The sequence below is a fragment of the Dipodomys spectabilis genome, unplaced genomic scaffold, assembly GCF_019054845.1.
Source record: "Dipodomys spectabilis isolate Male_0828 unplaced genomic scaffold, ASM1905484v1 ptg000140l, whole genome shotgun sequence".
NCBI lineage: Eukaryota > Metazoa > Chordata > Mammalia > Rodentia > Heteromyidae > Dipodomys > Dipodomys spectabilis.
The window spans coordinates 7,612,080-7,753,351 of NW_024870817.1; the positions used below are offsets into that span (position 1 = coordinate 7,612,080).

Consider the following 141,272-nt stretch of genomic DNA (forward strand, 5'->3'; position numbering starts at 1 on the left):
TTGAGACTCCTGGCAACAGATTTGGATAGGGATTGATGCCAAATGTTAGACATCAATTGAAAACAAAGGGCTTTTATATTATCTCTCCTTATATCAGTATTGAATTTTGTGGTAACCATTAGAAAAGCACAATTGCTACCCCTGTTGTCACTGTATTTGATTCCAGTGTTCTGTATCTTGTATATACATTTTTCTAATTTGGGGAAGGGAAGGGAAATAACAAAATGCTGAAATAAGAATACAGGATGGAGCTGGGAAGGTGGCTCAGTGGTAGAGCCCTTGCCTTGCATGCCAGAGGCCCTGGGTTCAATTCCTCAGCACCACATAAGCAAAACAAAAAAAGCCGGAAGTGGCGCTGTGGCTCAAATGGTAGAACGCTAGCCTTGAGCCGAAGAGCTGAGGGACAGTGCCCAGGCCCAGAGTTCAGGCTCCACAACCGGACCCCCCCCCCAAAAAAAAAAAAAGAATACAGGATGACCTGTTGTAATGATGAGATGTACAAGACACTATGTTGAAAACAAACTTTACAACTTTGAGGGGAGAGGGAGTGGGAGGAGTTGGGGAGATGGGGAAGAAAGGGATGGTAGGGGAAAAATAAAGGAGGGGGTAACAGTGATCGATAGGGAATGGACTCATTACCTTGCTCATGTAACTGTAAACCCTCTACAGTATTTTTATAATAATATATATTATTTTTGCAAATTCTTTATTGTGATTAAGTGATTACATAATTTCACAAAGTTCACAGTATTGTGGGATAGTGATGCTTATTAAAGTCACAAACACATTCTAACTTTCATGGGGCAAATTGTTTTAAAAAAAGAAAAGCACAACTGCAGGTTTGCTTTAATCATAGTTGACCATTAAATATTATTTGAAATGTGAGCTATAGTACATTTTGATAGTTTCATTGGAAAAGCTGAATGACAGTCATAATGACTACCATTTTACTGAGCTAGTGTGCTAGGCTAAGATATACAGCCAGCTCTATTCTCCATCTGCAGGTTTCACATCTGCACATTCAACTAACTCAGATTTTTTTAAGTATGACAAAAATAAATCATTGTGCCTATACTGAACACATGCATTTTTCTTTGTCTTTGCCCCTTGAACAAGACAGTATAAGAAGTATTGCTAACTTTGGATATTATAAAGATAGTTCAAAAGATTTGCTAACCTGTAGTTAACAAGTGAGTGTGTTGCATTACTTTTAAAATACTTAAGACGGCTATGAATTTTGTGACAGGTAAAATTGAACCTTTTCTTCCTAGTTCCTGTCCATCTGAAAACATACTGGCCCTGACTCTCATCATGCCTCACACTTGACTACAAAAGAAGCTGTACTTTGGGGCTGGGAATGTCCCTTAGTAGTAGAATGCTTGTCTAGCATGCATGAAGTCCTGGGTTCAATTCCTCAGTACCACAAAAACAGAAACACTGGAAGTGGTGCAGAGGTTCAAGTGGTAGAGTGCTAGACTTGAGCAAAAAAAGTTCAGGAACAGTGCCCAAGCCCCGAGTTCAAGCCCCAGGACTGGCCCCCCCCAAAAAATGTATACCATAAAGACATTAAATGTAACTTCTTTTCTGCCAAATCCTCTTCTTAGTAATACTTTGGGCAGGATCTCATAAGGTTTACTTTCTTGGTTCTGGTTGCAGTCTACATTGTAGCAATTTTATTGTTTTCATAAACAGTTTTTCTGACTCAATTTACACCACTACCACTGAAGTCAATTCAAGTGCCTGACTTTTTATATTTCACTTTTACTTCCATTGTTAGTTCACACATTCTACCAGTAAATGTGCTATAGTGCAGTAGGTACCATCTTGATTTCTTTAGTGTTTGTTGTGAGACAGAACATCCCAGGATAAGAATGTGTGGCAGAAAAGGCTGTAAACCACATGCAGGAAACAGTGGGAGTAGAGAGAAGATTGCAGTAGCAGGCTTTCTCCTTTTTCTGGTTTTGATCCATCCAGGTACTTAGACAAGTGGATGTTGCTGCCTACCTTCAGGGCAGGTATTTCCTTCTCGTTTGCTATATCACATACCAATCATCTCTGGAAATAATCTTAGAGATCACACAGCTTTAAAATTTTCCTAGATGTCTCTCAGCCCAATCAAGTTGACAATTAAGATTAACCATCACCCCATGCAAAGCCAGGTGCTTCCCTAACACAAAGTAGTTTTTTCTTAATGCAAATGTCTTCTATTCCAAATATTCCAAATTCCTAATGATTATTGTTTTTAATCAACCAGTCTATTCCTTGCTGTTCCTACAGCAACCTATTCTTGGATGGAACATATTAGAATATGCTGAGCTATATATCTCCCTGAAATTCAGACCTTAGTGCTCAGAGTGTAGCCATATAAGCAGATGAAATATCTTTAAAGAGTGTTGAAAGTACAGTATCTGCAATAGATGAACACTAACCAATATGACTGGTGTCCTTATAAAAACAAAATCCCCATGTAGAAGGGAGGAGGAGGAGGAGGAGGAGGAGGAGGAAGAGGAGGAGGAGGAGGAGGAGGAGGAGGAGGAGGAGGAGGAGGAGGAGGAGGAGGAGGAGGAGGAGGAGGAGGAGGAGGAGGAGGAGGAGGAGGAGGAGGAGGAGGAGGAGGAGGAAGAAGAAGAAGAAGAAGAAGAAGAAGAAGAAGAAGAAGAAGAAGAAGAAGAAGAAGAAGAAGAAGAAGAAGAAGAGAAAGAGGAAGAGGAAGAGGAAGAGGAAGAGGAAGAGGAAGAGGAAGAAGAAGAAGAAGAAGAAGAAGAAGAAGAAGAAGAAGAAGAAGAAGAAGAAGAAGAAGAAGAAGAAGAAGAAGAAGAAGAAGAAGAACAGGAAGAAGAGGAAGAAGAAGAAGAGAGAAGAAGAGAGAAGAAGAGGAGGAGGAACACTTCAAAACTAAATAAATAAACCTTGGAGATTCCTTGATCTTAATTCTAGTCTCTAAAACTAGAATGAAATGATTTTTTGTTGCTTTAGCAGAATTAGCTCATTATTACAGCATTAGTATCATTATTTGATCTATAACTTAGTCAATGAGCCCTTATCTTCTGACCACAGTGAAACATCTGTTTTCTTCTCTTGGTTTGGGGGTTTTTAGCAATTATACAGTTGTCCTTATCTGAAAGGCACACATCAGATGCCATTTCTCCTGATCTTCACATGTCCTTCCCATGTCTTCAGTCACACCTACTACCAGAGGGGACATTTGTACATGCTCTCCTTCAGTCATACCATTCAATTCATATTAGATCCCATCTTGTAGTTAAAGCTTCCTCTATACTTATTTGCAATTAAAAATGTATTTGGCTCTTCTTTTTCCTACATCACACCTCTTTAGTAAATACTGGACCTTCTTCTTTAGAAACAACTAAACTTCATTTTAAACTCTGTGGTCTTTCCTAAAGAAATTTCGTGTTGAAGGGCTTGCTGCTGCTCCCAGGCCCCTCAGGTGGCTACCCCAGTGAGCATATGATCAGGCTCATTTTCTACATTCCCTGCCTCTGACCTTCATTCCTAAATGCCAAGATCTTGGAAGCTTCAAAGCTCAGTAAAGAAGGGAAAATTGTTAAGAAGGGAAAACTGTTAAGAACAGTCTATAAAGAACTGTTAAGGAAATTAAAGTTGGTGGCCTAGTGGTTCGGATTCCATCAATATCCTTTGAATTTGCTAGTAGCCAGGGGTAAATGTAGATCTCCAAACCCTATGGCACTTGCAGAGCCATCTTGTGCACCAACTTAAAATGGGTGAGAGAAACTACAGGCATTGGATCTATACACACCAATATGTCACAGAATCTTCCACAAAACCAAAGGTATACCTTGAGGTCAGGATGAACTACATTCCTAATCAGAGCTCCATCTAAAATAAATTACTGCAGCAGGGTGGACATAAACAGCAAATCAGAGAGGGTGCTGGCAAATGGTGAATATGGGAAAAAGAAGATACCATACATTTAGTGGGAAGTGAATGAGCCTGGGGGATTAAGAAGATAAAACATAATATATGCATACATATGAATATATATATATATATAAACCCTACCAAATATTGTTTTTTACATATGGGAAGAAGTAGAGGGTTAAGGAAATATAATAGAGTCAATTACACAAAAGGCACACTGTGTGCATCCATAGAATTTTCACATGAATTCTACATGTAAATTTCACATGAATTGGGGTGTTAATGAATAATCAATCAATAAATAAGCAATAAGAAAAATAGTTTGAAAATTTTTAAGATCATTTTTTCACCCCCAAATTATTTTTAAGTGTTTATAGAAATGGAAGTATGTTTTTCTATACAGTATATTCAACTCAACTCTAATCTGCTAAAATACTATCATTTAAGACATCCTTTAAGAGACTTAACCCAAGTGGCAGAAGCTGAAGACCATAAAGCATAGTAAAACTAAATGCTTATATGTAAAAGAGAAGTCCTTAAAGCTAATAAAATAAGATAGTATAATAAGATTTAAAATGAAGCTTTTAATAAATGTCCCTAAAACACATGTATTTCAAAACTATTTGAATTATTAGAAAAGCTTTGTTTAATGGCTCACTTCATTTAATGAGTTCTGACTGACAACAGAAATGTGTTTAAGTTTTTATACAAGATAATTATTAGTCATTGTTTCTTGTACACAACTAACTCTAATGTGTTTCTGTCAGAAGAATTCTAGACAATTACAATTTATGAGAATGGCATGGTGTGGATTTTCACTACCTTGAAACAAAACCTTTAAATGAAAGCATCCCATCCCATCCTATTGGTAGAATTTCTGGAAAAATATTTAAACTAGACCAATAACAAGTTGATATTATTCAAATGTAAGCATTCATATGAAAGCTATAATACCTATTTTTCTGTACCATTTAATCATATTAAAAGAACAATATGGGGGCTGGGAATGTGGCTTAGTGGTTGAGTGCTTGCCTAGCATGCATAAGAACAATAGGTATAAACTTATTATATTTTGACAATTTCTTCTCTAAACCTATAAGACTAGGCAAAATGAAAAGAAATAAATTCAAATAATGAGAATCTACTAATCTGGAAGATATTGTGTTATTGAAAGATGAAGAAAGGTATAACGAAAGTCAAGTAGTCAATAACTAATCTATCACATCGGGTTTTCACCAATTGAAAGTAAAAAGAAAGTATAAGCAATGTGTTTAAAGAAAGGCAAAAATTCTTTGCCACCACAAATTATCAGAGGATACATTTATATTCACACACAGCTTACTCCAGAAGTGAAAGGGAACTAGAACCCTTTTCCTATATTTGCTTCCTATGTGTTGAATTCTGGGGTACAGAGACTTCTGAAAAACTCTAGGTTCTCCTTTGAGTCTTCTACAAGTCTCAATATTCATATGACTATTATCAGAGGAGCAAGTGGGTATGTACGTCAATATTTACACCAAAAGTCATCTTGAGGGTTAATCAGAATACTTGAACTTTACTCATATGATAGTGGAGTTTCAGCTCCAGAAGTTGGCATGAGATCAACCCAATAGGAAATACAGTCATGAAAGGAAGTATGATCATTGGGCAGCGAAATGCCACTTACTCCATGGTTCCTGTCTCAGATACTTGCTTCATGTCCCCCTTCCATTTTAGGGCCTGAAACAGAGAGTCTCTCTTGAATGGACTCTTCTTCCAATACCAATGTATCAGGCTTCTGTCTCTGTGTAAACACAGATTTAAAGAGATTTTATAACAAAGTCAGCCCTACACCCCCCCCCAAAAAAAAGCTCCCCTACTTTAAGGTTAACTATTTAGGACTTTAATTCATCTATAAATTGCCTACATAGAATTAGTTGATTAATCCTGATCAATTAAGCTCAGGATGAACTTTAAAGCCAGGCCCGGCAGGAAAGTCCGTGAAACTCTTGTCTCAAATTAACCTCCAGAAAGCTGGAAGTGGTGCTGTGGCTCAAATGGTAGAGAGCTAGCCTTAGCTGAAGATTGAGGGACGGTGCCCAGGCCCAGAGTTCAAGCTCCACGACCGACCAAAAAGAAAAAAAAAAGAGTATAAAAGATAGGGTTGAATTTATGTATGTATGACAGGGGCCAGAAATCTTGAGAACTATCTTACAATTTTGCCAGGCACATTAGTGTATTTGGTTTTGCTTTTAAGAATGATGTGAGATTGGGCTGCAGGGGGTGAGCTGAAAGCTACTGTTCCCTTAACAAATCCGTTTGTTTTGCGGACAGCAAAAGAAGATGAGGAATGTGACAGAAGAAAAATTGTCTAAAGTCTATAATTGTATCAAAATAAGTAGAAAAACTAAAACCAAAATTAACAATTTGAGGTTTTCTTGATTCTTATTTGTGTTGGCCTTTGGAGTTTTTGCTTTGTTTTATCTTTTATCGTCAATTAAGAAATCTGAAACCTTAAATCAAAATGAAGCGTATGTGCGTGCACGCAAGTCAATGGATTGAATTTGGGACCTGGATACTATCACTTAGTGCTTTTGTATATCACCTCTACAATAACAGCAAGAGCGAGAGAGAGAGAGACGGACAGAGAGACAGACAGAGAGACATAGAGAGAAAGAGACAGAGACAGAGAGAGAGAAAGAGAGGGAGACAGAGAGAGAGAGAGAGAGACAGAGAGAGAGAGAGAGAGAGAGAGAGAACCCTTTCATAATATGACAGGAAAAAAAAAAACTGAATTGCCTCTGCATATCCAAAGGATGTCAGTGCTTTCTCGATATAGGCTTATCAGACTTGTTATGACTGTCTGGAATGAACTAGAATATCGTTTATGTTTTGCAAATATAAAAAGAAAAGAGGAGGGGGGGAAGCATTAAAAAAGTAGCCTGCCCTAGTCTTCTCTCTGGGATAGAGATAAGAAAGTGAAGCACTGCCCTCTAGAGGAACAAGAGCTCTCTGGTGCAAGTGGCTACTTTATTTTAATTTGATACTGCTACACACACAATGTCCTGTATTTCCAGTAGATGATGGTCATCCTTTGGACACTGAAAAGGCATTTTTTAAAATAGTGTAATTTTTAATATATTTAGGATTTTTCAAAAGCTGGATGAACTCTGTAATTTAGGGGAACATGAATTTATAAGCTTTCAAATGATGTATCAATCCTTCACCTGTGCTTAATATAAGCCTTACAGGAAGTGAAGTTTTTTAAGCCATTCTAAAACTATGTATATTTAAGTGTATTTGTTTACCAGTTATCACACAAATAAAGGTATGTACTATATATATTATCTTGGAATAAATTATAAAAAGTAATGCTAACAAAATCAACATGTAAGTTTGGTACCATATTCAAGCAATATTTAAAGTGATTTTTTTTTCCTCTGCCTAGGATTTTGTTAGACTTTTCCCCCAATATACCTGTTTTAGAAAATTGAGACAAAAAGGCACCGAATCACATTAAGTAAACAGATAATCTAATAACTTCTATGGAGCATTGTTTGCAGAGTGGCAGTAGCACTCAACCAAAGTAAATGAAGGACTCTCAGTAGGAACTGTACAAAGAGATTGGGAAGATATAGATGTAGCCAAAATACAGACCTTTCCCTCAACTCTAATGTCAAAGCCAGAGCCCAGAAGCCTGATGCAAAAGCACTGTTGCTTTCAGTTGGGACTAAGAACTTGAAAATCTAATGGAAACAATTTAAATGGGTGACATTTTTTTTAAAAAGTAAGAAAAAAAGAAAAGCATTTTAAGCCTCAATGATTAGATTTAGTAATTTATGTCAGATATTCTCCCATTTCTGAACTATTCATTACGTTCATATTGTCCCAACAGCCATAATCAAACACTGAACTAAGTCCTTTGATGTCTGGGTTTCTGACTTTAATACAATTAATTCGATATTTTAAAAAGTAGTTTCCTCAGAACCATAACCAAGAGTTCCAGGCCCTGTCTTGTATATGCATTACCAGAATGCCCTTCATTATGTCCTCCTATGTATGTTCCATAGAGATCTTCCACAAAAGAAATGGTTATAGACCTTTAAAAATTAGGAAAGGAGAGGAGAAAGGGAGGAGTGAAGGAAGAAATAAATGGAGGAAGGAAGAAGATAGGGAAGAGAGGGAGTAAGACAAGGGGAAAGAAGGAAAGAAAGAGAAAGGAGAAGGGAGGGTGGGAGAAAAGAAGGGTGAAGAGAAGAAAGCAAAAGAAGGAACAAGGAAAGTGGACAGAAAAGTTTGAAAGATGCTTTAAGTTCACATTTTATATTGCATAACTTTATTTCCTCATGTGTCATTTTTTCTCTCTCTCCTGGGTGGCAATACCAGTCTGACTGCCTGCAGCCAGTTCCTTGATTATGATAAATCACACCAAGTACAGACTATAAAGCTGAGGCAAAGAGACAAAATCATGTTTTTCCCTCTTAATATGATAAAAAAAATCACTTCAAGCCCCATGACCAACAAAAAATAAGTAAAATATTATCAAATCCTTTCTGCTGTATGAGATTGCATTAGCAACTATGTCCCAAAGAGATTTCACCCAAAGCTTTCAGAACTTAGGAGACTATGGTCTAAAGGTTTATGCCCCACCCCATAATTCCATAATTCATGTTAAAACCTAATCTTCAGTGTGATATTAAGAGGTAGGGCCTTTGAAATAATTGTGGGCCGTAGGATTAATGCCTTATAAAAGAGTTATGAGGGACTGATTTTTGCCCTTCTACCATGTGAGGACACAGTATAAAGGCACCATCTATGAGACAGAGACTGAGCCTTTACTAGATCAAATATGTCAGATCTTTGATTTCTCCAGAACCATAAACAATAAAAACTCTGTTCTTTATAGATCATCCAGTATAGTCTTTAGTTGTAATAGACTACAACAGAGACTGAATTCATCACCTCTTGAGAACCAAAGATTCCCAAGTTACATCTATCATCATCATAATAACTCACATCTGCTGTTTATTTACCATATGCTTGCAAAGGTTTGAATGTGTGCTCTAAAATTCATGTGAGAGAGAGAGAAGGAAAGAAAGAAAGAGAGAGAAAGAAAGAAAAAGGAAGGAAGGAAAGAGGAAGGAAGGAAGGAAGGAAGGAAGGAAGGAAGGAAGGAAGGAAGGAAGGAAGGAAGGAAGGAAGGAAGGAAGGAAGGAAGGAAGGCTGAGTTACATAGCTAAGGAGTAGAATGCTTGCCTAAAGGAAGGAGCTACTGGGTTCGTTTCCCAGAACCACAATTTTTTTTGAAAAAGGAAGATAGAGGAGAAGAAAAGAAAGAAAGGGGAGCAAGAGGAGAGAATATAAGGGGAGAGAAGGGAGCAGAAGGGAAAGGTGGAGAAGGCAGAGGAGCAGAGCACAGTGACTCATGTCTGTAATCTCAACTACTCAGGATGCAGAGTTCAGGAAGTTCAAGATTTATGGCTAATTGGAGCACCAAGTGAGCCAGACTCCATTCTCAACTAACAAGCTAAGAAGAGTGACTTGAGCCTGTGATTCCAGCTGGCCTTGGCAGAGATAGGAGGATCAGGGTCTGAGATCAGTATAGACAAAAATTCAAGACCTATTTGAAGCTAGCAGGCATAATATTCTGAATTGAAAAGGAAAGAAGGAAAAAAAGGAAAGAATGGAAGAAAGAAAAAGAAAGAAAGAAAGAAGGGAGGGAGGGAGGGAGGGAGAGAGGGAGGAAGGGAGGGAAGGAGGGAGAAAGAGAGAGGGAGAGGGGGGAAGGAAGGAAGGAAGGAAGGAAGGAAGGAAGGAAGGAAGGAAGGAAGGAAGGAAGGAAGGAAGGAAGGAAGGAAGGAAGGAAGAAAGGAAAAAAGAGGGAGAGAGGGAAGGAGGGAGGAAGGGAGAGAGAGATTAAAAAGGAAGGAAGGAAAGACGGAAGGAATTAACAATGGCCTAAGAGTATTATATGCTAAAAGAAACAGTTGATTACATATTAACTCATTCTAAGAATATGATTTTTATTGGAATTCCACAGTGAAGAAGAAAAGCACAGTCAGGTTAAATGAGCTGCCTAAACTAAATAATTAATGAGTGACCTAGATGGATCAAAGCCCAAGCAATCTGTTTCAGGCCCCAACTATGAATAACAATATTGAAAGGCATCCAGATGAAGAGATGCTGTGTGCTTAGCCCCGAAATGATGCTGCAGAGATTACCCTGTAGTGTCTTAAGAACTGTATAGAATCAAGTTAGTTTTCCTTTGAATAAAAATAAACATTTTGTTTAAAGAAGTGAGAAGCATATGTAAAGTTCTATACTTAGAAAGAATATTTGAAAGTCTGTGAAAGATAACATAAATTTCAAAACTGAGAATGAATTCTTATATTTTGCAGATTAATAGAAAATAAATATTTCATTAAAATATAACAAAACTTCAGAGAGCTACTTGATGACTTTGGCATTAATTTGATGCTCCATTCAACTCTCCCTTTTCAAGCAAATTAAAAAGTTGCATCCAGTTTTTAAGTTTTTCACTTCTACTTCCATTGAATAGAAACATTAGAGCAGCTAGTATATTCTGGTCATCTACTGCATAATAGAGCACATTTTCTAACTTCTATTCTGATGGAAAAGCAAAGTTTCTTTAACCTAATGTCCTGAAAAGACTATTGATATTTTAACAAAAGCCTACTAAATCAAAGCTCTTTACAACTACTTCATAAAAGTTACATGCAATAATTTGTTTTATCTTCCAGTAATGGATATCAGCAAAACTAGATAAGAAAATGTGTCTAATTGTATTTCCTCTAAATATCAAGGTGTTAACAGGCCTTTTAACTTCATAAAAAGCCAATAGGAAAGTCCATCTTTAGGGATGGATGGATTTCTACTGTATTATACACAAATTTGTTTAGATGTTGCAATCCTCAAGATAATTTTACCTTCATATTATTTAGATTTCTATTCTTTAATTTTATATCATCTATTTTATTTGCATTCTGTAAATATAACTGGCAATCTTCTCTCCAAGTAACTCATTTTTAATTTTATGTGGAAAAATACACAAGTCTATTAAATGTAGAAAATATGAAACTTAACAATCATTGAACAGATCATCTAAAATTCAAATTTCTTAAGATTTAATAGTTTACAAAAAATATCTAGTCCCAGGTATTTTCAAAGGAATATCTCTCAATTCTTCTAATCTATTTCCACTAAAAAGACATAAAAATTGCCAAGAAGTAAAAAAAAAAAACTCCTAAGTAAATTTGAATTGCTCAGATTATACATTTTTATAATTGTTAAAATTGAGCTTTAGCTATTTACTTTTAAATTTATATTAATACCTAAAATAAATTGTGAAAGAAAAAGCTGATAAAATAAGGTGTGAAGTAAAAACAAGTAATATTTTAATTTATTTTATCAATAATAAAAATTAACACAATTACTTTGTCTCAGAAATTTAAACCACATGCTGGTGGCTCACACATGTAATCCTAGCCACTCAGGAGCGCAGCTGAGATCTGAGGATCGAGGTTCAAAGCCAGCCCAACAGAAAAGTCGCTATGAGTCTCTTATCTCCAATTAATCACTCAAAAACCTGAAGTGGCACTATGGCTCAAAAGGCCCTGAGTTCAAAGCCCCATGACCTGGAAAAAAAAAAAGACAAGCAAATACTTAAAGGACTATATTAATAAATAGCTTAAGGAAATGAAAGAAATTAACATTTGAAACCCAACCATTTTATATGATTAGATAAAGAATCAAATTAGAATTTAGCCAAATTTCAATAAAAATGTAATGAATGTAATGATAAGATGTAAGAATACTGAAGGCTTGTGTGATATTTCAGTAACATTCCTTATAAATCTTTCATATCTACATATTTATTGAACACTGAATACTTAACTTTTTAGTTATCCCAAGCAAAGTAAATGACTGGTATTCATTTATTTACTGTGTGGTTAACGCAATGAATGAAAAGTGCTCCAAGTGCACAAAAACCAGATTCAAACATTTCATCAGCTCTTGCCAAGAGTATCAGAATTTATTTTTCTCAAAAATCACATGTTGGATAGATTGTTTTCTTAAAATGGAAATTTTGTGTTCATTTGTTTTGATTACTAATGGAATTTTAAATTACAAGGCCCTAAGCATCTGGTGTCTAGAGCCAAGGTTCACAAGTCATATTTATCAGTGCATAAATATTGATGTATGAGTTTATCTCATTTGACTTGTGAAATTCTATTTCTGCTTTCTGAGTTACCATGATAGGCCTATAAAAAGGAACTTTTCTGACACTTTTCTTCTTATCATGTAAAATATCAAATGAAAGTTACATTTTGCTGACAGATAAATGGATAGTTTACGTTTTTTTATAAATATTATGAATATTTTCCCAGAAAAGTCCTAAATATAAAATAAACCATTTCTATCACCCACCCATAACAATGTTTACCTTTTTATTTGCTATAAATGTGCATACACAAAGCTGCTCTATGAATACAATCGCAATGTTGCTTCCTAGGCCAAATAAATACTCATAAAATTCTATGATCCTGCAGATCTCTAGCTTAGTAGTTCTCAATTTTTGGTAACATGAATGTACACTTTTACAGAGTATTTATTTGCATCTTTGCAAAGCACTAGAATGAATTTAGCTTTAGAAAGTATATGTTGTACAATAGACAATTAGCATAATATTCTCTATTATAAAATATAGCCCAAGGGCAAAACATTTGCCAAGAAAGTACTCTTAGCACTTCTTTCTCACTGTTTCTCGTTTCTCCCCCAGGATAGCCACACAGAAACAACAGATATTTCTACACAACTACTGGATTTTCACTAACTCTCAACAGCATATGCAATATGGTGATTATCATCCTATCATGTCAGTGGCTGATATAAACATTCTGAAGAATGTGGTCAAGCCCTCAAATTCATTTCACATTAAAATCTCTAGCCAGAAAAGTTCCTCCATCACTATTGTTTCCTCAAGTACACTATCATATAACAATGGTCATAATAGTAATTGAATAATACTTTTACGGAAGAATGGTTGTAAATTTTAAATTGATATCAGCTTAGAACTTAATAAGTTTCAGTGATGAATGATGATATTTAATACTTAAAGTATCGTGACTATGTCTGAAACTTGTTTTATTTTTGTTTATCATTTGCTCTGCATGTTGAACATATAAGATGGAAGGTTAAAACTTACAATTGTTTGCAAATAAGGAGATTAAGGATCAGAAAATTTAGACAACTTGCTTGAGTCACATGACTAGTCATGTGGTTAGTGATGACTGTTGGTGCTTTCAGGACTATTTTTACCATTGATGACCCATTTGCTTTAATTCCACAAGTTATTTATTAACAAACAAACATTTAAATAAAGTGTCTATTATATGACTACAATGTGATCAAGATCATGCTCAAATCTTACTTTTCTTTATTAAAGGAGGAGGCTACAATGCTTGATAAGAAATATACTCATTATCTTGCCCATGTAATTGTAACCCCTCTGTACAGTATTTTCACAATTTAAAAAAAAAGAGAAAAAAAATAAAAGAATCAACTTATGTTAGCAAGTAGCGAGTGCTTGCTTAGCATTCATGGTCCCCTTGATTTGATGCCTAGTACCACAAAAAGGAAAAGAGGAGGAGGGGAAGGGAGGGAATGGAAGGGAACAGGAGGGGAATCATTACCTGATGATTTATTTGAATTTTTGGGAAATTTCAATTATATGTTTCTTCATATAAATATATATATATATATATATATACATACATACGTTGTTTTGTCTTCTTAAGTTGTAAAAAGCTATAAAGAAATATTCTGCATTCTGATCATTTTTTGGCTATTACTCATCCCTTATTTTACTACTCCCAATGAAGTTTATTGCTACAATGAGGTTCTAACCAAATAGTGTGCTACATAGATAGTAAATTAGGTTATTTTCTACCTAAACTAAGAAACACTTAGAAAATTAGTAACAATGAGAAATTTACTTAACACTACCCTGTGTCGTTTGAAATATTAAATATGATAATAATTATTCAACCACAAAAGATACAGTCAATTTAGCTGGTTGTCATGGAACACACTTATAATCTAATTACTAGGGAGGCTGAGGCATGAGGACTATAAGTTTAAGGCCAGCCTGATTATACAGCAAAACCTGATTACACAGCAAAATCCTGTGTAAATAAATAAATAACATAACCGGGGCTGGGAAGGTGGCTCAGTGGTAGAGCACTTGCCTTGCATGCTCGAGGCCCTGGGTTCGATTCCTCAGCACCACATAAGCAAAAAGAAAAAAAAAAGCCGGAAGTGGCGCTGTGGCTCCAGTGGTAGAGCGCTAGCCTTGAGCTGAAGAGCTGAGGGACAGTGCCCAGGCCCAGAGTTCAGGCCCCACAACCGGACCCAAATAAATAAATAAATAAATAGCATAACCAATGTAAAAATGTTAGTTCAGCAACCCCTGAAAGTAAAGGTATTCTATTTCATCCTCTTGATGAGGATCTGGAGTGAATATGTATGCATGCATGTACTTGAAAATGTCTATCAGCATAGACACATATTTCCTACAAAAGTATATTGCATCATAAAGTTGTTAGTGTATTTATTTTTCTAATGGAGGAAAGAATACAGAAGACGAGAAGAAAAAGGGTTAATTCTCATGGGGATACAACATAATACAAAATCCTTGCCTCAAAATATCCATGTCTAGCAAAGAAAGTTATTAATTCATAATTTACCCATTAAGATGGTGAATTGTGAAGGCAAGTATTGATTAGATATTCATGTAAGCACTAAGCAGAGAGCCAACCACTTGAAGACTGGAAAGCATGCCACAGAGAAAGACCAAGAAGAATGTTTACCTTATGGTAGAGTATACAACCTCATGCCCATAGATCAAATACAAGAAAAAAAGATAATGTATGATGCACAATGACAAAGTATAATTTACACTTTATGTGGGTGTTCAGGAAAGAATGATTGGGACTATGGAAAACTGGAGTGTGGGCCGAGGCACCACCCTTCAACTCAGCTAATCGTTGCTTGGTAAAAAAGCAAGTTCTCTATGGCCAGATAGCCCAATTTTCCACAAGTTAAAAGCTCAATTTTACTGTAAAACTCTCCACTCTTAAATACTTGCCATTAATTCACACTTTTCAAAAACACTATGCATGCCAAACAAAATATATCCAGAGGCCAGATTCAGCACACAAACTAGCTGTTTAAAATTTCCACTCTATAGTTCTCTCTGACCCCTGTAGAAATTTAGGGATTCAGTTTCCAAATACTTAGATTAATATAATGTCTCAAACCACTGATATGTTTGATGATTGTATTACTTTTTAAGCCTTACCCTTCATAAATTGAAAAGTCTAGATACATGTGCAAAAAGCCCCTTCAATTTGATTTCCTGATATTATCTTGTAATTCTAAGAAACATTCAGTCATAAGTTCCTGAAACTTTTTAAAATTTATTTTTATTTATTGTTATTGTAGAGTTGCTATACAGAGGGGTTATGGTTATATAAATCAGGTAATGAGTAATGAGTACAATTCTTTTTTGACTATGTCTCCCCTTCCCTCACTCTCTCCCAATTTTTCCCTCCCATCCTTACCCACAAGATGTATACTTCATTTTCCACATAATGTCTAGTAAATACTACTATTGTATTTGGTTACCTTTGTTCTACCTTTTCTGTGCCCCCCTTACCCTCCCAAATACAAATTAACAAATAAGACAAAAGGAAAAGAAAACAAAAACAGCAACAAAAGTAACTCTTGATTCTTTTTCTTGGAGTTCATTTCATAAAATATTATTTTATATGGTCATATATGCACATAGCTATTGAGCCTTTATCAACCACTCCTATGCATATCCTTCCTTGGCCTCAGTGTGTGAATATCTATAGCTTCCTGTATAATTTATCATGTCCCAGTGTGTGTGTGTGTGTGTGTGTGTGTGTGTGTATTAATTATTCAATGTGTTTACTTGTAGCTTTATAGGCACACTCCAGTTATTACAAATAAGGAAAACCATGCAACCTATGTTTCTTTGGCTCTGGCTTACTTCACTTAATATAATTTTTTTCCAAGTCTTTCTGCTTCCTTATGAATGGGACAATATCATCCTTTCTGATGAAAATATAGAATTCTGTTGTGTATATATACCACATTTTCTTGATCCATTCATCTACTGAGTGACATCTGGGTTGATTCCATATCTGGGCTATGGTAAGCAATGCTGCAATGAGCAATCTTAAACTACAATTTAAAATCATAGATGTATTCTATTAGAAACAGCCCATCAGAATTATGCACTTGGATGATGTCAAAGCCCAAATACTCAAAATATCTGTTGTAAAATCTATACCTTATTACCATGGTGAACATATATCATGAATTTGCTTTTCTACAAAGCTGAGTTGAAGGGTGGTACTTTTGGACTGTACTTTTGGATGGTACCCCACTTTTCCATAGTTCCAACCACTCCTTCTTGTACCAACATATGTGTATATTATAATTTATCATTGTGCCAGGCACTATTGTTACCTTATTATTGAAACAGTATGTTAAAGTCCTCTAAAAAACCATAATATCCTAAATAGATTGTAGGGTAGAGTGAGTTCTCATGCTCACAAGACTGGATAAATTATCACCACAGCATGTTATTGTCAAGAAAATATTTCTTACAGCATTTGTTTCCCCTTGCACCCATACTCCTCTTTCACACATCCATTTCTCTTTTCCATTCTCCATACTCCATTCTCTGCTGTTCAGCATGAGGCCCCTTGACAGAATCCAAGCAAATGTTCCCATTATGATCTTGATCTCAAGCCTGTTGGCTAAATTCGTATCTTTCCTTCAGTAATAACCCCGTCTTGGGTATTTTGTAACAGCAAAATAAAATGGACTAAGAGAACTACCACAATCAATAAAAATGGTGAGAGAACATCTAGAAAATACAGGTGAGGAGGGGGGACCAAGATGGCGACGGGGCAGTAGGGAAACGCCACAGCTCTCTCCAACCAAAAAGAGAGTTCGAGTTCCAACCTTTAATCTCCCCAAGAGACCGACAACAACAAAAAGACGAACACTCAGAGAAAAACCAGAGGTGGAAAATAACAAAAAAAAGAAAGAGAGGAAAAGAAGAATTTCAGAACAGAGAAGAGCGAAGACCCCTCCCCCAACCTTTACTGGCCGCGCGGCAGTGCGCCAAGCCGCCGGCCAGCCGGCCCGGCGGGGGCTGCCGGAGCCCCAGAGACACAGGGGGCTGCTTGCAGATCACCAGGTACCGGATTGCAGAACAGCGGATCGCCAGGAACAGAGAAACCTACCAGCCGGGAGTCTCCAGGAGGATCCCACCCCACCCATCACTCTCCACCGGAGCGGAGAGGCTCCATCCCGCCAAAGCCGCCCGGCACCAGCAGCGCCACAAAGGGACCTGTCCGCAGAACACCCGCCCAATCGCGATCGCAACGACCCGGCGGGGGGCCGCCCAACCCAGCCCGCAACCACCCCAACTGAACTCGGACTGCAACAACAACTGACGGACTGCAACAACAACTGACGACCTACAGGGTGAGTACCCATCAGGGGACAGGGAATCCATCAAGGGAGACCAGAGCTGGAGGGAATCCCCAGACCCTGACCTAGACTCCCTACCCCAACACCCGGACCACAGGACCCACTAAAACTGGGAACTGTTCGAGAGCTCCACCAGCCGGTGGAGCACACTCTGCTGGCCAGGCCAGAGCAAGAGCGCCCATGGAAGGGAGCTTAAATGCTCAAGCCAGGAACAGTGCCCCTGGGTCAAGACTACCAACAGTAGAAGAAATTTGAACTGTGTCCTCCAGGCTGCATAACCAAGGTGGTATACACATTAGCACAGGCCTAACGAGCGCGCTCCAGGCTGGGGCCGGAACCAGGCCAGGGGACCGGCGCCTGAACAAAGCAAAAAGGGTCAGAAGTGGGGCTGTGGCTCAAATGGTAGGGTGCCAGCCCTGAGCTGAAGAGCTGAGGGACAGCACCCAAACCTAGAGTTCAAGCCCACAACCAGCCCAAAACAAACAAACAAAAACACATCAGGAGCCCATAGCAGACTCCAGTATTTGGGAGAGTGCATCCAGAGCATCTGATCTTCCCAAGAGCACCCGCAGGAGCAAACACAAGCAGTCCAGGCTGCTCAACCCTTCCAAAGGCGGGAATTGCTACAGCAGAGAGCTGAGAATCCTAAGTGAATAGCAGCTGGAAATAGGCTCCCAACAGAATCCAGATCAGGCACAGACTCTCTCTACCAATACAGAATCAGCAACCAAGCAAAGACAGACACACCAAAACAAGATTGAAGAGCAGTCTCCTGAACCCCCATGCGAAAATCACAGAGAAAAATCACAAGGTTTACCACTACCCAGGACAGCAAGCTCACCTCAAAAGCCAGCAGCCACGCAGGGGAGAGCCCCAGTGGGAGCAAAGCAGGAATGGAAGACAAAAACTACATCCAAGGGTTGCTGGAGGCAATGACTCAAGAAATAAAGCGAGAAATGGATCAGAAATTGAAAGAGCACAAGGATGAACTATCAAAAGATATACAGGATATCAAACAAAAATTGGATGCAAAAATAGAAGCTGCAGAAACCTCAGTAAGAAGTGAGATAAACGCCAAATTAGAGGTAATGCATACTGATCTCACCTCATTGAGAGGTGAGATCAGTACTCTGAGAACCAACATTGAATCCATAAAGGGATCCATTTCCACCATGCAAACCACAATAGAAGCCACAGTCAACAGAGTGAATGAAATGGAAGGTAGAGTGTCAGATACAGAAGACAGAATACACCAACTGGACCAAAAAGTGACAGATATGGAAAAATCACTCAAATTAAACCAAAGGGAAATTCAAGAGCAAGCAGATAATGCTAAAAAATTTAACCTTCGCATAATCGGAGTGGACGAAGGTGAGGAATTCCAGAGCAAGGGAATGCAACACCTATTTAACAAGATAGTCAATGAAAATTTTCCCCACCTCAAAAACGACCATCTTAACTACATCACAAAAGCTTATCGAACACCCAACAAGCAAGATCCCAGGAGAAACACTTCTAGGCACATAATAGTAACAATGATGGATCTGAATAATAAGGAAACAATCCTGCATGCAGCAAAAATGAAGAAGGAGCTATACTACAACGGGAAAAAAATTAGAATCACTGCAGATCTCTCCACACAAACAATGAATGCAAGAAAAGCCTGGGAAAGCACCATACGAGCCCTGAGAGCCAATAACTGCCAACCCAGACTGATATACCCGGCAAAGCTAGCATTCACATTCGATGGAGAACTGAAAACTTTTAATAGCAAAGAAAAACTAAATGAATACATAAACATTAAGCCAGCATTACAAAGAATTCTAAGAGGGGGGACACAACCTGAAGAAAGCAACCAGGAACTGGGACCTGCCCCAAACAGGCATTACTCAAAGTCTAACTGAGCAAGCACAGGAGGAAAGGAAAGAAGAAAAACTTAGGAAAACGGAATGGCAGGGACAACAATGCATCTCTCTATACTTTCTCTTAATATAAATGGGCTGAATTCGCCAATTAAAAGAAAACGAACTGAGGACTGGATCAGAAAACAAGACCCATCCATCTGTTGCCTTCAGGAGACCCACCTCTCAGCCAAACATACAAACAAACTCAGAGTGAAGGGGTGGAAAAGGATCTACCAATCAAATTCCCCCAATAAGAAAGCAGGTGTAGCTATCCTGATATCTGACAAAATAAACTTTTCATTAAAATCAGTACAGAAAGACAAGGACGGACACTACATATTAATAAAGGGAACAATCCAAGAGGAGGATATAACCATCATCAACTTATATGCCCCAAATATTGGTGCACCCAGATATGTTAAACAAATGCTCTCAAACTTACAGAATAAAATAGATCCCAATACGATAATACTAGGAGACTTTAACACGCCACTCTCACCAAAGGACAGGTCTACCAGCCAGAGGATTGGTAAAGAAGCTACCGAATTAAGTGAGGCCATACTTCAAGCGGAATTAACTGACATCTACCGAGTATTTCACCCTAAAACAACACAGTACACATTCTTCTCAGCAGCTCATGGAACTTTCTCCAAAATAGACCATATCATAGTTCATTCAAGGAACTTAAGCAAATACAAAGGGATCGACATAATCCCCTGTATCCTATCTGACCACAGTGGAATCAAGCTAGCTCTCAATAACAAAGCATACCGCAGAAATTTCTCTAATACATGGAAATTGAACAGCACACTCCTTAACAAGGCCTGGGTAACAGAAGAGATCAGAGAAGAAATAAAGCATTTCCTAGAACTCAATGAAAATGAAAACACCTCACAAAGAAACTTGTGGGACACAGCAAAAGCAGTCCTGAGGGGCAAATTTATTGCCCTCAGTGCCCACATCAAGAGAATGGAGACAGACCAAGTAAATAATCTCATGTTGCAACTAAAACAGCTAGAAAAACAAGAAAAAATGGGACCTAAAGCTACTAGACGAAGCCAGATAACCAAATTGAGAGCAGAGATTAACCAATTAGAAAATCAGAAAACCATAACCAAAATAAACCAAACAAAAAGCTGGTTCTTTGAAAAAATAAACAAAATTGATGGCCCGTTGGCAAGATTAATTAAAAAAAGAAGAGAGGAAACCCATATTAATAGGATTAGGGATGCCACGGGAAACATCACAACACGCACCCAAGATATCCAAACAATTCTAACAGACTACTTTCAAAAGCTATACTCTCTAAAGGAAGAAAATCTGGCGGAAATGGATGCATTTTTAGAGAAATACAAGTTACCCAAACTGAGCAAAGAAGAAGTTAACCAATTAAATAAGCCAATATCCTATAATGAGATACAGGAAGCTATCAAAAGTCTTCCAACAAAAAAAAGCCCAGGACCAGATGGATTCACAGCAGAATTCTATAAGACCTTTAAAGAAGAACTAATACCCATACTCCTCAAGCTCTTCAGAGAAACAGAGAAGGAGGGAGCTATCCCAAACTCATTCTACGAAGCCAATATCACACTCATCCCCAAACCAGGCAAAGACCCAACCAAAAAGGAGAATTACAGGCCAATCTCCTTGATGAACACAGATGCAAAGATCCTTAACAAGATTCTAGCTAACAGAATCCAGAAACACATAAAAAAAATAATACACTATGATCAGGTAGGCTTCATCCCAGAGACACAGGGATGGTTTAACATACGTAAGTCAATAAATGTAATCCAGCATATCAACAGAGCCAAGGTCAAGAATCACATGATTATCGCCACAGATGCAGAAAAGGCCTTTGATAAAATTCAACATTCATTCATGCTAAAAGCTCTGGAGAAAATAGGAATAGAAGGAACATTTCTAAAAACAATAAAAGCCATTTATGACAGACCAATAGCCAATATTATACTTAATGGGGAAAAGCTACAACCAATCCTCCTAAAAACAGGAACAAGGCAAGGATGTCCACTGTCTCCACTCCTCTTCAACATAGTCCTAGAACCCTTAGCCAGGGCAATAAGGCAAGAAAAAGACATTAAAGGGATCCGCATAGGGAAAGAAGAAGTGAAACTATCCCTTTTTGCAGACGACATGATACTATACCTCCACGATCCCAAAAACTCCATCCCCAAACTTTTAGAAATCATAAGTCACTTCGGCAAAATAGCAGGATACAAAATAAACCCACAAAAATCAGTTGCCTTCCTATACACTGATAACGCACAGGAAGAGAGGGAAATAAAGGGAGCAACCCCATTCACAATAACCTCCCAAAAAATAAAATATTTAGGAATTAACCTAACCAAAGATGTAAAAGAACTATTTAATGAGAACTATAAAAAGTTAAAGAAAGAAATTGCAGAAGACACTAGGAAATGGAAAGACCTCCCATGCTCCTGGATAGGCCGACTTAATATAGTAAAGATGGTGATACTTCCAAAACTAATATACAAATTCAATGCAATTCCTATTAAAATCCCAATGACGTACATCACTGAAATACAGAAAACAGTCCAAAAATTTATATGGAACAACAAAAGACCTAGAATAGCCAAAACAATTCTAGGGGATAAAGACAATATGGGAGGGCTATCCATGCCGAACTTCAAACTCTACTACAGAGCTATAATCACAAAGACAGCATGGTACTGGCACAAAAACAGACCCGAAGACCAATGGAACAGAATAGAAGATCCAGATATAAATCCACAGGCCTACAGCCAGCTGATATTCGACAAAGGAGCCAAAGACATACAATGGAAGAAACACAGCCTCTTCAACCGCTGGTGCTGGGAAAACTGGGCAGCCACATGCAGAAAACTAAAAGTGGACCCCAGCCTATCACCATGCACCAACATCAACTCAAAATGGATTAAAGACCTTAACATTAAACCTGAATCTCTGAAACTACTGCAGGACAGAGTAGGAGAGACACTTGAACTAATAGGCACAGGAAGGAACTTCCTGAACAGAGTCCCAGGGTCACAACAAGTTGGAGAGAGACTCGACAAATGGGACTACCTTAAAATAAAAAGCTTCTGCACAGCTAAATCTATCGCAACTAAGCTAGAAAGACAACCAACTAATTGGGAAAAAATATTTACCAGCAATATATCAGACAAGGGGTTAACATCCTGTATATACAGGGAACTCAAGAAACTAATCCCTCCCAAACCTAACAAACCAATTACTAAATGGGCAAGGGAACTAAAGAGGGACTTCTCAAATGAAGAAATAAAAATGGCAAAGAAACACATGAGGAAATGTTCATCATCCCTGGTGGTGAAGGAAATGCAAATAAAGACAACCCTGAGATACCACCTTACCCCAGTCAGAATGTCCCACATCCACAAATCAGCCAACGACAAATGCTGGAGGGGATGTGGAGAAAGAGGAACCCTATTACACTGCTGGTGGGAATGTACACTTATACAACCACTTTGGAAAGCAGTCTGGAGGGTCCTTAGAAAGCTAAAGATTGACCTCCCTTACGACCCAGTCATACCACTTCTAGGCATCTACCCTGAACAACAGGAACCAATATACAAGGACACGTGCACCTCCATGTTTATTGCAGCACTGTTCGCAATAGCTAGGATATGGAAACAACCTAGGTGCCCCACCACAGATGAATGGATCCAAAAATTGTGGTATCTATACACAATGGAATATTATGCAGCCACTAGAAATGACAAAATAATGGCATTTGCAGGGAAATGGATGGAGCTAGAAGGAATCATGTTGAGCGAGGTAAGCCAAGAACGAAGAGACAAACGGTACATGGTCTCCCTCATAAGTGGATGCTAAATCCAAAAGGTTAGGTGATACGACAAAACTAACAGGACTTAAGAAACAAAGAACTCCCGCTCATCTGGTTGAACCACTACTAAATATCCTCATGCTGCTGATCACAAATATGGTATATAACATGTGAACACTGTTATATATTACAGACTGTGGTAGACAATTTGCTCCAGAGAAGTTAGAATGAACTTGTGACTTTGAAATTATGTAATCATTTAATCACAATCAAAAAAACCTCGGGGAAGGGAGGGAGGGAAGGGATGGTAGGGGGAAAACAATGGAGGGGGTAACAATGTTCAAGAGGAAGTGTACTCATAACCTCACTCATGTAACTGTAACCCTCTGTATAGTAGCTTTACAATAAAAAAAAAAAAAAAAAAAAAAAAAAAAAAAAAAAGAAAATACAGGTGAGGCATATAACACAGCACATGGTCAAAAGCAGTTTATATTTTGAATGAATATTAAATCTTAAAAACTCATATTAGGAGTTTTGTTTTTCTGGGTTTTTTCTCATGGTTATATTTTTAAAGCAATTGCATAACCAATATTTTTCATTAATAAATTAATCTCTATTCAAACTAATTGGTTCTCCTTTTTAATCACATCATTTTTTCTTTCTCTTGCTTATTTAAAAAAATTTCAGTAAACTATATAACTTGGGGGAGAGGGGTCAGGAGAGGAAAAACTGGAAGAAAAATGAGGGAGGGGGGTCACTGTTCAAAAAGAAATGTACTCATTGGGCTGGGAAGGTGGCTCAGTGGTAGAGTGCTTGCCTTGCATGCATGAGGCCCTGGGTTCGATTCCTCAGCACCACATAAGCAAAAAGAACAAAGCCGGAAGTGGCGCTGTGGCTCAAGTGGTAGAGCACTAGACTTGAGCTGAAGAGCTAAGGGACAGTGCCCAGGCCCAGAGTTCAGCCCCCCCCCCAAAAAAAAAGGAAAAAAGGAAAGGAAAGAAATGTACTCATTCAGATACTTGGTGAGAAATAATGATCAAAAATAAAGATAAAGAAGCTGTGTGTTGATAAAATGCACTTATAGTTGTACCTGAGTGCCCTAACCAAGAAGTTCAAGAACAATCAAGGCAACAGTGTGAAACTCATCTTTAATTTTAAAAAAATTTCAAAGCCACCCTAATTTAATGGGCACTCAAATATTGTTCTTAATAAATACATTTTTGTGAACCAAATCAAATTAACATGTTTGAATTTCAGAGACCACCATTCACCAATTTAAATGTTTTTCTTAAAATTTAACAATGTTGTTTCCTAAAATCACTTAAAAATGTGACCATTATTTTTAGTATAACATACATATATGACAATCATTCTAAGTAGTCCAGTATACTTATAGCTCTATACATGTTTCTATAGAAAAGCATAATTTAAAAAGCTGACAAAATTATTGCGGATTACAAGGATTTTTCAATACTTATCTGTGTGTGTTCCAAAAAGAAGAATTATACAACCAGAGTAACTAAATAATAAAAAATTTCAAGAAAAATAGAGTAACAGGAAAAATCATAAAAGATTAGAAATGTCCAACAAAGAATATGAATTATATCATAAAGCAATGAACTCTCTACCAGTTCTGAAAAATGTTAAAGTTGATTGTAAAATAAACATTCAAATATATATTTTAATATCCTCCCTAGCACATTTCAGTATTTTCCTGAACCAATTTTATGTGCATATAATTTATGTTTCTATGTCAAACACCTGCATGTTATAAATATATTAGCACAAAAACCTATTTTGAGGATTTTATTAAATCAGAGGTATGTACTGGTGCACTTCTATTCAGTTAAAGAAGTTAATACAAGAGTTGTTGGCTAGTTATGGTACAAAACTGAGCCAGGAAAAACATTCATTTATTTATATACTGCAGCACCTGAAAATGTCCCATTTACACTGTGCCCAGAACCACAAAATTTATCAAATAAATGTCCAGATGCTTCCATCTAAGTAAAAGCTATATTCCCAAAGACGCTGCAAAATTTAGATTAACTTAAAAAAAATGTAGCACTAATTGTATCTAAAACCAAAAAAGAAGACATCATATTCTGTGAATTATAAAAGAACAAAGAATAGAATGTTTTATAAAATAAAGTATCTTATTAAGAAATTGAAAGAATAATCATCTAAGAATATTTTATGTAAGAAAGGAAAACTAAGACTGCATATGGCAAAACTGAAAGTGGAACTTAAAATTTCCCAGGCTTAACTTTTTTTTTAATAATATGGTCATCTTTTTATGCTAACTCAAAAATCTATGGCATCTAAGTGCTTATACTTTCATCCTTATACTTAAGTGATAGGTTGACTTTGCCCTCTTCCCCAAGGAGTATTTGCAAATATACGGATTCACTGCTGTTTATTACATATGAGGTGGGATGGTGAGTTATGTCAGTGCTACTGGCATCCTGTGGGTAGAAGTTAGTAATACTATTATGCTCAGCACCTGCTCAGGACAACCCTCCAAAATGTCAACAACACAAAGAATTATTCAGCACAAAATGGCAATGGCAATGATGTTTAGACACTGGCTTATGTAGATCAATGTCTTCGTTTAAATCCCTCTACCTGGAAAAATCAGCTACACAGGAAATGATAAATTGGAACAGAGGAGGGTTCTCCATATAAAAGCTCTCAGAAGACAATGTATTAGAAAACATAATTGACCTATGTAATATGACAAGAAAATACAGAGCACCATTTTCACCTGTCAGGTAGTTGATTTCATCATCTCCATTCTAAATCTCCAGGACTATTACTGAGTGAAAGTTAATATACATCAATATATTAACTTTATGGGTTTTTTTAACTTTTTTGTGGGAATCTTCATATATACACAAAATAAAATAATATATTACAGTCACCATCCAGTTTTAGCAAATATCAATATTATGTTATTTTTTCTTCTATACTTCTGTTGCTTTTTTGTTTTGATATCAGAAGAAAACCTACTATTTCATCGTTATTTCAGTTTTGGTTTATATATTGACCCCTGAAGGAAAAATGGTCAGGATTAGTTGGATATTTTGAATCTGGGAAATAGGTAACAATAGAAAGAGATTGATAGATGAAATGCAAAGAACGTGGAAGGGAACAGAATAGTCATCTCAGATCCAGACAGGAAAGTAGGGCAAGAATGCCATGGCTATTAGATGTGAGTCATGACCCAAATATAAGAAGATAGTAAAAGCAAAAGCATTTAGGGTACCTTCAGTCAGATGCAGTGCCCATAATTAAGATCAATTTGGACAGTAAGGCAAAATGAGATGTATAGTCAAAGTACTTCATCTACATACATAAAAATAGAACAACAAAATCTATTGAAATTGTTTTAATAAGGGGTAAAAAGAGTTGAGGAGAAAGATAAAGGAGAGTGATAGGGTGAATTTTTGTTGTTGGTAGTGGTTGTCATGGAGTTTGAACTCAGGGCTTGGGCACTTTGCCTGAACTGTTTTTCTCAAGGTTAGAACTCCATTACTTTAAGCCACAATGTCTCTTCCAGTTTTCTGGTGGTTAATTGGAGATAAGAGTCGCATAGACTTCCTGCCTGGTCTGACTTTGAACCTCGATCCTCAGATCTCAGCCTCCTGAGTTGCTAGGATTACAGGCATAAGCCACCAGTGCCTGTCTTGGTAGGTGAATTTGAATATGGTATGCAGATATGTAAATTATATGCAGATATGTAAATATCCCAATAAAACCTCTTTGTATAATTAATATATGCTAACTAAAATGTATATTTCTATTGACTATTAAAAACTTTTCATATGAAATACCATGTTATAAGTATACATTTAAAAATGAAAGTGGCCTTCACAAAACTAGCTTTAAAAAATAATTTAAATGTGTATAATTATGACAACACTTAAGAAACTAATGTTGAGATCATTAATACTTCAAAATACAGATAGTGAAACAATTAAAGTAGATATGTAAGTGAGCTACAATCCTCAATCATGACAAATTTTAATAATTTAAATTTTAATAAACCTTTTGTTCAAGCCAAAACAAAAGTAAAAATAATAAATATAATAATAAATGATGATAATAAATTGTAAATATAGTGTGACTATCAATTCATGACTTTCTTTTATCTACCTACCTTAAGTTACACAGGTAGAAAAATGTCCACCTCAGGGCCAGTGAGGGAAATAAATAAAACATTTCAATTATTCATAAACCAGATTATCAATTGATCCAGTAACTATAAAGAAGCCATATAGTAGTAATCACCAGAATATAACATGACTAATATTTTAGAAATTGGAAAAGCTCAAAAATTGACCAGCCAAGAGATTATTTTTGGCTAGACTACACTTCATGAGCTTTATTCTATTCAAGCTTAACGTGTTAGATAGGTTTCAAAAAATGAACTAATATTTGTGTGACAACCACAAATTATTACAAACCTCTGATTTCCTTGACAAGAACTTCCTAGATTAATAAATGAATTTGGAGTATTGGGCTAATAGTTGAAATATGGATACTAGGTTTAACTGGCACCATGTTGGCATCTTGGTGGAAGGTGAAACCCCACCCCACCCCATCCCCAGGTGACAGGCATGCTTGAATTTCCAAAGGCAGGAGCAGGGACTTGAACAATAGGTTACTGGACCTGCCAGACCTGTACCATGAACTCTAGAGACTCTTTGAACTCTTTGGCTCCTTGTGACTTTGGCCCCTGACCATGACCCTATTTAGCCCCCCCACCACCACTTCTTGCCTCCTCACCACCTCTGCCACCACTTTTGCAATATGCCTCCTGTCTCTTGACTCTCCTCAGATCACCATGGTGGCCCTCTTCAACTCTCCACTTGAGTTGATCCACTTGGTTGAGATTGTTTTTCTGCTCTTCTTTACTACCCTCGTGGCTCCCTTTCCTAACAGTATTAAGTATAGTCAAGGCTTCAAGTATTTTAGGGACATGTGTCCACTCACAGCTGTAGGCTTTCTTTTTTTCTTTTTTTGGGGTGAGGGTCCGGTCATGGAGCCTGAACTCTGGGCTTGGGCTCTGTCCCTCAGCTTTTCAGCTCAAGGCTAGCGCTCTACCATTTGAGCCACAGCACCACTTCCGGCTTTTTTTATGCTTACATGGTGCTGAGGAATCAAACTCAGGGCTTCATGCATGCAAGGCAAGCACTCTACCACTGAGCCACCTTCCCAGCCCAGTTGTGGGCTTTCTAATAAAGACTCCCAATTTGACCTCTCAAAATGTGGCTTCTCTGTATCTCATGATCAAAATCCTGTGTAACAGTGACCATGATAACCCCAGTCACTGTTTTAAAATCTAATTTCAACATTTCTTGATGTGCTCTGACTACAGATAGCAGCTTGAGAAACTTCAGAATTTGAAGAGAATGAACAGTCCTATCCTTGGGAGATTTGCCTGAAAAAGGATGCCTGTATTAAAAAAGAAGAGCCATTTGAAGCTAGCTTAAGAATAGAGGTTTCTCAAAACATATAAAGAACTTTATAAACTTCCCAGTATATGGTGGGCTTCTATTAAGCATTTCGAGGTAATTGCAAGTTTACTCAAAGAATTTGCAGTATTTGAGACCCGGCATGCTGACTGCCATTCATTATACTTAACTAGAACCCATTTTCATAATTTGGAGTTTAAAGAGAGTATATTTTTGAACCATCACATGCATTTATATACAAAATGAAAGCTTTTTCACAGATTAATTTTATAAGAAAATTTCAACTGATGAACACAAATGACTTAATGACTACCTTCTCACGTTGTTAGTCTTAATGTCAAAAATAGTCTTCAGCAAATTAAATCACTATTTCACTTTTTTGGACACCTCATTTTAATGTCATTTGACCATTGCCTATTGAAAGCTTAATACTGTATTTTATACAAAGAAAGCTTTCATGAAAATTCCTTGTGAGAAAGTAATGTTTTCATGCTAAAGAGTAACATACTGAGCCATGAAAATGAGATATACTAAGAAAGATTAAGGGAGTATGGGAGTCAAACAGTAGTTTAAACTACAAAAGAGCCATTCTAGTAGTCAGCAGTTAAAACCCCACAGTGTGAAGAATAGTATTCAAGCCAAGATTCGCTATCAAAAAAAAGTCATGAAAGAATGTGAAATGTTATGTTTATAGTGCTTAAAATTTAAAACTTGAAAAAGGAACTTGTTGCACTATGTTGAATATTTCAATTTATAACCACAACTGTAACCACAACAATTATATACACTATTTTGGGAAACTCAAAAGCTCTGTTTAATTAAAAATGTCTAACAATAATGAGATTACTTTTCATTCTTAAAAGCAACAACAACCCAACAAGCACAGGATGAAAACAGGTAAGTCAATTAATTCAAGCAAGTACATAAAGCAGAAGAAAAATGTCTTTGGATAGTTATTTATGGTTTAAATCACAGTATATGAAATGAAAATATTTCCCCAAAAAGTAAGTCATTCAGCTACTTATTTGATTATTACTCACTGCAAGACTTGAAGGCAGATAAACAGAATCTTACATTTGAAAAGTTCCCTTGAGCTTTCTTGCATGAATCATGGAGTTCTTGTCTCTTAGTTTTACACTCAGACTTCTACATTCCACTTTCTGATACTAGGACCAGGACCCTACAAATTCCATTTCTGCTTTATCAGTTAGGGAAGTATTGATGTGGTCCTTTCCTTTGCTTACTGTTTTCTTTCTCTGACTAGTGTGTGTGACTTTGTGTGTATTTGCCAACAACATTCTTTATCTTAGAAACAGCAGTGTCTTTCCACAGCATCATCTGAATCTAGCTTTCAATTTTTCCAAATCACCAAAGAAAGCCTTGTCATTTCCTCTCTCCCCAGTGATAGAACCAACAAGGAAGAGTTGCCTCCTCAATGGTTTGGGTCTTGGGCCTGGGTTAGAATCTCTTCTTAGTATCTAAGTTCTAATACTTCCAACCACTTACTTTATTCTTCTAGCTATAGGCATATCTTTTCTTCTTTTAAGTTATCTAGTCAATTGTAGTGCCTAGCTCAAAATTATTGGTATTAAATCACTTGTTCACATAACTAATAGGGTTTCCCTTGATGGAGCCATGACTGATCACCTACCCAATACTTCTTAAGTGAGTGATTCTAACAAAATCACCAATTGCCTGAAAAGTATAGTTTAAAAATGAAAATTTAGGAGTTGGTGGTATACCTCAGTTGCAGTATTTGTCTAACATGCACAAAGCCTTGGTTTCAATCACCAGCAGTACAAAATAATCAATATTTAATATAACAATTTTATATTTCAAAAGTAAAAATATTTTCAGAAAACAAATCTTAACCATCCTATCCAATAATAATGCTGCTATTTAGTTGAGAAAACATAATCATATGCATTTATAGGATATAATGCAATCTATTCAGATATTTAAATAATATATAATTTAAAATAAAATTAAGCTAGTTAACCTCTCCATCATTTCATTTATATATTGTTATATGTAAGATTTAGTTATTTTGAGACATACAACAATAATCGACTATAATCACCCTGCTTTGCAACATAAACTTCAACCTAGTTCCTCCAACATATCTGAATCTCTAAACCCTTTAATCAAAAACTCTCCATTTCCTTCCTCTACCCTGCCTCAGCCTCTATTAACCATCATTCTATTTTTAGGAGCACGGGTTTTTTTTTAATTATATATATATATATATGTGTGTGTGTGTGTATATATAAGTAAGATAATGTAATATATGTTATTCTGGGCCTGACTTATTCAATTAGTAAAATGCCATCCAACTTTATCCACATTGTCACAGATGTTAAGATTTCCTTCTTTTTAAAGGAAAATAGCATTTCATAGAGTAAGGTATGTTTTGAGTAAGTCCTCAAAATGTTCATGGGTTGAAAGTTTAGTCCTCAGTGTGTCGGTTCTGAGGTGGTAGTGTCATTAAAGTTAGAACTCATCAAAGTAATTAGGCAGTGGATATACTGCCTAATTAATGTAGTTCTTGTGGAGTACCAGTCCCATAAGAATGAATTGCTAAAGAAGATTGAGTCTGACCACTGAATGTCTCTGGCTTTTTATGTCATCATGTGATCTCTTCTACCCATGAGTGAGCCACTGTGATGGCAAGGATCATAAGGCTCTTGCAGAACAGAAGTTGATGCTATGCTCTTGAACCTCCAGCACTGAAACCAAATAAACCTCTTCATAAAGCATTTAGTCTTGATTATTCTATTACAGCAATGAGAAATGGTCTAAGACAGGATGTGCATACAATACTTCTTAATCCAATCATCCATCAATGGAAATATAGTTTAATTCTTAATCTTGACAATCATGAATAGTGTTGTAAGCATTAGAGTGCAGTTATTCCTTGAACATACTTCTTTCCATTGGATAGCCTATTTATCCAGAAATGAGACTTCTTGATCATATGATAGTTATATTTGATTCTTGAGAAAAGCTTCTACTACTTTATTTTCATTGACATGGATAGGCAAAGTTCCATTTTCTGTGGATTCTTTCACTTGTTAGTTTTCATCTATTTTGTGAAAGCCTTCCAATAGGCATGAGGTGATAACTTGCTACTAATTTACATTTCCTTAATGATTAGTGATACCATGAACTTTCCCATCCTTGTTTTGGCCATTCATATATCTTCTTTTGAGAGATATCATTATGTGTTCACATTTAATCAGGTTATTTGCTTCCTTATTATTGGTTCTTTGTAGAAGAATAGATATCACTCTCATCACATGTATGGCTTCAAAATATTCCCCTTTGTTCTGGGGTTGTCTCTTCACTTTGCAAATAATTTATTTTGTGGTAAAGAAACTTTTTGATTTGGTGAAATCCTACTGTCTACTTTTAGTAGACTATACCACATAGCATAAGTAGGCCACAGGCTACACCATCTAGATTTAAATACATTTACTGTGTTCCACAATAAGGAAATAGCCTAATGATGCAGCTTTCAAAATATATTCCCATCAGGAAGTAACACATGACTGTGTTTAAGAAATCTTTTGTTTTGTCTTGGTTGTTTTGTTTTTAGATGGGTCTTTTGCAGACACATAAAACACCCAGAGCAGGGCACGGATACGACAGTCTTATTATACTCATAGAACTATAAAGAAGGAGGCACAGCACCACATAAACCAGCCTCAGAGAAGGGGTGCAAAAGGAAAGGGTTCCAAGAGGCAGGAGGGGAGCTGAAAGAGAAAGTAAGAAGCCATGATCAAATGCCTTTTTAATGGGAAGGTGAAATACACAGATCTCAATGTTATATTTAAACACCACTGGGTCAGCATGAGGGGAGACTATGAAGGGAAACTTGTGGCAGAGACCAGCCTTTCACATGTTGGTGCTGAGTGGTATGGCATGTGATAGAGCAGGTATCCTATGACCATGTGCATTCTCCTATTCTTAAAAAGTGAGGTCTCATGTTTTTGAAGAAAAGACTCTATAGGCCTTACTGAGATAAACTAAGGGCTTGCAGGAAGGAAAAACTAAACCCATTGCACTCACCCACATGTGTGTGTGTGTGCGCACACACACACACACACACACACACACTTCTTAATATGAATCTCTGGCTCTGGCCCTTCTATTTGAAAGGGGTTGGATATAGTTGGTTTGACACAAAGTGACTGGTTAGTCTTAAGAGACAGAATGATTCCGAGAACAAAACATTGGTGACTGATAGCCAGGAACAGCACTAGTTGCAGTAACCTCTGTAAATTGGAACCTGTCATGATTTGAATATGAAATGTTTCCTGCTGACTGCTGTCCTGTGCTGGACATTTTATCTCCAGCTGGTGGGACAATCTGAGAAGATGGTAGAATCTTAGGAAAAGGGTCATTCACTGTGTACAAGCCTTTACAAGTTATACCTGGTCTCCAGCTCCTTCCTCCCTCTCTTGTCATAAGTGAACAGTTCTTTTCCATTACATGCTTCCACTTGATGTTCTACCAAAGTGCATGGAGATAAGAGATCATGGACAGGACCCTCTGAAACAGTGAGGCAAAAATAAATCTTTCCTCCTTTAAGAAGTTGTGTCAGGTATGTTTTCACAAGGATACAACAGTGACCAACACACCAAACACATGTTGCTCCCCCATAAACTCCACATATCCATATATGTTGTACTGCGTTTTCCTGCATGTAGTACCCCTAATATACAAACGGCACAAAAGTCCATCTGAACTAAAGAAAGCTACATTTTTTCTAAGGATACACCAGTATATTATTTTAGTACTTTTTACTCAGCTTCTTGAATCAAACTTTTACAGAGAGAATCTAATTTAGGGACACTATAAGAGTTTTAAAATCGCCAAAATAATTAAAAGTAATGAACTATAGAAGATTAGATGGGGATGTTATACCCCTTTGCGGTTGTGGTTCTTAAATGCCACAGAGAGTTGTAAATAAAATATGTATTCTCTAAGTTACAGGCAGAGGGAGACATACATACTACTGCAGTGGAGAAAATAATGTGACCCTGACACTTTAGACAGTAGCACTGCGCACAGGCCAAAGAAATGGGCTTTGTATGTCCCTCCCCCACGGTATAACCCATGCTTTCACTGTATTTGATGTTGGTATAATTTGTGGAGGGGAAGGAATAAAACAAATCGTTTAACTAGGGATACAGGGGGACCCATTGCAACAATGAGATGTACAAGTCATTATGTGGAAAAACGAACTTTACAACTTTGGTGGGGGGAGGGGGAAGGACCTGGTGGGGGGAGGGGGGGAGTATGGGAAGGGATGGGAAGGGGAAACAAAGGAGAAGGCAACAATGCTTGATAAGGAATGTACTTGTTATCTTGCCCATGTAATTGTAACTCCTCTGTACGGTATTCTCACAATAAAAAGAAGAAGAAGAAATGATGATAGTCACTAAATACTGGCAAAAGTTGAAAGATGCAGGGATAGCAACTAAATTCTCCCTTACCAATTTTGGCAGGAACAGGGCTCTGCCAACTTTTGGTTTGACTCAGTAAAAATGATCTTATATTTCTGGCCTCCAATACTATAACCTCCTGTCAATCAGTGCTAAGGTAATTTGCTACAGTAGCCCTAGTAAACAAATAGAAGTAAAACAAATGTTTTATGAGGTACATAGTGCTAGAAGAATCATAAATAGAACTTATTGTAACTGAAGATAAGAAAAGGCATCACATGCAAAGAGAAAGGAGAGAGAAAATCTGAAGTAATGGAGTATGTTAAAGATCTTGAAGGTCAGACTGAAAACTCTGAACCATAATATATGTATGATCCATAATATGTGTAATATCAAGGTCCTCTACACTCCGTGAGGACAAGGTCTCTTTCTTTCTCCTCTGTGTGTGTGTGTGTGTGTGTGTGTGTGTGTGTGTGTGTGCATGTGTGAATGCAGTGAGAAATAATTACTTTATACGCCCTTGGGACTTCTGTCACATTCTAATTTTTTAAATCATTTCCTTCTACCACAAAGTTTAAGAGTTAAAACTGAGTTCTCCTAGGACCTAACAACAAATCTGGCATAAATGGTTGAGAAATGTTGGAGAATACTGTGTATTTTTAGTATACACTACACATAGGATGACAGTGGATGGCAGTGGAAAAGAATACCAAACTGAATTTCAATCACTTAACATTTATTTCTAAATAGGCCTACTAAATAATTTCTTCTAATTTTTTTGTGTGTATTGATACTAGAATTCGAACTCAGAGGCTCCCTTGCTTTCTAGGTTAGCACTCTACTACTTGAGTCATGCCTCCAGTTCTGACTTTTTGCTGGTTAATTAGCACTGAAAGTCTTTTTTTTCTGCTTGCGTTTGTTTCAAACTTCTATCTTCACATCTCAGCCTCCTAAGTAGGATTATTAGCCTTAGCCAACAGTGGCTGGCTGTTTTGCATTTTCTTGGAGGTTCTAGAATTTGAATTCAATGCTTCATGCTTGCTAGGCAAGGGGGTCTATAACTTGAGACATGCCCTAGCCATTATACTTTATGTTTTAGTTGTTCAAGTTTTTACCCTAGACCAGCTTCTAACTGGATCATTCTGCCCAAGGATTACTATCTAGCTGGGATTAAAGATATGAACCACCACACCCAGCTTGTTTGTTGAGATTGGGGAGGGTTGCACTAACTTCTAGCTGAGACCTGCCTTGAATTTCATTCTTCCTGATATCCATGTCCTGAGTAGCCGGAGGATTTAAATAGATTTTTAATAATAATAATAATAATATAATAATTATTATTATATAATTAAAGGAGAGGAGAATTGACCGAACGTGAGATTCCAGAACTTGGATAGCAATTCTAGTCTAACCACTCAGTAGTCGCTGTCTAAAGTACTATTGAGAAATAACATAATGATTGTGCCAATATAGGTGAACAGTAATCATTAAAGTATTATATTAGAAGTAAACATCGAAAGTTATTTGCCTTTTCATCCCACTTCTTGGATAGGGCAAGTTCGTTATTTGGTATTTCTTAAACTTTTCGCCTTATGTCTGTGTGAAGTAAAGGAAAATTACATGTAAAGAAAGATTTCCCTTAGATGAGAGTGGATCATCAAAGAAAGCTGCATTCAAGGAAAGGATGCCAAAGATTGGAGTCTAGAGGGGGAAGCGCATGATTCTCCTTCTTCCATCCACCATTTCTGTATTTTAACTATCCTAGCTGGAAAGACATTCCTGCCTTCAAAATCCACGGCCTGTTTGAATCGAACAATAGGTTCAGCTTCGGTCTTGAAGGAAACGCAGAACTCTGGTGCATGGAAATCTAGAGAGCAGAGTGGAAGCCAATAAATAACTGAATTTCAACTCAACTTTCCAACTCCAAGTCTTCAGACTGGACCCAGGAGAGCGGTTCAACAGCAGTTGCTGGGAGTGAGGTCAATCCTACAGTATACAGCAAACTTGGGATCCCAAGGCTTATTCTGAGAGGGAACCAAAATACTTGCTGCTTAATTTAGGTTTAAAACCTAGCTCGTGAAATCAGACCGACGTGCAGCCAGTGCCGCCTAGGTTTTGCTGTCCTGTTACTGCCGGTGGTTCAGGAAAAGGTAAAGCCTACAAGGCTGCCCGGGGAACCCAGGGAACCTGCGCATGCGTGATTCTCTCCGAGCGGCCTTCCCGCAGGCGCGGCTCCAGGGCGTTAAGTACCGGGCCTACAGTATTAAAGGTTTTGGCTATTCAGTTTCCTCTACCAGTCCGGATGGAAGTCACTGTCAAAAGCTAGAAGTTGTTGTTTCAGCTCAAGTTTGGCCGCCCCTACAATTTCATTTTGCGCCTCCCTAAGGCGGGACCACTAGTTTCATAGGCAAGTCCTGGCAGATATGAAAAAGTAAAACGGCACTTTGTGCAGAATATTTGCAATCTGACCATTTGTCCACATGCAAAAAAATCACTACAATCTACAGCTACTGTGCTAAGCCTTAGGGAGTGTAGATCACCCTGGATCTTCTGAAGACGAAAAACATAACACTTTACGAACTAGGACCGTCAGGAGCAAAGACGCAATGCGTCATCTTCTGGCGACGCCCGTAAAGTTCGTGAAATTACCCAGCGGCCTCTGGTCCTCCCTCCTGCTGTCGTGAAAGGCCCGGGGACGCTGCGTGTGGCAGCCATGGGGAAGGTCAATGTGGCCAAACTCCGGTACCTGAGCCGAGATGACTTCAGGGTCTTGACCGCGGTAGGAGGCCCACCTTTCCCCTCCTCGCTTGTCCATCCCCAAGTCTCTTCCCGTCCCTCCCCGGCCTTGCTGGGGGCGGAAGGCTCCTTGTCCTCTCTGCCTGGAACAAGGCCAGCGCTTCGGGAAAACGCTGCCCAGAGACCCGAGTTTTAAAAGCTGTCGTTTAGGATTATTTCTCCCACAGGCCCGAGGCCTGCTCCCCGATTCCTTCCCGTCTGCTCCCCTTTTGGTCGGGAGGCCCGGCGTTTCTGCGGCGTCTCTGACTCCTGGCCCCCGAACCAGCTCAGTGGCTCAGGCTGCGTGCCTCTCAGCCGACTGGGCCGGGCCGTGCTCCTGCTGCACCGCTGCACTGCTGCTTCTGATTCGCTCGGGGGGGGGGGGGGGGAGGAAATGGTCAGGTTCCCACGGTTGAACGAGATGAGGGAGGGGAGGAATTGAACCACCCAGCAAACTAATAGATGAGTTGTTAAGAACTATCACTACGACTTACCCAGACGCCAAAGGGTAATGAAGTAGAATGTGTGCCTCTGGCGGATGGTGATGGTGAAAAAGTCTTTGGGTCGCCAGGGAAAACTTTTTGGATACAAGAATCTTGTCAGTTTACTATTTTAACCAGATTCAGTCCGTTCCTCCCTCCCTCCCTTCCTACTTTCCTCCTTTCTTCTTTCTTCCTTTCTTTCCCCTTTCCCTACTCCCTTTTGTCTTATAACTTTAGGATCAATGCGTACATCTAGATAGTTGTGGAATAAATCAGCACGTGATGAGAACTACCTATTTTGTGTAATCATGTAACCAGATGTATTTTAAGGCTTTGGGTTTTGACATGTGTCTTAAATAGCAAAATTTTAAGATTAAACTAAAATATAAATTTATTCTGAATTTGTAGCATGCTTTTCTTCTCCCCTGTAGATTCTACACTTTATCTGTTCGTTTGTTTGTTTTGTCTTGGGGCTTGAATTCAGGGCCTGGGTGCTGTCACTGAGCTCTTTTGCTCAAGGCTAGTGCTCTACCACTTTGAGCCACAGCACCACTTCTGGTTTTTTGTTTTGTTTTGTTTTTACCACTTCTGATTTTCAAGTGGTTATTGGAGATAAGAGCCTCCCAGGGACTTTTCCCGTCCAGGCTTGCTTAGAATTGTGGTTTTCAATTCTCAGCCTCCTGAGTAGTTAGGATTATAGATGGGAGCCACCAGCACTCTGTTCACCTGGGCTTCTCAAAAATAGTTACTATCACTTCTAAAAGATAAATTTCTTCTATGCTTCTTCAACATATTCACTATTCCAAAGCATGGAAAAGGAGTTAAGTTTGTAAGTGTAAAGTTAGGTGGTCAGGACATTAAAGTGATAAGTTATTTTCCAAGACTAACTGCAGTATTTAAATTCTTTTTGAAGCGTACTCAGGATGATCTGGTTTAATGTAACATCTCATTCACAGTCGAACTTTAGCCATCCATGTTGTTCTCCTTCCTTGGCCCCATCTTTCTTCTTTATATCAATTTGCCTCCTATATCAAATCAATTACCAGTGCTTCACTTGCTGTCCTTAGCTTTTCCCATGAACTTGTTCTAAAATTATTTCTCCTTTTATTTCTACTTACCTCTTATGATTGTATTAACTCTTACATTGCTCTGTCAAGTTAAATTGACAATGTTTTCCTCTAATGATGACTTCATTCCTTAATTTAGACACTTTTTAAATTTCCCTTCATGTGTCTTCATTTGACTATGTGCTCACAACAAATTTATCAGCTTTTTCTACCCACTTTATTTTTTCCCAAACTCCTCTAAAAAATAATTTTAAGCATTTCAACTTATATTCCCTCTATTTTTGCTTTTTTTTTCTGTTGCCTATCTTTTCTTGCTAAATTATTGTTCTAGAAATAATACTGTTCATGTATCTCCTTTTCCTAAATATCTCCAAAAGTTTGTTTTCTTCACTATAAAATGCAAAAATCCTTAGTGTTTATTTTAGTCTTTTCTCTCTTTAGTCAAGTATCTTGTGGCTTTTTTTACATGAATTCTGCATGCCATCTTATCTGAACTACTTACACTGCTCAATACTTATGTATGTGCCATTTCTGTCTGTCTTTACCTTTATTTCTTTGATTTCCTTTTATCTTCTTTCTCCTTCATGTCCTCAAAGTCAATCTCATGCGTTGCATCTTTCTTGAGAGAATTTCTCAGGTATATTCTTGTTTTAATTATCTAGGAGGAAAGAATTTCATTTTTAATCCTCTGTAATCCCTAGCACAATGCCTACGTACTGTACTTTCTCTTAAACATCTGCTTGAATATCTAAGAAATTTGTCATTTTTTTAAGCAAATCTTTAGATATCAAGTATTTTAATATCTGCCATAGTGCTTGTTAAGCACTCATGATCCTGCTCTTGAAGTAGAGAGTCAATGAATATAACTGATTAACGTGTATATCAAATTGTAATTTGAAATATATTATTAGAGAAGGGAGAAATATTTCTGTCAGCAACAGATGACAGATTATACTGTTTCCATGAAATCATGTCATCTAGCTGTCCTGGCATCAGTACTTTCTGTCATGTTAGCAGAAGGACAATGACTTAAACTGGAGAACTACATGGTCAGGAATGTTTCAAGGAGAAGTTAATTTCATGGCAAGGTTTTGATAGACAAAGCTAGCTTTGTCCTAATTATGAATCTAAAATGATCCCTTTAATTTCAGGTTGAAATGGGTATGAAGAATCATGAAATTGTTCCCTGCAGTTTAATTGCTTCTATTGCCAGCTTGAAACATGGAGGCTGTAACAAAGTTTTAAGAGAATTAGTGAAACATAAACTGATAGCTTGGGAACGTACCAAAAGTAAGTATTTGATGGACCATTTTTAAATTTCATTGGTTGTGTTCCCCTAGAGCTGGCATTCAAAGGCAAGAAACAGAAGTCGCCAGCCTAGTAAAACACAACTGACACAACATTCTTTTGCATATTCTGTTGGTCAAAAATAACCACCAAGCCCATCTAGATCAAAGGGAGTGGTAAAGGAAGAACAAGATTCTGTTGCTGAAGAATAAGCAGGATAGAGATATTGTTGCTACCACCTTTGGAAAATCAGTCTGTGATAAGACTAGAGCAGAGCTACTTAAACTGTCTATGGTGAGGAATGAGTTTTTTTGTTATGAGTTAAAAGGGGTGGATTTTTAAAAAATTGCATCAGTTGTTCAAGGGAATTTCATTTTAACAAGTTCATTTATATATACAGTGCTTCTTGATCATCCCTCTTCTGCCATTCTCCATTTTCCCCACTTTCTCCTTTGGAACCGTTCTCAGTAAATTGCTGTTTTTCATTTCCACAAATGTATATGAAGTATTTTGTCTGTATTTGCCTTCCCTCCTTCTATTTGTCTGCTTTTTCCCATTAATGCTTATATCCCAGATCAAAAATGTTTTAACTTATTATCATTCTTTTTTGTTAATGTGCATGTTAAAATTTTTTAAGTCCTTTAAATATCAAGTTATTATTTGAAAAATGAAGTGGAGCCAGAGGCCACTGGCTTACATCTTTAATTCTAGCTACTCCAGAGGTTGAGATCCAGAGAATTGAAGTTTGAAAATTCCCCAACCTAGGGAATGTGGCTCAGTGGTAGAGTGCTTGCCTATCATGCATGAAACCCTCAGTTCAATTCCTCAGTAGCACATAAACAGAAAAGCCAGAAGTAGGGCTGTGGCTCACGTGATTAAGAGTACTAGCCTTGATCAAAAGAAGCTCAGGGACAGTGCCTAGGCCCTAGTTCAAGCCTCGGTACTGGCACAAAGGAAAAAAATTACCCAGCCTAAAGCAGGTCTGGAGATAGGACTCAAGCAGAAGAGCTTCAGCTGAGCAAGCAAGACATGCAAGTATGAGGCTCTGAATTCAGACTAGTACATAAAAAAGACAAATGAAGTAATGGCTGGAAAGTAGCTCAGTGGTAAAAGCCCTCTGGGTTTAATCTCCCACCAAAAAAGAAAATGAAGTGGATAACACCCAAAACAGGAAAAAAATATAAAAAACTTGGAAGTCTGGGTACTGTATCATTTTTCATCTAAGCTATCCTACCTTTTATTTTGTTTTTACACATTAACTACTTGAATTGATAGGTCTTCTTGCTGCAATATAACTAAAACATTGTCTTTGTCATTTGATTTTTGTTTAGCTGTCCAGGGCTATCGGTTGACAAACGCAGGCTATGATTACCTAGCTTTGAAAACACTTTCTTCTAGACAGATAGTCGAGTCTGTTGGAAATCAGATGGGTGTTGGTAAAGAATCTGGTAAGTAAGTCCTATTAGTGCTGTTGAGAGCATTTTCTTTAGTTCATATTTACCATTGAGAAAGTGTTGTTCTCTCAGTGCTTACATATTTTCCAACTAAACAGTAACTCAGAAACTTGATTGGAAGCAGTACAGTTTAGGAACCTACCATTTGTTTAGTAGGTTATCATTATCTCCATAAATTTGTTACTGAGAATCCAGTTATACCACGAATTAGTTTTCCTGTAACTTTTCCTTTGATGATGGAGACAGGCCTCAGATATGCTGTGTACATTTTTTCCCCACTGTTTCACCACCTAAAAGCCCTTACTTTCCTCTGAATACTCAGCTCTTTGGCAAATACTTTATTTGTTATTTTGGTGGTGTTTTTGTTTTGTTTTTAGTTTTAACAAGGACTTAATTTAATCTAACAGAGTTAAAAGAGGGAGAAATGGAGAAGAAACATTTCTGGTCCCATTCAGGAACTGGGAATTAAAGACACGTAATTTGTTTTTTCTTTTATATTTCATAAATTGTACATTTGTAGCAATTGAAAATGTATATCACATGGAAATAATAAAAAATCACACTTATGAGGTAAATACATAGAGATAGCAGTAGATAGTTATAAGATTAAGGAGTCTATGATCAAGGTTGATTTCTTTAAAGTCATCATGTAGGCTTATCAACACCTGCCTTGCTATTGTGTTCTTTCATGGCCTTCTCTGTTTCTCTGATGTCTCTAGTAAGGACCCAGTTCTGTTAGATTAGAGCCTTGCCTTTAGGACCTAACCTTAACAGCCTCTTTAAAGACCCTGTTCCCTGGTAGTTACAGTGTAGCTAGGGCTTCAATTTATCAGTAATGATAAATTGTGACATGTACAACTTGAATTTCCTCTAAGTAATTAGAACATTACAAATAGCAACTTATTTGGATAGTTAACATTACTTATTTGATCCTTAATAGGATTATGACAACTATTAGTCATCAAAAAAGTTGAATTGAATAAATTAAATCAATTGTCTTGTTCTGAGTATGCAGCTTAGTAATAAAGCACTAGTATAGCATGAGCAAAGCCTTGGGTTGATCCCTGACATGACCAAAAAAAAAAAAACCAACAAAAAACAAACAAAAAAAAGTCCTCACAGAACAGTAAGAAACAATTAGATGATATTTCCTCTCTTGATTGTTTAGAAGCAATAACCTTTGAAATATTGCATGTCTAATTTTTTAGTTAATCTGTCATTTGGGTTGTAAAGTAAAATTGTAACTTAAAGGGCAGAGGCAAAAATGCTTGCTAAGAAATATACTCATTACCTTGCTCATGTAATTGTAACCCCTCTGTACAGTATCTTCACAATTTAAAAAAACTTATTAATTTAAAAAAAAATTTGCCAAATAAGGGTCACTACTAGGAAAGACGACAGATACCAGATAAGTATGAAGGCCTGTAAAGTTAAATTTATTTTAACACTGCAATAAAGGCAGAAGCATAATAATGATCCTTTCAAAATCTTGGTTCTAGATATTTACATTGTTGCAAATGAAGAAGGACAGCAATTTGCATTAAAGCTTCACAGATTAGGAAGAACCTCCTTTCGCAATCTGAAAAACAAGCGTGATTACCATAAACATAGGCATAGTGTGTCTTGGCTTTATTTATCTCGCCTTTCTGCCATGAAGGAATTTGCATATATGAAGGTATGTGTTTTAATGATTTTACATTTCTTAACCAAGTAATAGAAATATCTTAATAATAAGTACTTCCCTAACCTCAGACTCAGTCCATAGTAGTCACTCTTAACTCTTGATTACCTTATGCTCTTCACCTTTTAGTGAAGGTATTTGTTGTTATTATTAATACAAATATGAATTGTAAAAGTTATTCAGCACATGTAGCTATATGTGTCAATTTTTAATAGAAAACACCAGATAATCATCTTTAGAAACCTTAGTGTCTCCAATAGGTTGATTAGCCTTTTTCTTAAACATAATGGAAGGTCAATTTGTGAATTTGTATATACATATATGTTTGGGGCAGGGGTGCACACATATATGTTCGAGCACCAGTATTGGGGCCTAAACTCTGGACCTAGGCACTATCTCATAGCTTTTTCACTCAAGGCTGGCATTCTACCACTTGAGCCACAGCTTTATTTCCAGGAAAGACATTCCTAACTGGGATCCTCAAAGCTGTGACTTGAAAGTTATGTTGTAATATAAGTTCTAGACAAATATTGACAATCTTTAAAGTTAACATGTGCTGCTAAGCCTCTGAGGCATGTTTATACCAGTTTGCATTGGGAAAACAACCCTTTTGAAGCAAAACAAACCTGGGGAATAGAGAATAGGTCACTTCCTGTCCACAAAAGGTGGATAGCAGAGGAAACACCTTTTAAAATTGGGTACTGTATATGGAATATACAGGAGTGACTCCAGAGGAATAACCAGCATAGTGTGTATCTTAAAGTTGGGAAGATAACATAAACACACATAAAACAAAGAATTTTTTTCAAAAATATTATACATTGAGTTTAGAGAAACTTCACTTAGTAGAGTAGAAAAGTTGATGAAGGGAGATACCATAAAGTCATCATAAAGTCATCGGGAGCTGAGTGATATTTTGCAGCTTGGGTGTGATTTGTGCTTTGCAGAAGAACTAGTATGGGTAATGACATGAATGGAGGTGAACCTGTGTGTATAGGTGATAGTAAAGTAACTTCCCTGACTGCATACCTCAGTATTGAGTGAATACAGAGTGAGGACTAGACAAGTAGATGAAAAGGAGTTTTGAAAGCCAGGGAAAGTTCAGAGTGAATTCAATGTTTACATCCATTGTAAGTTTTTTAAATGGTGCACTGGCATAGATACTTTAGTCTGTTATTAATTGATAGACTAAGTATGGTAACAAGAGCTAAGACAACTAGCAATTATGCATAAATGATGAAGACTTACTTAGGAATACTAGCATTCCAAGTGGTTGAGAGCATAAAAGGGGTTTTGAAAGAAGAAATTAAGTATAATCAAAATGATATATATATATATTGTTTCAGATCATTCATGTATAGTATATTGTTTCAGATCACTCATATATGTATATATACATATATACATATATATACATCTATGTATATACATATATATACATAGATGTATATATATATACACATATATGAGTGATCTGAAACAATATACTATATATATAATATGCTGTATATATAATAATAATATACTACATATATGTATATATATATATACATATATGAGTGATCTGAAACAATTTTGACTCAGGTCAGTACAGTATATATGTTCATAACTTAAGCTTTGTATTACCTAGTGTGCTCTGGATAAAAAGTTCGGTGGTGTACAAAATAAGATGCTTGACCTTTGGAATACCCAGTTTCCTACTGTGCTAGAAGACTAATAACTAAATCACAGTTTGTTCCATTAGAATATGTTAAGCATATATCAACCAATGGCAGAAACAAAGCAGAAAACATAAGAAACCGTGAGAACAGAAACATTTTGCACTCATTTTTACAACTCTTACAGAGTGCACAATATTTAGTAAAAATAAATTCTTGGGATGAAAAGTAGATTCAAACAGATTTTAGTCTCAAATTTGTTACTACTTATTTTTATGGTGAGTAAAAATAAGCTATATATAGATCGCCATATATAAAATGTAATTTTTTTTAATCTGTTGTAAGGCTTGAACTCAGGGCCTGAGTGCTGTCCCTGAAACTCTTTGTTCTCAAGGCTAGCTCACTACTACCTGAGCCACAGCACCATTTCTGGTTTTTGAATGGTTTATTGGAGCTACTCTGCCCAGGCTGGCTTTAAACTGCAATCCTCAGATCTCAGCCTCCTGAGTAACTAGGATTACAGGCATGACCACCAATACTTGGTTAAAATGCAATTTTATAAAGGGCTTTTGTCAAATATATGGGCATTTGTTCTAGTGTGGGAAAATACACTCATTTTTATTGTTCTTAAAAAGTAATGATCTCTTTATTAACTTACTCCTGTTTTGCTGTTTTAGGCATTACATGACAGGAAATTTCCAGTTCCCAAGCCAGTTGATTACAATCGCCATGCAGTAGTCATGGAGCTCATAAATGGTTATCCTCTGTAAGTATTCATTATTCTTTTCTTTTTTTTTTTTTTTTGGGTCCGTTCGTGGGGCCTGAACTCTGGGCCTGGGCACTGTCCCTCAGCTCTTCAGCTCAAGGCTAGCACTCTACCACTTGAGCCACAGTGCCACTTCTGGCTTTTTTTTCTTTTTGCTTATGGGGTGCTGAGGAATTGAACCCAGGGCTTCATGCATGCAAGGCAAGCACTCTACCACTGAGCCATCTTCCCAGCCCCAGTATTAATTATTCTTAAAACCATAAGTTCTAATAAATTAATTTGAGGTTCCTTTTATCTTAATAAAAAAAAATTTAATCCTGGTACTCAGGAGACTGAGATCTGAGGATCATGGTTTGAAATGTCCATGAGACTCCTATCTCCAGTTAAGTCCCCAAAAAGCCAGAAATAGAGCTATGCCTCAAGTAGTAATGCACTAGTCTTGAGGGAAAAAACGAAAGCTCAGAGACACAGCACCCAGGTCCTGAGTTCAAACATCAGGACCAACACACACACCTAAGTAATAATAATAATAATCACTTCTGGGAAATCTGAAAATTATGTAAAGATGTTTCCTCTTAAATGGAAGACTCAAATTTCATTTTGACAGTTAGGACTTTGTAGTTTCTCATTCCCTGATAGAATATTAATTAAAGATTTGTTACGTTTCAAGGACTTTTAAGAAAGCTCAGTGATGAAAAAAACCGAGCCCTTGTGCAACTTACCTTCTGATAGAAGGAGACACGATCAGTAAGAAATTAAGCAACAAAGCACATATAGCAGGTATATCTGCAAATAATATGCATAAGAATAAACTGGCATAAAATTAGATAGAAATACTAGATAGAAATATAGAAGATTGCTGTTTTATATAGGATCCTCAGAAGAAGTATCAAAAGGTGAAACCTTCTCAGTTCAGGAAATTGAAAAGAAATTATACAGATGTCTAAGACTCTAAGAATATCCCAGATAGAACAGACAGCAAGTGAAGAAAACTATAGGATAAGATTCTGTTTACAGCCATGCCTAGAGTAGGAGCAGGCCTGTGTAGCTTGACCTGAATGACTAAAAAGTGAAAAAAGCAGTAGGTAGGGCGTTTGTTAAGTAATAACCTCATTAAGAATTTGTAGATGCTTGTAAGGAATTTTTAATTTTGATATGGAAAGCCATGAAGTGTTTTGAACAGAGAAGGGATATGATTGAATGTCTTAATAGTGTCAGTCTGATTGCTGGAAGGAGTCTTTCTTAAAACCTAAGCAAGAGATGATTGTAGCTCTACCAATGTCATGAAGGTGATGAAAGTGGTCAAGTTCTAGATATATGCTGCAGCAAGGACCAAATTAAGTTGTTTGGAACTGGATTTGAATATGAAGGAACTGGGGAATCAGTGATGACAATAAGGCATTTGGTCTAAGTTATAGTTGATGAGGAAAGAGGAAAACATGAAGAGAATATTATTCCAAGAGTTAGTAAGGAAGGTATCTCAAGAGAATTCCAGAAATCAACTGACTAGAAATGAAGACAACTGAGAATTTCGATTTAGCAACATGGAAATCATTGGCAATTTGACAATTAATTGGGACGATGTAGATAAGAGCCTGTTCATTTACAGTGGGTTCATAGAAGGTAGGAGGAAAGACATGGTAAATGGAAGGAAATTATAACAAGAGTTTGACTGTAAGGAAGATAAAGGAGGTGGTAACAGAAAGAAGATACAGAAGTAACTCTGATTTTTTTTTTTTAATTTTATGTCTTCTGTTGGAATGAGGAACTGCTTGGCACCTAGAAAAAAAGGAAATTTTTTTTACATATACCTACATACTTTTATTAAAATAAGTTATTATGAATACTTATGACCTATTTATATGTAAAAATACTTTCAGATGTCAGATTCACCATGTTGAAGATCCTGCATCGGTGTATGATGAAGCTATGGAACTCATTGTGAAACTTGCAAATCACGGTCTGATTCATGGAGATTTCAATGAATTCAATCTCATATTGGATAAAGATGACCATATCACCATGATTGATTTTCCACAGATGGTTTCAACTTCCCATCCCAATGCTGAATGGTATATGGTGAAATTGATGCCAAATGTACATGTGTTTGTGTGTGACAGAATCATGTTTTAGTCATGATTTTCTAATTTATAATGTTATCATTTGGGTCAATAACTGGTTTGAAGGTTAGTTTTAATGTTACTAAAACTTTTTGTTGTTGTTGTTAAAGAAGACTGAACTCCTGACATTCTCCCCAGAAGAGAATTCTTTGATTCCTTAGTATTTGAAAGTGAGGGGGCTGTACTTTGATCCCATTTTTAAAACCTTTTCATTGAGCATGCTCTGTATATCAGGAATCTGAAGTAATTGATAGGTCATCTATTTTATTTATATACCATCAATATGACATCAAAAGAAATTGAATTATTCTGTTATGATTAGATATGCAAGTCAAATTTTGTTAGCCATAGAATCCTTTGTTCAGACAAAGTGGAAACCTGATTTTGGTGTGTATGAGTGTGTGCGCATGTGTGCACTCACATGCACTAGTACTAGGGCTTGAACTTGAGGCCTTCTGTTCCTGGGTTAATTTCACTGATATGACTAGTGCTCTATCTGAGCCTCATTTCTAGTTCTGGCCTTTTTTGTGTTTATTTTGAGAAAAGAGTCTTAGATTTATGTGCTCAAGATGCCTTCTAACTGCAATCTTCAGACTCAAGTAGCTAGGATTATGGATATGAGCCACCAGCACCTGGCAGGAAACGGAATTTTTTTTATTTTTTATTTTTTTGTCATGGGCTTGAACTCAGCCTGGGCGCTGCCCCTCAGCTCTTCAGCTCAAGGCTAGCACTCTACCACTTGAGCCACAGCGCCACTTCCAGCTTTTTCTGTTTATATGGTGCTGAGGAATTGACCCCAGGGCCTCATGCATGTAAGACAAGCACTCTACCACTGAGCTCCCTTCCCAGCCCCAGGAAAGTGAATTTTTAAAACATGAAATCCTACTGAGAAATAGGGACATGGAGAAGAACCTGAGGACTACCACCTACATTTACTTTCCCCCTTTTCTATTCCATGGTTTCCTTTTTTTTTTCTTTTTTATTTTGTGGGGGGGTCTGGTCCTGGGGCCTGAACTCTGGGCCTGGGCGCTGTCCCTCAGCTCTTCAGGTCAAGGCTAGCATTCTACCACTTGAGCCACAGCGCCACTTCCGGCTTTTTTCATATGTGGTGCTGAGGAATCGAACCCAGGGCTTCATGGCAAGCGCTCTACCACTGAGCCACCTTCCCAGCCCCTCCATGGTTTCCTTTGAGAGAGTTTCACCACACCTAACTTAATCTTGCCTGGCTTTAGTAAAAGTTGTGAGTCAGGACTCAATGTAAAGACAATAATAATCTCATGTCATTTTTAGTTTGTATTTTATTATTAGACATGAATTCACATAAAATTTCACCTTTAACCCAGGACAAATTCATTTTTGTATTCTGTACTATTCATATTCTTCACATAACAACCATTTAAGCTAGTCAAGTTATGAAATAGGACCTTTTCCTTTTTTTATTTGCTTATATTCCATGATGCAACTGAGTGTAATCAAATTAAAGTTAAATGTTTTTTTTCCTCTTCCTGTTTATAAGAAACTATTTTATAACGTAACAAATGGTACCATTTATACAATCTTCATTCTTGCATTTATTTCTGTAGAGTTTGAACTTGAAACAGTGTATGTTAACTGAAGCTTTTCTTCCTTCTGGTTTCCATTAGAAAACATAATTTAGTCCCAAGAAGGAAATGTGATTTAAAAAATATTTCCCACAAAACAATCCTAAAAGATTAGTGACTAGCATTTGGTGGTCAGTACTTTTTTTATTTTGATTGATCAACATTTTTATTAACATGGAACAGCATAGTCACAGAAGAAAGGAACAGTGACTAGGAGCAGCCAAAGTTAGGGATTGATAACAGATTATGACATTGCAGTTTTTTATGTTGAGTTGTTCTTTGGGGGAGACATTTTGAGTCTGTACTGGGGCATAGGAGTTGTGCTTAAGTGCTAGAGATTAATATATAAATAACCATATGTTTCTGGTTTTGAAAAATATATTTGTGTATTTATATGTATTATATATATATGTATATATATTTATATATATAAATAAATAAAATGGTAATCATTAAGATTTTTCCCTCAGGGTGTCCAGAGAGCAAAAAACACTTGACTTTCTAATTCCAAACTTCATCTTTGATAAAGATTGATAAAAAGTTTTATAAAGACAATCAGTTCTGTGCCATCCTGTCCTAAATTCTTTATCTTCATCTTTCCCGGTTTCCTAGGAAACTATATTGGGTGTTACTGATGGGAAGCACAGCCAGACAATTGGAATTAGGTCTAAACTGTAGACCTCATAATCTTCTTGGGGTTCATACCCTCCTCCAACTCACCACATATCTTAATATGAATTAATAATGTGAGGAAACCTTTACTTTTTTAACCATAGAAACAATATTGACAGCTATTTAGCCCTAGAGAATTTTTTTATTTATTTAAAAAAATTCAAACATACTGGCAACTAATTCATACTTTTTTTCTCAGTAATAGAATTTGAACTCAGAGCCTTGCACCGTCTATGCAGCTGCTCTACTTCTAAGCCATTCTACTAGTCCATTTTGCACTAGTTAATTTTGAGATAGGTTATTGCTTCCTTCCCAAGCACATAACTGGACCTTAGTGTACATATTTTAGACTTTCCATGGTAGCTGGGTTGGCAAACTCAGACCCAGCTATTGGTTGACAAAGCCAGGAGAACTTCCTACACTGGTTGGCCTCAGACCACAATCTTCCCATTCTCTGTTTCCTGAGATTACAGGCTTAGCTACCAGCTATGTCTTTTCTTTGTGTAACATCTTTCATCTTGATATAAGGAGTAGAAATATTTGCAAATAATGATACTGTCATTGGCCAACTTGGAAAAGAATGACTGACAAAAAGATGACATAAAAAACAATCTTTTGTTTTTGCAGGTATTTTGACAGAGATGTTAAATGCATTAGAGATTTCTTCATAAAACGTTTCAGCTATGAGAGTGAACTTTATCCAACATTTAATGATATCAGGTTTGTACTCAGCATTGCTTTTTTTTAATTGTCAGGCATGGGGCTTGAACTCAGAGCCAGGGTGCTGTCCCCAAGCTTTTTCACTCAAGGCTAGTGCTCTACCACTTTGAGTCACAGTTCTACTTCTGGTTTTCTGGTGATTAATTGGAGATAAAAGTCTCACGGACTTTCCTGCCTGGGCTGGCATCAAACTTTGATCCTCAGATCTCAACCTCTTGAGTAGTTAGGATTTACAGGTATGAGCCACTTGTGCCCAGTTCAGCATTGCTTTTAGGTTTTTAACTAATTAGTTTAGTTCTAAAAGTTAACAACTCATGGTGTTCACTCACTATAATCACAGTTTAATATCTTTGCTACATAGCATATAACTGAAAATTGAAAACTTGAAAATACCTTTTAGTCCACTAAGATACTAAAGATACTAAATTTCAGGTGGATTATATCTTATTTCTTATAAATTCAAGAATCTTTTCTTCTGTTTTGTTGCTGTATTAGTAACGTATTCCTAAGGAATCAATTGAAACATTCATTGAAATATGAGTTTTTCCTTATAATTAGAGCAAAACTTAATTGATTCTTGGGATATAATCACATGCCTTTTCTTTTTCTTTTTTTGTCGGTCGTGGGGCTTGAACTCTGGGCTTGGGCGCTGTCCCTGCGCTCTTCAGCTCAAGGCTAGTGCTCTACTGCTTGAGCAACAGCACCACTTCCAGTTTTCTAATGGTTTAGTGGAGATAAGAATTTCACGGACTTTCCTGCCCAGGCTGGCTTTGAACCACAATCCTCAGATCTCAGCCTCCTGAGTAGCTAGGATTATAGGCGTGAGCCACCAGCACCTGGCTCAATCACATGCGGTTTTTTTAAGCTAATGTTTTTTATTTGTCTTAAATACTTTAAGGTATTTCCTGATTTAAAATGAGCTTTATAATCTTAAAAGAAATCTTATCTCCCTTACAAATTAATTTACTCAGGTAATACTTATTAACTTAGTTTTCTATAACTGAAGTTTCTTTTTTATTTTTAAATTTTATTGTGAAGGTGATGTCAGAGGGGTTACAGTTACATGGTAGAAATACGTACATTTCTTGTCAAACATTGTTACCTCCTCCCTTGTTTTCTCCCATTTTTCTCTCTATAACTGAAGTTTATATTTTTTCTATAGGTTGCTTTTTATTCATGTTATTCTTAAAATGACAACCAGCATAAACTTTTTATGTTTATATACTTTAGATAATAAAAAAAATTAAAGAAAATTATTTAAAAGGTTTTAGAGTATTGAATCACTTGAGAATTTAACAAAATAGTAAACATCCATCTCAGTGTCTTCTCTCTCTTTAAATGCTTCACACTTTATTTTTCCTAGGAGGGAAGATTCTCTTGATGTGGAGGTGTCTGCCAGCGGTTACACAAAGGAAATGCAGGCAGATGATGAACTGCTACATCCAGTAGGTCCGGATGAGAAAAAGACTGAGACAGAAGAGGGGTCTGAGTTCTCACTGTCAGATGAAGAAGGTTTGGAGAAAGCAGCAGTGTGCAGATTAGAAATTGAAGGTGAACAGAACTCTGCAGATGAGATAGGTGGCTCATCAGGAATCCTTGAACAAATAAAGGAAGACATATCAGAGGAGACTGCTAATGCACATAATTTTGAAATGACTGAATTCATTGAAGCTATACAAGAAATAAAAGGGCAGAGTGTAGAAAACAATTCTTTGAGTCAGTGTTTTGAGAAGAACAGAACAGAAAATGACAGCATACAGAATGGTCATACAGGTCAAGGATGCCCTGCTGGCTTTGAAGAATATGAAGATGAATGCCCCCGTCTGATTGCCTTGTCATCCTTAAACAAAGAATTCAGGCCTTTCAGGTAGAGATTCTTGTTGAGGGATTTTGACTTAATCTTGAGACCAGTATTCTTTTATTCTGGCAAATTAGTTTGAAATTTAAAAGAAAATGATGTAACAGTTATATTCTGACATTGTTATGGGTAAAGAGAAAGTCAAATAATCCTTTGGTGTTAAAACTTAACATAGCTACCTTACTGTTGATTGAATTTGAAATAGCCTGTTGGCTAAATTTCAAATATTTCTTTTAACTAGAAACTTGGGGCTTTCATTGAATTAATGTCTCTTGATAATCAGTTTTTAAGTGGATCAGGTTCCATAATTACATATCTAAAGTGTGTTTGAATTTTATAAAGACCTATAAGTACATCAATTATGCAGTGAATCTGCTTTCTATGTAAAATACCTACAGTGAATTTTCTCTGGTATTTTCAGCCATCTATATTTTGTTCATATACAGCTAAAATTAAATAATGGTCCTGTGTTTTAAGAATGTTTTGAAAATGCTAATGAATTAGGCTCAGCTTAAATTCCCAAAAGTCCCAACAATTTTTAAATTTTGGATAGTTTATTAGCAAAATAAAGTTTAATGCAGTTGTGGTTTTACTTATCTCCAAATAAGTCAATCGTATGTTTATTAAGCATTTTATGTCTTCAGGCTTGTATCTTAAGGCTGCCTTTAGATTTACATTTTTTTATAAAGCAAAACATACAAATTATTGTTTCTTTTGCTTATAGTTGTGTATATCTTCAACCTTAGGGCTACTGTGTTTAATAAACTTAAGCAGAGTGTAAAAGGAAAAACTGGGTAGCAGTAGTTCCAAATTTTGAGTAAGTGACTATAGGTTCTCCAGACAAGACAAGCCAATAGATTTATTGTGGGTTTGCAGCCCAATTATTTGAATATGTCAAAATTACATTTAATTCACCTAACCTACCAAATATTATAGCGTGACTGAGCTATGAAAACACACTACAGAGAGTATCTGTTGTTTACCCTGATGGTATAACTCATTGGCCTCTGTGGCTTTACTGTTTTCTAGTATTTCAAGGGAGTTTCAAACCACATATTGTTAGCCCAAGAAAAGATCAAACTTCGGAATAATGGGTTTTACCACATGCTTATTACCTTCACATATAATTGTAAAATTGAAAGATTGTAAGCCATGCCATTATAAATCTAGGTTCATCTTAAGGAATTGGTCCATATTTAGGCTGAGATATGCCAGAATTTGCAATCGGCAAGCTGGAATCCTGACTAAGGAAATAGTATAGCTCTAGTCCAGATTTGAAAGTCTAAGAACAAAAAGAGCCATTAGGGTAGGTTTAAAGTTTAGAGTCAGGAGACTTCTGATGTCCGAACTCTTTTATTTTGCTTTCAGGGTTGGATACCTTACCTACACTGGGGAAGGCAGTTCTGCCACTTCAGAAACACTCTCACATACATACCCAGAATATATATTCAAATACTTGGCATCCTGTGACCCAGTATAGTTGACATACAAATTTAACTATCACAGTGTTAGAAGAAACCTGTGTAGAGATAGGTAGTCTTTTAAGCAAAGTAAGCAAGTGATAAATTGTTTGCAGTTTCTGTACACATGTTCAACAAAATTTCATTACTGGTCTTCTCAACATGGAATTTTATTGCTGAATATAGAATCAAAACTCGTTGCTAAAAATATTGAATATTACTCTTGTCTGAGACTTCTTACACATCATGTATATTAAAACCTCGAGTAAATAAATAGTAAAATCTTAGACAATGTGAGAAATAAATTTGCTTCCATGTTTTTTCCAATATTTTTATAAAGCAAACTTAAGAATACTGTCTCTGGCTAGGCTTGATGCTTCTCCATACTTGAAATACGTAGGGAGGCCAAGGCAAGAAGTTCATGAGTTAGAGGTCTTAAGACCCTGTCTGAAAAGAAAAAAGAAGTTATCTATATTCTTACTATTCCTATGATTTATTTAGTAAGGTTTCAAGAAAATGTCTCAGATATAGATCATGAAAGAGATTTATAAATAAGGTTTTGCAAACAAGACATGGGACTTCGATAGGGACTATACTATCAGTGTTGAAAAATAAAAATTATTAATATATTAATCTGAATTATATATAGTTTTACCTTCATAGAAATTTTAAATATAATGATTTTCCTCAGGTATTTGTAAGCTTTGTCAAATAAATAATTTAGTCAGTTATGATTAATTATATTATGAAATTAACTTGTTAAATTGTGGGGTTTTAAATTTTGTTTTAGAGATCAAGAAAGTGTGACAAGTATTAAGCAGTATAGAACAAGAACTCTGAGTGTTACTTCTGCAGGCAGTGCTGTGAGCTGTTCAACAATTCCTCCAGTAAGTATTCACACATGTGCCAAATACTAGGTCACTGCTTGTAGCCTTGGGTACTGGGAAGATTATAAGATACTCAGACATTTGAAACTGACAGGTTAGTGTTGTAAAATTATAATAGGTATGAACTTACCAATGTAGGAAAAAGGATCCACTTTTGAGGTTCCCTCAAATATTTCAGGGAAGGCAACATATAAGTAACTTGAAGGATAAATCATAGGTATTTTAGATCTAGTATGGACTTTGAGGATTCCCATTTAGTCTCTTCATTTTAACATTGAGGAAATTGAGACCCAGATAGATTATGTGATTATTCTTACCTATTTGTTATAGCAGTAGGTTGAAATATGAAAATATATGTCCCTCGCTACTGTTTTGTTATAAAACTAGACAGTTAAAATGTGAGGATCTCAAGTTTTTATTGGTTTCTTTGGATACTTACAATAGCTTCCAAAAGTACTCTAGTTCCTACTGAGGAGATTTTGTATGTGAGCCAGCCTTTTTTCTTCCTTCTCCTCTTCCTCCTCCTCATCTTCCCTACTCCTTTCTTCTCCCTCCTCCACTCTTCTCACTCCCACTCTCTAGCAGGGCCTCTACCACCTGAGCCATATCTCTAGCCCATTTGTATCAGGCAACTTCTTTCTGGACTACCCAGAAGTAAGAATCACTTTACAGATAAAACACATCCCACTGGCCTGTGGCAGCACTAACCCTTCTACTTCTCCCTGGCAACAGTATTATGAAGATAGAGGTCATTCCTGCATGCAACATAGGATGACATCAATTTATAAGTGTTGTAATTTCTCTGGCAAAACTACTCTTTCTTTTCTTATTACTTTTCTGTCTTTTGACAAATACCCAAAGCTAGTATGTAAGCTTACAGCATAAGTCTTGTTTTGGAAATCACACTTTTTTTGAGCTGTTTAAAAATTATTTTCTGCTCAACATTAAAAAAGTAAAGCATCAGGCAGTGGTAGCTCATACCTATGAGATCTGAAGATCACCATTCGAAAAGATAGGTAGGCAGGAGACTGCCTGAGACTCTTAGTTCCATTTAACCATCAAAAAGCCAGAAGTAAAGCTGTGGCTCAAGCGGTAGATGCTAGTCTCTAAGAAAAGGTTAGGGATAATAAACACCCAGGCCCCTGAGTTCAGGACCCAGACACACGCACATACACACACACACACACACACACACACACACACAAGAAAAGGGATGGGGAGGAAAAGAAGAGAAGGAAAGAGAAAGGGAAGAAAAGGCAGCATCTTTTAATATTAAAATTACATAATTAGTGTTATTGGCTTTTTCCTTCTATTTCATATAAAAATACCTGTCAAAAACAAGATAAAATAACAGCACAGGTAAAATTGTAATGCATCCCACTTTTAGTTCTGGGACCTTCACTCGCTAGCAGAAACATTTACAATATGTCAGACCAATACATGAGATTTTAGAAATGTTGTTGACTTTCATATACTCTTTCCTGAGAGTCTAGTAATTTACTTTATTTTTCTGAATATAAAATTGAAATCTGTGAAGTATTTACATTAAAGAAAAAAATCTATTGCAGGGCATGGTGATAATTAAATGCCTTTAATCCCAGGTAATTGACAGACAGCTAGGATTGTGCTTTGATACCAGTCTGGACAAAGCCCTGAGACTCTCTGAAAACAAAAAAGCAGAACTGACTCTGACATGGCTCAAGTAGTAGTGTCTTTGTTTAGAAGCATAAGAACTGGTCTATTCCCTAATAAAATCCCCTCTTAAATACCATCAACCTATCTTTTTGTATGTATTTCTCACAGTTAGTTACATGCCCATTCTTGGCCCATATTTTCACTTGTTACTGGATTTATTTTTTGATTTCTCAGAATCAAAACAAATTTTTATCTCATTACAATGGTATAAAATTAATGATTATAATTAAAGTTAGAGTTTTAATTCATTCTGCTTTCTTAAATTGTAATTTGTTTTCCTTTGTATATGAAGATGATGACAGTAAGGCAAGGATAAAATTGCGTTTTCATGTTTTATTCATTGTTCTTACAGCCAGAGACATGAACTGAAAAGTTTGAGTGAGCCAAGTCTTTAACTCTTATACCTTGAGTTTTATGAATTACATTATAAAATATAAATTCACCTTCTAAACAGGGAGAAAAAAAAGATCCCTTCAGCCCAGCATGAGAATTTTTTTCTGATCATTGGAAAAAAAAAATCTTTATCACTACTCTTAAAGAAAAGAGTTATTTTTGAGACAAGAGTCTCTTTGTGTACCCCAGGAAGACCTCCAATTTGGAATCTCAGGCCTTAGCCTCCTGAATGCTAGTATTAACAGACATTTCATCTCACCTGACTTCTCTTGAGGTTTTTGTCAACTTTTTTTTTCCTCAAGAGAGTTAGGTGTACACACCTGTAATCCCAGTTACTGGGGAGGCAGAGGATCGTGAGCTTGAGGCTAACTGGGACAAAGGTATGAAGACCCTATCTCCAAAACTGAGGATTTTTATTTTGTTTTAAGGAGGAGCTAAAAGTGTAGCCCAAATGGTAGAGCACTTCTCCTGGTATACATGGGGGCTGAGTTTAATTCCCAGTATTTAAAGAGAAAAAAAGTGAAAAACTTTACATTGTTACCCCCATTGACTTGATGACTTTTGTTTTGGAAACTGTACGACAGATTTTGTGAAATGACTTTTCCCCCTTGAAATATTTTATAATTCCAATTTGTTGGTAATTTTTGTTGCTGGAATCAAACCCATGTCTTCAAATACTAAGCAGTCACTGCCATTGAGCCAGACTCATCATTTATAAATTCTTTTCTTAATGGAGAAGGAAATGGTCATTACAAACAGAATATTTCAGATTTCAAAGTCATTTGACTTTGTTTGTTTGTTACAAATCATTTGTTTGTTTCTTACTAATCATTTGAATTTATTGTCTTTGATGGTTGGGGGAACTAGAGTTTGAACTCAGCACTGTGCACTTTTTTTTTTGTGAAAATACTGTACAGAGGGGTTACAATTACATGGGCAAGATAATGAGTACATTTCTTATCAAGCATTGTAGCCTCCTCCTTTGTTTCCCCTTCCCATCCCTTCCTATCATCCCCCCTAGCCCCCCCCCCCCCCCCCCCCCCCGCACCAAAGTTGTAAAGTTCGTTAGGTGTTCTCTACCACTTGAGCCACATCTCCAGCCCTTGACAAAGTATGTTACATATTTAGAAAAGTATATCGACAGTAGTCTGTGAGTATCTGCTACCTTCAGGTCATTTATACAGCTTAAGTTGTTAAGGCATTCTTACATAAATTATCAATAGCTAATGCTTTCGAAAATATATATATTTTTTTTGTTACAAAATCATGTCCATTTTTACCTAGAAAACAGGAATAGCTTCAATCCTCCAGCTTTTTCTTCAGCTTTCATGATTGACACTAGGGGGCAATGTAGTGGTTTGTTTAAACAATTGTTAATTTGTGCTGTCATTTTCTGCTGTGTAATCTTTGTAATTTCTGCTAGGAACTTGGCTTCTTGAATTTTATATCAGCTTCTGTTTTTTTGGGGGGTCATATAGGAATTTTTAAATTTTGTGCTTCTTAACAGATATACTTGAAAGAAATAAATAATGTAAATTTTTGTTTTAAGTGAATTTCTGCCCATTTCCAAATGATGACCATTTTCCAAATCTTTCCAGGAACTGGTAAAACTGAAGGTGAAACGTCAGCTGACGAAACAGCAAAAGTCAGCTGCCAGACGTCGATTGCAGAAAGGAGAAGCTAATATATTTACCAAACAGCGTAGAGAAAATATGCAGAATATTAAATCAAGTTTGGACGCAGCTAGCTTTTGGGGAGAATAATGTAGTCAAGATACTGAGTGCTTCATATATATGTTCATGTATATTCTCTACTACCTTTGGTCTTTGAAGGGCAGTATTTAAATAAATAAACCTTTCATCTGTAAGTTTGATTTATTTTCAATATGTCTTTCAATAAGTGATTCTGCTAAGCAATCCATTTTTTCAAAGTAATTGGTAAATCTTTTAAAGTAATTTTTTCAAAATAATTTTGTTAGGGGTATTTGCATATTATAAAAAAATCTGAGTATCACCATATTAGTGTCCTGTTTTTGATTTTTATTCTCTACCACAAATCAGTAGATTGCTTGGTTTTGACACACCACTTTTTTTACTTAATAGTAAAAGCAACTTAAAGCAGATCATATTTCTTTCTCTCTGTCAGCCTGACTTAATGTTAACATTGAATTTGTAACTACTTTGTACACTTGTTTTGAGGATTACATGAGACAGTGCACATGAAACACTTAGAATCATGAACACATCATAAGCACTCTGGCATAGCTACCAGAATGACAGTTTGTCTTTCTGACATTCTGCAATTTTTTGCCTTCTACCTGACCTTTGGGAGAATTGAATGTCTTGATTTTTTAGTCTTTGTGAGTAAGGGTAAACTGATCATTTATAATCGATAATTCATAATAGGTGAACCTATAATCTCCTTGATGCTGTTTACATAGGCAGTGTGGTCATGAGAACAGAAGCTTGAACTAGTTCCGTTATAATTTTGATAGTTAGCAGCTTCATACTGGCTTGAACAGAAAAGTAAATGATGGGTGGGAGGAGTTGAAATGAGGAGTGAAATATATATTTTTTTTTAATCTATATATATATATGTATAGACATACTTAAGTGTATGTATGTGTATGTGAGTGTGTGATACTGGGGTTGGAACTCAGAGTCTTGAATTTGTTATTCAAGTGTTCTATATTTAAGGCACCTCCGTTGGCTGCTTTTAGCTTTAGTGTTTTTTCCAGATAGAGTCTCAGTTGTTTTCCTGAGCTAGCCTGGACAAAGATCCTTCTACTTCATCTCCTATCCAGTGTTAATCATAGGTATACACTACCATGCCAATTTTATTTTTTGATATTGTGAACTTCTTAAAATATTTTTATTGTGAAAATACTGTACAGAGGGGTTACAATTACATGGGCAAGATAATGAGTACATTTCTTATCAAGCATTGTAGCCTCCTTTGTTTCCCCTTCCCATGCCTTCCCATCCTCCCCCGGCCCCCTCCCACCCAATCCTCCTACCCCCACCAAAGTTGTAAAGTTCGTTTTTCCACATAATGACTTGTACATCTCATTATTGCAATGGATCCACCTGTATCCCTATTTAAACGATTTGTTTTTTCCCTTCCCCTCCACAAATTATACCAACCTCAAATACAGTGAAAGCAGGGGTTATACCATGGGGGAGGGACATACAAAGCAACAAAGAAATAATCTTATAAATGTGTTAGAAACAATCACCTGAAAGAAAAATATTGTGAACTTTTTGCCCAGGCTGGCTTCTAACCTGATTGTTCACACCTCTCTCTACCTCCAGAGTAGCTGAGATGGTAGATGTGAACCACCCTGTCTAGCTTCTCTGTTTATATACTTATAATGTTAGAAGTAAAAAGTACTTAGTCAAAGAAAAACAAGTATATGTACTACGGTTCCCTCCTCCTTATAATTCAGTGAGTTGTAGAAATGAGCATGTAGGCATGTGCACTAGATTTCATTGTCTTGTCTAGCATCCTGGGGCCAATCAGTAGAAAGATACACCACGTGCAATGAGACATGCTCACTAGATGGCAATGGTATTCTACAGTTACCTACAGGATAGCCTTACATCATTTGCATTAGTGAAACAAGTAGGTGTTTCCTGAGATGAATGAAGACATCAAATTTCCCTTCATCTTTGCAAAAACAATTCTGTTTGCAACACCTATCATTATTATTTCAATTATTTGAAGTATGGATATAAAAAAATACCAAATCCAGTGGAAAATTAGACTGATTTTGGAAGTATTTACATAGATAGCCTTACTTTGAGATTTTATATTTCTTTAAGCTTAGGTATTTATTTTTCATGCTATGTCAAAAGTGTTATAACACAAAATAACTGCTAAAGATGGTATAATAGAACCTCAGAATGTTTATTTTGGAATATACTTCCTTAAATTTAGAGTATTATAAGCAACTTGGGAATAAAGTTATATGACTTCATACCACTAGGGTTTACTTAGATGACTTAGTCAACTTGGATACCTAATACATAAAATGTTTGTTACTGTTTGAGAAACTTAGATGGCAAATAAGTACATGTACTTCTTACCCTTAGTAGCCTAAGATTCAGGTGAGCCACAGAACACAGTTAAATCAGAAATAGAGGCATCTCACCTAGACAAAGGTTAGTGGTAGTTATTGAAGATTTAGTAATAAATTATACAGATAGGAATTTTTTTTCCTATCTTGTTGTTCTTTGTTATTTTTTTTAACGAGTCCAACTTTGCTTGATATTTGTCAAGACTCATATGGGGTATGTTGGAGGTTAATGATAGAGTACATGCTTACCTGGTAGAGACGTATCAATCCACTCTCCCCCAAAAGATTCTTTGTGTAGACTACTTACAGTTTCCATTAAATGAGCTTTTCCAATAAAATAATGTGGCTTATGTTTATGCTAACCTTGCACTACTGGTTATTTGATGTGTTCAACACATAGCTGGCTATCATTGAGCTTTCTTCAGAAGTCTGTAAGTATTTAGAAGGTACTAATCTGAGAGTTAGTGCTGCCTTAGATAATTACTCTTTTTGCCAAGTACTTAATAAATCTACTGACAATCCTCTCTCTGATTAAAAAGCTTTCCCTGATGCTGCCCTCTGGGAGATGTAATGCAGATCTCAGGCAGAGCCATTCTTAAAAGTGTGAGTTTATTTCATTGTAATATGTTCAGTACTTGGGTGGGCAGCTCTTCGTCCCTCCTCAGAATATCTGCCTAGAGAACTTCCAGTAATATCTTAGTTTGGTCCTTGGTTAGCTTAGTCCTAAACATATCTTAGACAACTGTATAATGAAGCTGGAGATTGAAGTCACACTTTGATAACCAGAAGTGTGAGGATAAGAACAAAGTTTACAACACTTTTCACAGAAAACTTTATCATTGCAAAAGACATTTTCTATAATATGTCAAGCTAGGTCTTTCTTATCTTGATATTATGAAAAATTACACTATGTTAACATCAACTTATTATAGATTTAATTCCTTAAAGTATTCTTTATGATACAATGATGTATTATTTTGGATGTCACAATGATAAATGTGAAAAATCTGATGTGCTTTCTTTTAAGAGAGGTAAAAGAAACACTTGATAAATTTTAAATGTTTTAAACCCTATTTGCTCTAATCCTTTTGTTAGTAGAAGTTTGGCCTAGATAAGGAGGGAAAGTATGTTATTTACAGTTTTCCAAATATTTTGATAGTATGTAAAGAGGTTTTTAAGATATAATTTTTGCTGGTTACAAGACTCAGTAGCATTTGGAAGATGAAAAACAGAATTTCAGGACAATACAAAGAAGACTACCTAAGAGCCTGATACATACCATCGATTGCTACAGCAGAAATTTCAGGGAAGTCTAGGTGAATTCAGTGGCATGGGGGTGGGAGGTGTTTTATGCTAGGAGGATATGGTTGAAAAAACCTTTTGCAAAAGAGGAAATCATGCAGAAAATCCAGGAGACAAATGAGTATACTTGCTATACTGTAGCAAGGGAGTTCCATAGCAAAGTACTACATTAAAGATGATTTTCAAAATTGAAAATTTTGATGTTTTGAGAAAAAAGAGCAACTATGGATTTTAAGCAGCATAGTGATCTGACTTTAAAGTGGCCTAAAAGAGACTAATAGAAATTTGTTAATGATTTTGAATGAACCTAAAATGTTGCAGTTTGTAGTCTAAAGATTAAGGCTGAGACAATGTATTTTTGTATGGTTTTTATTGTAAAAATACTGTAAAGAGGGGTTACAGTTACATGAGCAAGGTAATGAGTACATTTCCTATCGAGCATTGACAATGTATTATACTAGAATTACTGACATTCTTTATGACCTTGTTTTTAATTGAATCATAAGAAAATAGCTTTGGATGTAAATTTTTTTGTCCAAAGTATAAGGTTGAGAGTGTAAGGAAATTGATAAATAAGGAAAAGGTATTGTAGTTTAGAGTTTGTATCCTACCCAGGTTTTTCTCCTGCAAACTTACACAGGGCTTCAAACTTTGGCCTTCGAGACACTAAGGTGTGAAAGGAGACAAGCTGAGTTGAATCTTCTACTATTTCCTAACTTTGTAAAACAAGCTTTTTTTTTTTGCTTTTTTTTTCTTTTCTCTATAATAAACCAGTAAGCCTTTCAACTCATGACACACCCAACGAAACACATTTCAATGGACAAAAGCCCTCACTGGAAACATTTGTCTCGTATCAGGGGAGACCACTGCTAGGGGAATACTTTATTGAGTTTATGGCTCTCAGAGGTAGTTTGAGAAGATCAGAAAACTTGATTCATCTGTAACTTGGTCTTTCTCCAGTTTTCAATCTGTAGGAAAAGTAGGCCCCTCCATGCAGTTTCAGATTCCTCCTTTTTTAAACAAATTTTGAAAAGAAATGTTTCTTTGTCAGCAAGATACATGTTAAGTGCAGTGCTCTGGCAGTGGCTGCATAGGAAGCAGAGTGGAAATTATAGTTTATAGTGTGGAATGATTATGCATAAGGCTTTCATCTTAATGCATGCATATCCATAAGTGAGCTGGAATTGAGAGTATACTGATATGCAGTTTTTACAGGAAGCTCATCTAAAATATATGAAGCTGTGAAGTGACTAGTTGATGGGACCTAAACATCATCAAATAATCTCAGGATTAAGTCATTTGTTTATAATCAATAAACATTCTCCTGGTGTTTATTTTAAATGAACACTATTCTTTTAGTCTCATTTTAATTTGACTATTTTTCCAAAGATTTAAACATTCTGTAAAAACCATCCTTCTAGAAACACAATTTTAAAGAAGGAAATAAATGTGTCTCTTTCATAGGACAGGAGCTTAGGCAATGTATTTTATCCCCTACCTTACACACCTTTATAGAAGACCTCATCCTATTTATCTGAGGAGTGGTTCAAAGACTGTGCTGGAGCTTGGGTATCTCTTTTAGGATAAATCTGATTCCCTCATAGCTACAATATACATTTCAGTCCCGGCAGGAGAGTTATGAAAAAAATGGAAAGTGAGAAACGATAATTTTTTTGTTTTTATTTATTTATTTATTTTATTGTGAAATACTGTGCAGAGGGGTTACAATACATGGGCAAGATAGTGAATACATTTCTTATCAAGCATTGTAGCCTCCTCCTTTGTTTACCCTTCCCATCCCTTCCCATCCTCCCTCCCCCCACCCAATCCTCCCCTCCCCAAGTTGTAAAGTTCGTTTTTGACACGACAACTTGTACTTCTCATTGACAACTTGTACTTCTCATTGTTGCAATGTGTCCACCTGTATCCTTATTTAAACGACTTGTTTTTCCCCTTCCCCTCCACAAATTATACCGACATCAAATACAGTGAAAGCAGGGGTTATACTGTGGGGGAGGGACATACAAAGCAACAAAGAAATAATTTTATTGCGTTAGAAACAAATGTATGAAAGAAAAAAAACATTTAAAATACATATCTTAGGGTTCATTTTCCTAATATCACCTTATCTGGCCTTTTCTGCTTGACTCATACATATACTAGATATTGCAAATAAGGGAAACCATGGGACCTATGTTTCTTTGGGCTTGGCTTACTTCACTTAATATAATTTTTTCCAAGTCTTTCCATTTCCTAACTTCCTAACAAATGGGGCAATGTCATTCTTATCAGTTTGTTTTTCATGATCCGAGAGTTCTCCCTCATTATCTCTAGTCTTATACATTGGAGTATCCAGATTTCTCAGGGTTAAAAAAAGTTTATCCTAAAAAAAATGTTAACCTAGGACCTAATAATGCCTCCCCAGTGATATCTTTACTGCAAAGTATTTCTTGAAGAATCAATTATGTTTCTCTTGGAAACCAAATTCTAAGACAGAAGGACTAGGTAACTGATTATGTAAGACTAGATATGCAAGATCCCAAAATATATACACCAACTAGAAAGCTTAAATAAATTTGAGGATTTTTTTCATGGTTGTTTTTATTTCTTCTGATTTTGAAGGGTCACTCTGACTGCCCTGGTTTAAAAAAAAGTTTGCTCCTATTTTTTCATAATTTTGTATAAAATTAAGAAATAGAATATCCTTAATCTGTAGATGGGATGTTATTTCTCTTTGCCACTTCCTATTCATGATTTCCAAAATGTCATGCTATAGCACCGAACAAAAGTCTGAGATAAAGCTCTGTTGTTATTTGTGATTTTAAATTTATCGATGGTTCTCCAATACCCTGATTCAAATATTACATTGATTCCTTCCCAGTAAGGCAGTAAATAAATTAAAACTGAGCAGCCATTCATTCCATTTACTTGTTCCTTGCCAGTTGCTAGTTAAACACTGATGCTAACTAGTCATTGCTTCTTCCTACTTGTCTCTTTCTAGTTGAGGCTAAACAAAACTGACACTAAACAGTTATTAGTCTTTATCTCTTCAGTCAGCTTATTCCCAGCTATTCTCTTCCACTTCTACCCTTCCCCCACTCCCTCAGAATGCTCTTGAACACAGCTTTGATCCTCTTTTCCTAACTCCACATTTAACTCTTTCAGTTTTCCCTATCTTCCATTGGAGTATGGAATGGGTTCTTGTCAATTGTTTCTCATTGTGTCTATAAAGTGTTTGCTCTCTGTAAGTAGTAAGACCACTGCTTTTTCATTTTATCCACTTTACCTTCATTTGTTAGTTTTTAAACATCAAGGCATAAACAGATCAGTGAAGAAATTATATCAGGGAAGATAATATCAAGTCTCAATCAGTGTCCTCTCCATCCCTCAGTCATCTGATTCCTTAGGGATAAAATAGTATTAAATCAGCTCAGGCAGTTACCACAGGCCCTTTTGGTGCATGCAATTTCTGAGCTAAAATCGTTGGGGATCTTGAGTCTCAACAATATCACCTGACCCACCAAAATGTTATCATAAGCTCCTAAAAAGGCCCATTTCCTGCCTTGCCAAACTTCATCTCTTCCTGTAAGGTAGAAAAGTTTATGAGCATGCAGAAAGGGTTCTTTTTCATTTTAAAGATGATTCATAGACTTTGTTTCCTTTGTTTCATTTGGTAGTTCCCACTCTCACCTCCTTATTCTATAAATAATAGGTTTATCTAACAACAAACCTTACTGGAATAACAGAATGAACTTTCTCTATCAGAAAAATTATTGTTTCCATAGATACTTTTGTTTCATTGTTTATGAAATACTACAAACTACCTTGATTCTTCATCTTTTCAAAGAATTCTGCTTATTAGGAGCTTGAGAAATGTGCTGTCTCTGCAGAACTTCCTCTTTTATTATTAGTTTGGATGCCATTTCTCTTTTTTTTTGGTCAGTCCTGGGACTTGAAGTCTCAGCTTTGGCACTGTCCCTGCACTCTTCAGCTCAAGGTGAGTGCTCTACTGCTTGAGCCACAGCGCCACTTTTGGTTTTCAAGTGGTTTATTGGAAATAAGAGTCTCACGGACTTTCCTGCCTGGGCTGGCTTTGAACCGCAATCCTCAGATCTCAGCTTCCTGAGTAGCTAGCATTACAGGTGTGAGCCACCGGTGCCCAGCGCCATTTCTCATCTTTTGAATTGGTCTTCTAATAAGATTTATAAGATTATCATTTTGTTTCTCACAATAGTATCTATCTTGTTTCAATTTTTAAAATAATGTACCTTTAACATCTGACTTTAGAAATGTGGTCTTCACAGTGAGTAGAGTCTTTACTAAAATACACACATAATGTTCCATCTTCATCAGTTGCCTTTTATATCAAAGTAAGAATGGTTGCTTTCTATCTCACAATAGAGTTTAAAGTGAGACATCATAGGATTGCTTAAGGAAGAAACCAATAAGCAGAGGTTTAAGAAAAATTACTGAAAGAATGGACTTACTGAGGAATCTGCTATCTACTTGGACTGTTGTATAATTATCTTGTTAGAATTCCTATTTTCATTTTATAAAATATAACTCATCAAAGATCATGATGAACTTTCTTGGCAAAGCTGTTCTGCGGTCTCAATAAAGATGCTCATTGTTCTGTCTTCTATAGAAAAACCTTATGGAGGTTAAAGATGAGTATTAATTAATACTTAACTTTCACTGCAGCTAGCATTAACAGTGAACCTTGGATGTATCATATTCATTTGTGTTTCTCAGATTGATAGAGACAGACTATGGGAATAGAAGTAGTCTTTTTGAAGAGCAGTAAGCTTTTGGGAAATACTTGATTCACCTTCCAAAAACCAGAAAAATCTGTAATACTTGTGATCATTTGTAGTGAAGTCTTAGAATCGTAGATGTTAGAACTTAAACAAAGTCTCACATTTGATTCCGTGATTTTATGGCTGAGAACTGTGAGCCAAGAAAAGATTAATAACTTTCACTAACATTTTACAAATAACAAAACTCAAATGCATTAAATTACAAACTCCCTTCTCCTAAAATAAAAATAAATACACAAAAACTCCTGGAGTGCAAGAACATTAACAAATTTTTTACTCTGGAAGAATTGCTCGTTGATAGAATACAAGGCCTTGGATTCAATCTGCATCACTGCACAAGTAAATACAAGCACAAGTAAATACAAATACAAGTAAAAACTTTGTATTTGGTTCAGGTCAGGAAAATTGTACTTTATAACCCTAAATAAGTATCTTAGCATGAAGTAATAATTTCCTGCAAGTGTGTATGTGCACACAGGTGTGCACATGTATATAGGTGTGATTTTGATGTGTTTGTTCCATGGGGAAAATTATATTTGTAATCTGTGTGGCATATAAACTCTCTGAGTTTTGCCAGATGAGAGTTATTATAATAAGGATTATTATTACATCCCCATGGCTCCTTTTTCTTTTACTAAGCCCACCTTCCTACAACCATCTGGAGAAGCTGATCACATGGAAGACATTTTATTTTTATATAGTCTTTATAAAACTAGTTTTAGTTCTTCATAAAATATTACATAATTATAAAATCTGAATATCAGAAGGAACATTAGTAAATAATCTCAAGTCTCCTGTGGAAAAATGCTTTAAAGTAAAAGCAAAGAAGACCTCCACATGCTTTAACAACTAACATAGCTTAGAGCCATTGAAATAAGTTATGTGGTATCTAGCCTAATTCCTTATTATTGCAATGAGATTGCATGACAGATTTGTGTCTCCTGTGAAAAAATTATTTAACAAATTGTTATAGGGTGGTGTTGACCATAAAAATGGTTTCCTTAGGATCTTGAAACTACCAACTATATTCTTTGAAAACATACATCTTCGCTTCTCCTGAAATTTTTAATAGAATATAATTATTGTGAGATGAAAGAAAATGAATGATATCAAAATTAATTAATGCCAACTGTGGGACTGATTTGCCTTGAAGGGTAAATAGGGAAACACGTTTTCTCACACAATCTGTAGTTTTGCTTGCTACTGGCTCACCAGAAATTATCACAGTGGTGTAAGGGGCTTGAAGGGCACAAAACTACAGTTGACAAAAGAGATGTTCTTAAGTTCAGTTACAAAACATAACCCAACTATAACTACAATCTTCATAATATTCCTTTTCTGAAAGAAAATTTATGTTAATCATACTGATTATATATTTCTAGCAATATTGAACTGCTCCTTTGTTATTTAGGAAACTGCCTTGAGAAATAAATTCCATAATTCCATGTTCCAGGGACAGCACACTTGAAGATGGAGGGCCTAAAGAAAGAATTCAAATGAGAAGCTGCACGGCACTCAGGCAAAATCTGGTTGGAGAGGAAATCTGTTCCCATGATTATTGAGCTTCCCTTGCTAGCCTGTAGGTGGGTGTGTTTAACAGAAGGAAGCAATGGGAACTTGCCTGTCAGCCAGCCTTTCGAGCTAATTAGCTCAGCATACAACAAAGATAAGTAAGCCTGAGAGGAGGGCCCCCTAAGGGGTCTTTAGATTCTGGGAAATGTCTGATTGGCAGATGTTAAAAGGGATTCTTTGGTAATCCAGTGCATCAATGAGCTGCACAAATTCAGTTCAGAACTGCAAGAATTCAGGCATGAGGACACTTTGTACAGCAGGCTCACACAGGCAGACCCGAGATGGACAGGACCTTGGAATCTCTGAGACACATCATTGCCCAAGTCTTGCCTCACAGAGACCCGGCTGTAGTCTTCAAAGACTGTAAGTATTGAAGGGGAAAAAGTTTTTTTTTTTTCCTTGTTGGAAAATAGTCTTAAACGTCTAGTCACATCCTATTGAACTGTGATTTCTTCTAAATCTCTGTAGTCGTGTGCTGTGGTCTAAGTGATAGTTAACTTGTTCCTGACTTCAGTCAGAGGAATGATTTCATTTTACCTTCAAGCATAAGTGAAAAAAAACCTCTGAGTTATGTTGAAGCAAGATTTCTTGCTGTTTATAAGTCCCTTCTTCTAAAATCTAAAACCAATCAAGTCTTAATGAACTTTTCCAGATGCTTTTTTAAATAAAGCAAGGCTGACTGGAACTGAGATTAGAACGAAAACTCACTTGTAAGAGACAATAAAATATATCTACATGTTAACCTGTTTAATCTTTGACAATATGTCTTAGTGAAGTGAAATTGAGATTTTTATTTAAAAAACTGGGGCTTGAACAAAATTTATAAATTACCACTGAGCTCTTAAATTTTGACAACAAATTACAATACTCTCGTTAAAAGCACAATAAAATGAGAAACCTCTCAAAGTCAGCAGCACACACTGACCAACCCTCCCCCCCCCCAAGTATGGCAACGTTATTTCAAAATCTTTTTTAAAGATGATTATGGAAAATAATTCAATCAAGCTTTCCAATTCCAGCAATACTAGTAAACCATTTGTCATGTAACTTCGTTTCTGGAACCAATTTGATTTCCTGCTGCTGCAAAACAGACTCTCCTCACTTATATCTTATCTACAGTGGGTTTCATATTACAAAGGGCTTCTGAAATAGAACTTTGCTTTGGAACTGCCCAAAAGGTAAAATGCATATGGATTCTTTTTTCTAACTTCAATAGGTTACAGCTTTTCTCCTTGTGAATCTAGTTATGTTTGTCTCCATCAAAACATCAATGGTTTGGATTTTTGCTTTCTGATTACTGTTCCTTTCCAGATGTCCTTCTAGTTTATATTTCTCATATGTGAGAGGAAGAAAGAGAAATGTTGGGCCATTCTATTCCATAAATTTTTCCTCTTAGAAATTAAATTGTAACCAATCTACCCTCCAAGGCATAAAGTGAAAAATCTTTTCTTTCTTTCCTCTTTTTAAAAATATTGTCTTCAACCATTAGTCAGTATCTATAGTAGAGTCCTTATAAAAATCACTCCATCTTCCAGCCCAGCCTGGAGTCTATTCAGGCTTGGTATGTTTCTTTAAATGAAAAGACAAGGAAAGAATGTCTCTCTACTACAATAGCATTGAATTCCTCTTGATAGATAAAAGGGCTCTAGGGTTTCCCAAAGCTTTGGATAAACTGTATGGAACTTATGCTGAGGGTTTGGAGAGTTTCTACTCTCCAACAAAACGAAATAGCAGGAAGAAGTTTGAGATTACATGACCCACTCTTTAACCTGAACTCAATTCCTGGAATGCTTACAGTTTATAAGAGAGAATAGAATTTTTAATGGGGTAATAATAAAGCATACATTAAACTCTGTCACCTGGACCTTTGCAGGAATTCTTTCATATTGAAAGACAAAAAGTGCCCTGTTTTATATATTTCATTTATTAATATAAAAATTAAATATGACTACACAACATTTCTGCTTACCCTAGAATACACTGTCACTGCCAACTGCTTGCCTAGCTTAGTGGATGTGAACGTTAAACTTCTGGTCCTCGTTCCTCTGGTTTTTCTAATCAGAAAAATTAAGTCAGATGGCAAATTTCTATATAGGAGTTTTCATGGCACTGGAGAATTCAAACATTCACAATCCAGGTGGAGGGAGTGGGAATGGATTTGCTTTCTGGTGTAGGACATCAAAGGTTTATGGGGGGGGAGGGAGGGAGGGGAGGAGCTAAATCACGCCTAGGCAATGCTGCCTTCATGGGGCAGTTTGGCCTGTGGGCCTTTTTTTCTTTGGCATACCAATAAGTGGCTGCCACCATACTTCTGCTGACAGCCTGTTAAAAGCTGCCCTAGTTTTGAATGGCAAGTTCTCAGTAGTCTCTTGGCCTTCTGCTCATTCCCTGGCTCCTCCCTTGCTACACTCCTCCTCCAATCTCTTTCTGCCAGAAGGAAGTGATTGAGTACAGGAACATATCACTGCCAATTACTTAAGCAAAATTGCTACCTTGCTTTTCTACAAGATGAAAAGCTAATCCAAAAAAATTTCAAGCTCAGCCCTATTGAACAAAGGAGCATTATTAAAAAAAAAAAAAAAAAAGGAAAGGTGTGCAAGCTTTTCTGAATTTTTTTTCTGTGAATGCAAAAGCATCTTCTTCTCACTTTACTCTTTGTATACACACACTGCAGAGAGTGGAAATAGTCACTGATTATTTTTTTCTCCTCAGTTACCTTACCTTTTGATTTGCTTACAAACAAGAGTGACTGAGTTTTCTTTTCAAGTTGGTCAGAAAAAGGCACTCAGAGGTTTTTTGTTTTGTTTTGTTTTATTGGTCTTAGACAGATGCATGTGCGAATAGTTATATTAATTTAAGGAAATAAACATTGAATGTTTTTCTCAGCCAAGGGGCCCTTGCTTCAAATGACATATTACAATATATGAGTCTGTCATTTTATTTTAGACAAGGTGTTCATCTGGCAATTGTTGTGATTGCTTTTTATTTTCTCTTGAAAGGAAATGACTTCCATAACACTTTTTCTTCACGTTTTTTTCTTAATTCACTTACCAAGTGAAAAAATGATTAAAAGAGTTTCTAAATATGGTGAGATCCTACTTGAAGTTTGTTTCTATAGGGTAACACAGTGGACATTCTCCACTACATAACTGTCTCTGCTTCAGAAGAGTAGTACTGGATAGCTCCACACTATCAGACAGAATCTCTTTGCAATGAAAGTATGGCACATTTTTATGATGCCACCTTTTATTTTATTTTTTTTTGCTGGTGGTAGGACTTGAACTCAGGGCCTAGGTGCTATCCCTGAGCCTCTTTGTGCTCAAAACTAACGTTCTACAACTTGAACCACAGCCCCACTTCCAGCTTTTTTTGAGTAGTTAATTGGAGATAAGTCTCACGGGGACTTTACTGCCTAGTCTGGCTACTCAGCCTCCTGAGTCACTAGGATTATAGTCATGAGCCACTAGTGCCTGACTTTGCCATCTATTCTTGGCTTTGTGAAACATCTCATTTCTTTTTCTTGTGTGATTTGCCACAGCAAAAGATAAACTGTCATAAAAACAGCTCCTATCTTCTCCTTCTAGGGACTGTGTGAACTTGTCATTTGCCCCTGTTTGACAGTACTTGAATGCTCTTTCTGAAGAAGCAACAATACTATTTCAAAATGTCTGCACTTCCGGATCCACAAGACACTTACCTCGCGTTTTTGGGCTCTTCTTTTACCCATTTACTTGTGAGAATAAGACATTAAGTCTGCATCATGTGATAGGCACCGTCCTAGAACCTTTGATTTTTCACAGCAAGATGATAGGTAATACTGTTACAGCAAAGTAGATATTATTGGTATTTAGAGATGAGAGAATTGATATTAATGGCAGTTAAGGTAGTTTCTCAAGGCCACACAACAAGTAAATAATGGAGGCAAGGTATAAATTCTGGCTTCACCTCCTTGCTTTTAGTAACTACAAGATGGTGCCTCTTAGAGTTGCGGGCCATGCTGTAAGTCTTGTAATGGCTGAAGCTGTTAGGGAAATGAAAGAAATGGACTCTCTTAGGTGTAGAGAGGAACCCATTAAGCAGTCACCTCTGAGCAGTGTGTGAGAGGAAAGCGCAAAGGGGAATGGTATTTTGAGGAAGGGAACTAATCTGTTCCATGGCAGATAAGAAACACACATTGGGGAAGTCAGAAGGGCAGAGAAGGCAGTTTGACTGTTGCTAACATGCAGGCAGGCAGGAGCCACTGAGGTTAGCCATGCTCTTACCTTAGTTCTGTAAATTTATGTCCTTATGTGCATTAGGGGCACGTTTATATTGACATCTGTTGGAGGTAACTTAGGTGTACTCCTAAGTTAAGGAGAATTGCCGTTTTTTTTCTTAGCAAGAATCATTTGCCAACTCTGGCAAGATGTAAGATTTGTAAATACCAAACATACCTGTGTGGAGAGACCATTCTCACTGACTAAAGGCCAAAATCAAGAAAAACTGACTCAGATTGTTTAAACGTTATCTTGATTGCCATTGCTGTGTTGGTTACTAAGTTGACTTTACAAAGTCAACTTTACAAAGTGAAATGTTAGATTACATTAATATTTTCTCCAAATTTTATAATCAGAAAGTAGGATGGAACCCTTACTAAATATTACTCAGGTGGAAGTAAATTTCTCTTTTATTTGGGGAAATATTTTTTTCTGTACAAGAAGTTTTGTAGGGCTGCGAAGGTGGCTCAGTGGTAGAGCGCTTGCCTTGCATGCATAAGGCCCTGGGTTCGATTCCTCAGCACCACATAAGCAGGAAAAAAAAGCCAGAAGTGGCGCTGTGGCTCAAGTGGTAGAGTGCTAGCCTTGAGCTGAAGAGCTGAGGGACAGTGCCCAGGCCCAGAGTTCAGGCCCCACGACCGGACCCCCCCCCCAAAAAAAATAAGTTTTGTATATAGACACATGTATCATATAGGTGACTCTTCAAAGAGCATATTTTTACACTTTGAAAAAAAAACTGGACCAACTATATAAGGCTATTAAAAATCTCTTATTAGTCACAAACTTAGTTATATGTGGCCTGAGCACAAGAATCCTCGAGTCAAGTACTTTTTTAAATCCATGCTTTTTAAGGTATCTATAAATTTGATGATACATTTATAGTTTTCACATTTCAAGAAAAGAATGGAATAGGATATAAGGGATGAAATTCCTTGTGCTTTAAAATCCTACATATATTGCATTGCATTCCATTCAATAAATTAAACAACCAAAAGAAAAGAGTAAAAAATCCTCCATTCTTTTTTGAACTCATTTTAGAATAATGACCACATCTTAATTACAGTAAATTAAACTCTCATGATTTTACCATTAAACTAGCAGTGCCTGTTTTTATATAGAAGCCTATTCTAATACTGTTACTGTATTTATGAAAACATACAGTTATTTTAATTTAGATTAATACTAAGAGAAAAATGGAGGCTTTGATTCGGCTGTCAGTGACATAAGAGGTGTTCTCTTCTTTTCTCAGCAAATAGTCATTTGCCAGAAGTTAAGACTAATAGTCTCAGTCCGAAAGGAAAAATTTTCAAAATTGGAGTCACAATCACAATCACATAAAAGCCATACCTGTCCTGAAGCATTTATTTCTCATAGAGATGCACATTTTAACAAACCAAAATAAAATGTATACTATGTCTCTCATCCTTTAAGACCAATATGGTAAGTCTTCATGGACTTCCATCTCACCAGAGGGCTATTTTTTTAAGCAGTTGAGATACGTTAGCCTGAACTCAACTTTAACAACTTCTGAAACTCATGTGTTAAGTTACAGCCTATAATAGGATACAGCTGCCTTAGGGTGAGTTTCTAAGTTATGATCTTTCTGTTTAAATGATACGGTTTTACTGATTATGTGCTACAGATTGATTTAAGAAATGTAAGACAACTTTAGAAGCCTTTCATAAAAGAATCGTCTTTATTTAATACATTTCATATTGATATTTTAACCCCAAACTCTCTTCTTTTCTTCCAAGTTCAAATGCCCAAGTAGTTGAATCTGTAGCGATAGTTAAAACAATTCTATTTTAAAAGAAGGTTGAAAGTTGAACATTAACCACATAGACACTTATTATCCTCTCTATAGCTCTCTATATTTTTCCTCTGGTGTCTATGGAATGTTGTTGGAGTTACGGTTTTGCTTTTTGCTTTTTCATTCTGGTGCGATGATAATCAGTTGATCCCCATTTTGATCTCATCTCATTAAGCAGCTGTGGAAACCCATCATTAGTCACCACACTGTTGGCACTTATGGCGTGTACTGCTTTGTTTACATTTCTCTGACATGGCTTTGCACTGCCTGCTACTGTTTCTCCAGGGTGCTTTAGTAGACACCTTAGTTGTAAGTCTCAGAGAAGGGATAGACCTTGTACGTTTTTCCAGTCTTATGTTGTCTTCTACAGGGCAGGTGCACAGCAGTTATTTTCTGTCTGTTGCATGATATTCCTCCCTCATGAAAAAGGGGGAAGAGTTTCCTATTGTCACGTGTATTCTCTCTCTCCCTCTCTCCCTACCCCCTTCTCTCCTTTCTCTCTTCTCTCCTCTCCTCTTGCTTCTCTCATTATGGTCCTGGGATTGAACTCAGCACTCAGAGCATGGGCACTATCCCTGAGCTTTTGTGCTCAAGGCTAGCATTCTATCACTTGAGCCACAGCTCCATTTCCACCTTTTTTAGTGATTAATTAGAGTTGAGTCTCACAAGAAATGTATTTATTACCTTACTTATATAACAATAACTCCTCTATACATCACCTTGACAATAAAACATATTTTGGGGGAGAAAAAAGTCTCACTGACTTTCCTGCCTGGGCTGGCTTCAAACAGTGATCCTCAAATCTCAGCCTCCTGAGTAGCTAGGATCATAGACATGAGCCACCAGTGCTCAGCTCAGATATCCTCTCTTTTATAATAAAATAAGCTTTGCCAGGGCTCTTCTAATTCTCACTAATTCACTGACATCACGATCACAGGTAAACTGCATGCAGGAATAAATTGACAGCCAAATAGATAGGAGAGAGCATGGAAGAGGGGGCCCTAAAGATAAACAGAGCTATCTCAGGCAACTTAACCAGAGTTGCCTCTAGCTGGCCTTGCAAAACAGCTCTTATCCCATATACCACACTGGCACACTGACTTAAATTACCAATCCTAACATTCCTCTTCAGAACTTACCTCCAGATATAGGTCACCAAGGGTCTTTTTATGGACAAGTACTATCTGAGCCTTGTACATGCAATTTATTTAGACAGCTGTGGCAGGTGTTGGGGAGTACTCTTAATATCACTATGTCCAGGAGAAGAAGATACTTTATATACCTAAAGTAATATATATCCAAGTTCTCCCTCCTCCTGCCCCTCCCCCTCCTCCTCCTCCTCGTCCTCCTCCTCCTCCTTCTCCTCCTCCTCCTCCTCCTCCTCCTGCTGTTTGGTGTCTGGGCACTGTCCCTGAGCTCTTTTGCTCAAGGCTAGCACTCTGCTGCTTGAGCTATAGCTCTGCTTCTGGATTTTCTGAGTAGTTTATTGAACACAAGGCTCATGGACTTTCCTGCCAGGGCTAGCTTTGAACCATGATCCTCAGATCTCAGGCTCCTAAATAGCTAGGGTTACAGATGTAAACCACAGGAGCATGGCTCCAGATTTGCTGTTTTAACAAAGTACAACTAACCAGCCAATCAACCAGTGTGGTTAATCCTTAATTGTCTAAAATCAATGTTCCTACAAAGTCTCTTTAAATACAGTATAATGTCAGTGCCCAGTGATGTATAGGAGAGATATATACTTCCTGATTGGTAAATAGGTTACATCAGGTTTTTATTTTCTGCAGCTTTAGAGATTGATGATGTCATCTGACCCATGGTGCACATATAAACCACATATGTGAACTCAGGAATGCCACTGCTGTTTAAGTGTGATATACCTAATCACTTTTTATTTTGCTTTTGTGATTCCTTCTTACTCCTTCATATTATTGTAAATATAAAAAAAATTTTACTTAAATTCCACCCTCCTTTCCCCCACCGAAGAAAAGGATTTACACTTCAAATTTTTTTCAATTTCAAATTTTAGGGGTGAAAATCCATAAAAGAATAAATGGCATCCTATTTGCATATGTTGTAAAATCTCCTGAGAAATTAAGGAAAAAACACCCCAGGATCAAAGTTCCTTCAGGAAAATCTTTGGGGTTTGGGATAGAGGTGAAAGAAGAAAAAGGAAAGAAAACAAAAGAGGAAGCACTACCAGCTCTCCAGCTGCTGAAGGAGCTAACACTGACTAAGAACACAACCATTCTTTCTGCTGGGAACAAAGCAGGACTCCCAAGTTGCCTGGGTCTTGCTGTGCAGCTGTGGCTACCTTTAAAAGACTGCCCACACAAAAGCAAGTGGGGCCCAGGATTCCTACATGCACTACTGGACACACAAGCTGTGTCTGCAAGATTCCATTAGCCTGGTCTAAGCAAGGCTGAAGAAGGTTGCAAACATCTAGCTAGACTTGATTACTCAGTGCCCTGGTATTAAACCAAACCCAGCATAACACACAAAGGCACCTCGCTTTTCAATTTATTTTTAATGAATCACAAAGGCATCTTATAGTGAGTTTGTCCCTTAAATAATTTGAAAGTCATTTCTCCTGTTTCTCCTCAACAAAATTAGGAAATCACATTGGTAAGAACAAGTTATTCATGACTGAATTGCTAGAAAGCATTAATTAACTTTATTTTAACATATCACCTGCTAACAGTAATTTAATTGAAGATTATATTTAAAATATTGCATAACATAAATCTATCTGTTTAGAGGTAAAAAAAAAGCTATTTGAAAATATGGAAATCATCTTGGAAGCCTCTTAATGATTATGCTCAAATCACAGCCTTTCCAATTTGTCTCTAATTGTTTTTGGCAAGGAAAATTTTACCCACTAGAATTTTTCCTAGTGAAAGAATTATAAGAAATTGTGTCCCCCCCCCCACTCTTGGCACATTTATAGTAGGCATTTAAGATCTCTTTTTTTGTGGACTAATGGCTATCTTCTATGCAAGACTTCTATCAGGTTATTGAACTGAGCATTAAGCTATATTGTTTTTACTTTCCTGAGGCACATTCATTTGTTAAGCATTAACATAAAATAAAGGCTAAGTCCTCTGGAATTTTTGTTCATCGTATTGCCTTTAGCATCTATTAGAAAGTGAACAATTTGGGCAAAAAATCCATATTTAACCTTGAGGAATGTGACATTTCATCTATTTTCTGGCTATTCTGAAGTTTTGACTTTACCAATGAATGTTATCACACAAGCTATCTTTTTTCCATATTTGAGCTCTTCATGTATCTTGGTGACAAATAGAACACTGTGTTCAATCAGAGAATCTTCAGACTATTTTTAGAATAATAATAGGGCTTTCAATCTAGAAACAGTTTCAAAGATGCAATAACAAACATATAATTATTCCTTTTCTTTTCTGTCTTTACCTACTATAATCACAAATAATAGATAACATGATAGTCCTTACCATGTGTGAATTTCTGACCATGTTTAATTTTAATCTTTAAAGCAATTCTATGATGTAGGCATTGAATTTCACAGATGAGGAACTGAGTCAGGGAACAGTTAGGTATCTTGCAATAGTCAAACCCAGACCATATGGCTCCAGAGAATGAGCTTTAAATCGCTTAGTAAGCTGCTTGCCCAATGATAAAATAGAGAGAGACAAGATTCAGCAGATAGTTTATTGTATATCAACTAGCACATATATAAAAAGAGTTTTCTATAATATACTCCGTAATCCACTGGGTATTTTAATTATCTATATCTCATTTCCCAGATGAAAACACAGGTCATGTTTTCCTATCAGTATCCCCATCATGTCCAACTTAAAAATATGAAAATACAACTATTATAGATATATACATATATGTAGTTGACATATAGCTATCTACGTATATGTAGTGTATATACAGACACTCAGCAAGCTCTGAAATTTTAGGGTAAATGTTCTCTCGGTATATAAATGCTGATGTCCTTCTCTGACAAGGCCAGGATTCTTTGTTTGTGGAAAGAGAACTCTTGGTTGCTTCATCTCCTAGACACTCCTCATGAGTTGTTCGCCCATGCTCCTCTTAGAGGAACATTTTACCTTGAACTTTCCACGTGTGCAGAAACAAGTACACTTTCTCTGAGTCTGAGTCCTTCCTTTTGGCTCCACTTATTCATGGTAGACCCATCAACTATAGATAGCATATATACTACCTTACGCTATAACAGAGGGGAAAGAAGTCTATATTCCTGCTTTTGTCTCCCTCCTGGGTCAAGCTGTCACACTAAGGCAATGATGTTAGGTCCAATTACAAAATGAAGCTAAGCAACCTCACTGGTTTTTGTCAAGTCCAATCTCTTTCTTAATGGCAACCTTTCCTATTACTTCCACTGGAGAGTGAAATATGGCTCCCACCACCCTTTTAGATTCCCTGGCTAGGCTATGAACCAAGATGATAAAAATCCAGATTAATGGGAGAAAAACTGTATTTAATGACAGATGTATGCAAGGTCTCCCCACAAAATATGAGACTTGAATAAAGGTCAGATAATTGAGGTTTACCTAGCTCCCTAAATTATGGGAAGGAACAGGGGCTTGGGGCTTCTTGGGCATGGTAGAGACATGTTATTGGAATGTGATACGGGAATGTATGATGAATAAAATGTATGTTTCATGCAGATTCAACAGTTTCTCCAATATCTCAGAACAAACCTCAAATAACAGGTCATCTTCTGTGATCCTATTTGATTTGAGTTAGGACCACTGAATTCTTTTGGAAGACACATCTTCTGGCAGATAAGAATAGTTCAGAAAAAGCCTGGATCTGCATCTAACAGGTCTCAAGTGCAATCACTTTAATCAATAACAAAATGTTATATTTTGGGGTGGCAACTCCTGGATTCCTTCACTATGAATGCAATTCTTTATTAGTTTGTATCAATTGTATAAACTAGTGAGTGACATTGTGGTATTTTCATATAATCATATGGTATATATTGATTTTATCTACTGCTTCGTTTGGCCTTTCGTATCTGCCCTTCTTTCTCCCCTTCTCCTTTTCTAACAATTTCATTTTGCAATATTTCAAAAGTAAAGTATTTAAGTATAGTAATAAAGAAGAAGGAAAGAGAGATGGAAGGAAGGAAAGAAAGAAATAAAAGAAAGAGAAACAGAAAGAAGGAAAAAAAGAAGGAAGCAAAGAAGGAAGGAAGAAAGGAAGGAAGGAAGGAAGGAAGGAAATAAAAGAAAGAGAAAAAGAAGGAAAGGAAAGAAGAAAGCAAAGAAGGAAGGAAGGAGGGAGGGAAGGAAAGAAGGAAGGAAGGAAAGAAGGCAGGAAGGAAGGAAATAAAAGAAAGAGAAAAAGAAGGAAAGGAAAGAAGAAAGCAAAGAAGGAAGGAAGGAAGGAGGGAAGGAAGGAAGGAAGGAAGGAAGGAAGGAAGGAAGGAAGGAAGGAAGGAAGGAAGGAAGGAAGGAAGGAAGGAAGGAAACTACATCTCCAATAAGGATGACAAAGAAAGAAGTTAGGTTACTTATAGCATTAACTAGCAAGTTAAAAATATGTAAAGACAAAATATTTGTACTTGGGTAATAAAAAATAGGAAAGAGAGAACAAAAGAGAGAGAAAGCAACTTTGGAGAGTAGAAAAGTATATGGGGTAGAAATATTAGAAATAATAGTGAAGGAAAATACAATAAAAGCAGATAAAGAAGACTATATATATATATATATATATATATATATATATATATATATGTCAAGATTTCTTTTCTGTTGAGGAGGATGAAAATCTTTTCCTTTATTTCTAGGCCTGTTGTTTTGCACTCTAACTGTTATGGAGGTAAGGGGACATTGAATCATTTTCTCTTTGAACTATTTGCTGCCTTGCTGTTTGGGCACATTAGCTCCTATGGCCAGCTGCTGGTTAAATTACTGTCAGTAGCCTTTGTATGGAATCCAGCTCAAGCCTCTTCATCAGGTGAACTGGAGCACTGTCTGTTTAGCTATCATCTCACACCAGAGGCGCTCAGCCTGTGCATGCATAGGTATGGAAATTGCCCGAGCAATGGTGTCATTGCCACTAATAGTTTCTAGAGATGTGAAATTATAGAAAGGAATCAAACAATAAAGCAGTCTGTGCTGAGATGGTGAGGAGTAGGCACTGAATGAACCTGTGCATCCTGACCATGCCTGTCTTTGTTCCAGGGCCCCTCTTCAAATTCATATGCAGCTAACTTTCCCTCCTCAGAGTTCAGGCTGTAGTTGCCAAGTAATAAACACCCTTCTTCAGTATGGCTACCCTTTCCCACCTTGGAGAGTTGTGTCTCTGGTTCTGCATCCAAGTCACAATTACTTTCTTTCATCTACACTGATTCTTGCTGTGGTGACTGGCTTAGCTAGTGCAAAGTGAAGCTATTTGAGGCTTGGCTATATAAGAATGAGTAGGTTTTGGCTCCCCACAGCCAAAATGATTATAGCACGTGTCTCTTTAAGGTGGTTCCCCACCACAGAGCAGGCTAGAAAGGACTGACAGACCATTCTCCAGCATCTGCTTGCTCTGTAGATTGCAGATCTCCCATCATAAATGGTATTTTTGTAGCGTGTTAAGCTGTGAGCCTATAGAGCTCATGAAAGTTCTCTTTTTCTTTTTCCTGAAGCCCAAGTGAGGAGAGTTCCCTTCCCTTCCTCCATTTGCTACCATTTGGTTTACTGCCTGTTTCTCTACAACTCTAAAGTTCAGTATCTTTGGATTTCACCTGTTCTCTGTTTACTGATTAGGGTTGTACTCCCATGTATTTCCACACTACATCCCTCTCCCTAAAAGCAAGCATCCCAAGTTTTGTTTCAGACTTGTTGAGACATTGGAAAGTGATAAGTGTCTCTAACGTGTCACCTTTCCACCTCCTTACATAATTCTTCAGTGAAAGCATAACTATTTATCTTTTTTTCTGTTTAATATACTTGCTCCTTTGACAGCACAGCTTCTCTGCCATCCCCCCACATCTATCTAAATCTCATTCCAAGAACGCAACTCAGGCTTTCCTCCTAGCTCAATTTTTCTTGACATTCTCAGCCCACATTTTCCTACTTTTGCCCTTGTGCTTATTTAATTACTATGCCACAATTTTTAAAGCTTTAAATATTACTTTACCATCTTCTCTGTTCTACAATTTAGCACTCTAATATTTTGTTCACTAATTATATGATGACTATATTATTTCTCCAGACAGATTATAGATGTCTGTGGGGAGAGACCTATCTTGAATGTACTTACTACTTTATTTTATCAAGGTCAGGAGTCATACACAGACTGTGACAGTGCATCATTGAGGGTTAATTATGGTGTTCTGTTCTACTGATCCTAGGAGCTATTTTCAAACATTTTCAGCAGAGCATTCCTGGCTGTTCACATAAATGAATTAGAGTTGGCATTGGAGACAAGTGGACTTATCATCCCCATTTAGCATTTTCCTAAACCACAGTTACTTTAAATGTACCACTCAAGTGGCCACTCTGACTAGGTGTCTAGTCTGACTAGGCTTTTTATCTTTTGGCCCTCTTGTCTCTCTCTATTTGGACATAGATGCTACCATCAGAGACAGGCTTTGTGGGCACTACAAAGATTCATACCTAAAACCTCCTATCAATGAAAAAAGATTTGTTTATATGAATCATAGAGCTTCACTTATTTTCTTTTTCCCCCATTTTTTAAATCAAGTAGTTGTACAAAGGAGTTTCATTTTGACATGTCCATTGATGCATGCAACATATCTTAATTAGAGTGACCTCTTCATTACTGTCCCCTCTCCCCGCCCTCATTCCCCAAACCAGTCTCACCAAGTTCCATGTTCCATTTTCACATGGGCACTTATTTTTTAAAATCATATTCATGCTTCTTCTCCCTCTCTGCTCATACTACCCCCTCACAGTGGGGACCACGTCCTAGACAAGGACTTGGTTTAAATTTTTGTCATTCATCTTTTTAAGTATATATTAATTGTTCAAATTCAGGTGCAGCTACAACTGTTCAGGTATGTGGAGTGTTCTTAGTTTACAAATACTGCATTCAATGACTGCTTCTAGGCAAATAGCTTTGGGCTAGATATGAAGGAATCTACAGAAAAGAATGAACCAGTCTTTGCCCTCTAGATTCTCAGTCTGCTGTGAGTTAAGTCGCAGAAAACTGTACTCTATTAGATGAATTGTTACCACAAGGCATTTCAACTCTTCTGGCCAGAAAGAAGTCCAGCCAAGTCTGACTTGATAAATTTAGCCAGGAGCACCATATCCATTTTATTAGCATGGTTTATAGGAGATTAAGTGCTAAGACTCAGGGACGCTAATGGAATAAGAGCTCAGAAAAGGAGATGTATGTGAACTATAGTCATTGAGTTTGGCATGATGGAGGGGGTGGTGTTTCTTCTGCAGTGTAGGAGTAAATTGAAGGGCAGGAGAGGGGAGGGGCAGAAATACACTCCAGGTAGGAGGGAGAACTTAAACTAAGATACAGATAACAAATAAGCTCCATGTGTTTGAAGACAAGAAAAGAGAATCCTGGCTGGTGCCAGTGTAGGATTTCTACTGGTGAGAGTCAAAGGTTAAGTAGCCAAGGTATTCCGCATTGTTGATGTCTTCATTGGTTAGCTAAGAAAACCTTAATGCTGAACTTGCATAATAAAAAAAAAGGAAACAGGAGGGAGCAAATATAAATCTCATTCATAAGAGACCTGACAAGGGATCTAATTACTTCTCTGAAAACTTATTCAGGTTCAAATTTCAAAACACATTGAAGAAGATGGTCATCTCAATGCCTACATAGCAAATTGTCTTGTTGATTTGTGTACTATTTATTTATAACTTGTCTTCAAGAATTACAATCCAAGGCAAGGGAGTAGCTGAAGAAGGGGGATCTTCCATGTCAATAACATTTACTCTTAGATATTATAAGATTATCACAACCACAAGAAGTAAATGTATGTCATGTTGTTATTCCTAAGGATCTCCCAACAATTCTCTTGTTACTTCTTCCCACAACCCTAGCCATTTGATGTTCTATATCTTCTTCACAATTTTGTCTGTTAAACAGCAGTTACTGTGACAAAAGATGAATAGTGTTGAGCACTTAAAGTGCTGTTTCTTTTATCCAGACTCCAGCACCAACTAGATTGCTCCCATGTGCTTTTTCCAGGTCTCCAGCATGGTGTCATTACTACCCTCACATCTCTTGTCAGATTCGCCAGATGACTGGTTTATCATGTCCTGGCTGGGGATAAAAGCCTTTTCCTTCAGTATCTATTGCAAGAGATTAGAAACTTCAAAAGGAGCATTACTAACCTTCAAGAGAAATGATGCAGAGCTAAGACTGATATGTATTCTAGACCATAGCTTCCTGGTGTAGGTACTGGGCACAGCTAGGTAGACAGTCCTGACTTTGCCTTTTCCTTATGATTCTTTGCCTAGGAAGTTAGTTTATTTTATATTTGTTTATTTATTATTTATTGACATGTTCTTGTAATCCTCTTGAGACCCCGATCTGTAACAATCTCTCCTAAACCACATGGCTGGTGGATATTTCTACCACTGCTATGACTACAGCAGGGTGTATCCATTCACATGGGCGCAGACTATCACTAAAGACTACAGTTCTGGGCAGGAATGATCTCACATTACTTATGTAAAAAAGTACATATGTGAGCCTTTGTTTTACTTGATTCTGTCAAGAACAGATGTCAGAAAAATGGATAATGTGAAAAAGGAAGTGAAAAAATGTTTGTGTAGAGCTCTCTATGCCTACTCTATCAAATGCAACATGCCTTGTATCTCTTTGATGGCATTCGAATACCTGATTAATATTCATTACCCTCCTATTATGTCCCAGGAATTGTGGGAAAAGTTGTATAATTCCTCCATACAAGGCCTCTAGTAGAAGGAGACAGGCATGAAAAGAGTTCTGTTCTATTCTATTCTATTCTGGGATAACTTAGGATGAGCAAAGAACATAGACTAGATACACAAACAGACCTACATTAAATATCCCATCTGACATTTTGTAATTCCATAATTACACCTTGACCTTCTTCATTTCTGATTTGTAAATTGTGAATGAGAAGACTTCAAGGGAGAACCAGCAGGATTAAGTGAGAACACATACAGCATATTTGTACATAGGAGAGATGGGAGCAGTCACTTCTTCCTACAGTAGGGCTTCTTAGACTTCAGTTGTATGCAATTTCTTAAGAATCTTTTTAAAATAAAAATTTGGGGGGCTGGGAAGGTGACTCAGTGGTAGAGTGCTTGCCTTGAATGCCTGAGGCCCTAGGTTCAATTCTTCAGCACCACATAAGCAAAAAGAAAAAAGCCAGAAGTGGCACTGTGGCTCAAGTGGTAGAGCGCTAGCCTTGAGCTGAAGAGCTGGACAGCGCCCAGGCCCAGAGTTCAGGCCCCACGACTGGACATCCCCCCAATAAATAAATACATAAAAATTTGGTAATAGGCTTTAGATTGGGCATGGAGGGCTGGATTTATAGCAAATTCCCAGGTATTAATCATCCTTGGTGTCTGCCCTTTCATTAGCAAGAGTTCAGAGATTTCTTTTTTCCTTGCTCCTGTTTTTATTTGTAAGGAATAGATGCTGGAAATGAATCTTGGAAAATGAGTAGTTTCCATACATCCAAGAAGATATTGGGCAGTGGGAAGGCATTGCCACGGGATGAAAGCAGATATGAGTATCGCCAATGCTATAGGAATTACAGGGGCAATGAACAGCCAGACAATGAAGTTGGAGAAAGGAAAATGAATAGATTAGGATCTTCTATGCCTTGTCAAGGAGTTATTTATGCCACAGGTAATGAAGGAATCACAGAAGAATTTTAAGACCTGAAGGATCTGATGAGCTGTGCAATTAAAATGTTACTCTGGAAACACTGGGAAGATCGATTGGATGATAGATGACCAGAATCGCGAGGGTTTTGTGAATCACTTAGTGAGCTAATATGATTTGGGCTAATGCAGCACAACATTAGTTTGGACCAAGAAGCAATGATGCCTTTGGGAGACAAAAACATATGCATTAATTAGATATGGAGAGGAAATGAAGATATGGGTTAATTTAAGATTTATGATTAGTGAGTATGTCAATGTGTTGATGATGACATCAATTTCCAAGGAATTTAGAAGGAAGGAAAGAATCTATGGAAAAGGAAGTAAGTTGACTATGGAAATATTTTGAATTTGTATATCATGCAACTAGAAGTATCGATTACTAAAGTCTGATTCAAAGCAGAGAAGTTTGGGAGCTGTTGTTGAGTGTTATGATACATACCATAGAGATAGAAGGACCCACCACTCCAGGAGAACAGCAGAGAGAAACAAGAGAAAGCAAAGCAAGGTTCTCATGGATACAAACATGAAGAATGAGCCGAGGAAGAGAAATCCATGTAATACCTACAAGAAATTATTAGAGAGAATCATAATCAGGGAGAAATATGGTCATATAAAATCATGTACAAATATGAGAATGTAGCATATTGTTTCTAGCAGATTGGCTACACTGAGAAAATGTTAATAATGAGTAACCAGAAATAGTTCCAAGATTGTTTCATTTAACATTTTTGTGTATTTATTCATTAAGTCATTGTCTTAAGCATACTTACAGAAGTTTGAAAATACTAAATAAAGAGGAAATGCTTGAAAATGAATCAAGAGAACTAAGAGAATAATTGCCAGGAGAAGCAGCATCACAATTCATTTGAGACTGTAGGAATGAAGGTGGAGCTGGACACTTTCACAGAGGTATCCTTGTATATAAAGATGACAATAGCACCTCATGGAAGGTGGAGTCATTAAGTGTGGGCAGCTAAATGCTAAACTGCAGTGAAGGATAGCCTCATACTATTCACCATTTTCCTCTGAGCACCTGTCCCTCTGCGCATATTTTCTTTGAGATGTCCATATAGCTTGCTGATGATACCTCAAAAAAAAGGCACATGTGTTTCATAAATACCTCATCGTCTGATACACCAATCTTTGAGATTTCAAACAGCAAGTTGGCCTTTATCCCTCCTCACTCTATTTGTCTGTTTTTGTAGTCAATAAGAGTATGTAGAGATGGAAAGATGGATGGTGTGTGTGCAGACCCATATGTTGGACTTCTTAAGGGTGATGACATCTGTGGTACCATCAAAGAAATCTTATGAAGTTGCAGAGCAAAAATTTTGAAAGTTATAGCTTTTATTTATACAGAATTACTACTTAAGGCATGCCTTCACATTCTGTAATCCAAGGAGCTGTTTATGCCAAAAATTCTTCCGTTCATGTTATCTAATCATGATTTCTCTGCTTCCTATATTTTAGTTCTCAACTTAATCTCATTCAGTGATAAATGGAATTAAAATAGGAAACTAATGGCCCTTGATGACTAGCAGAGCAGCAGGCCACTGGCTACATTTCAGGGTTCAGACTTCAGAACATCTCTGCTGAATTCGGAAGGTCAACTGCAAGTAGAGACACAAATCAGTCAGTTCATATATCACTGTTTCCTCAGAAGTGCGAAGGAGAAAGGGGCGGGGGACAGAAATATGGCTTACAATCTGAGCATTCTATTTTACAGAAACAGGTGGAAAGTTCTGTTTCAACATTTATAAATGAAATTAAAGGCTCTACAGTGACCACGTTTCAATATGATCCCTTCCATATGTATTTTACTCATTTTATATATTCTTTGATTGTGTGATAGTCTCTCAACTTTTTAAAATACTAAACACAATCATTTATAACACAGAATGGCACCGTGTAGGTGATCAATGATGTGAGTTAGGATGTAAAAGACACCAGTGTTTTATTAACAGCTCAGAAAATGATAACCCAATGTTTTTTACTCCAAATCAAGTTCTGCAATATTCCTGACTCATAGGAACTTATCAATATCCAACATTTTGAAGCATGTCCAAGAATGTATTGACCATAAAAGCAAAGGGCATAAATATTATCTTACACAAAAAATGTTTGAGACAGCAAAAGTGATCATCTAGAATTAAAAAAAAATACAATTTCCTGTATTGGTGTATGCATGCGTGTGTGCATGTGTGTGTGTGTGTGTGTGTTTGTGTGTGTGTGTGTGTGTGTGTGTGTGTTATAGTGTATTTCTGGAGCCAGAGATCTAACGAAGGCCCTCATTCATTCTAGGAAATTGATCTGACACTGCGCTAAATACAAATCTCTTATATGCAAATAAAAGATGTCAATTCAAAATGTTTTAAAGGAAAAGTAAACTCAATCAAGGATCCTGAATTTGTATGAAGTTAGGAGAAAAAGCTCAAGCTTACTTGCTTCTTCCTTTCCTTTCCTTTCCCTTCCTTTCCTTTCCCTTCCTTTCCTTTCCTTTCCCTTCCTTTCCCTTCCTTTCCCTTCCTTCCCTTCCTTTCCCTTCCTTTCCTTCATTCCTTTCTTCTTTTTTCCTTTCCCTTTATTCATTCCTTTCTTTTCTCTCATCTTCCTCCCTTTCTTCCATGTCTTCTTGCTTTCTTTCTTTTCTTGTACTGAACCCTTTCTTTTCTTGAACCCTTGCTCAACTTTGTCACTCACAGCTGGTGCTCTATCACCTGAACGAGGCTTCCACTTTGGCTTTTTGCTGGTTCATTGGTAAGGGTCTCTCAGATTTGTCTTCTGGTCTGGCTTCAAACTGCAATTCTCAGATCTCCCTTACTAGCTAGGAATCATAGGCATGAGCCACTGGTGTCTGGCAAGAAAAGTCTTTCTATCTCCATTTCTTGGCTCTATACTTCTCTGTGTTGATTTCCTTCTCTTGCCTGCTTTCCTTCCTGATTTATTCCCACAATGATCTTTGTGTAAAGGAAGAAACTTTGAACAAAAGTCCCTGGCTGTTTACCTCAAAATAGCTTGATTTTGGCCCGATCTCCAGTTCCCCTGGAGGCTGTGATTCCTTAAGGTAAACCTGTGGTCTATTCACACAAGAAGGTAAGTAAATGTCAATCAAAACAACAACTACAACAAAAACCAACAGATGTCCAACACTGCCTTCAAATATGTGATATGCTATCCTGTGAGTAAGGAGATAAACCATTTTCAAGCCCCAGAAGTGAGAAGTAAGTTCCTTCTACAAGCCATAGAAAATCAGATTGCAGCTCCCCTGTACTCAAAACTATCAGCAGTGGAAAGAGGTTGCTTCAGATGTAGCAAATGCCAGGTTCTTCTATATGTTCAGGTACAGGCCAGATGGGCAGTTATAAGGAGTGTTTACAAGAATTCCTGCATTCAGTAGAGCTTTGCCTACATGACTCATAAGGTCAGTTTTGACTCTAAAATTCTATTATCATTGTTAATTTTCCCAATTCAATTTGCAGTACAGGATAAATAAACCAGCCTAATTTGATCTGGAACTTCTGCAGGCTATCACAGGTCATTTAATCTAAAACACATGTCACTGGCCATTCCTGCATTGTCTGAAGTCATCTAACAGGCCTTGTCCTTAACAAGGTCTTCATGTTACCAGTCTCAGCCATGGCTCTTTCCATCCTCTTTGCTTATTCCACAACGGATTTCCATTCTTCTTTAGCATGAAGCAGAGGGAATTTTCTTCCTTCTGAATGGTGAATACAGATTAAAATTAAATTGCTTACATCTTTATATTGCGATTTGGCTTTCACTTTGAAAGCTCAAGAATCGATGAGAAGTAAGAGAGAGAGTCACAATAATCTTGGTGCTTAGTGTTTGTGTTCAACGCTGGCACTCTACCACTTGAGCCACCATCCTACTTTTGGCTTTTCGGTGGTTACATTGGAGGTAAGAGTTTTATGAAGTTTCCTATCTTGGCTAGCTTCCAACTGCATTCCTCAGATTTCAGCCTCCTGAGCAGGTAGGATTAAAAATGTGAGCCACCAGCTCCAGCTGAACAAAGTTTTGTTAAAGCAAAATTTCAAACAGAGAAACGAGATTTAACATTTTTATATTAGTATTAATTTATAAAGTATTCTGTTATGATCACTGTTGTTAGAATTTGAGTATTAAAACTGAGAGTTGTTCATTAAGAAATATACATGTGTGTTAATATTGGGGTGTGTGTGTGTGTGTGTGTGTGTGTGTGTGTGTGTGTTTGCCAGTCCTGGGGCTTAAGCTCAGGGCCTGAGCCCTATCCTTGAATCACATTGCCACTTCTGGCTTTTTCTGAGTAGTTTACTAGAGATAAAAGTCTTAAGGGGTCATGGGAGGTGGGGGTGGGGAGTGGAGAGGAGGAAAGGGATAGTGGGAGAAAAACAAAGGAGTAGGTACCAATGTTTGACAAGAAATGTACTCATTACCTTACTCATGTAACTGTAACCCCTCTGTATAGCATCTTTACAATAAAATAAAAATAAAAGTCTCACAGACTTTATTGCCCAGGCTGGCTTCAAACCACGATCCTCAGATCTCTGACCCCTGAGAAGCTAGGATTATTAGGTGTGAGCCACCAGTGCCCAGCTTTAATATTGTATTCTTAACATATTCTAAATATATGTAAAGCATGTTCTTTAATAGCTAAAAGAAGGCCACATCTTAGAGACTCAGCTCAGATGAAAATTGCATGTTACAGAATCCAGTCTCAAATTTTTCTTTTTCTTGTGCATGGCCATTCTCACTAATAATTGGTGATGTGTCTTGTCTTTTGCAGTGAATGTTGTGTCAATGTTACAGGAGTTCTGGGAAAGCAAGCAGCAGCAGAGAGCTTCCTTTCCCAGTGAAGGCCTGGTGGTGTATGAGTCCCTGCCATCGTCTGGGCCCCCCTTTGTGAGCTATGTAACTCTTCCGGGGGGAAGCTGCTTTGGCAACTTTCAGGTAAGGAGCAGCCATCAAGTGTTCAGTGAAAGTTAACTGGGTTAAAATAGGAACAACAGAGTCATTTGTAAAATGATGAACTTACTTTGTTTGGAGAGAGTAAGCAAAATTGTGCCATATGCTACTATATTTGCTGAAAAATCAATCAGATGTTCTGGGGATATGCTCTCATATTGCCTTCTAAAACATGAATTTGTCACGTACTTTTTATAGACTAAGTGGCCACTGCTGCTTTCTCTTTCAACAAAGACTCTGGAATAGAATTTACAAAACAAGGAAACAGTAGCGAAACCTTTCCAACAGTCTGAAGCCTCCACTTCCAGGAATTTTGCAATCAAATATTATGTGCCTTAATTAACATAGGATGCAAAAAGAGCATGAATCAACAACAGAAGATTGAAAACTGGATCACCTTTGCTTAGGCCAACTTTTTCCTCTATCTGTTGTAATACCCTTGAGAAACTGAATTAACTCCCCAAATTCCCCAACTTTGAGATACAAAATAATATTGACAGAGATGGTTGGAAGTCATGTAAAATGTGCATATGAGATATTTAGAGATATTATGAGATGTATAAGTAGTATATATACTATATAAGTATAGTATAAGTATAGTATATTGTATAAGCCTTAGAGGAGTTTCTACATCATTCTTACAAAAATTTTAAAGAGGACTGGGAAGGTGGCTCATTGGTAGAGTGTTTGCCTTGCATGCATGAGGCCCGGGGCTCTATTCCTCAGCACCACATAAGCAGAAAAAGACAGAAGTGGCACTGTGGCTCAAGTGGTAGAACTCTAGCTTTGAGCTGAAGAGCTGAAGAGCTGAAGGACAGCATCCAGTTCAAGCCCCATAACTTGCAAAAATAAAAAATATAAAAAAATTAAAAAATTAAAAATAAATCAGCCACCTGGTTAAATTTTTATGCTGATGAGGGTATATAAATGAATAATTTCTTTCTAGTTATATGGTTACACAAAAACATTTGCCTATATTACTGTTTATATCTGGCTATACTGTATGTAACAAATACTCATTGACTAAGAACTATCAAGCAGTCATCTAAGAATAGGGTCTATAACCTAAGAGATCAATGCACAAAAAGTTATAGTAACTATAGAGCCATATCTAAGGGTTAATGAAAGCATAGGAAAAGAACTTCAATTTTATGAGTCTCCTTTATAAGTACCTCTTTAATGTAATAAACTCTTAATTTTCAGTAACTGGCACAGATATGTTTCTTATAGCTACGAACTTTGGGAAATTCATATACCATCAATTTTCTTTCTTATCTTTGACAACTAAAAAGTCCACAGGCAAACTATCAGCATATGTTTTTATAGTACAAGTCTATAGAACTTAATGTCATATTTTGAGGCTAATATCATAACTGATATTATTCATATTTCTACTGTACTCAACCCTTTAAATTTATTGCCTTACTCATTTATTTTACCCTGTGGCCTGGTAGATGTTTTACATAGTCTCAAATCCTTCATGGAGTGAAGAAGGGTTTAACTTAATAAATAGATCACAAACCCATAATTCCTAGACATCAAAGGATTCTAAGGAATGTAAGTGCACGCTGAGACAAGCAGCTAAGGGTATGTTGGCCAGTCAGAAAAGGAAAGCTGACATTATTCTCTTCATGAGGAATGGTGTGTGCAGAGGCATTCGTCAAGGAAAAACAAAAAACAAACCACAAGCACGTTCAGAATTATGGGAGCGTAAGTGTCAGTCTGTATGGCAAAGATCCATGGGAAAGTACATTTGGGGGACAGTTAAGAGAGCACAATGTCTTGCAAAGGAGTAAAGGTTCTATGTTGTATAAGAACAGAGCCTCTGAATGTGTTTCAGAAGGATCACTGTGGAAGTGTCATAAAAACGCTTTATATGTAAATTAAGCTAAAAATGAAGAGGCTGACAGGAGATGAGTGATGAGCACCCATTACTCATTCAATGCCCATTCAGATGAGCTGAATATGTAGTATAGTTAGGAAGGAAAAGTGAAAGAGCTTCTGTAGCATGGGATTCAGGATTTGGGATGCACCCCAGCTTTGGCCTTAACCACTGGCCAAGGAACAAAGGAGGAAGAAAATTGGGGACTGTGGGGAATGAAAACAGAGTCAGCATGACATGTCAGGGACCCACCAGACAGAGAAGTTCAACCCAGACAAAAAGCATGACCTGAAATTCCAGAGAAATATGAATTGTATTTCTAAATATCTGAACTGCAGCTATGGCTATAGGAATTACCACCAAGTGAATATACATAGCATGAGAAGATCAAGAATTGATGTTAGGAATGGTTTGGGAGTTAAGAAATAAAAGAATGAAAAAAACTCACTTCTCTGAAATGTGAAGATTATAGATAGCTTGAGACTGAGATGCAGAGATCTGCACTCAACCCCACTACAGACAAGCAATGAAGGTCTGCTTGGGGGAAATGGGGAAGCTGTTCTGTTTTAATTGTCACCAGGGCTTCCTGAAATCTAAGCTGTAATTAAAACTGGGAAAGACCACTAAGGCTGAGTCCTAATATTCAAATAATCCTCAAATACCCTGAAGAGATGGGCCAGAATTTGGTGGACTGCACTTAGGAAGCAAAATAACAACAATAAAATTTTATAAGAAAAAAGGCAAGTGAACAAATGAGCAAAGTAATTCAGATGACAAAAGAAACAAGAGCACAAGAACAACACACAAGGAAAATCTCATTTTAGAAATAGGTTCATATATAAATGCACTATTATGAAAGCACCTGCCTGGACCTATCTTTTAAGCAGACTGCTGCACAGCCTCAGAACTACGTGATTCTTTGTCATGATCTTGTGGAGAATGTGATGGGACATTTCATTCTGAAAGTTTGTGATTGTTCTAGCCCAAAGAAATTGCTTCTGTTTTCTTCTGTCTCTTTCTAGAACTATTATTAAATTGGTATTTCACCTTTAGGATTTATCTCTTCTCCTGTACCGTCTTTTTCCATCTCATCCTTTCACCATTCTTTATTATTTTTCAGCTTTGCTATTCTTTACTAGTCTGCTTTTGATTTGTGCTTTCTCCTCTATTTACTGTTTTATTTTTTGTTTATGTTATTCTAACTTGGCAGACCAATGTTAACTTTCTTGTGTCCTGCTTGCTCCTTTTATATCTATTTGGAGGATCAATATCCTCTCACAATTTTCTAAGGATATCTACTGTTTACATTTTTAATGGATCAATAGCTTTAGGGGAATTTATGACAATTGATGAAATGGAGCAAAAACTAGCAAACTTGGTTAAGAAAATCAAAACCGATGTCTTTGAAAAGGTAAATGAGAAAGACACGACTTTTGCATATCTAATTAAGGAAAACACCAAGACACGCCACATTAGCTACGAGAGAGGAGGGTACCATAGGAGAATGTTATATAAGTAAGTCACAATAAAGAGCAGAAAATTTATATTGACTACATTCTAGAGAGTAAGAGCTGTATTATCTTTGCAATTCTTCTATACATAGGAAGCTATTTCAAAAAATGTTTTGTTTTGTTTGAGGGGTGATAGATCTCAATACTTTCCTAGTACCATCTTTTTTTTTAATATTAGAGGTTGAACCTGGGCCTTTAAGTCATACCCCTATCTTGACCCAGTTTGGGGCCTGAACTCTGGGCCTGGGCGCTGTTCCTCAGCTCTTCAGCTCAAGGCTAGCACGCTACCACTTGAGCCGCAGCACCACTTATGGCTTTTTTTCTTTTTGCTTATGTGGTGCTGAGCAATTGAACCCAGGTCCTCAGGCATGCAAGGCAAGCGCTCTACCACTGAGCCACCTTCCCAGCCCCCCATACCCCTATCTTGTTGGTATATATTTTACTTTTGAATTAGGGTCTTTGCTAGGGTTGGCCTTATCCCCTTCACCACATGGCTTCCATGTCCTGTTTATCTAGCATTACAGATACATACTATAGACTTGTCAAAGTCTAAAAGCCTTACTCTGTCAAATAGTCTCCAGTTTCCTTCAAGTTTTATCTCCTAGAATCTGTCTTCTGACAATGTGCCTCGCCATTCCTGACCTCTTTTTTTTGTTGTTGTTGTCGGTTGTGGGGCTTGAATTCTGGGCTTGGGCGCGGTCCTTGCACTCTCCAGCTCAAGGCGAGAGCTCTACCGCTTGAGCCACAGCACCACTTCCGGTTTTCTAGTGTTTATTGGAGATAAGAGTCTCACGGACTTTCCTACCCAGTCTGGTTTTGAACCTCGATCCTCAGATCTCAGATCTCAGCCTCCTGAGTAGGTAGGATTACAGGCGTGAGCCACTGGTGCCCGGCAGTAGAACATTAGAACTCTTTCTGAATAACTCCAGGAGGTTCAATCCATTTAATCCTGTAGCATTCTTTTTGTTGTTTTTTTTGTTTTGTTTTTGGTTGGTCGTGGGGCTTGAACTGACCTCTTATCATTTCCATACTCACCTTTGTGACCTACTGATGAGGGTTGATGCTACCTAACTTCTCTTCCTGTTTAACCCAGTCTTAGCTTCCAGTACTCCACTTAGGTTACATTCTCCATGAATATTCTCTGAATCTCCACTCTAGAAATTTCTACCTCCTGTGATTTCCCCAAACAGTCATGTATCTTTCTACTGGCGTTTGATGTTTCCTACCTTATGCTAAGGTTACTTATTATTATTTGCATGTTCTGTCTGTCCATGAAAATGTAAATTCCTCAAGGATAGGGTCTAGATCCTTATGACTTCAAGCACTGTGCTTTTTATGAGTTATGACCTAATAAATTTTGTTGAATCCATACTCAAGTGAATAACAAATTCCAAGAATGAATAAGTGAACTTAATGTTTGCCAGTCTCATATATAATCAATAGTGAGCAACAACATTTCACCTAGTTCTGCATGGCAATATGCTAGGAAGAAAGAGTCACTAAAACTGAAATCAGTTGATATTATTTTGTTCATATTTGTGCTTAAATTGAGAATGGATGCATTTGAAAATATTGATTTAGGGCCTTTTAATTCTCTCTGGATTTAATTTATGCATAGTAACTTTCCCTACTCTCATACCATGAATAACCAACTATGACTATACTCACTCATAAGCATACATTATATTTGTTCATAATTAATAAATGCATCTAGACTCTATTTAGACTATAACATATTTGGCAGATCAGTGACTAAAACTATATTTAGTCTTAGAAATCCTATTGTTCTTATTTCTGTTACCCTGAGAACAATGAATTTGCCTATCATTTCATAAATTTTGACCCACAATGATAGGATTTCCCACAGGTAGCAGATCCAGCATCTTCCTTGTGGCCTTTACAAAAACAAAAAATAAGATGAAAAATGGAACTTCTCAGCAGGGAGGCCCCCTTGGTGATTTCTCTGATCATTTTAGGGTCTCCTTCTCCTTATGTTTAAACCATTATATTTTAAAGTACTCTGGAGGATTGTTAACATCCTTGCTTAAAAATATCCAGAATTTCCTGAAGCAAATATGTTTTAAAAATATATTTGGATGGTTAGTTGCCAAATTGGGCCCCTTAACCCATTTGGACCTCCAAAATATGAAAAAAAGGAAAAAAATAGGAAAAAAGCAAAATTTTTCTAAAAGTAGTATCCTTACACTTTCTTTGTCAGCTCAGAAACCATCCTAAATGCTATTTTCACCATATAGTATTTCATGTTTTTGCCAGCAGTTGGTCTATAAGAGCCTACATATTCATTCTTGCAATGCTTTTCACATAATCAAATGTCACCCCTGTGCACTGCAAATCATTTCATGATGGATTATTAATGCCAGGACCTTGTTCTAAAACATGGAGAAGCCATTATGCCAGCAGTAGCCTTCTTCCTAAGCCATGGATGCCACTTCCAATGGTGCCAAGTAATTGAAAATACTTTAAGTGGAGTATGAGACCAGACTGCAGGACTAATCCCTCTGGTTTCATGAAGTTTCATGAAAGCTAGAAGAGACTATACTCATTCATTCTTTACAAAAGTGGTATTCAGACTGAACTTTAGCTTTCTGATTAATCAAAGGAAAACAGTCCAGTGAATGCCCCTGATAACCACAATCTACTGGTTTTTATGCAAAGAAACTTTCCATTCAGGTAATTGGAGGCTTTTACCTTGAAAACTAAAGAATTTTTAGTTACACCTAACACTACAACAGAGACAGAGAGAGACAGAGAGAGACAGAGACAGAGACAGACAGAGAGAGAGACAGAGAGACAGAAGAGAGATAGAATCTGCCTTAAACTCTGGCCTTGATGCATTACCGCAGTGTTGAGAATGAGAAGTAAAACTATGAATTTATTTTTGAATTTTCAAACAATAAATTATTTTTCAGAAGTCATATTGAAACACCATATTATGAACTGTGCTTTTTCTCAAGAAGCCCTTCTAATATTACAGGCCTTAAATAGAAACCCATGCATTCTGAACATATTTCTTTGCCACTTCTGTCTGGGCAGTTAATCCTTCCTTATCATGACCATGAACAATTGCAATAATTTCCATGTTTTACAGTAAGAACAACTCAGGAGCATCACATCACCTCCTGAAGAAACAGAAGGAAAGTCAGTCATTGTTTCCGCAGCTGTTTTTGTTTCTAAATCCAAAAGGGAAATTGAGTATTTTGTCTTATTTTGTATTTTGATTTAGAAGGTTTGTGATTCAAGTTTTGTTTCCACATCCATGGTGTGATCTTCTATACAGAATGTGCTGTAGACTTAAATTATTCATTCTTATTTTGAGTAAAAAGCACAAGTTCCATTGGATATGGTACTACTCTATACAATTACTTACATGCATGAATTATAATTAAAATTTAAAATGTCGCACACACATATGAATCCAGCTTTGTTGATGTGGGTGCTTGACTTATTGGAAATGTAGACATTTGCCCATTAGGTAGTGTTCTTTTTCATGTGAGTATTTTGTTGCTGTTGTTAAAATGGCTTCACAGAAAATAACCATAGTTGTAGCACTTGAAATTGGAACATTCAATATCTCCACAGGAAAACTGTTAATTGACCTTTTCTCCCTTAATTACTATGTAGCACCCTGCAAGGTAGAGAGATTGGGAGGGATCAGGGCAGAGGAGTTTTTCTCTGAAAGACATTGACTTTATTTAATGGCCTTTGATTACTATGTCACTCTGATGGTCAAACTAAAGTCCTTGCCTAGCAATGTGCCTTGAAAAAAATGACATTGGCATGGATTGTACTGCCTAAAACAAGATAGACGTGTTCAATTTTGTCTTATTTTAGTTACTTAAGAAAGTAAGTACACTTTATCTGTATGAGAAGATTTTTTAAAAAATCGTGTTTTACACTCTCATGTATTATATGAGTCTTCTTAAAGTTTAAGGAAGTAAAAGTATATTTAAATCACAATGATATGTTTATAAAACTCAACTTTCCCCAGGTGGGAATGACTAAGAGAAAATTTGATCAATTCATATACTTGACTAAATAGAATTGTAATGCTCCTTTTGCCTAAAATTAAATCACAGATGTTTTAATATTCTGTACTCCAAAGAGAGGTTCGGTCTCTTCTATAAAATTGAGATTATTATATAGCACTAATGCTGTTTCAACGGTATTTCTTTATGAAATCATTCATGATGTTTTGTATGCCTTTAAAGCTGTGTACCTAGGCTGAGATGCACCACACATTACTTCTAAAGAAGGTATTTCATGCTGAAAAATCAGTTCTGAAAAATGTCTTGTTTTTATAACTAAAAAGACCAAACAATAAAACGGTAGCTATAACCCCATTAAGTCATGTTAGTGAATTATCAAACTTCAATAGCATGTCTTAATTTAAATTGGAAGGGCATATTTTTCTGTTTGTTTTTTGGGGTTTTATTTTGGTCGGTCATGGGGCTTGAACTTTGGGCTTGGGTGCTGTCCCTCAGCTCTTCAGCTCAAAGCAAGTGCTCTACCACTGAGCCACAGTGCCACTTCTGGTTTTCTGGTGGTTTACTGGAGATAGCCTCATGGACTTTTCTTCTTGGGCTGGCTTTGAACCGAGATCCTCAGATCTCAGCCTCCTGAGTAGCTAGGATTGCTGGCATGAGCCACCGACGCTTGGCTGGGCATATTGTCTTAATGAGACCCTTTTTTTTTTTAATTCCCCAGCTTCCTTCCCTAGCTTTAGTCTGTCTTTTTTTTTTTCTTATGAGACAAAGTGCATAGAGATGCTTGGGCTCCAAATAGAGCAGTAGAATGGCATAAAAGGAAAACTCATAGAAGCCCCATAGTGAATAAAAAGACTTCATACTATCTCTCGTGAACTGTCCCATCCTAGTACATAAACATTAGAAAGATGTTCTCCATCACTATAGGTTACTAAATAGAGCAGCCATCTGACTCCCCCATCTCCTCATTTCTCTTTTATGCAATCCTTTACATCTAAGGCCTTATAAAAATAAACCAAAATTGTGAGCCTTAATCGATTCATCTTGTCTGCACCTTAACTTGAAAAAAGAAAATGATGGTATTTTTTTAAAAAAAGAAGAAGAAAGAAAGATAACAATAAAAAAGAAAGAAAAAACCCTCAAGGAGCCTTATACAATATGGGTTTGTAATAGTTACCAGGGGCTTGGGTTTAGGTATGTCTGTAGAATAGCATTTGCAGCAGAGGTAAATGAGGAGGAGGCCAGGTGGTTTATATTATAAAACTAACATTCTGACCCACCATGTGCCTCAAATGTTTCTTTCACTTGACAGGAACTGGTGAGGTTTCTCTGAAAATTGGACTCCCAAACCAGTCCCCTCCCCCCTACCTAGCAAAGACACGTGTTCCCCACACACACACAGACCTCTAAATTGTTCCCTGCATATCCACTGCCAGCCTGACGTGTGCAGAGACACAATGTGGACTTGGATGACTGAATTTCAACCGTTGCCCTTTTTCATATCCCCATCTGGATGGGAGGAAATACTAATATATCCACAATTAGAGAAACTGGAACACATGCAAATATTCATGCTTTGGCCAGGGCAGGCAAGGTCTTAAAGAGCCTGGCTTGTGGTAATTTTTTTTTTCTGGAGGGTTTTTTTTTCTTTTTCTTTTTCTGTCAAGGTGCAACGGAGGTGTTGGTGACACTGACCAGACCTAACAGGCCATACACATAACTCTCCAGGTCACTTGCTGAGACTCAAACTACAAGTTGCAAAAGTAAAATGCTCTTAACCGCCACCACCTGAATGACAGATAGAACAGCCTACAGGGGGCTGGGAAGGTGGCTCAGTGGTAGAGTGCTTGCCTTGCATGCATGAGGCCCTGGGTTCGATTCCTCAGCACCACATAAGCAAAAAGAAAAGAGCTGGAAGTGGCGCTGTGGCTCAAGTGGTAGAGTGCTAGCCTTGAGCTGAAGAGCTGAGGGACAGTGCCCAGGCCCAGAGTTCAGGCCCCACGACTGGACTCCCCCACCCCAAAAAAAAAGAACAGCCTACAGGATTTGAGCAAGAATTCTCACCTCTCACTGTCAGTTTATTTGGTTTTGCCACCTGCAATGTCCCGGGTCTGGGAAAATCCCTTGGGTAAAACATGCTGTTGAGTGAATGCCATCTAAATATCACTGACCTATCCTTGACCCCAGAGAGGAGGCTATCTTTAACTAATACAATCTGATGCTTTTGCTATTCTGTTACTGTTTTTCAAAAACTTTGCTATTAATGTTGCAACTCCTTAGGTACTCTTGATAGACACTGAATGAAGTATGCCCTAACTTGGTTTTATAGATTTTACATCTAAAGGCCTGTTTTCCCTTAATCTTTAAAACACATATAAGAACAATCCTGGGAAGTCTGTTGCTTAGAATGAAGAACCGTCTCTTGTGTGAATGTACTTCCTCTTATGTCCTTAAAGAAAGGATTGTAGTTGGGAGATATCTTCAGTAAAATTTTATGGTGCAAAAATGCCTCAATATGCTTTCAAAACTAAAGCATGGAAAAAAAATCTAACCAAATGAGTGACCAGCAAATTTACTGTTCAGAGTCTATATTGTGTCAATTTCACTAAAAGATGTTCTTTAAGTAACCTACTTTAATAATTAACAAAAAATCAATTTCTTATTAATAACTTGTCTGTTATTATTTTGTTTCAATTCTTTTAAGAACTATCCACCTGGGCTTGGAAGTTGGCTCAGTGGTAGAGTGCTTGCCTCCCAAACATGAGGCCCTGGGTTCAATTTCTCAGCACCACATAAGCAGAAAAAAAGGCGGAAGTGGCGCTGTGGCTCGAGTGGTAGAGAGCTAGCCTTGAGCTGAAGAGCTGAGGGACAGCGCCCAGGCCCAGAGTTCAGCCCCGACAACCGACAAAAAAAAAAAAAAAAAGAATTGTCCAGCCTAAAAAGTGACTAGCAACTAGTTTATTTAAGTATAGCCTACAATTAATCTTGGTTGGATCTTGCCATTGCATTGTAGGAAATGATCACTAGATAAAAAAAACGTCAAACTGCTAAGCAGAAAAATAAAATTGAGAACTGACTTAGACAATTTAGGAAAATTATCATAAAGGGTTTTAAAAAAGAAAAAAATTACAGCACGGAGCTGGTGGCTCACACCTGTAATCCTAGTATCTCAGAAGACTGAGATCTGAGGATCACAGTTCAAAACCAGCCCAGACAGGAAAGTTTGTGAGACTCTTATCTCCAAGTAACCACCAGAGAACCAGAAGTGGCTGTGTCTCAAAGTGGTAGAATGCTAGCATTGAGCAAAAAAGAGCACTGGACAGTGCCCAGGCCTTGAGTTCAAACCCCAGCAAACAAACAAAACGAAACAATAACAAAAAACTAGAATTCTACTTTTTTGATAGTTCATAGAAGTACTTTCTTTAGTGAGATCTCAGCATTTGGGATGTTAACAGAAGACAATTTGCCACAAAGACAAAGAAGCTTCTATATAGCTTCCATATGAATCACAATGCCAGCTTTTGACTTTCTGATTCAGCAGGTCAAGATAGAGCCTGAGAATATACAGCTTTAACAAGTTCCCAGTGACTACAATGTGAACCATAAAAAAATGTTAAACTATGCATCCAGACTCTTGACCTAGGCTTGAGGGTGATTTTTGGAGGTTAACTTATGGGGCCCCAGTGGTTTGTTGATGATATAAACTTCAAAATAAAATACAAAGCTAGAACAAGATGGACTAGTTAGGAAGAAGTTCATATTTAGTACAACTCAGGAAGTTTAATTCAAATGACTTTTGCTCTTGAAGAGTTACCAAATATTTCATAAAATTATTGAGCAAACCAATGTGGTAGAATTCCCAAAACTCTTGACTCTGGACTTAAGCAAGAGGGATTGCACAAGAGATATTTCCTGCAGGATAGGAAATTTCCTCTCTAGTCTATTCACAGATATCCCTTGCATCTGTTTTCCTTCCCCCTACAGTCCCAAAAGCATGATATCAAGGTTAACCTCAGTGCAGTTTCCTCCTTAATGAGCAATCTATTGCCACAGTGCACTGAAGGCTTCTTGGCTTTTACTTCTAAAGGAAGTCAAGTTTGTCAATCAGGGACAGGAGGCAATTGTGGAAACTTCTGCCAAAATAATCCATGGGATATTAAAGTTGTATTATCTGGAGTATTGTTCTGGTTTAGGGAATGTTATGTGAACTTAGCCAAATAACATATTCTCTGTCTTCCAAAGTGGGTGACCATTTCTGTGAGGAAAAAAAAAATAGTCAATAGTCTGTATTCAAAATCCAACACTGAAGTTATTAGACTTGATGTGAATCTTGTGTTCATTTTTTCATTTGCTTGATCTTGGATACAAAACCTTTAAAGCCTCTGTTTCTACAATTGCAAAATAAGAATGATAACTAAACAGCTTTGTAGGATGGCTATGATAACAAAACATGATTAAAAAACATAAAGTTTAATACTTAGCATAATACAGGGCACAGAGTTTCAGCAGTGAACTTAGGATTATTGAGCTTTTTCTCAAGAGTGTATGCTAAGGGAATTCCTAATTACCTGCAGTAAAAACTTTGCAGTGGTTATATATTACTGAACAACAACTGGCCTCAAATCCTACAAACATTTACTGTCTCATACAATCCATGAGCAGTGGGAACCTAGAAGCATTTTAGCTGGGTAGTTCTGCTTTCCTGAAAATTGCAGTCAAGCTGACATTTGGCATTGCTGTGAGGTTGAAATGTTGTCATCTAAAAGCGTGTGTCACTCTGGAGGATCAGCTCCACTGTTCCTTGGGTGGTTTGTGGTGGAAAAGACTTTTGTTTCTTGCTATCATGGGTGTCTTTCCATAAAGCTGCTCAAAACATGGCAGCTGTCTTTTCCTCAAGCAGATAATCAAAGAGCAATAGTAAGCAGCAACACCAAGATGGAAGTAATCTAATTTCAGAAGTGACATGATATTACCCCTAGTGCTGTGTGGAAAGGACTACAAAAGGTATGCATTCCGAGAGGGAGGAATCACTGGGGCCATCTTGCAAACTTGCTACCATTGCCTTTAAATAGCTTCCCTAAGCAAGGCCACAGTCACTCTTCTTTTTAATTTTAGGAGTCTTTGAAATGAGTATAATGGTTTATAATCTACCGGCAAATGAAAGGCATCTGAGCATCAAGACAAATGTCTGAGTGGGGTCTGTTGGCCACTTGGCAAGCATGTGGTTCCACATGCTAAAGAAATCCACAGCTGATTTTGGTAAAATCTCAACCATTAATATTCCAGCTCTGCACTTTCACGAAGTGCAAAGGATAGAAGTTGTCTCTGTATTACAAGTAAGAATGGTTAGCAGACAAGGCACACATTACAAATCTGTATTTATGATGGGGTTTGGCTGAAAAAAGCAAGAGTAAACCATACAACCTGGGAAGTCTATTCCAGAAGGAAGTTGCTTTGAAATAACATCATACTTCACTCACTTCCCTATTGATGTCTTTGACCACCAGGCTAGTATGGACAACAATAAAAATGTTCTGTCCCTTGCCATATTTTATTTATTTATTTATTTTACAGTGCTTCCCACTGCTTGTTGGAAACTCCAACAGTACTTTTCTTATACAGAAACTACACTCTGATTTACATATATCAAACAGGCTGCAGTTGGACTAAGTTCTTGCCAAGTACAGGTTCTTATGGGACAAAAGACTCTCTTAAAAAATCCTGAAAGAAAAAATATTCAGCATTGACTGGCTTGTATTTGTAGTTTCAGAATTTAGAGAAAAGTGGCTGGTTAACATTATAGACGTTTTGAAGTACTTGTCTTTCAAAAATGTAAAGAGCAGTGGCAAAAAAAAGTACTTTGATGGATCAGAATTTATTTTATTTTATGTACTTATTCATCAGTACACTTTCTCCCTCATTGTGCGGAAAGATCCTGTGCATTCAAAGAACAAAATAAGTAAAGACATGTGTCTACTTTAACATCTTGATATTGGTTGGGTCTCCCCTAGTCATTTTTCCATGCTTCCTGGGTAAGTGCTCTTTCTGTTTGCAGCCCGCCCAGCTGCACTTTGATCTCTGAAGCAGTGCTATTTGGTTGTAAATGTATGTGGCGCCTTTGATCTAGTACTTAGCTGGTCTTATTTAAAATAGATAACTTCTTTTATCTAGTAGTGTTTACTAGGGCTCTTTTTCTATGAAAGATGCTTTAAATGCTATTATTTAGATAGAAAGTGGTTTCTTAAGAGTGTTGGGATCTGAATCTAATTCTCCAAATTGTAAAGTCCTAGCAGCTCTATTGTAGATTTTGTAAAGCCAAATTGCTATTAAAATGAGCTGCTGCTACAGATGGCAGGTAATACTTGCAAGAAATTTGTTTGCTTTTTAATGAAGAACTGACTTTTCTAAAGAATAGCAAACATATTCTGCACTTAGGCAAAAATGCTTATATGAGCGAGTTTAAACATAGTAGCCAATTATCCCTATGTAATCCAGGCATGAATACATTGTATTACTGGGTTATATATGCCACAGAAAGTGTATTGAAATGATACTCTCATTTTTTAAGAATAAGAAATATGAGTGCACACACATACATAAACACACACGCACACACACATATACACACATTTTTCAGTCTTTTACAGGATTTCTTAGTGCTTTATTTGTTTCTGAGTTTCTTAAGTTGAATTCTCCCTTATCCTTTATCCTGTTACAGAGGCAGGGGCCACAACAGCAATTACAGCAAAAATTCTTTCCTTAGAGGACTCACAAGCTGGGGATGAAGGGGAAAACAGTATATGAACAAATAATTACAATCAAGCATGGTCAGTATCTCCCCTGGGCAGTGGTCCTCCCAAGCTGGCCTTGAAAAAAGTCAAGCAAAGCTTCTTGGAAGAGACAAAACAGCAAAGCTTCAATGAAAGACTGCTGACTCGAAACTCAGTATCCTAAAGGCTAGATACATAGCTCAAGAGCTAGGATGCTTGCCTAGCAATTGTAAAGTCTGACTTCAATCTAACACTGCTCATGCCCCAAAAATGTCAAACAGAAAAATATTAAAAAAGAACTCAGCATCCTATAACTTTCCAAACAAATCCACAACACAAAGTCAAACTGTCTGCCCTAAACCCTGCGAGCTCAATACAGGGTGGCCCAAACCTTAGAAGAGGTTGAAACTTTAAATGACCTTGCTGCCTAAAGCTATACCGAAATCCTTCTTGCTTGCCATCATGTAACACCAAAGAGAAAAATCATAATTATTTTCCATATATATTTTAAGAGTTTAGCTCTGTTCATCTAAAGAGTGATAGTAAGCTTCCCCTCAGTGTGACAAACTACCTGACAAAACTCAACTTAGAAGGAGGAACCATGTTCTCTGCTCATGGTTTCAAAGGTTTCAGTCCATAGTCAATTGACTCCACAGTTCTGATCCTATGGTGAAGCAAAGTATCATGGCCAGAGATAAATGGCTGCAAATTTGCTCCCCTCATGGTGTCCAGGAAGTGAAGGAGAGTGTAGGAGATGGGTCCTGATATCTCTTTCAAGGGTAGTTCTTGGAAGGACTTGATTTCCACTAGGTCCCATAGCTTAAAGGCTCCACCACTTCCCAGTGTCACCACTGGTTACAGCTAAACCATGAGTATAGCATTCTTTGCTGTTTATATGTTTTTAAGTCCCTGATAGATAATGTTTATTTTTTTTCATTCTCCTGGATATTATGCCATCTTAGACATCTTATAATTTCTTCATCCATGGACTAACCATATAAGCATCTTCATATGTTAGCCAAGGCTTAGGCCCTGTGAAGGATGTTGAGAAAGTATTCAAACCTCCCCTTCTGGAACTGAAGGTGGGGAGGGTGAAAAGGAGTGATCAGTAGTCAATTACATGATCTTTACAATATGTCACCCCAATTGCCTAACAGTTTGGGGGAACAGTCCCAGGGGACCAGGAACCTGACTTGGAGGACTCAAACTGGGCTTGTGGCTTTGTATAGGGGAAGTGGGCCTCTGGAGGCCACAAGGACATAAGTTTAGAGTATTTCTAGGATGGGGCAAAGATGGTTCATGTATAGGGTAGATGGGGTGAAGACAGGAATGTACTAAAAGCAAATTAGAAGGATCTGGATTTTTTCAGTGGGTGGTACAAAGTCTTTGAGCTATGAATTAAGAAAATGAAGTGCTATCCTTGTTATTTTCTTTTTTTACGTTAGTGAGCAAGGGAATCCTGAAAATCATCTATTCTAGGAAGTAGAGGCCTTGGATGAGAAAATTAGTCCCTATAGTGCAGGTAGCTTAGGTTTCACAGCCAGTGAGTGGTGGACCCATGGTTTCCTGGCTACCCCATTCATCAGTCCTGAGCCTGGGCTTTATTTTCCCTGGGACGGGTTTTCTTCTATGAATTCTGGAAGTCTCCTGAAATTGTCACCATACCACCATACTCTAATTGTGTGGGCTCAGCACAGTTCTCATAGGGCTTCAGCACTTTCATTCTGGAACTCAAAGATTCACACCAAATGTGAACTTGTAGAGTAGAATGGCAATTATTAGCTCTTAGAGAGTCAGAGAAGACAGAAAACTATGGGGCTTGCAGGCAGATGAGGAAGACAGGCAAAGAGGATGGGAAGCAAGATTACATTTAGAAATGGAAATATTTTAATATGTTTTACCATTCATGGGTTTTCTGCAGCCTCTCACGCTGGGAAGGCCTAATGGAGTTTGTCTCAAGCAAACTGCATAGATTAGGAGCAAAAGAGAAAGGGTGGGTATTCCTAAAAAAAAAAATCAGGGCACAGTTACTAGAAGGAAGGGGAGGGGGGCAGTGAATGTTGGAAAGTCAAAAACAGTGGATCGGAGCAGCAAGACTCCTGTTCTAAACTCAGGTAAAAATATCTAGCTTCATGTATATAGCTGCCATCAGCAGCTATTCTAGTGCTGTATGGGAATTAACCAATTGGTCTTGACTTTAACCCTGTTATTTCCATTTTACTGAAGAGGAAATTGAGGCAAACAGAGACTAATTCAATTGTTGAAGATCTTACAGCTAGGAAATTGCTAGACCTGGGACTTGACGCTAGCAGCCTCACTCCAGTTCTCGTGTTCTCTTAATTATTGGTACAACTATTTCTAGTTTCTCTGGTTTTCTCCTTTTCTTACTTTTTCCCTCTAAAGTGAAGATCTGAGTAAAGTCCAGGTAAAGAATGTAAATCAACTAGCCTACAATGGTAGGCATTATTACTTTTATTATTCCTTATTAATATAATATGTGAAGCCTCTGCTCATAGAGGGCATTTCATGACTATGAAATAAGACAAAAAACAATTGAAGGTAACCAAGATATTTGAACGAGCTCCATAGCTGGGAGAGAAAGTCTATATGATCTTCAAGGGAAATTAACAGTGAGCATGACAGTAAAACTATGAATGGAACTGTCCAGAGATTCATTGATGTAAGCAGGAAATGCTGAGATTACGAATTCTTTAATGATTCATTTTCACCTTACCTTCTAAAGTGCTGCTTAAGTAGAGCTGAGGCCAGACGAGATGCAGCGAAAGTGGCCCTAATCAACTCCCTCTTCAATGAGCTGCCCTCTCGCAGGATCACCAAGGAATTCATTATGGAAAGTGTTCAGGAAGCAGTGGCCTCCACCAGCGTGAGTATCTGCGAGGGGAGGAAGGAGCCAACCGCGGTGAGAGCCCTGAGCCATTTGAAAAGTGGGATGCTACAGTGAGCAAACTCTTATCTTTAAACTGGTGTAGGTCACTTTTCAGGAGAAAAAAAAAAGAATGGTTGAGTTGGAAATCATAAAATTTGAACTGACTCCTAATTCTACAACTCAGTCATATTCTTCATCTCACTGGATCACAATTAATCAAGCTCTAAGTCTTGATAGATGATTTGATCCATCTTGATTTATGTGAAAGCACTCATGCATGCTTGTGTGTGTTTATATGTGTATGTGTGTGCTGCTTCAAAAACAACAAAAAATCCCGTCTTAGAAATGTAAATGATGCATTTCCCTAGTCATCTAGCACTAGATTCTTTATTTACTCCCGTAAGTAATGGGGTGCCCCTGATTCCCATGACCATCACAAAGGAAACCTTGGGCCTCTACCTGTGACAGGTGTTTCTCTGTGTATGTGGGTTCAAGGGCAGGAACTTGCCATTATCAAAGCCAGTGGCCACCTCCGGCTTGCCTTTAACATTCATAAACTTGATCTGAATCTTTCCTTCTTCGTTTTTGCTTAATTTGGCTAGAAATGTTCTATTATTCTGGAGCAGCTGCTGATAAAAGAAGGAGCAATATCAGACTATCAGTGACCATTTCCCACTTATAAATGCTTTTATCTATTGGAGAGGAGATTGGGAAGGGGCAGGAGAAGAATGACTGGTCTGGCAGGGAGAAAGTAGAAAGCTCTGCTCTGTATCTGGTGTGAGGATGAAAGGAAGCCTTTATTTTCCAGCTCTGTAAATTTCAAGTGCCTTTGAGGAAGAGAAGTTTGGAAAATGATGCCTGATTTATATAAGTGTGGAATTTACTCAGGAGCAGGGAAGGGTCCTCAGTGTAAATGTAATTTATCATTTTTTCTCATGGAGAATTCTAAAGAAAGAGAATATATATATAGCCTGCAGGCTTCTGCAAGGATTTCCTCTGGGATATTTAAAAAGCCAACATAAATATTCCAGCAGCGGTGTGTTAATGTTATTGCATTTGAAAGCTATAAATCCACTGCTATCTGATGCTGGCAGTTGTTTCTTCAGTCTCACAAAGTTGCTATTGCCCTGCTTCCTGGGAATCCAAGACCATGGGATATTGAACAAAGCCCAAATACCATCCAGACCCGTGTTAGCTTCTTAGCCCCACTCCCTATAACAAAAGGCAGGGAAATTTTATTTTTACCTGTCACTCACCCACCTTGTTTCCTAAGTGGTTTAAGAGTATAGAAATGCAAACAAAGATCCATGACTATAGGCCAACACTAGCATGCTAGGAAAGGTTGCCCATTAAGAATCACAGCAGTAGAATATGAACAGTCCATACAATTGAGAATTCTTTCCATTTCAGTTACATCATATTGCCTGCTTATTACCAAAATCAGAGCAAGGTAACTGTTTCAAGATTTCCATAAGCAACGACGGCAACCACACAAACGTTAATGCCTCAACCATCAAAACCACCAAAAACACAGAGATTTCTGCTTTGAGATAATTATTCTATCAAGTATATGATCAGTTAACATTCCAATCAAAAGACAGATTCAAATAGACTGTGAAACCCCATAAATCACAGTGAACAATTTTATCCCAGACCAACTGGAAACTTGGTTGTAGATTCAATATCTGCTCTGGGCTTAAGCCAGCAATAGGATTAATACCTGATCTTTCCAAGAAGGAGAAGAGAAATCAGCAACATTTTCTTTTTCTGTTCTCTGTTTCAAGGGTACATTAGATGATGCAGATGACCCCAGCACAAGTGTCGGTGCCTATCACTACATGTTGGAGTCAAACATGGGGAAGACCATGCTGGAGTTTCAGGTATCTGACTTCCTCCTCCTCCTCCTTCTTTGTTTTGCTGGTCTTGGGGCTTGAACTCAGGGCATAAGGTCTGTCCCTGAGCCTCTCTGTACTCAAGGATAGTGCTCTACCACTTGAGACACAACACCACTTCTGCTTTTTCTGAGTAGCTTATTGGAGATGAGAGCCTCATAGACTTTCCTCCCTGAGCTGGCTTCAAACCATGATCCTCAGATCTCAGCCTCTTGAGTAGGATTACAGGGGTGAGCCACTGGTGCTGAACTGCAAATCATTTTACTAAATATCTCTCCAATAATCTACTTTTAAGTTTCACCATCCCAGAACTGAGTGTAGCAGCCCCAGTTTAGGCATAGTTCAGTAAACTAAAACAAACAAGACTTAGTCTATGTTATGATGAAGGAAAGTAGAAGACTTAACAATCACATCTTATGACCCTGTCATAATTCATCAGATTTTTATTACAAAGTTCCTTTTTAAACAAAATAAAAAATTTGAAGTCTACCTTGTGACCAACTGGCTCTTAATTTTCAGAATTCATAGATGGGGCTCCTGAAGCATTCACTGAATAATGGCCCTTCAGTTCTGATATATTTATTAAGAGATCTGCTTTCCCCTATCAACAACCAAATAAAAAAATTAGCAACCCATAACCTTTCAGACTACTGCTGACAAGCAATAGCAAAGCTGAAGAGCTACATTTACCTACTACAGATGGCTCCAATTTATATTTTAACTTTACAATGGTGCAAAAGCATACCTATGTGGGCATTAATTCAATACTCAATAAATTTCATGAGGGATTCAATACCTTATTATAAAGTAGACTTTGTGCAAGGTGTTTTGCATGACTGTAAGCCGATGTATGCATTCTGGGAATGTTTAAAGTATGCTTAGCGAAACTATAACATTAAGTAGATTAGGTATATTAAATGTAATTTTTTCTTTATTTACTTACTTTGTTTTAAATTAGCATACTTTTGTAATGAGAGGATTTCATTGTCGTGTTTTCATATATGCACATAGTTTACTTTGAGCAAATTCACCTTTCCATCATATGCCTATGTCTTAAGTATTTGACTTGATATTTTTCAGCATACAGTGCGTTTACTGGGACATAACCCAATCATAAATATGTATTTACAAAACAAATTGTTACATTAATAACAATAGCAAGCATATTAATAGCTACTGCTTATTGGATGCTTTCTTCATCTGGCATAGTACATTGCTTCATAATGCTCTTAACAAGCATTATTATAATTTAATCATTACAACAATACATATTGTTACTGTTATTGAAGGAAGTTTGTCATTGCTCAAGCTTCTGACCCAGGTAGTCTGACCTTTGACCTCATACACCTGATTCCTACCCAGTGCAGGGCTGGGTATATAAACATTCAATAGTGATTGGGGGGAAAATAGTGATTGGGCAGGAAGTGTATGCCCTCTATGCCCTTCTAAACAACTAAGCTTGAAAGAAGTTGAGTAACATGGAATGCTGTAGAAATCAATATGGAGTGGGTTAACCAAGGGGCTTTATCCCCAAGTAATTCTATTTTCTTTGGTTAAATTCCAAGAAGTAATCAGAGATTATGGCATTAGATCCAAGAAGCAATCAGAGATATAAAATTTCATGAAAAAAAGAGTCCCCAAACCTGTTTATCATGTAGTTTACTATGGAGTTACAGCTGAGGCTCGAAGCCAACTTTTAAGTACCTTTTTGTTACCTTTGAAATCTTTTTCTGGCTAATGGCATGGTGATTTCTCATGTGGCTATCTGTCTTTATCAGCTGCACATAGGATTGAAGCATAAGTGCTTTCGTCCCTTCTTTAACCTTTGGGTAGACAATTTCTTCCTAAGTGACTATGATCTGATGGACCGCTCAGACAGCCTGACTTGGGTTGAGAGTAACCAGGTATCCTTAAGGATTCACTGTCCTCTGAGTTGGAAGAGGGCTTATGTGAGCTCAGCAGTTCTAGCCCAGGCAGTCAGATGGACTGGCTACTTTTACCCTCACTCTGTTCCTTACATTTAAATCTGTTTCCTCATTGCCGTGTCAAATTTAGGGAAATAATGGTACTGCCTCAGAGTGCTAGTGTGAATAAGTGGGATACTACAAGAAGAGGGTTGGTCAGTACCCAGCATATAGAAAATGCTTCATGAAGGTTAACGATGATTGTTCTGTGTATTTCTGAAGAATTGCTTTATACTTGAAATGCCAGGGCATTCTAGCTCATTTCTGGGACAGCTTTCATGAAACTAGAAGCTTCAGAGGAGGATAAGGGAGCTAGCTCTTACCAAAATGCTCAACCCTCTGCTGTGGAATAAAAGGGTGGAAATATATTAACAGTTTATCCCCCCAACACACACAGTCTAAAACCGAACAGATAAAGAATAATGAAAGAGGATAATGTCACACAAGTAATAACATGTGTGTAAAAATCCTACAGAACTACAAGTGATGTTTATCTGTCACTTGCCATCCAAGAGCTTATTCATTCAGAGATTCAGGTCCTCCACAAAATAGAAATAACAGTGACATATCATAGGACTGAAAAATGTAACATTTTCTAAAGCATGTAGCCTAGTCCCTCTCATAAGAAAGAAAAAAAATCATTTAATGCCTCCTTTTACGCTCCATTAAAAGAATATTGTGCTTCTTTCACTATAGAAGGAAGTCTGCCCCAGCACACAATAGCTGGGATGTCTATAATAGCTTTTCTCAGTAAAGTTATGAGTGATTTTGAATGTCATTGGTGCAGTCTGCCAAAGATGAAGCAGGTGAGAAAACTTTTCTTTCCTTTAAATTCCATTCATGTTCTTTGGAATTCCATGAAAGGCTCTACAGTCAACCTCGCCTTGCTTACACTTTAATTGCCTTCTTTAGGGCTGTGTGTGGTCTGTGTTGTAAGGTATTTAAATAAATGAAATAATCGTTCAACGGTACTATGGAAATGCTTCATAAAGTCCCAAAAGGGAGGCTGAATACCAGGGACAGAACAAAGAAAGGGGAGGATGGGAGGGTAGGAAAAAAATCCCTGCAGGAGGGGTACTGGTAACCCAGGAGGAAGGCCTAGGACCATTTCCTTTTCCTTCCGCCTGCCTGCTGGGGCTTAGTTCCTTTAAAGGCCTGGGCTAAAGGCCTCAGCCTGTGTCTTCACATAATGGGAGGTGACCGTGGGCCTGGGCTGTGTTTGCAGAGACACAGCAATTCAGTCCCCCTGGTGGGTCATCGACATGTGTTTGGATCCAGGGATGGATGACTCCGAGGTAGAAAAACAAGACGGTGTCTCCTGCCAGCCCTCAGGCTTTCAGGGGGGCCGTCCTGCAGCCAGCTTTCTGAGGAAACATGATAGGCTGCTGCTTACCTTCCCTTCTTGGGAGGGAAGCCGCTGCCTGTCTGAGGCACCGTTGCCAGAGAGAACTGCCTGCTGTTTGGGGGGAGGGATGGGATCAGCAATAGGCGCTGGGTCTTGTCAAGGTCAGAATCTAGGCAGAGTTGGGCTGAGGCTGGTTAATATATTTACCCTAAAGCCTAATGCAATCCAAGGACGCGTTGTTTATTTACATCTTTGCTAAATTCTCCAGGTCGCCATTTAAAACCTTATCCCATAAACAAATTTCCTCTTAAATCCATTCTCTTGGGTGGAGAGATGGTACCCACCTGTTTTCCAAGTTCTCCATTTACAGTGTTTGTTTGTCTTATTTCTGATGAATCGCAGAACCAGGCCAGCCTCCTAGACAAAGCTGCAGAGAGAAGCAGTGAGCATTTTCTCCCCTACAAAGTAGCAGGAAAGCCATTATGTCTACCAAGAGGCAATGCCAGGCAGAGCTGTGAGGACAGAGCCCAGTTGTGGCCAGTTTCAATGGAATAAATGACAAAATGAACCAGGAAAGCTGTGGAATAGGAACTCCAGTTGCAATTTTCTCTAAAAAAGGAAAGAAAACAATCTGCTTTATTCTCCATCCAGTTTAAAATTCCCTTTGTTGTTCAAGATAAGCTAAATAATTTTAAGGGATCCAGGGAAAAATAAAAAAATACAGGGACCTTTGTTTGAAACCTAGTAAGAATTTTTTAAGAGAGTAGGATATCACACCAATGGCAGAGATCTATGTGGCTGCATAGACCTCAAATTTATGAAGCCAGGCTTAATCCTGGGACACACCCAGAAGGGCCCAGGAGAAGACAGGCAGAGGAAAGGCCAGGATTAGAGTTATGAAAGTGAGACATTTGTCACTTGCACACAACTGAAAGGCACACTAAGAAACTTAGTGATCAAGGAAATGGCACTGTAGCTCAAAGTGGTAGAGCTAGCCTTGAGCAAAAGAAGTTCAGGGACCGTGCCCAGGCCCTGAGTTCAAGCCCTAGGACTGGCAAAAAATAAAATGAAAGAAAAGATAAGAAAAAAGAATTCAGAGATCAAGACAGAAAGTATCATAGTGCAATTCCCCAAGTGCAAAATGGAAGGAAGGAAGGAAGGAAGGAAGGAAGGAAGGAAGGAAGGAAGGAAGGAAGGAAGGAAGGAAGGAAGGAAGGAAGGAAGGAAGGAAGGTTGTGAGAAGCAAAATATCCTGAAATGTGCATGAATCACCTCACTCAGCTTAAGTCATGCCTCACTCCCTCACTCTAAACATGCCAGTGCCTCACTTTCCGGGTCAGTCCATCCAGGAATCCCAAGCTTCTAGATTAGGCCACAGACAACATTAACTTCCTAAAGAGTGACAAGGCTTCTCCAAGGAGCAAGGAGGATGGTAAAAACGAAGCCGGGAGAAATCACAGTGAAACTAGGAAGTGATTCCCGCAGAAGTGCCCACGTCATAGCCCTGCCCATATGTCAGCCAGCAGGAAGTCAGGATTTTCAGTGGAATGAGACAGAGGGATGTAAGGATTTCCTGGGGATGAGAACTAACTCAGACAGATTGGGGAAGAATTTGGTCTTATGAGAGGAAATGAAGCACTGGGACCAAAAGCACACAGAAACGCTGAACCATCCTTTAATGATGTAATTATGATGGGATTAATATCTCCATAGAAGGCAAAAAAAAAGAGATAAGGGTATGATAATGTAAAAGATGAGAAGAGAGCCATCTTTACTTGAGGATTTTGAGGACCTGAGCAACACTGAGGAAGGGATCCTTGGGCCAATGGAAAAAAAAAAAGCTGCTTGGTATTAATAGAATACTAGAATGATTTAGACAAACCAGAGGGGAGATATAGCTGAACTTTCTCCCAGAGGCAAAATAGTTCATACCTCTTTGGGGAAATTTTTGAGTGCTCAAGGCTGCTAGGGGGCATGAGAAAGGTTTCTGGTGGTATTCATTGGCTAATCATGGATTCTAAAGTCTTTGGGGAATTACAAGATGGAATGACAGCAGTACATCTGTAAGAGGCAGCTGATGGTATATAGATAAGAATGAGAAATCAGAAGACCCTGGAAGAAGATAGAAGTTAAGCTGTGTTTGCTGTATGGTGTTTCTCAAACTGAGCATCAACAATGTCAGGTCTATGTCAAGATGGATATTGGAAACCATAAATAAGTCCAGTATATCTGATTGCTATCTTAACATAGAAGGTGTAGCTCAGTGAGAGAAGGCTTGCCTAGCATATGTAATACCCTGGCTTCCAACATTTGTACCTCAAAATATGCAAGCAAAAGATTTAGGGTAGGTGAGGGATCAGTTGGAGAAGAGGGTGGCATTTCTTTCTTTATTAAAACATTGACAAACAAAATAAATACAAAATGCAAGTAGATTTTCTTTTGTGTGTGGGCCAGTACTGGAGCTTGAACTCAGGGTCTGTACCCTGTCCTTCAGTTTTTTTCACTCCAGGTTGATTCTTTACTGGAGCCACAGCTCCAATTTTGGCTTTTACTTTTTGTTCTTGTTGTTGTTGGTTAATTGGAAATGAGTCTCAAAGGATTTCCTGCCCAGGTGGGCTTCAAACCACAACCTCAGATCTGAGTCTCCTGAATAGCTAGGATTAAAGGCATGAGACACCAATACCTAACTTCAAGTAGATTCTTATAAAACATGAAACCAAGAGATATTTCTTCTTTGCAAATATTTGTGTTCTATCATATCATTAGATTATACATTGTATATGAGACCCTGTTTCATATCAGAGCATACAGAATTCATGTTAATTCTCTGGCTACAAAATATTGGATGACTGGATTGGAGGGGTGTGGTGAGATAGCAAGAATGTATTCTTCTGAGCAACTTGGGGCTACTTTGGGAAAACCCTAATTAAGCAAGATTTGGTCTATAGAATAAAAGGCTCTTTCCTTTCTCCTCCAGTGTAGTGATGAGATGGAGTAAAAATCTGGATGGAGTAAAAATCTGGCTACAAGAAGACCCTTCCCCGGGCATTAGATCCAAGACCATAGGCAGACTTCTCTGTTCTAGGCAAGAGGAGAAACGGCTGATATTCATGTTATATTTCAATGAATGGAAACTTTTACTGAGGGATCTGGGAGCTGCTGGGATGCAATAAAACACAGAAAAAAGTCAAGCTGTATCTCAGACTGAAAACAAAAACCACTTATTTGTAATAAGAATTTTAGATAGTATCATTTGCTGTCCTGATAATCTAATAGCTCTATTATTTACCAATAATTTGTAAAATATCAGCAATCTAAGACTACACATTTCTTTATTTTCCTAATGAAAACATGTCCCCTGAGCAAACTTAAGGAGACTGTTAATAAAAGACTGTTTTTGTGAGTGAGCAGAGGGACATCTGTCTAAATGCTAAGCTTTCACAACTCTTTTTATGAGCAGGAAGTTTCTTAATTGTATTGACTTCTTTTCCAATAATTACATGGTTGTGGTTTATACTGTTCATCCATAATAGATGTCTCTCTGACAAAAATAAAGAAAAAAAATCCTTCTGCTACTGAAACACAGATAATTTCAATGGAACATTAGTATGCCCACATTAATAAATGCCCACATTAGTAAAATACAATTTTTGGTATGTTAATACACCTGGGATTGATATTACTATCAAGTAGGGAAAAGAAACATAAAGTTCCTAGGTGCACTACTGTGCTGGTGTTGGGTAGGAAACAATGTATTTTAAGGCACATATTACCTTATGCTCCCTATTTTAGGGAATACTTCTAGCTGGAACTTATAGATTTAGATGATGTTTTAATTTCTGTAGTATCCTTTAGGGAATACTTCTTGATGTAACATAGATTTAGGCATTTTATATTGCCAAAATACAAAATAAAATTTCATTTGTGATTCTAGGATCAGACAAGCTTTCATTCCAAAAATTAGACTTCGTGTCCTTATGAGCTGATAAGAGGAGGTTAGACTCATGGAGAGAAAAGAGCTAAGAAAGCAGAAACAGAGCCCCAAACGGATCAGTCGTTTCAAGGTTATTTTCCTTGTAAAGATTAAATAGAAAGCAAGAGGGGAATCCTTTATCACATTGGCTAAAACTGGGGATTTGGCTATTTACCTCATTCCCCCTTCTTCCCTCTCTTGGTGTCTGGGAAGGTTAGATAAACAACTTAGTTTCAGTTTGGAGACAAGGAACCTTAGCCTGACTGGGTTGAGTACAGGAATTCAGCCCAGACCAATGGCCTATAAAATTCTAACAATATTTGCATATTATTATGTATACAGATTTAAATTCTTAAAAACTTAAGCCACCAAGCCCAGAGTTCAAGCCCCATGACCAACCAAAAAAAAAAAAACAAAAAAACCATTTCCTTTCATATGTGATATAGTCATACAATTCAAAATTCAAAGGGTTAAGCTGGGTGCTGTTGGCTCATTCCTGTAATCCTAACTACTCAAAAGAATGAGATCCAAAGGATGGATCATGGTTTCCAGCCAGCCCAGGCAGAAAAGTCAGTGAGACTCCATTCCTGAAATAACCAGCTAGAGGTGTGGCTACAGTAGTAGAATGACAACTGAGCAAGTGTGAGACCCTGAGTTCAAATTACAATACCAACGAAAACAAGAAGAAAGACAAAAGCAACAAAGAAATAGCAACAACAACTCAAAACAAAAACAAAAATCTCAAAGAATTTTCTGTGGGAGGAAGGAATCCTTCCTACTCTTGTCCCTTAGACATTTATTTGACTAATGTTTTCATCATATTCTTTCTGTTTTTATTTTAGTATTTATTTATTTATTCATTCCATTTATTCAGGTGCTGGGGATGGAACCTAGGACTTTGTACATGATAAGCACATGTTATACAACTGAGTCATACCCACAGCACCTTATCAAATTCTTTTGTATTTTTTTTTTTTTGTCAGTCATGGAGCTTGAACACAGAGCCTGGATGTTCAGTGTTCAGTCCCTGAGCTGTTCTTTTGCTCAAGACCAGTGCTTTACCAGTTTGAGCCAGAGATCTACCTCTGTTTCTTTGGTGGTTAATTTTTTTTAATTTTTTATTGTGAAAATACCATACAGAAGGGTTACAATTACATGGGCAAGATAATGAGTACATTTCTTATCAAGTATTGTTGCCTCCTCCTTTGTTTCCTCTTCCCATCCCTTCCCATCTCCCTCCCACCCCCCACCGGGCCAAAGTAAAAATTATATTAAGTGAAGTAAGCCAGGCCCAAAGAAACATAGGTCCCATGGTTTCCCTTATTTGCAATAACTAGTATATGTCTGAGACAAGCAGAAAAGGTCAGATAAGTTGATGTTAGGTGAAATGAACCCCAAGATAAGTATTCAAATGTTTTTTTTCTTTCTTGCGATTGTTTCTAACATATTTATAAGATAATTTCTTTGTTGCTTTGTATGTCCCTCCCCCACGGTACAACCCCTGCTCTCACTGTATTTGATACTGGTATAATTTGTGGAAGGGAAGGGCAAAAACAAACCATTTAAACAGGGATACAGGTGGACTCATTGCAACAATGAGATGTACAAGCCGTTATGTTGAAAAATGATCTTTGGTGGTTGATTGAAGATAAGACTTTCGCAGACTTTCCTGTCCAGCCTGGATTTAAACTACGACCCTTACATCTCAGCCTTCTAAGTAGCTAGGGTTATAGGTGAGAAGAATCAGAACTGTTTCTTTTTTTTTAATTTTTAATTTTTATTTATTTATTTTTTATTGTGAAAATACTGTACGGAAGGGTTACAATTACATGGGCAAGATAATGAGTACATTTCTTATCAAGCATTGTAGCCTCCTCCTTTGTTTCCCCTTTTTATCCCTTCCCATCAAAGAACTATGGTTGGCATTGATAAACCAATAGGTATAAGGAGGTCTTCCATCGTTTTTTTTTAATATCACAAAGTATACATTGTTGTATGTTGCTTTTATTTTAATAACATATCACAAAAGATTTTACATTAGAACCTATAATGAGTTTTTATCCTTTATAAATATGATATATTCAATGGCATGGATATATCATATTTGCATATTTTACTTAAGCATTTTTCAAAGAATGAACAAGTAAATTATTTCCAGTCTCTGGCAATCTCAAAAATAACATAATGTAAAAACTTGCCTATCTATTTCTCTGAAGTGCTAATATATTTAGGTGATTTCTTGGGTGAACAATTATTGGAGTAAATGTATTTTTAATGTGGATCTTTAGCCATCTCATTATGCAAGCACGTAAAGCAAGGGAGTGAAGGATTAATTATCCCAGGGCCTAGGTAATCTGTTTGGTCAAAAGTCCCATAGTATTTGTTCTAACAATGTTGTTTATCAGAATTATGAGCTGCTTGTCTCCCACTGACATTTCTTTAAGACCAATGATCTATGTTTGGGTTTTGTAGGAACTGATGACCATTTTCCAGCTATTGCACTGGAATGGGAGTCTAAAAGCCCTTCGTGAAACAAAGTGTTCTCGACAGGTAAGATTTTTTCCAATTAAGACAGGTTAGTGTGTGTGAACTAAACAGATGGTTTATCATATTTAGGAGATTTTCTTTATGTAGCTACTTTTGTTTAAATTTTATACTTATTATTATTATCTTTAAATAGATGTGCAAAGGGTTTTCAATTTAACATGTCATTTTATGAGCACAATGTATCTCAATTAATGCCATCCTTTTCACAATTCTCTCCCATCTTTCTCAACCCCAAACATCCCGTCTATTTTCTTAGTACCATTTTCACACACACACACACACACACACACACACACACACACACACACACACACACAATTGCATGTTATAGTTTTTGAGTAAGAGCACAGAGCACATGAAGAAATGCACCTAGCAATGCGTATGAGTCAGAGAACAACCAAATACATAAACACAAATGTTAGTTAGACACAGGATTGATTCATAAGCCTATATTGAGTATAGAATGGAGCCATCATTAACCCAGAACCTTCATTGAGCATCTGACCTGCCTAATTTGGGTCTGGGACCTTCTTATACCTCAAAACACAGAAGGCAAGTTGAAAATTCACTGCTTCTGAAAGCTCCGAGAAGACAGGCAAAGCTGGCTGTAGCAGAATCATATTTTCCACTCCACCAGAAGTCCCCAGCGAACAACAGAAACCTTTGTAAACTTGAACACACTAGCATTCAGTCACCTCAATTTTATGGTTTAGAAATTTCTTCTTTATTTTTCAGAGACAGAGTCTCACTTATTTCTTTATTACATATGAGATGCTCCCTCCCCTCCTTGTAATAACAAATATGTCTCTCCTATGTACTTAATGGTTTCCACCTGTTGTCCTCTGGGCTTTATCCTGTTTTGACCTGCGATTAGAACTTGAAAGATGGCAGTTTATTTCTGAGAACTTTCTAATAAGCATTTGAGTGGGGGAACCACCCCTGGCTTAGGCAGCGAGAGGAAGGTAAATGGAAGCGTTTTCCACACAGGGCAGCCCCCAGGAGTTTTTAGTTGTTCTTTGCATAGAAAATATGGCTTTCAAAATGTCAACTATGGAAAAGAAATGAGTAGCTGACAATGGTTTGGGCTATTTTTTCCCCTTGCTTTGATTTTACAAAAGCCCTTTGAAATATGTTGGATTGGTTATAAACACTTTTCCATGATTGTTTTTAATTTGTTAAGGTCATAAATAAATACCATATGTTCTTGAAAATAAAAATAAGCAATGTATCCACTCCACATGACCAAACATACACATGACAGTATGATGTATTGACATTTTTTTTCATAGAATGGAAGGTAGAGGCTAAGTTTTAATTGCTCACAACGAGACACATGTATCATGGAGGTATCATGATGATATAGATAATGATGATGTCTACATTCCATAACAGATTCTTACATTTCTCTCTGGAGTTACTATGAGCCATCTGGGCTGTCATCTTTCTAACGGTCACAGCAACCAAATGGGCAGTTGGTGGTCCTGTTTCCTACTAAATACTTCCCATTTTTGCAGTAGATGTGACCAATGCATGTTCTGCCAAATCAATCTATTTCCTTCTGTCTTATCAAAGGAAATAGTGATAAGCAGAAGGGTCCCATGATTAAATGAGGTAATAATCACAACAATTTTCATTGGAATGTATTTTTTTAGGGCTTGCATTTTTGAGAGATGTTAGAGCTTTGTTTGTCAACAGTGTCATCATTCCTAGTAGCATATTTTTGTTTTTGTTGTTAGACCCTAATAGGGCTTGAATTAAGGGCTTCACGCTTTCTAGGCAGGCACTATACTACTTGGAACATGCTCCCAGCCCTAGAGTGTGTTTTGATTCAAACTTGGATGACTTGCATAGTTGAATGAGATCAACCCCTGATTTCTTTGGAGAAAAATGTATGTCAACTAGATATTGTTTGCATTTATTAATATCAAGAGTTGTTGGGGAAAAAAATAAAACCATGATTGTGTGTGTGTCTGGCAGTGGGAGTAATTTATGAAAGGTCATGTCCATGTTTGCCTTCATTTACTGATACTCTGAACTTCTGCTTCTAGGAAGTCATCTCCTATTATTCCCAGTATTCTTTAGATGAGAAGATGCGAAGCCATATGGCCCTAGACTGGATAATGAAGGAACGAGAGTCCCCAGGAATCCTCTCTCAAGAGCTACGAATGGCCCTGAGGCAGCTGGAGGAAGCCAGGAAGGCTGGACAAGAGCTACGGTTTTACAAGGAAAAAAAAGAAATCCTGAGCTTGGCTCTCACTCAAATCTATAGTGACCTGGACCTTTCCTCACCTAGTGATGACCAGCTGAGCCTCACCGCCCTGTGTGGCTACCACTAGCAAGCCAAGATCTCAGGTGCCCCTCAGGACGCTTATCATTAGGAAACTATCCGATAGAGTTCATTCATTTTTAGCATTGGTAGCTACTACCTGAAGGCTGTACTAATCCCTTTACCTCTTTTGTTCCCAGAATGGGAAGGTAGTTGGGCTCTGATAGAACCTGACATCCAAGCTTTTGTTGTTGTTGTTGTTCTGTTACACTCTCTGAGGTTCTCCTCAAGCTGAAGAGATTAGGACAGGATCATTTGAGACATAGATTCCAGGGCTGGCTCCAATCTAAAGCTTAGTTGATATGTGCCTTGTTAGAATTCTATATGTTGTTTCAAAGAATGGGCCAGTATAGCACCCCTACAAAATAGCAGCCAAGATTAAGACAAGTAGCGTAATAGTTACTTTTGAAAAATATTTGAGACTAAATAAACAATCTGGATTGCTTTGGAAATATAAAAGGGTTAGAGTCTCTTCTTAATGTTTGAATGATAAGATATAGTTTATATTCTACTAGGTATCACTCAAGGCTATTAATGGGAATTTTATTTGGACATTTCACTAGCAAAGATCTTAAAGTGAGAGTGATATAAAAATATTAGATAAATTTAATGTGGATTAAAATACCATTGTGATCATTTTTTTTGGGGGGGGGGTCCGGTTGTGGGGCCTGAACTCTGGGCCTGGGCTCTGTCCCTCAGCTCTTCAGCTCAAGGCTAGCGCTCTACCACTTGAGCCACAGCACCGCTTCCAGCTTTTTTCTTTTTGCTTATGTGGTGCTGAGGAATCGAACCCAGGGCCTCAGGCATGCAAGGCAAGCACTCTACACTGATCCACCTTCCCAGACCTTGTGATCATTTTTTTAACTTACATTCTTCCATAAGTGAGGATATCACCTTGTGTTGTATGCTTAATCTTATTCCTGAAGATATATCCAATTTCTATGAGTTTTATAGTCAGTTGTGTTCATTTTTAATTTGGAAAGAGATAACTTGAATTAAGGTGCTTTCATTTTTGTCACTGAAGACATAAAACTCTACAATGGAGAAAATTAATCACATTTTAAAGGTGTAAATCTTTCAAAAATTATTAGCACATAACAAATGCACTTGCTTTTGCTTTATTTAAAGGTGATCAGAAGGACACTGTAACTATGTTTTTGACAACAACACAAGAAATCATATAGTAGTAGTATCATTATTAAGCTTAAGTCACTGGAATGTTCTCAAAGGGTAAGATGAGACACTGTTATTTCTACTCAGGCTATCTCTGTGGATCAATCAAAAGACTAGAAAATCAAAACCTAACTTTTAGATTGTCTAGTTACTCAAATTCAATGACTCCAATGTCATTTCAATGCTTTCTATTAGTGTATACTAGCTGTACAAAGGAGTTTTATTGTGACATTTTCTTGCATACATATGGTGTGCTTTGATTAAATTTACCCTCAATATCAATTTTAAAATAGGTTCTTCTATGTTTACAATATGAAAATGACGCTTGAATTTTGCTGAATAATTAAAATTAAACAATTTGTTCAATTTTAAGAAGTATATGTAAAAGTATATATATAAGTATATATAAATATAGGTAAATATGTATCTACACACACACACACACACACACACATATAATGCTAGTCCTAGGGCTTGAACTCAGGGCCTGGGCACTGTCCCTAAGATCCTTTCTTTCTCAAGGCTAGCACTCTACCACTTGAGCCACAGCACCACATCTGCCTTTTTCTGAATATTTATTGGACATAAAGAGTCTCATGAACTTTGCTGTCTGGGGCTGGCTTTGAACTATGATCCACAGATATCAGCCTCCCAAGTAGATAGGTTTACAAGCATGAACCACTAGAGCCTGGCTCCTGAGCATTTTTTGCTATCCCACCTTAACACTTTAGCCACAGCTCCACTTCTGACTTTTTGGGGTGGTTGGGGAGGGGGAAGTTGTTAATTGGAGATAAGAGTCTCATGTACTTTACAGCCTAGGCTGGTTTTGGACTGCAATCCTCAGGTCTTAGTTTCCTAATAGCTAGGATTATTGGCATATGCCACCAGTGCCTGGCTTATAAAAATATTTTAACCTCATATCTAAATAAATACAGAAGTTTTTACTCCTTCAATCCCCACAATGATTATTATATTGTGTATGTATTTTGCAGTTCATCTTGAATATTAAATGACCACATAACATATTTCTTAGACTAGGGGAAATTTAGCTACATAATTCCCCCCATTCTAATATCTTGAAAAGGTAACAGCATTTAAAATGATGCAAATCTTATTTTAAAATATTATTTTAACAAAGTTATACCTTCCCATGAGGATGAACATTACCAAGAAAAAACTTGAGCACCACATATTCTTGAGTTAGAAATAGATTGTTTTCATTCTTGAATAAATTTGAATGTTTGGCAAACATTTTCCTTAAAGAAAAATTTCAGGAAATTATTAGTCTACATTATCATTTCAAAACCACCCAAAATTGCTAGGTTGTCTGTGATTGTTTAGGTACACCTTTACTAAATTTACAGCCTTTGACAATTGCACTCTCAAACAAATATAATCAAATTAGCCATAATAACAAAGATTAGATGTGACAATGCCAAATTCATTCCCTTCCTTACAATCAGAAAGCAGTGCCCATCTGTAAACTAAAAATGGTCACTATTCATTTTTTACAACTGTCAACACTGCCACTCTTCTTGGAACTGCAAGGAAGCAACTGCAAAAGAAACAAATGTCAACATCTTGACTGGTCCCTGGTACTCATTTAATAGCAAATCAGTTCTGAACAGGACATCATGGTTCTCAGTATTTCACACACATGTCAGTAATCCTGGCCCAGAGAGGAGCCCAGGTGATGAGCAATGATTTTATTTCCATGTTTTGTTCTTTTTTTGTTTTTGTTTTTGTTTTGTTTTGTTTTTGTTTTGGTCAGTCTTGGGGCCTGAACTCTGGGGCGGGACACTTCAGCTCTTCAGCTCAAGGCTAGTGCTCTACCATTTGAGCTACAGCACCACTTCCAGCTTTTTCTGCTTATGGGGTGCTGAGGAATTGAACCCAGGGTCTCGTGCATGCAAGGCAAGCACTATACCACTGAGCCACCTTCCCAGCCCTTATGTCTTGTTCTTAATACACATACACTGCAGTAAAGGGGCCAAGACTAAACATGTGTGGAGCTCCAAACCTCTTTCCTCTTCTTCCTCCTCCTCCTGCTCTTCCTCCTGCTCCTCCTGCCCTCCTCTTCTTCCTCCTTTTCCTCCTCTTCTTCCTCCTTTTCCTCCTCCTTTCTTCTTCCTTCTTCTTCTCTTCTTCTTCTTCTTCTTCTTCTTCTTCTTCTTCTTCTTCTTCTTCTTCTTCTTCTTCTTCTTCTTCTTCTTCTTCTTCTTCTTCTTCTTCTTCTTCTTCTTCTTCTTCTTCTTCTTCTTCTTCCTCTTCTTCTTCTTTCCTTCTCCTCCTCCTCCTCCTCCTCCTCCTCCTCCTCCTCCTCCTCCTCTTCCTCCTCCTCCTCCTCCTCCTCCCCCCCTCCTCCTCCTCCTCCTCCTCCTTCTTCTTCTTCCTTCATCTCCTCCTCCTTTTTCTTCTCCCTTCATCTCCTCCTTCTCCTCCTCCTCCTTTTGGTCCTCCTCCACTACCTCCTCCTCTCCCTTCTCCTCTTTCTCCTATTCCCTCTTGCTCCTCCCTTATTTTTTGTTTTTTATTATCCACTCTTTGAGAATCTAATACAAGTTATAGATTATTTGTAGAAAAATAGAACAAAAAATGTCAAATTAAGATTTGAAGAGGACATGGAACCCAAGAACTTCATGGACTATCCCAGATGATACTTGGTCTCTAGTTTAGAACTCATAAATTCGAACATGCACATGATCTCTTAAACTTCACATAGGTGATCCAGCGAAGCTTGGATACAGTCTATTTATCCTATTTCTGAGACAAACATATTGTCCTGAAATACAAACTTGCACTTTTTTTTGTCAGTCTTAGGGCCTGAACTCTGGACCTGGGAGCTGTCCCTCAGCTCTTCAGCAAGGCTAGCAATCTACCACTTGAGCTACAGCACCACTTCCTGCTTTTTCTGTGTATGTGGTGTTAAGGAATTGAACCCAGGACGTCATGCATGCAAGGCAAGCACTCTACCACTGAGCTACCTTCCCAGCCCAAACTTTTTTTTTTTTAAAAAAGTATAATTTTCACAAAACCAAAATATACCTTATTGGTATGAGAGAACAGTATGGATTCATCATTAAAAAGTAACTTGGTGGATGTATCAGAAATTACAGATTTAATACAATTGCTGTTGAATATTTTGAATCCCATTTTCCATTTGCTCAAAAGCTATAGTTTACTTGTATTTTGTTGCTAAATTTCTCCACTTATTTCTAACAAGGAAAACAATTCCTTAACTATCCTTGAAATGTGCTCAATTATGAATCTGACCACCTAGAAAATGATAGATGATTATATTTGCTGCCAGAAGAATGGCTAAGATAACTTCATCCACAGTTGATATGCTTTAGAGGGTTCTGAGCTTTATTATGCCATGCGATTATAGTCAAGAGACAAAAGGAAGCTAGACTACCTTTCCTTATCTTTGATTGTATTTTCAGGTACTATTCAAGATAACTTTTCCCATTGTTTTCGTTGTTTGTTTTTTCTATAAAAGAAATGCACATTTAAACCTTCTAATATAGTGAAACTTAACAGTGAATTTTCTTAAGAGCTAATATGAAGGTTGTTTTTAACTAGAGCTCCAGTAAAACAAAACTGGTTTTCCTATACCAGTATTTCTGTTTGGGTCATACATTAGAAGATGTATGTAAGAGTTTTAAGTCTTTAATGCCCAGACAGTTTCCAGGTTGGTGCAATCTGACTTTTCAGGAGGGTGGCCCAGTTCAAAGCTTTTCAAGAAGTTTTAATACAACAAGGTTGAGAGCCTTTGCTTTTCCCAGAAAGTGGAGGCTTAAGGGAATACGGGTCTGTTGCCTAAGCAGTGGCAGCTTCATTTGATTTTGGTCCCAAACTCAAATGTGGATACCTCAGATCAAGGAAAGAACAAAACATTTTACATGGACAAGAGGTCCATGGAACCCAGAACTAAAAGAACTACATACACACACACACACCACCTTTTGATATTATTTTACTTTATTTATTTATGTTTTACCTAAGCAAATGAAACACCTTGAAAACAAGGAATATCACTTTAATTACTTTGGAGCAAAATGACATTTGTTTCTTTTCTTTGTAAAAACACACAACCTCCCCCCAAAACCAAAAACCCACTGACACATGAATCCTGTGTGAGCAACAGAAATGCTGTTGAGAAAACTAGGACTAATGACAGGGTCACTGGACTCCCATTCCAATGCAAGTTCTCTCATCAGTCCAGAGTCGTTCTTAGCTCTGAAATAAACCTATGCATTATGGGCATGAACACTTCCCCCCTTACTCCCCTACATAGAAATTCCTGTCTTCTCATGTTTCACAAGATGTGGGACTACAGAGGGTAAACAGACTTTCATTACAATTCATGACCTCAAATATTTGCTGTCTTTTTTCAACAATTAGTCACCTTGGGAAATCAATAACATGTTTGGCTGTGCCTAAACATGCCATCTTAGACAAAGCCCTGCCTGCACTTAGCCCTCCCTGAGGAGCGTAACGTCTGAGAGCAGAGGAAGAGAATCCAGCACTTTTGTAGGCTGCAAGCCCCTTGGTACTCAACTGACTGTCTCATCTTAGCACCTCAGGTACTAAGTGCAACCCTTAGCAGGTTCTTAGTGAATGTTTTTTGAGAAGTTTGTCATCAATGCCTTCCATGGTAGGTTGCCATGCATATCTATGCCTGATGGGTTCATTAATTCTCTTCTACTGGATTATCTCTCTTGGTTACAAAACAAAATCTCATATCAACACTATTGGCAGAAAGGGATAAGGACACAAAAATTACCCAAGATAGTTCTTGCTCTTGGTACATCACGGTCTAGCAGCATAGGTTATAACTTTGGTCTCTCAAATACTTGTGTTTAGTAAGTGGCACTGTGGCTCAAGTGGTAGAGTGCTTGCCTTGAGCTGAAGAGTTCAGGGACAGCACCCAGGCCTAGAGTTCAAGCCCCACAACCGACCAAAAAAACCCCAAGAAACAAAAAACAAAAACTTTTGTTTAGATGTTTACATATCCCTGTATTATTGTTCATGTCTTAGATTGGTTTTCTTTTGTGTTGGCTCCATTTTTACACAAATTCAGCTTTTGTAGCAGTGAGATGATGGCCAGCAGCTTCATGATTTCATTAGAGCAGAGTGAGACATCCTTCCCCCATCCCCCCCATACCCCTCCACCCTGTCCACACAGTAGCCTTCATGCTCAAGCACTGAGTGTCTTCTTGATGCTTTGGTTAGATGTCTGTCTGTTCCCAGATTGATGGCTGTGGTCCGACCTGTGCAATGTGCCTGTTCCTCTGGTACCAGTGATCAAGTCAACCTCACTTGGACAACTTAGAACTAGTAGGAGAGGACAATAAACTCATACAAAATATGGGTTCAGTTACCAGAAGGGGGGAAAATGGCCACTTCCCAAGACATTTCAAAACTATTTCCTCCATGAGAATCTTCAAAGACAGAATAAATAATAGAAGAAATTCAGTTTTTTTTTCCACCAGAAGTTTGGAGAAAGATTTCTGGGCAGACAATAATAACAGATGTATACTATGAATATATTGTACTATTTCCAAAAATCAAATCTATCCTCAAAGGACAAACTGTCACTATTAAAGATGTTCAAAAGAATATTCCCTCCCCAGAGGGGAAATCCACAAATGCTTCCAGACCAATCACTTTGGAATAAGTAGACAGGTTCCCTGAGGACCCCTGAAGGGGACCATGCTCATTTCTTTCTGAGAGTTCTATTGTGTGGAGAAACCTAATCACTTACATTATTTTTCAGTCACACTGCATGTATCTTCAGAACTGATGAATTGGTGCTATGCAAGTTAGTCAGGAAATTTCTGGTCTAGAAATAGACCCTGAGCCCTGGCTTTCATTATCAGTGGCTGCAAATATTCCTTTATAGAAAGGAAAACAGGTGAATGTCGTTAAAGCAAAACTGTACAGTTCAATATCTGGATTTATTCCTATTGATATCAAGTGACTTGCAAACCTCTCTGACCTTCAGCTATAAGTCAGATAGTCATAAATGATCTGGGAAATAATGTATTCTGAGGCAAATCATTGTGTCTCTATAACATGGTTACATGGTTTGATTTGTTAGTGATACCTAGGAAGTAAATAGTAGTGCTCGAATGCTGTTTTCCAAATGGAAATGGAGAAAACACAAACTAGAAAAATTCCAGACTGCCGAAAAGGTTGAAAAGTCAACTTAATACCATTAGCAAACTGAAACAAAAAAGTGGGAGATCGTTTTTACCTATTCAGTTAATCTCTTAAAATTATTTAGGAAATTTCTTTCTTTGTTTCTGTATTTATTTATGTTTCTTCAATTTAAAAATTGAGGTCATAAGATCACACAAGCAAAATGTGGGAAGGTACTTTTCAAGTATCCTAAAGACAAATATAGCTTTTTAATATTTTAGTCAGGACTCTTATAAATATATTTGTTAAAGATTGAGTTAAGCCAGATATAATTCTGGCTATTCAAGAGGCTGAGGTCCAGACAATTGCAGTTTGAAGCCACTCTTGAAAGAAAAGTCTGAGGGACTCCATCTCCAAAATAACCACCAAAAAGCCAGACTGGAGATGTGGCTCAACTGGCACAGTGCCAGCTGAGCAAACAAGCCGAGTGAGTGTGAGGCAAACCACAGTCTCATTAAAAAACTAATAAAATAAAGATAGGTATAAGTAAATTATGATAACATCATACCTCGTTCCTTTACAGCATTCTTATTGGCAACATATTCTGCATTCTCCTTTCTTGATGACAACACAACTGGTCTCTTTGTCCAGTTTAGCATTTGTCTGTGAAAAGCTAAGGGAGTTTGGCTCTCATTCCACTGGAAAAAGCTTCAACAGATAGCATCTTGCCACATGAGCAACCTAATCCCGGCATTACAAGAGCCATTCACATTGACAGTAGGGTTGATCCGGACTAAAATAAGTGTCTGAAAATAAGAGTAAGACTCATAAACTACATATACAATTAGAAGAGATCGCGTCAGAGTTAAGAGCAGGAGCTGACTGAGAAAAGAAGAGAGTGAGGGAGGGCACAGAACTCAAGGAAAAAAGGGTGAACAAGTGCAGCAGTGGGACTCACTGGACACTAATGAAAGTGAACTATACAACTCATGAGTGGGTGGAGATGGGAGGGAGGGGTTGGGCAGGAGAGATCAAAAGATACTGTATGAAAGCAAATGTATCATTACCTGAGTCAGGTCATTGCAAACCCTCTCTACATCACCTTTTAATAACAATAAAGTACATTTTTTTTTTAAGAAAAGAAGAGGAAGATGCGAGCAAGTTCATGGAGGGCTAATCACACTGTTGAGACTCAGAAAATGATGCCTAGAGTGAGGAGTTTTGATCTGCTGAGCTAAAGAAGATCTTTCTGACCTTCTGCTGCCGTTTTACCCCAGAGCATGGGGTTCTCCAAAGCCGCTTCCTTTTAGTCCTATAGATAGATTGTCCACAAAGGAACTGTACTGTCATGCTCCGCTTTTCAGAAATTTCAACCAGAACAGGTTAACTCATAGGGAGGAGATACCACACTCACACAGACTGAACTTAGTGATAGCCAAACACCCTTCTGTCAGGATCCACTGAAACAATTTTCACCACGTGAGAGACTTCTCATTTGCATAAGTAGAAAACCTTTCTTCTCCATCTTGTTCCTCTGCCCACCCTCCCAAAACTTGTTCCCACCCCACCCGCCACAGCAAGCACTAAGCCCCTAATCCTTCCTTACTTCAGGATGCTGTAAGAGCTTCAACCATCTGACCCTTGTTCAAGTCCTGTTCTATGGGACTCCCACTTGTATGCACGTAATTAAATGGGTTTTCTCTTGTGAATCTGTCTACTGCCAGTTTACGTTATGGACTAAATTATCATATCTTTAGATAGCATTTTTCTCTCTCCTACAGTATCTATTACAAATAGAATGTTTGATGCTGCTCTGTTGACTGATCTCTCATTTTCTGTTTTAACTTGAAAGATCATTTTTTTCCTTGAATTCAATACCCAGTTTCCTTCTTTTGCTATTGTCTACTGGGTTCTTTTGTTTCATTCAAATTACTCTTTATTCACATTTGAGAATTAAAGTTCTGTGGGACTAATTAAAGGCAACTGATTCTGTGGTAATAAAACCCTCTCATTTACATTTACTGCCAATAAGGCTACCTTTGGCTTTTTCTTATTTTTTTCTCTTCTTTCCTTTTTAAAAAACTTACTTTACTGTTGTTATTACTTTACTGCTCATGGATTGCAAGCAATATAATACATACATATTATTTTTTGTTCAATTAATCTATTTTTTTCTGATACCAGAGTTTAAAGTCAAAGCCTCAAGATTGCTTGGCTTGCTTCTTTTTTTTATATTGTGAACATACTGTACAGAGGGGTTACAGTTACATGGGCAAGATAATGAGTACATTTCTTATCAAGCATTGTTGCCTCCTCCTTTGTTTACCCTTCACATCCCTTCCCATCCTCCCCTCCCCCTCCCCACCCAATCCTCCCCCCCCATTGGCTTGCTTCTTATAGCTACTGCTCTACCACTTGAGACATGCCTACAGCCCAGCTTTTTTCTGATTAACTGATAGTAAAGTCTCCAGGATTTTCTGCCTAGGCTGGCTTCAAATGCTGGTTCTCCAGATCTCAACCTGCTGTGTAGCTATGATTATAGGTGTGTGCCACTAGTGCTTAGTTTCCAAACAATCTTTATAATGCACCTGTTAGACATCAGGCATTCTGGAAAATGCTATAAATAGAAACATTTATAAACTGTGAAAAGTAGTAATGTACAAATCTAAGGTGCCATTTTTGACTTAATGAAAACCATGTAAAAATGATCAAGGTAATATACCTTGCATTTCCTTAACATTTTCCATCTATATGCTAACTACAAGTCATTTTCATATTTTTTAATTTTTAAAAAGTTTATTGTAAAAGAACTCTAACAACAACAGATGCTGGAGGGGATGTGGACAGAAAGGAACCTTACTTCATTGTTGGTGGGAACGTAAACTTGTTCAACCACTTTGGAAAGCAGTATGGAGGTTCCTCAAAAGACTTCACATAGAACTCCCCTATGACCCAGCAATCCCACTTTTGGGCATTTACCCTAATGTTTACAAAAAAGACCACACTAAAGCTACCAGCACAACTATGTTTATTGCAGCATTATTTACCATAGCTAAGATATGGAACCAACCCAGATGCCCCTCAGTAGGTGAATGGATCAAGAAAATGTGGTATATATACACAATGGAATTCTATGCCTCCATCAGAAAGAATGACATTGCCCCATTTGTTAGGAAATGGAAAGGCTTGGAAAAAATTATATTAAGTGAAGTAAGCCAGGCCCAAAGAAACATAGGTCCCATGGTTTCCCTTATTTGCAATATCTAGTATAGGTATGAGTCAAGCGGAAAAGGTCAGATAATGTGATGTTAGGAAAACGAACCCTTAAATATGTATTTTAATGTTTTTTTTCTTTCATGCATGTGTTTCTAACACATTTATAAGATTATTTCTTTGTTTCTTTGTATGTCCATCCCCCACAGTGTAACCCCTGCTTTCACTATATTTGATGTCAGTATAACATGTGGAGGAGATGGGGACAAACAAGTCGTTTAAGGATTCAGGTGGACCTGTTGCAACAATGAGAAGTACAAAATGTCATGTCAAAACCAGCTTTACAATGTCGGTGGGGGCGGGGGGGAAGGATTGGGTGGGGGAGAGGGGGGAGGCTGGGAAGGGAGGTGAAGGGTAAACAAAGGAGGAGGCTGCAATGCTTGGTAAGAAATGTATGCATTATCCTGCCCATGTAATTGTAACCCCTTTGTACAGAATGTTCTCAAATAAAATTAAAAAAAAAAAAGTTTATTGTAAAGGTGATGATGAACAGGGGTATTGCAGTTGCAAAAGTAGTATATTTCTTTAAAATTTTTTATTTTATTGTCAAGGTGATGTCTAGAGGGGTTACAGTTACATAGGTAAGATAGTGAATACATTTCTTGTCTAACTTATTACTCCCCCCTCATTTTTCTCCCTCTTTCCCTCCCCCTAACACCCCCGAAGTTGTACAAATCATTTTCTGTATCGCTGTTGCATAGGTTCTCACTTTGTCCTGTCTCACCATTTTGTTGTTCCCCATCCCTTCCCTAGTTCAGATAAACTTATATACAGTACCCAGGGTATCAAAAATAAATACAGTGACAATAGGGGATAAAGCATAGGAAGAAAAACATAAAAGAAAACAGAAGTCACGTACAGAACAACAATAAAGAAAAACCTCTTGTCTTACCACCCGATTAATAAGTGGGCTAAAGACTGAAAGAGAGACTTAAAGAATAGACACATTAAGAAATGCTCAACATCTCTGGCCATAAAAGAAAAGAAAATCAAAACAATATTGAGATTCTACCTTACCCAGTTAGAATGGCTATAATCAAGAAATCTAATAACAACAGATGCTGGAGGAGATGTGGCCTAAAGGGAACACTATTACACTGTTGGGTGGGAGTGTAAACTTGTTCAACCACTCCCAAAAGCAGTATAGAGGTTCCTCATAGAGCTCCCAGCAATCCCACTTCTAGGCATTTACCCAAATGACCACAAATAAGGCCACACTAAAGCTACCAGCAAAATTATTTACCATAACTAAGATATGGAACCAACCCAGATGCCCCTCAGTAGATGAATGGATCAAGAAAATGTGATATATATATATGTATATATATAATATGAATTCTATGTTTCCATCAGAAAGAATGACACCGCCCCATTTGTAAGGAAATAGAAGGACTTGGAAAAAAAATCATATTAAGTGAAGTAAGCCAGACCCAAAGAAACATAGGTCCCATGGTTTCCCTTATTTGTAATAATTAGTATACATCTAGGATAATGTTAGCAGATGAGCAGAATAGCTCAATAGCTATGTACATATGACCACATAAGATGATACAAATCAGTAAAAATTTTATTGTCAAGGTAATGTACAGAGAAGTAAATTTCTAAAACAACCTCATTTTCTTTTTCATTTTGCAAGGAATTTCCATACTATTGGTGCCTGAAATCCTTCATATTTTATATATAATTTCTATGGGCACTAGTAGCCTCTACCTTTTTTTAAAATTATGGTAAAGGTGATGTACAGGGGGGTTATAGTTATATAAGTTAGGTAATGAGTGCATTTCTTTTTGAACAGTGTCACCTCTTCCCTTGTTTTCTCCCAGTTTTTCCCTCCTGACACCTTCCCCTACAAGTTGTATAGTTCATTTTCAACAGTGTCTAGTTTGTACCACTGCTAAATTAGTTCACCATTTGTCCCACCACTTCTGTACTCCCCTTTACCATCCCAAATCAGATAAACTTACATACGAAACAAGAACTACAGAAGTCAAAAACAGTGATAGGGGTGTGGAGAACCCACAGAAAAGTAAAATAACAAAAAATTCTCAATTCCATTTCTTGGAGTTCATTTTGATAAACATCATTTTATATGATTGTATGCACATGCGCTTCTCTTTTTTAATAACAACAATGTTTCTTATATACTTGAGGCATAGAAAAGATAGTTACTTGTATGTTTCTGGTTAAATCCTATACAAATGGGGAACTTCAGAGAATGATGGTGTGTGACAAACAATGTCAACATCTGCATATTGAACCAAAGGTTTCAGAACTGCCCTCCTTCCTTGCACTAGGCTTTCGGGCCAATTCTCAGATGTATATTGTCAGCAGCTCCATTATGCATGAGGTGGGCAGAATTCAGAATCTGGGCACACAGAATAAAAGGTTAACAAAGAAAGTGAAGATGGGTTTGCTGTTGTTGTTGTTGTTGTTGTTATGAGAAGAATTCAACCTCAACCAGTAATTTCTTTTTTTTATATCCTAAATATTTTTTAAATTTTATTTTATTGTAAAGATGTTGTACAGAAGGGTTACAGTTACACGAGTAAGTTAATGAATACATTTATTATCAGGCAATGTTACTCCTCTTTGTTTTGTTCTCCTACTATCCCTTCCCTCCCTTCCCTCCCCCACTCCCCACCCCCGAAGTTGTAAAGTTCATTTCCAACATAGTATATTGTGATTGTCCTTGTTTCAGCATTTTATTATTCCCCTTCCCTTCCTCAAATTATATATATATATATATATACATATATATATATATATATATATATATATATATGATGCAGAGTACCAAAATCAAGTACAGTGAATACAACAGGGAATATACCATAGGAGGAAGAACATATGAAAGAAAAAAATTGCATAGTACATTAAAAACAACAACAACAAAGAAAAACCTGCTGTGTCCTTATCTTGGGGTTCATTTCGCTTAGCACCATCTTATATGGTCATATGTACATAGCTTTTGAGCTTTTATGCTTTTCTGATAGGATAATCTTAGACATATACTAATTATTGCACATAAAGAAAATGATGTGACCTATATTTTGGGAGGGGATTGGCTTGCTTCACTTATATGACTTTTTCCAAATCTTTCCATTTTCTTACAAGTGGGCAGCAGATCCTGTATTTTTTTTTCATAGTATGAATATGTTTTCATTTATTTTTTTAATTTAATTTTATTTTTTTGTGAACATACTGTACAGAGGGGTTACACTTACATGGGCAGGATAATGCATACATTTCTTATCAAGCATTGCAGCCTCCTCCTTTGTTTACCCTTCACATCCCTTCCCAGACTCCCCCCCCACCCTCCCACCGAATCTCCCCTCCCCCCCACTGCACCAACGTTGTAAAGCTCGTTTTCAACATGACAACTTGTACTTCTCATTGTTGCAACAGGTCCACCTGTATCCTTAAACGACTTGTTTTTCCCCATCTCCTCCACAAGTTATACTGACATCAAATATAGTGAAAGCAGGGGTTATACTGTGGGGGATGGACATACAAAGAAACAAAGAGATAATCTTATAAATGCATTAGAAACAAATGCATGAAAGAAAAAAAACATTAAAATACATATCTAAGGGTTCATTTTCTTAACATCACATTATCTGACCTTTTCCACTTGACACATACAAATACTAGATATTGCAAATAAGGGAAACCATGGGACCTATGTTTCTTTGGGCCTGGCTTACTTCACTTAATATAATTTTTTCCAAGCCTTTCCATTTCCTAACAAATGGGGCAATGTCATTCTTTCTGATGGAGGCATAGAATTCCATTGTGTATATATACCACATTTTCTTGATCCATTCATCTACTGAGGGGCATCTGGGTTGGTTCCATATCTTAGCTATGGTAAATAATGCTGCAGTAAACATAGTTGTGCTGGTAGCTTTAGTGTGGTCTTGTTTGTCAACATTTGGGTAAATGCCCAAAAGTGGGATTGCTGGATCATAGGGGAGCTCTATGTGAAGTCTTTTGAGGAACCTCCATACTGCTTTCCAAAGTGGTTGAACAAGTTTACATTCCCACCAACAATGAAGTAAGGTTCCCTTCTGTCCACATCCCCTCCAGCATCTGTTGTTGTTAGAGTTCTTGATTTTTGCCATTCTAACTGGAGTGAGGTAGTATCTCAATGTTGTTTTGATTTGCATTTCTTTTATGGCTAGGGAGGTTGAGCATTTCTTCATGTGTCTATTGGCCATCCTTCTTTCTTCTTCAGAGAAGTTTCTCTTTAAGTCTTTAGCCCACTTATTTATTGGGCAGTTGTTTCTTTGAGGATTTGTTGTTGGGGGATTTAGTTTTTTGAGTTCCAAGTATATTTTAGATATGAGACCCTTGTCTGTTGTATGGCTAGTGAAGATCTTCTCCCAATCTGTGGGCTTTCTATTGATCTTGCTAGCTATGTCCTTTGCCATGCAGAAGCTCTGCAACTTTATGCAATCCCATTTGTCCAACCTTTCTTTGATTTGTTGTGTTTCCGGGTCTCTATTCAGAAAATTTCGGCCTGAGCCAAGGAGACCTAGGGTTTCTCCTATTCCATCCTGTAATGTTTTCAGAGTGTCTGCTTTGACTTCGATATCTTTGATCCATTTGGAGTTGATTCTGGTGCAGGGTGATATATAAGGATCTAGCTTTAGTTTTCTACAAGTAGTTAACCAATTTTGCCAGCACCATTTACTGAAGAGGCTGTCTTTCTTCCATTCTAATGTTTTAGCTCCCTTATCAAAGATTAAATGGCTATAGGTCTGTAGGTTCATTTCTAGGTTTTCAATTCTATTCCATTGGTCCTGAGGTCTGTTCTTATGCCAATACCAAGCTGTTTTGATTACTATGGCTTTATAGTAGAGTTTGAAATTTGGTATTGATATTCCTCCAGCAGTGTTCTTTCCGTTGAGGAGTGTTTTTGCTATTCGGGGTCTTTTATTGTTCCATATAAATTTTTGGATTGCCTCTTCTATTTCCTTGAAGAATGAGGTTGGAATTTTGATAGGTATCGCATTGAATTTGTAGATAGCCTTGGGAAGTATTGCCATTTTCACGATGTTAATCTTTCCAATCCAGGAGCATGGGAGGTTTTGCCATTTTCTAAGTTCTGTTTTGATTTCCTTTTTCAAGATTTTAAAGTTTTCATCATAGAGGTTCTTCACTTCTTTGGTTAAGTTAATTCCTCGGTATTTTATTTTTTGTGGGGCTATTACAAATGGAGTTGCTTTCCTAATTTCAGCCACACTTTTCTCATTGTTGGCATACAGAAAAGCCATTGATTTTGGGGGGTTAATTTTATACCCTGCTACTTTGCCAAAGTTTTGAATCAGCTTGAGTAATTTGGGAGCGGAGTCTATGGGATTCTTTAAATGCAAGATCATGTCATCTGCAAAGAGTCAACCAGTAATTTCTAGAAAAATAAATTTCATTTTTCAACCATATGACTTATCAAACAATAAAAATTACACTCATCAGGTTGGCCAAAAATAATAACAGTAAGTCTGAGAAATTGATGCTATGAGTTTATATTTATAATAGTTTTGGACTCAATACTATTAAATTTAATAGAGTTTTTCTCTTTAACACCCAAATTTTCATTTGTATGCCAAAATCCATTTTGTAGATATATCCGTACAAGTTCTTAGAGGCGTGGGCAAAATGATATTCTTTATTTTATTGTTGATAAGAATAATTATATCCATTTTGGAGAACCAAATCATTTTGGTTCTCCAAAATGGATATAATTACTTTGATGATACATTTCTGAATTGTGTTTTCATGTGCATATCTAGTTGATTTAGAACACAGTGGAATTTGAAGACAAAAAAATACTTAACAATTTTTATATTGACTACATGCTGAAATTGCACTTTGATTGTACTAGGTTAAATATATTGCTACAATGTCTTTTTATCTTTAGTATAATATATATACTTGCTGGGCTAGGAAAGTGGTTCAGTGGTAGAGCTCTTGCCTTGCATGCATGAGGCCCTGGGTTTGATTCCTCAGCACCACATAAGCAAAAAGAAAAAAGCCGGAAGTGGCACTGTGTCTCAATTGGTAGAGTGCTAGCCTTGAGCTGAAGAGCTGAGGGACAGCGCCTAGGCCCAGAGTTCAGGCCCCACAACCGACCCCCCCCAAAAGAATATATATAATTGCATATAAGTCATATCTAAACTCTGCATATATTTCTCTTAGTATTATGTTAGTAAAAGAAGGCAGAATTTTATGTATACATACATAAAGATCTAAGATTGACTGAAAAACAATTTTCAAAGTAATACAGAAAGGATAAATTCCTACTAAAGATGAGGCATTGTGTAAAGACATACTTGCTAGAATATGCTGCAAAAATTGTTGAGGAAGTAGGGACTGGAGTGAAAAAGGAAATCTTTTTCTATATTAAGTCTTTTCAGTTACAGTCTATGTATTTTAAGGGAAATGTTTAAATTAAAGCAGAAGATTGAAAACAAACTCACAGGAAAATGTTCTAACCATGACAGTTTCAGGATTCCATGTTGGTCAATATCCAAATATGTCTATGCTGTCTTGGTATTCATTAGTCATAGAAATTTCGTTTGATGATATATTACAAAATCATGTAACTTTCCCCCAAAATAGTAGTAAAAATATCTTCCTATTATCACTATTTGTTCAGTTTTATATCAATAAAAATAATAGAACAATAAGCAGACAAAATTTCTTGTTTAGGTGGTAGACAGAGTTGGTTTCGCAGATCATAATCTTCCCTCAGGGGTTAATGGTAATAAACAGAAGGTTTAAATTCCATTCCATGCAGCTACCTCATGCTCCCTTGCTAAGCGGAAGCCCAAGTTAAACATACTTTAGACCGGAGATTCTCACCATGTTTTATAAAAGTAGATTTGGAGGAGAAAAATGTTTTCTCAATATTAAATAGTTTCACTTTTCATGGCATGTTTACATGCATGTACATGGCTCTGATTTGTGCCCATGGTAACTTTATGTTCTATTGTAGCCATTTACTATTTCATGTAAATCTTCTCATGTGCTTCCATGTTTCCCAAAATTGTCTTGAAAGTATGTCAGCAGCTACTTTATTTGCTCTTCAGAGGAATGTTCATTATTTGCAGTTTTTAGTAGCACTACTCTGAAAATATGTATACAAACTACCTTTTGTCTGACATATTTTTCTAAGGGTATTCTACTATGTCTGTACTCTCATTTTAAATACTATTGAGTATCCTCTTATTGAAATATTTTCAAAGAAACTGCCTCAATCATTTTCATGTTCAAATCATAAGTATTTTCTCAAATAGAATTAACAAATGGTTTGAACATTGGAAAGTCCATAACATGTAATATACCCTTACATATTTTGTGATACTCTTCAAAAATAGAAAACCAATTATAACATATGTGATCCAATCATCTCACAATGACAACTTTTCAAAGTCTTGGAATCTGTGTTATTGTTGCTTTAACAGATAAGTTTCTTTTTGAAAACATAAACACACTCCACTAAGAATAAAAGTACTTGATTTAAAAACTAGAGTTGTGATCTAATAAAAAAACAAACTACTCAGAAAAGTTTAATTGCTGTGTTCTTACGTTTTTTTCTATTTTCACTGTTAAAATTTTACTCAGCCAAAAGAGGGAGAAAAATAATTATGTATATATATATATATATATATATATAATGTTTAGAGATTCAGAGAGATAGAGAGGAAATTATATGGAAGTAATGTATGTTTTTACAAAGTGACTAATGTTGGCAACAATGTTAAACACAAACATAACAAAGAGTAAACAGAAAGTGTGTCATTCAGGTTAACAAAGATCATTATCAGATTTATACAAAGATGAAGAAGACTTACTCATTTTAGAAATTGGCTACATATAAATAGGTTATAATAAATCACATCTCTGCTATTTCTGGCAAGTGGGGAATGTACACCAATTTACTCTAGGTTTATCCAAAGTTTATCTTAAATCCTCAAATCAGCTACTGGGTTTCCTTCACATACTTCCACCATACTCTCAATTTTGTTACACCCAAAAGAAAGGAAAGACACTAAAACATGCACACGACTTTACTGACCCTGCTCTCTGGAGGTTATGCTGCCTCTGTCTGGACAGACTGGCTACAGCAGAAGGAAAACTTGAGGTCCCTTTCAAATGATGCTAGCAGTTTCTCTTTTTCTTTCCTGTGCTTTCTTACCTTGCTTCAATCTGCTTTGCTATACCACTGAGTGTGTGTGTGAGTGTGTGTGTGTGTGTGTGTGTGTGTGTGTGTGTGTGTGTGTGTGTGTATGTCTAGTCTTTGGTTCCTACCAAACCATACCATACAGATGTTCTATATTCTTCAACAGCCTGATGATTTCTCCCTCCTTTTCCCTCCATTCCACTGCTTTCTCCATCCCATCAAGACCTGAAAGCTCTTTTTTAAGGGATATGAAAAGAGAAGGGCTCACATGGAGCCCATGTGAGGTTACATATTTATTTTCTTTGGGTATGGCATATGATGTCTTGAACCAATATGTTATTAAGTGAATGAGCTGCTTCACCCTCACTGTCAATGCTTTGACAAAATCTACTCGGCAAGGCAATCATTACAGGTTTTTAGGTTTGGTAAAGGGGAAGTTTTAAACCTGTTGACACCAAAGAACAGAGACACCTACAGATATTTCCCCCCTTTCTCCTTTCCTGGTATTCCCTTGGTGCAAATGGACTCTGAAGCACTGATTGATTTAAACATTGAGTATTGAAAACAAAAGTATTTCTGTGTATGTGTGAAAGTTCTTCTAGTTTGCCCAAATTAATGAAAAGAAGAAGCTTTAGTTTCTGAGTGGTCTGAGTAAACTCTGATAGAAGAAGATTTCTTTGATGAGGAAGACTTTCTCCCTATTGATTAATATTGAGACAATGAACTCAGATCTACTGGGCCAGAATTTCCCCTCCTTCAAGGTTCCTCACTGACGAGACCTAAGGTTAGTGTCCTGTGAGTTTCAGTGATTTTAATCATTCTTTTCTATTATTACTTGTACTATGGGATATGGATTTCTAAAGCAAAAACCCTTCTAATCTAATTATTTATGGGTATTAATATATTTATCCTTCAACAACTCTGTCAATTTAGAATTATTATCTCTCCAGTTTAGAAGTGAGAGAATAGACTCAGGGAGATTATACAACTTGCACAAGGACACACAGC

At 37.2% G+C, this 141,272-nt stretch overlaps 2 protein-coding genes across 3 annotated transcripts; both read left to right on the top strand.

Annotated features, from left to right (window-relative positions):
- Positions 1-36,821: 36,821 nt before the first annotated feature.
- Positions 36,822-58,584, top strand: Riok2 (RIO kinase 2). The gene is made up of 10 exons (XM_042690957.1): positions 36,822-36,920; positions 39,617-39,755; positions 41,084-41,200; positions 42,706-42,881; positions 45,223-45,311; positions 47,192-47,383; positions 50,332-50,424; positions 51,788-52,291; positions 54,533-54,629; positions 58,316-58,584. Exons 1-10 carry the CDS (start codon positions 36,855-36,857, stop codon positions 58,478-58,480), a joined length of 1,638 nt encoding a protein of 545 aa, XP_042546891.1. The 5' UTR covers positions 36,822-36,854; the 3' UTR covers positions 58,481-58,584.
- Positions 58,585-68,486: 9,902 nt separating this feature from the next.
- Positions 68,487-121,548, top strand: Lix1 (limb and CNS expressed 1). Of its 2 annotated transcripts, XM_042690950.1 has the most exons (6): positions 68,487-68,846; positions 90,210-90,373; positions 107,299-107,439; positions 109,227-109,322; positions 119,089-119,166; positions 121,212-121,548. In XM_042690950.1, the coding sequence occupies exons 1-6, from the start codon at positions 68,765-68,767 to the stop codon at positions 121,497-121,499; spliced, it is 849 nt and encodes a 282-aa protein (XP_042546884.1). In that variant the 5' UTR covers positions 68,487-68,764; the 3' UTR covers positions 121,500-121,548. The 2 variants fall into 2 exon arrangements, with proteins under 2 accessions (XP_042546884.1, XP_042546885.1); XM_042690951.1 differs by lacking the exon at positions 119,089-119,166 and having other exon boundaries at positions 68,532-68,846.
- Positions 121,549-141,272: the final 19,724 nt, after the last annotated feature.

What these genes read in the sequence shown, in the direction of transcription:
- Riok2 (XM_042690957.1), top strand. Translation starts at nt 36,855, where the DNA reads ATGGGGAAGGTCAATGTGGCCAAACTCCGGTACCTGAGCCGAGATGAC. An exon ending in AGCTTGGGAACGTACCAAAA is followed by an intron (nt 39,756 to 41,083) that starts GTAAGTATTTGA and finishes ATTTTTGTTTAG; the next exon opens with CTGTCCAGGGCTATCGGTTG. An exon ending in CCAACATTTAATGATATCAG is followed by an intron (nt 50,425 to 51,787) that starts GTTTGTACTCAG and finishes TATTTTTCCTAG; the next exon opens with GAGGGAAGATTCTCTTGATG.
- Lix1 (XM_042690950.1), top strand. Translation starts at nt 68,765, where the DNA reads ATGGACAGGACCTTGGAATCTCTGAGACACATCATTGCCCAAGTCTTG. An exon ending in GGCTGTAGTCTTCAAAGACT is followed by an intron (nt 68,847 to 90,209) that starts GTAAGTATTGAA and finishes TGTCTTTTGCAG; the next exon opens with TGAATGTTGTGTCAATGTTA. An exon ending in AAACAAAGTGTTCTCGACAG is followed by an intron (nt 119,167 to 121,211) that starts GTAAGATTTTTT and finishes TTCTGCTTCTAG; the next exon opens with GAAGTCATCTCCTATTATTC.